General features: G+C 34.3%; 5 protein-coding genes across 8 annotated transcripts; 4 read left to right on the plus strand and 1 right to left on the minus strand.

The window, feature by feature from the left end:
• The first annotated feature begins 900 nt into the window (after positions 1-900).
• On the plus strand, positions 901-7,299 carry LOC127836149 (mannose-P-dolichol utilization defect 1 protein-like). The gene is made up of 5 exons (XM_052362580.1): positions 901-1,051; positions 1,839-1,904; positions 3,240-3,372; positions 4,963-5,167; positions 6,120-7,299. The coding sequence occupies exons 1-5, from the start codon at positions 955-957 to the stop codon at positions 6,336-6,338; spliced, it is 720 nt and encodes a 239-aa protein (XP_052218540.1). The 5' UTR covers positions 901-954; the 3' UTR covers positions 6,339-7,299.
• A 1,570-nt stretch (positions 7,300-8,869) lies between these two features.
• Positions 8,870-40,075, minus strand: LOC127836148 (uncharacterized). Its single transcript, XM_052362579.1, has 8 exons — positions 39,995-40,075; positions 30,983-31,101; positions 24,656-24,704; positions 21,365-21,432; positions 19,713-19,818; positions 16,569-16,687; positions 11,660-11,799; positions 8,870-11,011 (listed from the first exon to the last, which is right to left on the minus strand). Exons 1-8 carry the CDS (start codon positions 40,053-40,055, stop codon positions 10,900-10,902), a joined length of 774 nt encoding a protein of 257 aa, XP_052218539.1. The 5' UTR covers positions 40,056-40,075; the 3' UTR covers positions 8,870-10,899.
• Positions 40,076-58,237: 18,162 nt separating this feature from the next.
• LOC127836142 (uncharacterized) lies at positions 58,238-79,540 on the plus strand. 2 transcript variants are annotated; one of them, XM_052362570.1, is made up of 5 exons: positions 58,238-58,420; positions 68,010-70,005; positions 73,150-73,254; positions 74,148-74,267; positions 76,705-79,540. In XM_052362570.1, exons 2-5 carry the CDS (start codon positions 68,034-68,036, stop codon positions 76,773-76,775), a joined length of 2,268 nt encoding a protein of 755 aa, XP_052218530.1. In that variant the 5' UTR covers positions 58,238-58,420; positions 68,010-68,033; the 3' UTR covers positions 76,776-79,540. The 2 variants fall into 2 exon arrangements, with proteins under 2 accessions (XP_052218530.1, XP_052218529.1); XM_052362569.1 differs by lacking the exon at positions 58,238-58,420 and adding an exon at positions 58,604-58,696.
• Positions 79,541-113,962: 34,422 nt separating this feature from the next.
• On the plus strand, positions 113,963-119,916 carry LOC127834626 (uncharacterized). 3 transcript variants are annotated; one of them, XM_052360628.1, is made up of 4 exons: positions 113,963-116,406; positions 116,828-116,947; positions 117,174-117,287; positions 117,462-119,916. In XM_052360628.1, exons 1-4 carry the CDS (start codon positions 114,027-114,029, stop codon positions 117,521-117,523), a joined length of 2,676 nt encoding a protein of 891 aa, XP_052216588.1. In that variant the 5' UTR covers positions 113,963-114,026; the 3' UTR covers positions 117,524-119,916. The 3 variants fall into 3 exon arrangements, with proteins under 3 accessions (XP_052216588.1, XP_052216589.1, XP_052216590.1); XM_052360629.1 differs by having other exon boundaries at positions 116,828-116,941; XM_052360630.1 differs by having other exon boundaries at positions 116,828-116,923.
• A 7,408-nt stretch (positions 119,917-127,324) lies between these two features.
• LOC127834665 (uncharacterized) lies at positions 127,325-133,064 on the plus strand. Its single transcript, XM_052360688.1, has 3 exons — positions 127,325-127,812; positions 128,422-128,556; positions 132,021-133,064. Exons 1-3 carry the CDS (start codon positions 127,359-127,361, stop codon positions 132,380-132,382), a joined length of 951 nt encoding a protein of 316 aa, XP_052216648.1. The 5' UTR covers positions 127,325-127,358; the 3' UTR covers positions 132,383-133,064.
• The last annotated feature ends 11,115 nt before the right edge of the window (positions 133,065-144,179 follow it).

Here is a 144,179-nt window from a genome sequence, read left to right on the forward strand (position 1 = left end):
TCCGTGCGCTTCACTAAACAGACGACGTTCGAGACAAATTGAGGAAAATAATGAATAAACTTCATAAACATGTTAAATTTACCTGAATGGCAACCTACGGATGCTATCCTTTGCATGCACCCTATAAAAACACGACGATGTTTCAAAACATTTTTCTCGCTGACATGTTTATGCTTAAATTTGAAACAGTGTATTCTGTATCGAATACCACATCGTTATCGGCTTTATTGGCTGGATCACATAACCCGACGTGCAAAATATTTGTGTACTGCGACCTGGGTCAATTTTCCAATATGGCGGATACAGTGTACAAAACAAAACCTAAGTCAATAAAATCAATTATTTCTTGCTTTAATGGTACCATTTGGATGAGTTTGTGGTTAAGATAGGTAAAGTTTAATAAGTTCTTGCAGTTTCAGCGTTCCTTAACCCTTGCATTGTTGATAACATTTTGCACCCATGGACAAGAGAGAGCGCATTGCAGCTCTAAGCAGCCGATTGGGCTATAAAAATTAGAGTTTAATTATTGCAACTAATTTAGACATGCGTTTAAAAAAAATACATTTTGAGCTATTGGAAACTATTGGAAAGTAATTGATAAAAAGAGAAATAACTCATTCTGTTAAACACTTAAATTACTCATATTCTTAGATCTACTCATAATTCTCATGTTTTTGTTTTTTTCTTGTCAATTACTGTATTATGTTTGATTATGTAATATGTCTATCGTCTTATGTAGATCAAATAAAATGTATTTGATGTACATAACAATATTGAACAGAGTTCTTTGTTATACATTGGGGCCGTTTTGACCAACTTTAAAACTGACTTTGGGGTCGTTTTGACCAAACTGGAACCGTTTTGACTCGTTTTGACATGGGGACGTTTTGACCTGGGGCCGTTTTGACTAGCTACCCATTGAGCTTCTCTTCTTTGCGAACTATTGACGATAGAATGAACGAAACAATTGGCCTATTTCCGATGTTGGTTCAAATGGTAGTACCAGAGCCTTGCTTTACAAGAATTTTCACAGAGTTTAACTTGTTTAATGGTATGTGTTTGTGGTGTTTTTCGTTACTGGTGGTTAATGAAATGCTTTTATAAAATTTCCGAAAGTGTCATCCGAAATACTAAGCAACTGGAGAGATAATGGTGGCACGATTGCCCTCAGTTAAGATTTATTTACATTTATTTTATAACGTGCTTAATTGCTTTTGCAGCAACTATTGATAAAGTTGTTTGAGTTACCATATTGATTGTTTTTTTCATTTATACTTGAATCTTTAATTTCTTGTGAAAATCATACTTTGACACTGGTGTCTGTCAACATCTAGCTAGATATTGGGGGTATAACTCCCGGGGGAGTAACTTTCTATATACGGGTATATAGGGGTGTGCCGATTTTATGGGGTGTGTTTTTCGACTGAATTTATAGATATGGGTATGATTTTGAGCATCTAAGTATACTATAGATATGGGTATTGAAATCAGAAATTTGCTTGTATATAAATGCATAATGGGTATAACTAGTTACCGAAAATGACTTGTTTTATCAAAAATGATAACAAAAACAAGTTTGTTTTCCAACATATAGAGAGTTTATGGAAAAGTTAAAGATTAAATCTACACTGCATGTGTAATAGTGTCAAGTGATAATATTTCTAAACTTGTTTTCTTCAATTGTTCCTTTTTTTATTTTGATTATAGCACTTTTTCATGTTGCATGTAAACAAACATTTTTGTGATTCCATTTATCATTTTGATGGTTTTGAATCCTATATACAAGGTGTTACTTAGTCTTTTATAACTGCTTATCAGAATACTCTTGTTTGTTTCAGTTGAATGTCTAAAAATTGTGATAAGCAAATGTCTTGGATATGCCATCATTCTTGGGTCCTTCGTTGGTATGTATGCAAAACTCTATGTAAAATCTATGTACATGAAACTCTCATTGGAATCCCAAAAACTGTTTGCTGCTCATCAGTACCTTAGGGTTAGAAATGAAGCCTTAACAACTTGAATGTAATAAAAAATGTCATAAATTTAATTTGATTTTCAAAGTGCAACTCAAAGACTTAGTGTGTATCTAATTGGTAATTTGTTAAGCTACTATGGTCAGTCATCATTGCCAGTATTCAGTATTTATGAGTTTCTCAACTAGCACATATCAAAATTGTTTTCTGGACACCATCATGGTTTAGAATTCAACTGTAAATCAGAGAGTAAAATATGAATTGCTCTAATAAGTTTCTGGAGCTTTGAATCGAAACAATTTCACTATTATTTATTCTCCAGTTTTCAAATACCTTCTATTTTGAAAGTTGTTACATGGAAAACATCCTACAGATGCTTCTTATTTATTGGGTATAGAACACCTCATTCAAGTTGTTAATGTTTTTGGGATTGTTATTATATAACATGATACAAAGTACTGGTTATTCCAAGGATGCAGACTTAACAGTGTCTAACACTTTCAATGTAATCAAGCTTAAATAGGTTTAAACTTAATATGTTTGCACTAAGTGAAATACTAATAACATATATTTTATAATTTAAAGCTGAAATGTCATATAATTATATGTAAAATTATTTTTGGCTTGAACAAATGCAGAATTTTAATGATGGTTAAATGCGCTCTTGGCAATCGGGCTTAATGCATGTGCGTAAATATTACACAGTCCACAAAGTCTTATTAGGGACAGCACTTTCTGATTTCATTGTTATGCTGCCCCAAAATTTATTTTGGGGGGAGCATATAGTCACCGTCTGTGCACAATTTTTGTCCGGGCTATTTCTCGGCAACTAATGACCGGAATTCAATGAAACTTTATGGGAAGCTTCACTACCAAGAGGAGATGTGCATATTATCAGCGGGTTCTGGTCGGATGATTTTTCACAGAGTTATGACCTTTGAAATTTTCTATAAAAAAATTCTTGTCCCCCCCCCCCCCCAACTACTGTGCCCTCAAGATGTTTCCTTGTAAATGAATATATAGTGCAATATTGTGACAAAAAAAACTTTGGGGAGCATCACCCGTCTCCTACGGTTTCTTGTTTTTTTTAGTTTTTTTAAAGGAAGTCTCTTTTAAAACAAAGTTTTTGCGGAAAGTATCATCCCTGATAATCCTGTGCAAAGGCTAATCTGGGATGACACTTGACGCACATGCATTAAGCCCAGTTTTCTGAGCGTGCAACTCATTTATATTTCATTTGTTCTCTCATGCTGTGAATATTTTCAGTGAAGGTACCTCAGATAGGCAAGATTCTACAGGCCAAGAGTGGAGAAGGGATCAGTTTAGCCTCTGTGTTATGTGAGCTGGTGGCCATCTCAGCCAACGCTGTATATGGTTTCTCACATGGATTCCCATTCAGGTAATTATGTATTTCTTGTATTTCGGGTCATTGTATATTACAGTATAGATTTAGTAGATATATTGGCAATTTCTATGTGTTTGTGTGTGAAATAAAGAAGGAATTATTACACCCCACGAAAAACGAAGAAGGGCATGGTACTGGATCTACCATGGGTATCTGTCTGTCTTTTTGGTTGTTTATCCATGGACACAAACGTTTGGGATTAAGTTTTCTGCAACTTTTGATTGTTTATAGTTATAAATTGATAAATTGTTTCCTTTGCACAGCCTGTCCATTAAGTTCTAAGATCACTCAATTAGTATCATTTTGTACAGAAAATGCAATGCAACAGGTGGCCAAATCTTTTTTGGATTAAAGGATACAAACTTTGTTGAACCTATCAACTGAAGAGTGTTTCTCATCTGAAGAGTTGAAGTGCTTTAAGTGATCAATGGAATTAATTAGACATGAATTGAAACGTTTTTACACAGTTGGTTATACACATTGTTATAAATGAATTCTGGAAACTGTGATCATCCTTCACAATGCTATCATGTCTTTTTGAACATTCTTTGTAATGCTTTTTATATATGCCTTTGTGAACATCCTTAGTAATGCTATGGTGTCTTTGTAAACATCCCTTGTAATGCTATTATGCCTTTGTAAACATCCTTTATATGTCTTTGTGAACATGCCTTGGCCTTTGTGAACATCCCTCATAGTGCTATATGGCTTTTTAAACATCCCCCATAATGCTATTTTGCCTTTGTGAACATCCCTCATCATGCTTTAGTGCTTTGTGAACATCCCTCATAATGCTATTATGCCTTTGTGAACAAGCTTCATAATGTTATAATGCCTTTGTGGACATCCCTTAGTGCTATTGTGCTTTTTAGAGCATCCCTCATAATGCTATTATGCCTTTGTGAACAAGCTTCATAATGTTATAATGCCTTTGTGGACATCCCTTAGTGCTATTGTGCTTTTTAGAGCATCCCTTATAATGTTATAGTGCTTTTGAGATAATCACTTGTAATGCTATAGTGCCTTTGCGATCATCACTTGTAATGCTATTATGCATTTGAGGTCATCTCTTGTGCTATTATTCCTTTGTGAACATCCCTTGTAATGTTTTTATGCTTTTATGAACACCCCTCATAATGCTTTTGTGCCTTTGTGAACATCCCTTGTAATGCTTTTATGCCATTGTGAATATTCTTCATAATGCTATTATGACTTTGTACCGGTAAATATCCTTTGTAATGCTAGCCTATAATGCGGCGTATTGCCTTTTTAAACATTCCTCGTAATGCTGTTTGCCTTTGTTAACATACCTCATAATGCATTATGCCTTACTGAACATCCCTTGTAATGCTAAAATGCTGTTGAGAGCACCCCTAATAATGCATTGATGTTTTGTAAACATCCCTTGAGAAGCTATTTTGCCTTTGCTAACATCCTTTGTAATGTTATTATGCATTTTTGAACATCCCTCATAATGCTATAATGCCTTTGAGAACATCATTTGTAATTCTATTATGCCTTTGTTAACCTCTATTATGCCTTTATAAACATCCTTTGTAATTCTATTATGCATTGTTTTTTCAGTGCCTATGGGGAGGGAGTGTTCCTGGCCATTCAGACAGCTCTGGTCATGTTCCTGGTGTTAATGTATGGAGGGAGACAGCTGGGCTCATTCCTATTCCTGGCCGTCTATGTGGCCATTATGGCTGTCTTGTTGTCCCCGGCTACACCCAAGGGGCTCATTGCTGCAATGCAGGGAGTTAACATCATCATCGTCATGGCCAGCAAAGTAAAGCTTATTTAGACCTAATTGTCTTAATTCGCGAACATTAGTTGACAATTAGAGATAGCAATTGTTGCCATATATGATATACGTGTTAATTTCAATTAGAACATTTTGCATATTATTTTAGTATTCCACTTGCCCTTAGGAACTTGCCTTCAAAAATCTGAATCATTTTGCAGCTATAATTCATGGTGAACATTTTCACTTGCCATACTATATATATAACTGAATTTCAATAAACCTGTAAGACTAAACTAGCCCCAAGCTCTCTGTCTTGTTTGTTTGCCTGAAGACTAGAGTGCCATTACTTAGTATCTAAAAAAAACTAGTTAGACTATAAAATCTCTATTCCTTACTATCAAATCTGTGAGCATATATGGAAACTATGGTAAATATTAGTATATATTCCTTGCCATCAACAGCTATTTTTCTTCCCCAATTGGGAAAAGTACCTGTACCATACCAATCGGAAAAAAATTAGCCCGAAAAACCCTGAAAATTGGGAAAATTTGCGTAGTGAAATCTCCCTTTTGGAAATTATGGTCTTTTTAATTGCTTGGTATCAATAATACAAATCAACTCAAATATTGATTTACATGCATTTTGGCTTGAAATGTTCAGTGTCAGCGCCCATTTTAATTGTTAACTTGCAGGTAATGCACTTTTGGAACAAAATTGATGAAATTTTCCTTCATTTTGGGAATGTTTTAGACTGCAATTGGGAATTTTGTAGTTTTTCTGCAATTGGGAATGTACCTTTTACGGGTTCTTTATAAAGAAGGGAAAAAATCGCTGCATCAAATTTGAGTCGGTATATGGAAACCATAGTTAGTATTATAGTATATATTCCTTGCTGTCAAATCTATTGGCATATATGGAAACCATAGTCAATATTATAGTCTATATTCCTTTATATCAAACATGTTTGCCTACAGAGTAATACTTTATTTTCCAGCTAATCCAGGCATATGCCAACTTCACCAACGGAGGTACGGGCCAGCTGTCAGCCATAACGGTTTTGATGCTATGGGGCGGTTCACTGGCCCGTATATTCACCAGTATACAGGAGACCGGGGATGCCATGACAGTGGTCACATATGTGGCAGCTTTCATCTGCAATTGCGTCCTTGTGGCACAGATTGTCTATTACTCCAGGAAGGCTAAAGCCGATTAATACTGGGTTTTGCTGTAGGATTAACAAATTTGCCAGACCATATTGTGATGTAGGGAACATCTGTTGCGTTGCTCAGTTCTTTATTTATATTGCCATATTGTTACATATATGTGAATTTTTGTTTGTTCAGAATAGATATTGGGAATTTAAAATGATGCTAAATGAGTGTATGAATGATTAAGATAATGCAAATTGTTTTTATCGGTTATTCAATGTTCAAAACTTTCATCTACTGAAAATATTTGAATGCATGCTAATTATGGTCAGAGTCCATTAGAAACAATCTTTAACAAGTTAAATGTTTGGAAGTGTTTTGTTAAATTATACATTAAAAGTGTAAGCTGTTCAGTGTTTTTGTTAGATTGTTAATCTGTTATTAGAAACGTTTTCCATGAATGTTAAATCCCATGGAATATTTGTTATTACCGGTTTTTGTTATGTTGGAATGTACATGCATTGAATGAAGCCACTTTATTGATGGTCTAGCTTAACTTTGATGGGCATGGCATTTGCACAATATATAAAATATAATTTTTTTAATAATTGGCATTATATTTAACAAGAAAAAATTGAAACAAGTACCTTTTTTTTTTTATTAAGAATGTTTTTAATAAGTGAGTCACACGTGGTCACATAGTCACGCTGACTTAATCACACATTTAAAATACAATAGGGCTTAGTCACTGAAGATGTCACATTCCATTCTCATTGTTTTTACTCCAATATTACACATGATACAAGCTATTACTGCACAACTTAAGTGTCATGTAATCCCTTACTTATCTCATTTGATACTATCTGGACTTTTAATTTATAGTCAACAGATAGGAATGTTGTGAAATTTTTCTAAAAATATATGTGCTATTTTAAGTGGACATATTGGCAAATCAGTTTGAAAAAACAATTTAGTTTGTGAAATGTTAATAGTTAAGAAATATAAATGATGCAATAAAAATGTTTAAGGTAAATAATGTTTTTGTGCTTGTTTAAGTTTTACACTTGAATGATTAACTAAAAATATAAAGAAAAAAGTATTTCTGATACAAGTTACAAGTTTCATGGTCCTTTTCACTATATTATAATACAAATGATAGAACATTACAGTATCCACTTGAAACCGAACTGTTAATTAAATATAAGATGCCTTTATATTTAATCAATATTTTTTTATTGAGACACTTTTGAGTATGCTTCTCCCAAAGAACCAGAGTTTAGATGTTTTTCTCCCAAACAAAGTGGGGATGTTTGAGTGCAGGCGAGTATTTTCGTCATCCCGGCAGGACCTCTTTAATAAACAAGAATGCCAAACTGTCACAAGATACGCCCGTTTGAAGGTTTTGGACACCATGCTAATTGCTTGAAATGCACTTAGTGACCTAGTTTTTGACCCAGCATGACCCATATTTGAACTTGACCTACATGTAGATATCATTTAGACACAACTTCTGACCGACTTTGGTGAAGATCGGATGAAAACTTCTCCAATTAGAGAGCAGACACCATGCTTAATCCTTGAAATGCACGAAGTGACCCCATGACCTAGTTTTGACCAAGCATGATCCATATTCGAACTTTACTTAGATATTGTCTAGATACAAATTCTGACCAAATTTGGTGAAGATCCGATAAAAACTACTTCAATTAAAGAGCGAACACCATGCTAAATGCTTGAAATGCCCTAAGTGACCTAGTGTCCTAGTTTTTGATGGGCATGACCCATATTTGAACTTGACCTAGATATCATTTAGACACAACTTCTGACCAAATTTGTTGAATATCAAATGAAAACTACTTCAGTTAAAGAGCAGACAACATGCTAAATCCTTGAAATGCACTAAGTGACCCCGAGACCTAGTTTTTAATTCGGCATGACCCATATTCAAACTTTACCTAGATATTGTCTAGATACAACTTCTGACCAAATTTGGTGAAGATCGGATAAAAAATACTTCAATTAGAGAGCGGACACCATGCTAAATCCTTGAAATGCACTAAGTGACCTAGTTTTTGATCGGCATGACCCATATTTTAACTTTTCCTAGATATCATTTAGACACAACTTCTGACCAAGTTTGGTGAAGATCGGATGAAAACTATTTGAAATAGAGAGTGGAAACTTCTGTGGATACCGCCCGCCAAGGGTGAAACTATAATACGTCCAATTTTGAAAAATGGGCGTGTGAAAAGTGTTTCTGTAAATAAATTCAGAACAGCACACCCACATCTTGGTGAATTGAGCTCAGTTCAGGTAAATCAAACCTGGTTTCTTTCCCAATGTAATCCGCAATGTATACAAGCTTTCCACATTCAATGTATGTTTAATAATCTGCATAAGGTTGTATGAAAGCAGTATGGAGAACTACTATCTTAAGCAGTGTTTAACTTGTGACAAAAGCAACTGAGTCTTTTATAATTATATACTATTAGCCAGTCACTTGATTGTACGCTGAACATAAATATCAACATTGTCCGCATGCGTGAAGTATTGCATAGTGTTCAGTGTACAATAAAAAAAACTCAGAAAAAACAAGTGTTTTAAGCAAAGTTTAATGTGCTTTTTATCATAGATATATTACACTGGGGTGCATTTCAATAAAACCAGTAGAACACAAATGCTGAAAGCTGAATGATACGGAAAAATGATGTCTAAATAAAGCACTGGTGCACAAATAAAAGTAGAGCACCGCATAACGGGTGCCAACGCTCGGCTGCGGGTGCATTTTTTATAAAATGAAAGCTTGTCAGAAATTTGTTTTTTTTTAAAGGTCACAGTGACCTTGACCTTTGACCCAAATATGGGATAGGCGCGTAGAACTCATCAAGGCGCAGCTACATAAGAAGTTTCAAAGTTGTAGGTGGAAGCACTTTGATTTTATAGCCAATGTTAAAAACCTTGACAAAATGTTAAGGTTTTAGCACAATGCGGACAGCGGACGAGCTGGCTATGACAATACCTCGGGTTTTCTTCGAAAACAGACGAGCTAAAAATACTGTTACACAGAGATCAGAAATGTGTAACAAATGTAAAACATTTACATGTACTAAACAATGCATGAACACAGCTATAGCACTATAAATACATGTAAAATGATCACGATTAAGTGCACAAAGCAACTTAAAATCATAACAAGGATGAAACAAAATATTTAGAATAGGAAAATTAAAATTAATGGGAAACAATATGGCTATTTATATTATAATAATAAAGTAGTACAGACAGTTCTTTAACTAATATTAGGCCATCATATGGAAAGTATTGTCATTGCAGGCAGAACTTTAATTAATATTGAGTCAGCAAATAGGAAGTATTGTCCCTTAAACAACTAAGACATTAAGTGCAAGCAGAACTTGACCTAATATTATACCAGAAAGTGGAAAGTATTGTTTAGCACATGGGTAACATAAGTAGACAATGCAAACCAGCAGTTACTTGTTGAATTGTGTTTACCATATGGTTTAATATACAGAACAGTTGACCATTGGTCATAAACCATTATAACAAATCCTAGAATAAATCCTGTTATACATCAAAATCAATATACAACTTGTTCATTGGCTCATTCACAATATTTTAAATAAATAAAAAAAACACTATTTGTCAAAGGCCTACTGAAAAACATTAAAAAATAAACCCTCAAAAGATATTTAAAGATAGATTTACAGTAAAATGTGGGATTGGTACTTCCTCATTATAAACAAATTCTTCTCAAATTGAATCATAATCTAACAATCCTTCAACTAATTGGTACACTCAAACCACACAATAATATAATGTATCTATTCATAGATACAGATATACTGGGAACACAACTGAATTCTTAACATGCTTGGATGCAGATTATGAAAGCCTTATTAACCACTTAAAAAAAAAACATACAATTATGTTCAACCAAATCTGTGAAGAGTATCTACTGATGAAATGTCAACAGTTAACAATTATCTTGTGCATGCAGCTTCTCAATATAATTATATTGAAACCAACCAATGTCAAGTATACACATCCTGACTTGTACATTTAAAGTAAAATCTGATAAAGAATAAACAAACTCGGTTTCAATGCTACACATAAAATTGTTACCACTACCACTGCACAATTGTAAAAATAAGACTTTGACATTAAATTACATGAAACTGATTGTTCAAAAAATCAGAACACATATACATGTACATTCTTATTCATTTTGAAGCACTTTCTGCCATGATATATAACAGGATGTCATGTACCAGAACTCAACCTTGCTTATCAAAACATATATATAAGCCGGATTCTGGGAAAACTGGGCTTAATGCATGTGTGAAGTGTCGTCACAGATTAGTCAGTGCAGTCTGCACAGGCTAATAAGGGATGACACTTTCCACCTAAACTGGATTTTTGTGCAGAAGAGACTCTTGAAACCAAAAATTCCATTAAAGCTGAAAGTGTTTTCCCTGATTAGCCTGTGAAGACTGCACAGGCTGATCTGGGATGACATTTATGATTTTATGCACATGCATTTAGTCAAGTTTTCACAACACGCGGTTCATTTATCCATGGTGACCAGAATGGTTGCATGTAGTGTTGTCATGAAGACGTATTCTTCAGCAACACTGTGGCAGGTAGCACCATGTCCTGGGTTAGCTCTGCAGGAAATGTGTTCAGAATGTTCAGTATATGGCTCGTCAGATTCAGTAACCTGGGAAAAATAACCGGAAAAGGGAATTCATCGGAGCGAAACATATGCAATAAGTATTTGAGATTTCTATAATATTGAGAGGGTAAAGGGCATATGGAGTGGACATAAACAATGGAAACAAATAAATTGGCTCAATATCGTAATATAAATGTGTTACTTCACACAGAGCTTTCCTAAAAGACCCTTTGCAGTCACAACTTGTTCACAGACAGTACATGTATTAAAGTACTTTAAAATGGTCTTGCAAAATAAAAGTAAAGCACAACAAACACATTCATATGAGCCTCTTTATTGAAAGCTGGGCTTCTACCAGATTATCTTGTGCAGTCTGCACAGGCTAATCAAGAACAAACACCCTTTCCACCTAGACTTGATTGTGGTGTACAAGAAACTACCTTTCAAAGAAAAATTACATAAAAGCAGAGCAGCACAGGCTTAACTGGGATGACACTTTACACACATCCATATTACCCAATTTCCCAGAATGAGGCTCATCTAAATGCGTTGGTTGTGCATGCTTTTAATTTTTGCAAGACCTTTTTAAAAGTACATGTAGTTTAAAACTTCCACAAGACGAGTGTAGCATTTAATATTTGGGTAAGGAGCAGTTTTCATACGTGATTTAACAATGATCCCCCATGTACTGACCATTCCTGCTGCTCCTCTGTGAGACACCTCCTCATGTCCTCATCTGACTGGGCCAGTGTGGCCTTGATAGGCTTAAACATGCCCTCAATACTCTGCTTGTGCTGGGCAAACACTGGGCTCTTCAGGCTGGTCAGGGTTTGCTAAGAGATATAATAAAACATGCATATAAATAAGTTTACTCCCAATTTGTTGTTGCAGAACTTCAAAACTTGCCATCATGTACTATTAAATGTGACCTTAATTTTATACTTTATTTCAAATCTGAAATACTCAGAATGTGTTCCTTACAACGTTAAAGCTTACATACATATTGAACAAATAAATCAGGGTCCAGGAAGTTCAGACTTCCCGTTTTCAAGTCTATGCAAACCTTGCGGTCTGAGACAATGGCAGAAATATCAACAAGTAATAATATTACAGATAGGAAACAAAAAACTGCAAGTCAAACAGATAGATGTCAGCTTTAATATGGTGCAAAGCAAACTTAATTGGATCTAGTTTGGTGAATATGGATGCAAACTATTACATAAGAGAGTTAGCTTCGAAAATACCAGTGGTTCAATTTCAGAAAAAATAGATGTACAATAGTCAACACTTGTTATGTATATGTACTGTAAAGCTGCATACAAATATACATGCATTCATATACAATATAATCGTTTTGTATTTGACCAGTTAACAGACTACTAACTAGCACATGAATGCTATTGAACAAATTTTAGGGTAAATAAACCAGTATTTTATGTCTAAACAAAAAAACATTGATCCAATTCAAGCATAGAAGAAAATGTCTATGATGTCAGTATAGTTATCTGAATGTAAAAAGAATAATGATAAAATGAGGACACATACTTATTTATTGGAGTTTCAAGCATTAAAAGTCTTACAACTAACCAATTCTGACTTGTTAACTAAATGAAGTTCCGTGTCTTTGCACAGTTCTTTCACGTTCCAAAAGCATGTTTTGACAAGTAAGTGTAGGTAAGTAAAACAGTTTTTTTATAATAAACTTCATTTTTATTTGCTCATTTTGAAACAACTATAGTTACCAGAAATTTTGGCCTTTGTGCTAGAAATTAGTACCATTCACCAAATAAAGTATTACTGTTGAATCATTTATGACAAAAATGTCAGGTCTTAAACTACATTCATTCACAAATTGATATACAATGAGATTAATATGTACAATAGGATAATGTTTTTAAGATCTTACAAAAACTAAACATTTCAATAAACAAATTATGATTCATACATGTACCTTTTTGGAGAATGTTATGCTCTTTCAAGTGTATTGGTTAACATGACCTTTTATTTGTCTGAAAATATCTACTGTAAGCCCTTGTCAAAAATAACCGAAGATAACAGATCTTGGTTCATACATGTACCTTTTTGAAGAATGTTATGCTCTTTCAAGTGTATCGATTAACATGACCTTTCATTTGTCTGAAAATATCTACCAGTACTGTAAGCCCTTGTCAAAAATAACCGAAGATAACAGATCTCGTAACGTTTTGATATTATCAGCGTTTCTGTTAATAACATGGTCTATTTTGGTGTCAAGTACAAGGTCGTAGTCCCCATTATACTACAAATCCTTTATTACTAACAAAAAGACTTTTTTGGGGGGAAAGAAATCTTTGTAAACAATTGGTGTCTAATTATTTGGCACATCCAGGTTACAGTGATTGAGTCATTTTCATTCAAATGTTCAATCTAACAGTAAACAGTTACCACTCTGATCCCTATTGGTGGTATGAACTATTGCCATTATATGTTTTTGTTACACCTGAGTCCTGATTGGTGAATAAACTAAACATCAAACTACTGATCTAGAATACTGTGTAGCTTTCCCATTTTTTATATTTTTTTTTAATATAGTCAGTTTCTTATAAAACACACAAGATGTGTCATACTTAATGTTTATCACTCCTCAAAAGGAAAAGAGTAATATGCATTACATTTCATAGAAAATTTATCTGTAATAAATAATTGTTAGTCTTAAAATGCTCGTTTTTATTGAGTGTTTGAATACCATATTACTAAATTAGCAGTTTTCAAAAGCCACTTGAAAGACTTAAGTACTGGTGGCAATTCATGAACACTTGTCTAAAAATAGATTTTTAGTTGAAAAAACGTACTGAATTTGGAAAAACCATGTCTAAAAATAGATTACAGTCACTGTTGCAAATACTTTGTACTAAAAATAGATTGTAAAAAAATGTTTAAAAACTATTGTAAAATGGGCAGATTTTAAGCACTTAACAACAAAAATACACACACAAACCCCCCAAAATTTAACATTAATAACAAGATATGAGCATGGGCATATGTTGACAAATATATGGTCAATTCAAGTATGCAGTCACACATATCAGAAATGAACTGTAAATCATCAATAACTTATAGCATAGATACTTAAGAAAAGTTTAAGATTATTAAAGATAAAGAACGACAAACTTTTGTAAATTCTATTTTTTGAAGATATGTTTGGGCAGAATGTGTCCTTCGGAAAAAAAAGCTATATTTATCTATTACATTCTAGATGGTCAAATGTTTCTTATTGACAGTTCTTGGTACATTTGTATTTCAAGGTGTTTGCACAGAAAATGAAAAGACAGTTTATTTCTGGTGATAAGCACATTAGTTCACAATGTCGCTAGCACTTTCAATAGCGTTTAACTGGCCCAGGATTCACTGATGATGCTTTCAATATTGTCCTGAATGTCAAATGTAATGCACTCATAGTTTTTGGTTAATGCAAACATTAACCCGTTAAAAAAGCATGTGGTCTCAATGGCTTGATGAAGGAGTCTGTACATTAACCCTTTCCCTCTCAGAAGCTAAGTGAAATTGGCTATATGCAAACAGCATAAAACCATGAAGTCGCAGTCTGTTCAGGTTTTATTCTGTTTGCTGCTCATCAGTATCTAAGGTTTGGAAATGAAGCCTTTAAAACTTGAATCTATTAACTTTTTTAGGGACGACACATGCGTAAAAATATGTATCTATGAGGTAAATGGTTAACGTAACGCATCCGTAATGGGCACCTTTCCATATATAATCTTATGTATTATTTTCTTAATCAGCATCATTTCGCTGAACTACATGCACATTTTTAGGTAGGCTTTCCATGCTTTAAAAAAATTTTTACTGTTTATTTCAAAACCACCCCAAAGCTCGGCTTTTGTCCAGTTTATATGCATTCCTGGGATATTAGAAAGTTCCATATTTCATCCAGATTTCCAAATATGGGCATGCAGTTGGTGTGTACAGATGCAGTAAAGGTGTAAAGTTAAAACAAGATGAAATAAGTATTCTTTTAAAGACATTTATTTTGCATAACTTGTTATCTATGGAAGAGCGCCATGAAATGTAAGTGGTTTCAGCCAAGTAGAAATTGGATTGGTTCAAAACAAAGTGTCATAACATTCAAAATAGTATCATTTAAGTAATATTTTGAACTTTGTTTTTATGGATACACTATATACAGCAAAAAAAAACAAGAAATAGACAGATTTACCGTTTACTTTTTGAAATAAAAATAAAAATGCAACATGCATGATTCGTATTTTCAGTAGTAAATCACCCAATTTAGCCATAACGTTGTTTTAATTAAAAAAATTGAAGAATGTGCAATAAAATTGCAACATATTTAACAATAAACATAGCTTATATGCTATATTAAATCAAATTACTTTAGAAAAGAAATAAAACGCTTGCAAAAAGAATGCGTTGTCTGCAGGAGTCGAACCTGCATCGGAAGATCACAAAGGATTTCTAGTCTATCGACTTAACCACTCGGCCACCACAACTTCACATTAGTACCTGCGTAAATTAGATATCCATAAGTAAACATGTAACAAGGCTCTTCTATCTTTGAAAAAATCGCGGGAAATCATTATGGGTGCGCTACCTTAAAGCCTGCTGACCATATTTTTCAACTGACGTTAACAGTTTTTACGGCTTAAAGTTAATGTTCGGACCAAATTTCAAGAATATTGGGAAAAAAAAACGTGACTTTATGAGTATTCACAAGTTTGTTTTTAAATTTGACCTTTTGTTTGACCTCAAGTGACCAAGTTTTGAACTAGGCAAATATATCATCCAGAAATGTTCTAACCAAGGTTCATGAATATTGGGCAATAAATGTGGTCTCTGGAGTGTTGACAAAGTAAATGCTGACAACAGACCATAAACGACGGACAAAAGGCAATCACACAAGCTCACCATGAGCACATGTAGCAAGGTTCGGTATAAGGAGAACTTATACTGCCTTGCTATATGAGCTAGCTTTTATAGCGACGCGGTAGAGTGTCTGCCTGATTTGGAACCGGGAGGTCCCGGGTTCGATCCCTAGTATGGTCGGGGATTTTTCTAGCTGGGTTACACACATTGTGCTCAGGTGAGCTAAAAACAGACCTGCTAAAAACATTGCCTTAATTGTCCTTTATTAAAAAAAAGCACTTTATTGAAACAAGCAAAATAATAGGTCTGACTAAGAAGATATAGGAAAAAAGGGTTTCCAACGCTTTAACCTATAATTTAGCATAAAAGGGTATTATCCACATAGCGTTTAATTTGGTGTTTAAGCTTTGGCTTCTTGAAGTACCGGGTTCAAACCCCTCACAGGGTCCTTTTTAAAATATTATCTTTTCTTATTATCATAATCATATAAAACCACATCAAATTATAATGTTTTGTTGGCAAAGTCATTTCATGACTTTTTTAATGATACATAAAATCTGTGATAGTAATACAATGGAGACACATTACATAAATCAGTACAGTATGGTGAACACAAACCAAACATACACGCACCCAGAATGTGGATTGAACCAGTGTTGCCTAGGTGAGAAGTGCATGTACCACCCACCTGTGCTAACTATGCAGCCAATTTAGTGATACTCACATAGAGTAAAGCCAGCTGATGTGCTATGTATTTATGTGAGGAAGGATTGGCACAGTCGTTGTGAAGCTGCCGTGCCAATGTGGACATCTGCCCTAGCTGTGACACACTGTTCAAATAATCTGCAATAACAACAGAATACTAATTTAAATGACTTTAAATGTGTTGTTAACAAATGGAATTTTCAAATTTGTCACTTCTCTTTTGGAGTGATGCCATATTTTGGCATTGAATTGCAGAAAGTGCAGTAAGACTAGTCTACCCACTCAAATTCTGCATTTCAAGAGTACTGATCTTTTAATTTCTATAGATTCTTTCATATTAAAACAAGAGCACCGCCTTGCGGGTGCAGACCACTCATCTATTTTCTTTTTAAAGGTGAAGGGACTCTCATTTTCAATCACAAAGGAGGGAGGGGTGGAGTGAAGAGGGGTGCATTGTGTGGGTGTGTGGACATTTATTACATTATCTTCCAAAAATACGAAAAAAAGGAAAAAAAAATTGGGGTGGGGGGGATGGGGGGTGGGGGTGGGGATTCTTGGGTGCGATGGTTGGACGGTATTTCAAACATAAAATAATAAAAATAAATATTTGTGTTTTTTAACCGTTTCAAAAAACAAAATTGGGGGGGGGGTGAGGTGGGGGGGTATAGTGTGAGGGTGTGGTGGTAATTTGTGAGATGATCTTAAAAAAAAAAAAATTAGGGGGGGGGGGGATTCGGGTGGGGGGAGGGGGGGTGGGGGGATTCTTGGGTGCGATGGTTGGACGGTATTTCAAACATAAAATAATCAAAATAAATAGTTTTGTTTTTTAACCGTTAAAAAAAAATAATTTGGGGAGGGGGTGGGGTGGGGTGGGGGTATAGTGTGAGGGTGTGGTGGTCATTTGTGAGATGATCTTAACAAAAAAAAACAAAAACAAAAAAAAAACAAGATGTGTTTGTGAAACACTATGTCCCCCTTTATGATGTTTGACCTTGTAGGATGACCTTGACCTTGTGAAGGATGACCTTGACCTTTCACCACTCAAAATGTGCAGCTCCATGAGATACACATGCATGCCTAATATCAAGTTGCTATCTTCAATATTGCAAAAGTATTCATAAAATAAGCGATTTGGGCCACATATATTTGACCTCTGACCTTGAAGGATGACCTAGACCTTGACCTTTCACCACTTAAAATGTGCAGCTCCATGAGATGCACATGCATGCCAAATATCAAGTTGCTATCTTCAATATTGCAAAAGTATTTATAAAATAAGCGATTTGGGCCACATATATTTGACCTCTGACCTTGAAGGATGACCTTGACCTTGACCTTTCACCACTCAAAATGTGCAGCTCCATGAGATACACATGCATGCCAAATATCAAGTTGCTATCTTCAATATTGCAAAAGTATTCATAAAATGAGCGATTTTGGCCACATATATTTGACCTTTGACCTTGAAGAATGACCTTGACCTTGACCTTTCACCACTCAAAATGTGCAGCTTCATGAGATACACATGCATGCCAAATATGAAGTTGCTATCTTCAATATACCAAAGTTATTGCAAAATGTTAAAGTTGGCGCAAACAGACCAACAGACAGACCAACAGACAGACAGGGCAAAAACAATATGTCCCCCACTACTATAGTGGGGGACATAAAAAGGGGGGGGATAAGGGGGGGGGGGGGGGGGGGGGAAGGGGGCGGCACGGGCGATGGTTTGGGTGGAGTCTATTGTGGTATGTCAGGTAAGATTAGTTTTGTCAAAGTATCAATGAAATCTAATCATAAATAAAGAAGTTATGGCAATTTTAGCAAAATTTAATGATTTGACCTTGAGAGTCAAGGTCATTTAAAGGTCAAGGTAAAATTCAACTTGCCAGGTACAGTAACCCCATGATAGCATGAAAGTATTTGAAGTTTGAAAGCAATAGCCTTGATACTTAAGAAGTAAAGTGGATCGAAACACAAAATTTAACCATAAATTAAAAGTTACTAAGTCAAAAAAGGGCCATAATTCCGTAAAAATGACATCCAGAGTTATGCAACTTGTCCTTTTACTGTACCCTTATGACAGTTTGCGAGTGTTCCAAGTATGAAAGCAATATCTATGATACTTTAGGGGTAAAGTGGACCAAAACACAAAACTTAACCAAACTTTCAATTTTCTAAGTATAAAGGGCACATAATTCCGTCCAAATGCCAGTCAGAGTTACATAACTTTGCCTGCACAGTCCCCTTACGATAGTTAATAAGAGTTGCAAGTATGAAAGCAATAGCTTTGATACTGTAGGAATAAAGTGGACCTAAACACAAAACATCACCAAATTTTCAATTTTTTAAGTATAAAAAGGGCACATAATTCCGTCAAAATGCCAGTCAGAGTTAAATTACTTTTCCTGCACAGTCCCCTTATGATAGTTAGTAAGTGTTGCAAGTATGAAAGCAATAGCTTTGATACTTAAGGAATAAAATGGACCTAAACACAAAACTTAACCAAAATTTTCAATTTTCTAAGTATAAAAAGGGCACATAATTCTGTCAAAATGCATGCCAGAGTTATCTAACTTTGCCTGCCCAGTCCCCTCATGATAGTAAGTAAGTGTACCAAGTTTGAATGCAATAGCATTGATACTTTCTGAAAAAAGTGGACCTAAACGCAAAACTTAACCAAAATTTTCAATTTTCTAAGTATAAAAAGGGCACATAATTCAGTCAAAATGCACGCCAGAGTTATCTAACTTTGCCTGCCCAGTCCCCTCATGATAGTAAGTAAGTGTACCAAGTTTGAATGCAATAGCATTGATACTTTCTGAGAAAAGTGGACCTAAATGCAAAACTTAACCGGACGCCGACGCCGACGCCAAGGTGATGACAATAGCTCATAATTTTTTTTCAAAAAATAGATGAGCTAAAAAAAATCACTGTTGTTAATTATTATTTTATTTACAACAATGATTATATCTTATACATATGATATACATGTATGTTACTTTTTGACATTTTTTGTTAAATTTGCTTTAGAAGTTTGGGCTACTGTATAATACTAATAACAGTTATAACAGTTTCGAGAAATTTTCTCCTGATATTATTTTTGGTGTTTCATTATTTCTATATCTAGTACTGCTATATACTAGTACATGATAGAACATACTATCTAAAGTGGAGTTCTCATTATCCAGAGCGAATGTGCGAGGACTGGCCAGGTAGGTAACAGTTCTGGGAAACAACTTGTCCAAGCCTTGACTGTAGATATACCTCTGGAATGGGCAATACAAAATATAATTTTGTTTTTTATACAAGTGATGGAAAAGAGCTTGATAAGACTTTGACTCTTGATATTCCTCAGGAACAAAGGAAACAGCAGATTGTGTTATAGCAATATTTAAGAACACCTAGACACATAAATTTGACCACGATCTGTCACTTGATTTCTAGTGACAACAAGAAACTGTCAGAGACGGGTGATGCTCCCCAAAGTTTTTTTTTGTCACAATATTGCACTATATATTCAGATAAAAGGAAACGTCTTGAGGGGCATAACTTTGTACAAAATAATATGATGGATGGTTTAGCAACTTAAAAATTTCAAAGGGCCATAACTCTCTAAATAAATCATCTAACCAGAACCCACTTATAACATGTGCCTCTCCTCAAGGTAGTTAAGCTTCCTATAAAGCTTCATTGAATTCCAGTCAGTAGTTGGGGGGACAAGAATTGCACTATATGTACAGTTAATAGAACATTTCAAAGGGCCATAACTCTGTGAAAAATCATCCGACCAGAACCGGCCTATAATATGCACATCTTCTCTTGGTAGTGAAGCTTCCCATAAAGTTTAATTGAATTCTGGTCATTAATTGCTGAGAAATAGCCCAGACAAAAATTGTGCACGCACAGACACACGCACAAACAGACAAAGCGGCGACTATATGCTCCCCCTCAAAATTTTGGGGGATCTTAAAAAAGGAACATTTGTAAGGTATCTTTTGCAACAAATAATGGGCGAGTCTAATTTTTTTCAAGAATTTTTCCTGCAGAAAAAGGGCAGAGTATAACACAATGCAAGTATTTTAAGGACGAATTTCAAATATTAAATTTATTTGTGGAAGAATCATTAAAAATTCTGTCAAGTGCTTAAAAATTCTGTCAAGTTTAGGTTATTGCGTTTTTTGTAACCACGCTTGTAATAAAACCACTCAAGCTAATGCCCTTGTAATTTTATTTCAATGCTTCGAAACTCCAAACAGTTGGTTATTACCACAAGAACCAACGCTTAACTAGAATTTTTGTCTTCAATCATGACTTAGTGCTTTTAATGAACAGCTGTGTCAATAACTATTTGTTGTGTCAAACAATATAAACCCTAGACCAAAGTCAAAATAAGGTCAAGGTAGAAGTAAAATTGGTATACAGAGAATGTCCATGAGCAACAGCTGTTTAAGTATTACAGAGTTTTAGTTATCTATGTTGGTGCTATATAATTCCGTAAATTTTACTTTGTCAAGGACAGCAAGAAGCACGAACTGACTGAAAGATATGACAATCACTATATGCCTTCTGCATCAAGATGCATGAGCATAAAAATATATGTTTATAATAATGACCTGAGTTTACAATTATTATATGTTTGAAGATGCTTAATAAAAACTGGTCTTTAGTAATTACTGGCCCTTCAAAGTTATTCCTGTTTTCATAACTGTGAAGCATTTCTTTTAACTTAATATGATTGCCAGAAAAACAAAATTATGACCATGACCACAGTGCTAAATTTATTTAAACAGATAAAAGTTGTTCACAACATACCAGGCAGTCTTGGAATTCAGGTGGGACCTTTTCAAGTAGGCGACTCATTCTATCACATACAACTGTGGCTGAAAGAGTACAGTCATGAGTTTTATTATTAAGACCTTATAACAACAGATGGACAAACAGAGCAAAAAAACTAGTCCATTGGAAAAAAAACTGTAAGGAACCAGGGCCATACGCAGTAATTTTTGACTGGGGGGGGGGCTGAACTGGGGAAGATGCAGGAGGGGTCTCCCGGCTGACCCGATTTTTTTTAATTTGGCACTTTTCAATGTGAATTTTAATGCTTAAAAAACTTATTTTGTTTTAAAAACATGGCCAACACTTTCTGAAAATTAGTGTGAAATTTACAACAGCTTTAGATTTCAGAAATGTATGATGTTTTGTGAAGAAGGAAACCACACCTTGAACATTAAAATCTTTTATTAAGGAATGTATCATAAAGTATGACTGACATATAACCATAATAGCATTTTCTGTTTGAATTCAAACCTCCTCTACAGTTTTAAAGTAAATTCCCAATAAAATGTTTACTATCTACTACGCATTTTTACTTTCACCATCATCAACATAGATACACCATCACAATCATCTAAAACTCCTACATTAGATAGGACTTAAATTTTTTCTATATAATAGCAGTTTTCCAAAGTGTTTTTTTACGCAACGCTTTCAGATATTGAGCTAATTCTTGGTATGCAAGTCTACCTACATGACCTACAGATGAAGTGTGAAATCTGGTCCATTGATTTTTGGCGAAGTTATGGGCCTTGGACTTTAAAATTTTCTCTACGGCTTTTTACGCAACTCTTTCATATATTGAGCTGGTTTTTATGCCCCTGATAGAATGTCATAAAGCAGTTGGACTCTTCGCCTAACTGTCCGTCCGGCATTTATTTTCCGAAATTATTTTCGAAACGCTTTAAGATATTGACCCGATATTTGGTGTGCAAGTCTACCTCCATTACTTACAGATGAATTGTGAGTTTCATTCCGGTCCATTGATTTTTGGCGAAGTTATGGGCCTTGGACTAAGACAAAGAAACTTACTTGTTCAAAAAATGAGTATCAATACCTCTCTTATTGCTCCCAACATTATTTATTTTTCAACTGCTTGTATTAGTTGCTTTCATTTGCTGCTTCTCTTTCCTTTGCCAATCAAAAGACGTGTTACATCAACCATAGATAGATGAAGCATTCAGGATCACAAGGGGTAATGACTGATGGGGGATGTGTATACAAGGTGATAAGAAAACATTGTCTTGTGGCTTATTTCTCTGGCAAGCGCTAATCCACTTATTAATTAGAGATAATACAACACATCTGCTATTTTGTGTTTAGAGAATGTGTTCTGTTGGCCATTTCATGAGTGAACAAGGCCCATTATTTAACAAGAGCACCGCATAACGGGTGCCACGCTCGGCTGCGAAAGCATGTCAGAATTATTTTTTATTTTTTAAGAGGTCACAGTGACCTTGACCTTTGACCTAGTGACCCATAATGGGTGTGGCGTGTAGAACTCATCAAGGTGCGTCTGCATATGAAGTTGCAAAGTTGTAGGTGGAAGCACTTTGATTTTAGAGCCAATGTTAAGGTTTTAGCACGACGCCGGCGAACGGCTGACGGCGAGCAGGCTATGACAATAGCTCGGGTTTTCTCCAAAAACAGCCTCGCTAAAAAAATAATCCTAACTCAACAGCCAGCTGGAGGAAGGGGGGGGGGGGGGGGGGGGGGTGACCCGAGCCACAGGGCCTCGGCCTGGGTGCGGGATTGGGAACAAACACTGTTTGGACTTATAGAGCTTCATGAAGATTACCTGAGCATATATATTCATATGTAAGTTTAAATCTTCTGATTAATGTCTAAAAATAATCTATTGGAAATAAAAAACAAGAGGGCCATTGGCCCAAAGGGGCTAACCTGAGACCCAAAGGAAAGGAAGTTTTTGAGCTCACATGACCGAGTTTCAATCTCAGCCGAGATTTCATTGGAAAAAATGTTCTGACCAAAGTTTTATGAAGATAGGCCAATCAATGTGGCTAGAATAGTTTCAACAAGTTTTAACTATAACCATATAAGGAAAACTGCCCCGGGCAACCATGTTTTTCAACAAACCAGAAGAATTTTCCAACTCAACAGAGAAATGATTAGAACAAGTATTCTGACTAAGTTTCATTTAGATTGCATTAAAAATGTCTCTTCTAGAGTGTTAACAACGTTTCACTTTAGCCATAACAGGAAAAATGCCCCGCCCCCTGGCCACCATGTTTTTCAACAAACCATATCCATTTTTAAACTCAGTCGAGCTATCATAAAAAAAAATTCTTACCAAGTTTCATACAGATTTGACTATAAATGTGACTTCTAGAGTGTTAACAATGTTTCGCTATAGCCATATAAGGAAAAGCGCCCCAGCCCCCAGTCGGCAATGTTTTTCAACGGACCGGAACCATTTTCAAACTCAGCCCAGATATCATGAGAACAAATGTTCTCACCAAGTTTCATGAGGATTGGACTAAAAAGAGTGAGAGTGTAAACAAGGTTATACTATAGCAATATAAGGACAAATGCCCCGCCCCCTAGCAGCCATGTTTTTAAACAGACCCAAACCATTTTCAATCTCATACAAGATATTATAAGCACAAAAATAATGTTTGAGTAAGTTTCATGAAGATTGGACAATAAATGTGACTTCTAGAGCGTTAACAAGATTTTACTATAGTTATACATGTATATAGAAAACTTCCCCGCCCCCTGGCAGCCATATTTTTCAACCAACTTGAACCATTTTCGAACTCGTCTAAGATATCATGTTCTTACCTGGCGGCCATGTATTTCAACAGACCAGAACCATTTTTGATCTCAAACAAGTATCATTAGAGCTAATGTTCTGACAAGGTTTCATGAAGATTTGACAATTAATGTGACTTCTATAGACTAGTGTTAACAAGTTTTTACTATAGCCATATGGAAAACTTCCACGCCCCTTGGCAACCATGTTTTTAACCAATCCGGACCCTTTCCAAACTTGTCCAAGATATCATTGGGGCATGTGTCCTGACCAAGTTTCATGAAAATTGGACAATAAATGTGTCCTGTATAATATTAACAAGGTAAGTGTTGATGAAGCATGACGGACGACGCATGACAACAAAAGGCGATCACAAAAGCTCACCATGAGCACGTTGTGCTCAGGTGAACTTAAAATAAGAGATAATAATAGTATATAAGTCCACTGAGTCCTACGACTAATTAGTTTTTATATTGTCAAAAAAATTTATCACTGACCTCTGTCAATAAATGAGTTGCTTACATGGCCATTTCTTATGCTGGTTTGCTGAAAAAGACATGAGAAACAGTTAACATACAAGAAGAAATGTAGAACATGGATAATAACAGGTCTGATCATTTTATTCCAGATAGAGTTTAGTTCTCAGTAGCCTTAAATATTTTATTTTCATTCAAGTTCAAAGGCTGAAATTAAAGCTGTAGACCTGACTTGCAAGCAATGCAACCAACATACAATGAGCACATTATTTTTAAATTAACAAGAGGGCCTGAAAGGCCCAAAGTCGCTCACCTGAGATAACATTCAAGATATTATTGGGACAAATCTTCTGACCAAGTTTCATGAAGATCCGAATATAAATGTGGCCTCTAGAGTGTTAACAAGGTTTTACTATAGCCATATAAGGAAAAATGCCCCGCCCCCTGGCAGCCATGTTTTTCAACCAACAGGCATTATTTTTGAACTCGTTCAAGATATCCTTGAGACCAATCTTCTGACCAAATTTCATGACAATTGGACAATGAATGTGGCCTCGAGAGTGTTAACAAGGTTTTACTAAAGCCATATAAGGAAAAATGCCCCGCCCCTGGTGGCCATGTTTTTAAAGCAACCAAAACATTTTTTGAACTCATCCAAGATATCATTGGGAAAGATCTTCTGACCAAGTTTCATGATGAATGGAAAATAAATGTGACCCATAAAGTGTTAACAAGATTTTGCTATAGCCATACAGGGCTTGGCCGTGAGGGCAACGTGGGCGATAACTTCGCCCGGGACATAATAATGTCGCCCTTAAATTACATGAAGGAGAAGTTGACTTCGCCTTCTTTTTTTACAACATCAACGTTTTTTTCTCTCAACTTTTTCATCTAAAACTTCTCTTTTTTCACTTGTCATAAATTCACCGATGACGCTTGTTATCAGTTTATTATCACAGCAAAAGATCGACTGCTGTGAAAGCTTATCCAGGCAACTAGCATATGTGGGCATTCACTCCAAACAATAACGGTTTAGATCAAAAGATCAAAGTGTGTGTCATTTCGCAGACAGTTTTGATAATTCTCTGTTCTGCAAGCGCAATTGACATGACATCTTATCAGTGATCGCTCCGCCCACTTAATCACGTGGCTCAGCGGGAAGAAAACCTAGACAAGCTAACACCAAAATGGCTTCTTTGCCTATAGACTGCATATAGATTTACGCGATATTCCGGATTATTTTATGGACTTGTTTAACACCATATAACACTTGTAAAGGGGTTGATGCCATTTAGTTATTCTGCAAATGCAAAAAATATACGATTAAAGAGAACATCAGCTATTTATAACGGGTAAATCGGTACATTAAACACGCTCTCAAACGCTTGCGCGCTTACCGAAATTGAACCCGTTATTACGTGTAATGGTAGTATTTGCAATTAATTAACACTTCACCGGTATTTACCCGTGTTATTAACAAAATTATTACCGAAACATCCCCCTTCCCGTGTATTTGACACGAAATAGCGCTTTATAACTGGGAATTCGGTGAAGTTCTACGCGCTTTCTGACGCCGGGTGGGTACCTCGATCCCACATTGAGTATAAAAGTGATATTAATCATATTAAACATTGCTTATGGGACATTTATCAATCACTATAATTTAAAGCGCAACAACAGCACGGTAAGTTTGGACATTGTCTGATATAAAATAAGCGTTGTACGAAATGGTCAGGCTATTATAAATGGGAGGCGGAAAACGACAACGGGCGAGGCATGGTATGGTATTGCGCAAGGGGGGGTTAGAGGGTTAGGGTTTGGGTTTGGGTTAGTGTTTGGGTTAGCCTAAACCCAACCCTAACCCTAACCCGACCCCTAAACCTTACCCTTACCCTTTTTTGGGGTTATCACCCCTGACCATGCCTCGCCCGTTGTAGTTTTCCGCCTCCCATTATAAATTAATAAGGCTACCAATATCAGACGCTCGCGCAGGTCCCGACTTCCCCGAAGTTACCGCATTTATTGGTTAACTAATATCAGTAATAATAACTCATTTACAATAGCATTTATCGATACGTCTTTATTAAAATAATAACAAAATGGTTTTCACTTGTTTCTGACACACACAGAAACGCGATTTTTAACGGGGATTTCGTAAAGTTACACGAATTGGGTACCAAAATTCTCAATTATTTTACATGCACACTTGACATTATACATACTCAATAATGCTTAGTTATTGCTTATATGACATTTCAAGTTAGTGAAATAAAATAATGTTCTATAAAGGGGATCTCGGTAATTCTTGAAGCTTCCACTCGCTTTTGTCAAGACCGCATTGCCGCGTTGGAAATGGTATACATTTAATTCATCTAACTTATCTTTCTGGATACCAAATGTCAGAGCTGCATTAACCCTTTTTACACCGTTTTTGCCATATTTCATTTCCGCTTTTTAATCCGAACAAAATAAACGAAACTCGTTTAAAAAAATTAGATCTAGGCATTCGAGCTCCTAGTGTGGATTAAAAGCGTTTATTGGTGACACCACATGAGTGCAAATGTGTAAATACCGTTAATAAGATAATATATCACATGTCACCTTCAAATAACATGCATGATGTCAATTAAGTGCATTACTATCAGAGTAATAAAACACAGCATGAATTAGGCTTCATGCTGGATTTTATTTCTCTTTAAGTAATGCAGATGAACCTCGCTTCTGACCTAGTAACTGATAAAACTATTTTTAAAAAAGTGAAATATAATGTGATAATCAGATCGATAACATAAACTATTATACTATCTGCTAGTATATCCGATAAAAATATATTTTAATTGTCTTTGACAGTGTTGACGTTCAGTTGTTCGTGGTGACGACCGCATGTATTTATACATCTCTTACACTTCTCAAGATCTCTTTTCGCCTTTGGAAACGATATAAATTAAATGTCACCAACTAATCTTTCAGGATATCGATTGTCCGAGTTACATAATCCCCATTGACACCGTTTAACCATTTTTAATCGTTTTATTAAGAGGAAAACAAAAGAAACTCGTTGGAATAAAAGTGAACCTAAACATGTAGCTTGTCTAGAAAATGGCGGACAGGTCGTTACTAACGAGTGCGCCCGATTAATCGATCGCTGATTGGTGGATCAATTCTAGTGGGCGGAGCGATCATAGATAAGGCGTCATGTCAATTAGTACACGCCTTGCAGGCGGAGTTAAGAGGTACATTGTACATTCACATCGATAGTTACCAATGAGAACGCGCGCATTGTAGTAGTTTACCTGAGCGATGAAATGACATCGTTATAGACATGTATATACGCTCAAAAAAGTGTACACGCGCAGCACATTCGCAACAGTAAATATGAATACGATTTATTCTAGTATGTTCTACTGTTTACTTGTTTCGTGTTTCAAATCTCTCAAACACTAATTATCCAGTCGATGTGCAATTTATTTTGTCAGACATGAATTCGTAACCATATAAACGAAAACTAACAACTCACCCGTGCATAGTCATTAGTGCTAATTTCCATCATTTTTATACTAACAAGTCCTAATACTACACAATAGACATTGAGAAAACACATTTCCTCGATAAGATATAAATTATCCGAGTAGAATTAAATTGCTACGTCATGACCTTCGACATTGCAAACGGCGGACGTATTCAACCCGCGTTCAATTCAAAGCTGGCGATTCAAATAACAAGTAATGGTGATTCAATAATGGAGAAACCATTAACTGGATTTAACAAACGTTTGATAACGTTTGTTAAACCAGATAACAACAAAGAAAATTTGGATTATTAAAGTTAAACAGGTAAGGCATTTTTAAGTATAAATATTTCGGACATGTATAAAATTCGGATAAACAGTAATAGATATACCATATGCCCCATGCATTAAGATTGTGTTTTGTTACGACTTGTTTTTACCCCAATTTGGTGATTTCATGACGCAAAGAATGCCCAATATGGCATGGGTACTGGACCCACTCCCAATTATCATGTACATTATGATGTAAATAGGGTTTGGATTGTCATTTCATTATTAAAGTACTGTTTATTTTTATGATGCACATGGAAATCACGTTTTATTTTTTATGAATTGATTTATGTGACTTAATATGTAAGGATTTATTGAGTTTGAAAATATTATTTGTTTGTCATTGATGATGATACTAAGGCTTGGTGTAATGAGGGGTATAAAACAAGTGAAGATTTTATTAAACGCTGAACAGAAATCACTTCTCCTTCTAGTAGCTTCACTTCTCCCTAATTTCAGCTCAGGGAGAAGTCACTTCTCCCTCAAGTTTGAACCTAGGCTGAGCCCTGGCCATATAAAGCCATAAAAGGAAAAATGCATCGCCCCTTGGCAGCCATGTTTTTCAAGCAAACGTAATCATTTTCGAACTCATCCAAGATATCAATACAGTACGAAAAATCTTCTGACCAAATTTCATGAAGATTGGACAATAAATGTAGCCTCTAGAGTGTTAACAAGGTTTTACAAAAGCCATATAAAGCCATATATGCAAAAATGCCCCGCCCCCTGATGGCCATGTTTTTAAAGAAACCGAAACAATTTTCGAACTCATCCAAGATATCATTGGGACAAATCTTCTGACCAAGTTCATGAAGATCGGAAAATAATTGTGGCCTCTAGAGTGTTAACAAGGTTTTACTATAGCCATATAAGGAAAAATGCCCCGCTCCCTGGTGGCCATGTTTTACAACCAACTGGCATCATTTTGGAACTCGTCCAAGATATTATTGGGATGAATCTTCTGACCAAGTTTCATGAAGATTGGAAATAAATGTGGCCTCTAGAATGTAAACAAGATTTTACTATAGCCATATTATAGCCATTTAAGGAAAAATACCTCGTCCCTTTGCAGCCATGTTTTTCAAGCAAAGGTTACCATTTTTGAACTCCTCCAAGATATCATTGGGACAAATCTTCTGAGCAAGTTTCATGAAGATCGGAAAATAAATGTGGCCGCCAGAGTGTTAACAAGGTTTTACTATAGCAATATAAGGAAAAATGCCCCGCCCCCTGGCGGCCATGTTTTTCAACCAACCGGCATCATTTTCAATCTCGTCCAAGATATTATTGGGATGAATCTTCTGACCAAGTTTCATGAAGATCAGACAATAAATGTGGCCTCTAGAGTGTCAACAAGATTTAATATAGCAATAATTATATAGCCATATATTTTTCAAGCAAACATAACCATTTTTGAACTCATCCAAGATATTATTGAGACCAATCTTCTGACCAAATTTCATGAAGATTGGACAAAAAATGTGGCCTCTAGAGAGTTAACAAGGCAAATGTTGACGCAGCACAACGCACGACGGACAAAAGGCGATCACGAAAGCTAACCATGAGCATGTGCACTCAGGTGAGCTAAAAACAAGATATGTGTTTGTCAGAAACACTTTGTCCCCTTTTGCGTCGCTTTGAAGCTATATATTTAACCTTTGACCTTGAACGATGACCTTGACCTTTAGCCACTCAAAATGTGCAGCTCCATGAAATACACATGATGCGTGCCCAATATCAAGTTGCCATCTTCAATATTGCAAAAGTATTCATTGAATGAGCCATTTTGACACATATATTTGACCTTTGACCTTGAAGAATGACCTTGACCTTTCAAAACTCAAAATGTGCAGCTCCATGAGATACACATGCATGCCAAATATCAAGTTGCTATCTTGAATGTTGCAAAAGTTATTGCAAATGTTTAAGTTGGGGCAAACAAACAAACAAACACACAAACCAACAGACAGGGCAAAAACAATATTCCTATAGTGGTGGGGGACATAACAAATGATTTAATTAGAAAATGGTAAATTTTTTATTTGATATCATTCAGAATTGGTTTGTATAGTGCTTGGTTATTAAGGTTTATATGTAAATATATATAATTTTATACTGCAACTCCATTATAACGCGGATAACGGGGTCCAAGCCACAAGACTGTATTATAAATTCTGAGCTCAGTTATTGCCATTTTGTGTGTATATAATAAGAAGGAATAAAATTGTGATCAAAACACCATATGATAGCTCACACTGTTCTTGAACTTAAATAACCATAAAACATAGACATTAATTTCATTTTGGCGGTTTAATTATGTTTTATGAAAACACAAAGCCAAATACAGACAAATTTGCTAATAATTTGTAGCCATTGGCTTATTTGGCTTATGGCAGATTAAGATCTGCATTTGGTCTCAAAGGGATTTTATTTTTCCAAAAATTTAGTTTGGAATTTTCTTAATTGTAAAACATTCGGAAAATTGTTTTTTTTAGGAAAATTACTGTCACCTCTGCAAGCTCCTTCTTACACAGCGTTTCAAACTGGAAACAAAGGGAGATCATCTCTATGCGCACATCTTGAGGAGTAACTGCCCTTGATAGCAGTGGTTCATGCAGCTGAACATCAACTGGAGGGAAAATAAGTTTTTATAAGCTATTGAGAAAAAACAAAAACAAGGGTAATAGCAATCCAGACAAGAAAACAGCCTTCAAATTAAGGTAATTTTTATAAAAGTATACACATAAAGGTAAATGATTATGAAATGTCAATTTATTGCTGAATTTATTACTGTTTATGATGAACAAATGAAGGTTTGTTCCATTCACATTCCCTTATATTATTGAATTGAAGTATAAAATGACATTGAGGTTTGTTTTAAGTACACTTTTACAGACAGCCTGAGCATGCAAAATGAAAATATCGTGCCAGACAAGGTCAAAACACAAAGGGCAACGGGGCATGATTTGAAGGACTAGCACAAATTGTGAACCTCCAACAATAAATTGTGTTGTATTTAATATCAGGCTAATTTTGCTTGAAGGTCTAATTAGAAAAGCACAATTTCAACAGTGGAAACCTGGAGCTTTAGATTTTTTTAATGATCTACTTTAGTTGGACAAGAACAATATATATATATATAAATATATATATATAAATATATATATATGTGTGTAGTAATATTTAACCTGGACAAAATCTTAAGTGTCTGAAGTACCCAAGTTATACCGCCTACCAGTGTAGTAAGCTTTTGTCCTTCCATAAAAACTTTTAAAATAAAACAAATCAATGAAACTACATCAGATTGATATTACTATTCCCTTTTTATACAGAAATTAAATTCAGTTAGATGTGCATTTTTCTCAGATTTCAGCTGCATTCTACTTCTGGTCAGACATCATTTCATTTCATTTGTTGTTAAGTACCATCTACCAATGTATTAATGATAACCTATCTGGATGGATGTTAGAATAAACTTCTGTTTTGTGATTAAAAGTCATGAGTAAAGGTAGTTGAGAATAATACAAATAAGTGGTTAACATTTTATTTAACATTTAAGTTAACATATTTTTATATCATTTAGGTATTTTTTAAATATTTGAACATGGTGAAAGATTGTTGGCTCGTCAGACTTTGCTATCGAAAATATTAAAAAGTTTGCGGTGAAATTCAAAATTGTCGGACTTACTGTTTATGCTTCCAAAGATTGCAACCCTCTTGCAGTTTTCATATTTATGGCATAATTGCAGGCTTTCCAGCAGGCCTTAACAAAAAACTAGGAGAAAACAAGGAGTGCTCTGAACAAAACACTTTGAGAAAACTAGGAAAAAACTAGAAGGGTGTATGAAAAACCAGGAGTAATATCATAACAAATCTTGATGTTCAAAACATAGTTTCAATAGCAATCAATCTTTACAAGCTGATGTTATTTTGTTATTGTATATCTTGTTTTTGATGGTCTCAGATCTGTATATCTCCCAATCATCTGCGACTTTATGACCTTCATATCATCAATAGTTGGCAATGCCGTGCATAGCTCACGCATCATAGTTGGTGAGCTCTCCTGGTCACAAACTTCTGGATGAAGGCAATGTACCGCTCACACCATGCACTGTATCATGTAGAGAAAGCTTTGTTTGAAGGTCACTTGATATTGCTTGGTAGAATTTCAAGTTTTTAAATTTTCTTTTTTCCTGGGTCATTGTGAGACAATGTTTCGTGTGTGTCTACACCAATTTCCAATTTATCATTCTGGTTCAAGTCCTTGCCGTCATGTACATCAATAGTTTGAAGGTTGCGTCCATGTTTTCCCCCTTCAACATCATACTTGATGAATCTCAGCAAAAATGACTTCAGACGTCAGACATCTCAGAATACAGGAGATGAATGAGTGGTTCCTGCTTCTGAAATTGTTTGAGAAATGGTTAAACAGTGGCCATACACTCACCAAAAACTGTATGTGTGCCTTGCATTCCTTTCTTAAATGCAGCTGACAAATCCTTATACCTGGAATTCTTTTTCAACTGAACATACATATGATTTTCTTTACTTTTGTGGGGAGGATCTTTCAAGAAGTACTTGCACAGTGCTTCCCAGTGCTTTCCAATACGTTAAAGAGCTGTAATAAGTGTAAACCAACGGCATTCTACATGGTGGACAAACATTTCTTCATACAGTCCCAGGTCTTCCAATGTCAACACAAAATCATCTCGTTGGCTTATGTGGGACTTAAACCACTGAAAGATATCAATGGCCAGCTGTTCTGCATCATCTCCATATGCATCAAGGTCTTTTCTCAATGCATTGTGATTTCTAATAGTTATTAACATTTCTCCAGATGGTTTTATTTACATTCGGCCCATCACCGCACAAAGCTACAAGCTTCCTAATGTCTCAATCAAGGCATTGCTGACCATTTCGCCTTTAGCATGTTCGAACACGAGTCTTTCCAGGAACATTGTAGTAACTTCTCTCTTCTGCTCATTTCAAAATCTAACACATTGCTTTTTGTCCTGTGCATTTCCTGTTTTTTTTTCAAATTGTATTGTAAATGGACTCTTTGATACTTGTATCTTTTTCTTAATATCCCTTCTAAAATAAGCACCAAGACCATCTGATATTGGATATGACACCTTAAATTTGCTCATTTGAATTGTTCAGAAAATATTCCAGGAAACATCACCTTCCATCACATTATGAGTAGGAATATCCACATGATGCCACTTGCATTGCCCAAAATGCCTCTGCTTTTGCTATTTGATCGCTTACTGATAAAGGCTTAAGAAAGACAGTCTGCCCCTCCTTTTCAGTATCACCACCTCCTTGTTGACTGCCTCCTGGTACAGGTGATTTAAATAGCTGTGTCTGGCCATAATCATTGCGTACTTTAACCAACTGGTTATGTTTACAATTTTTGATCCATCAGTGTGGCCCAATAACTGAGACAGGCCTAATTTGAACAGGATATAATGCTTTTACAAAGCAAAGCAGTTCCCAGAATCTGCCTTACACCATTTTGACAGGGGATTGCGATTATCGTCTATTTTTTCTAGCCTTGAGCAAATATATATAGAAAACAAGGGCTGTTTGTAAAACATGCATGCCCTCCATATGGGCTGTCAGCTGTAGTGGAAGCCATTGTGTGAATACGTTTTTTGTCATTGTGACCTTGACCTTTGACCTAGTGACCTGAAAATCAATTGGAGTCATCTGCCAGTCATGATAAATTGATCCAATTTAGCTGGATGGGAGAGTCCACTTGGCATACATGTAAATTGGATTAAAGTTTTAGGAAAGAAAAATACAATGATATTTGACGTTTGACCTTGAAGGATGACCTTGACCTTGACTTTTCACCACTCAAAATGTGCAGCTCAGTGAGATACACATGCATGCCAAATATGAAGTTGCTATCTTCAATATTGCAAAAGTTATCAAACTTAAACCAAGGGTTAAGTTTTTGGACACACACATACAATGAATGAAATATGGGCTGTCAGTTGTAGTGGCAGGCATTGTGTGAATACGTTTTTTGTCACTGTGACCTTGACCTTTGACCTAGTGACCTGAAATTCAATAGGGGTCATCTGCCAGTCATGATCAATTTACCTATGAAGTTTCATGATCCTAGGCCTAATTATTCTTGAGTTATCAACAGGAAACATTTTACTGTTTCGAGTCACTGTGACCTTGACCTTTGATCTAGTAACCTGAAAAGTTATAGGGGTCGTCTGCCAGTCATGATCAATGTACCTATGAAGTTTCATGATCCTTGGCGTAAGCATTCTTGAGTTATCATCCGGAAACCGTACAATAACACATCTTTCTATTCAAAAAAAAAAAATAATTTTTTTTTTTTTTTTTTTTAAGGGGAATGTTTCCCCCCAAAAGGGGAAAAAAGTATACTTTTCAGGTGGGGGACTGCCACCGAAATTCGGCGGCAGATTTGATAGATTGAGGGCCCTGCATAGTGACCTGAAAATCAATAAAGGTCATCTGCCAGTCATGATCAATGTACCTATGAAGTTTCATGATCCTAGGTGTAAGCATTCTTGAGTTATCCGGAAACCATTTTACTGTTTCGAGTCACTGTGACCTTGACCTTTGACCTAGTGACCTGAAAATCAATAGGGGTCGTCTGCCAGTCATGATCAATGTACCTATGAAGTTTCATGATCCGAGGCATAAGCATTCTTGAGTTATTATCCGGAAACCGTTTTACTGTTTCGAGTCACTGTGACCTTGACCTTTGACCTAGTGACCTGAAAATCAATAGGGGTCATCTGCCAGTCATGATCAATGTACCTATGAAGTTGCATGATCCTTGGCCTAAGCGTTCTTGAGATATCATCCGGAAACCATCTGGTGGACGGACCGACGGACAAATCGACCGACCGACCAACATGTGAAAAACAATATACCCCCTCTTCTTCGAAGGGGGGCATAATAAACCATTAATACATACTTAATGCAAACCCAAATATATTTAAAACACTAAAAATTGATGTATACATATCCAGGTGACATTAAATTAACAAAACCAAAAAATTATTTTGCCCATTTAAGAATTTTAACTTGTGTCACCGGGGAAAAAACTAGAAGAACTAGGAGCTTTTTGTAAAAACTAGGAAAAAGGAGACTTAAAAAATACTAGGAAAAACTAGGAAAACTAGGAAAAACTAGGAACGCTGGAAAGACTGTGATTGGGATTACATAGGTAGACTATACTAGTTGCAATAATCCAACTTAAAACTTTTTTCACGTAAACTCCCTGCCTGGAATCAAGGGGGCAATTTAAATGGTAATATGAGCCACATAAGTGTTTTCTGGTATAAATAAAAACAAAAATACAATAAATATGTCCCTTTTGCGCAAATTAAAATAACTTACTTGATTATGTGTATATAAGCAGAAAATTAAATTAGTTCAAGTTTTAAACACAAAATCTGTTACGAAAAATGTCTACATTACGAAATGGAAAACACCGAGATATTCTGATTAAATCTAAAAATATGTGAATTTATTTAACCCAAATATTAAACCCAATTAAAAAACTGCAACAATTTAGTGTTAGCGTTGCGTTAACACCTTGTAAGCAATAAACCTTTAGCAATGAAATCACAGTCATAAGAATGTGTCCTAGTTCAAACAAAACTGTTATACACCATAAACTTTAAGCTGCCAGCATAAGATGAGACCATCAGACACTTGATAAAAAAAAATTAGTGCAGAGCAACATTTCGCCTTTCCTTTGCTATAATTGTCAATTCCAAACTGCCTGCTTTCCGTCTGAAAATGGTTTTATCAAGTTTTAGTTTTGAGAATTTCTCCACAAAAGACTCACAAGGTGATGCAAATTTTAAAAGATATTGTGTTTGTTGTGATGTTATACATGTAGTTTGATAGAACTTTATTTAATACACTTAATGTGGGATGTAGTTTTTTAAAAACATGGTTATTGCAATAACCAGAATTCTTGAAACTCAACGACTTTCTGTCAGACATTTGGTCTGACTGGTCAGAGTTTTCTGTCAGACCTTACCGGTATTTCATTTTGTCAGACCAAAGACAATTCATGAAATAGGAAAAAAAGGAAGAGTAAAACATTAGAACTACAGAAATTATTGTGTTATCCACATTTTTCTCTAAATCATATTGGTTGCCGAGGAAAGAAAAGATCAAACTTACTTTAAATTTGCTTAGGAATCATAGAAAACCTTTTTTGAATGCAAGAATGGTAAGTATTGATTATAAATACATGTACAATATTCTATGAAAAGATCACCAGCTGATGATTTAACATGAGCTTTTCATGGTCATTAACTGTATAAATATTTAGATTTGAACTATCTGTAACAAATGTTATCACATTTTTTAACTTAACCCCAACACCATAATATTCTAGACAGTTTCTGGATAAAATGACAACCATGGTCATTTCTTCCATGAATAAAAAAAATCGCAAGGGGGACGCTTATTCTTGTATTTCTTCCACTCATGAACAAGCATATAAAATAAATCTTAAACTGAAATAAATTTTGTTTATGGATTATATTTAAAAATAAATCTTAAAATTCCTTGAAATACATGTAAAAAATTAATTTAACCTGAATAAATAATATTGAAATAAAACACTGTTGTTTTACATTGCACATCTAGGTGAAAATCAAAGGTTCAAAAGTTTCCAGTTATGATTCACACCAATACGGTATTATTCACATCTATCTGGCTATATATTAACAGTTGGTTTAAACAACTTCCCCGGTTCAACACAAATATCAGTGGCACGAACTGGTAGTGGCACGAAATGTCCGTAAAAGATTTGCAAATCGTCGGCTATATGCGGTTTGGGGGTTTCAGATTTTCAAATATTTTCATATTATGGATACAATTTCTAAACTTAAGAATGGAAATTATCTGCTCTTAAATCACCGTAACACTCGTTTATATTTAAACCCTAGCTGTTGTTTTGTTTTTCTGTAAAAAGGCAAGAATTTAACTCAGTTGAACACTCAAATGTACTAGCTTGACACAAACACCTATTGTCTCATCCCGACATAGCAAGAAACCGGTGATATGCATTTGTTATCATAAGCGGATAATCAAAATTTTCGTCGATAAGATTTTGCAATTTTTTTTAATAGTACAATCATATTTCACTCAGGCAAAGTGTGTAATTGGCCGATTTTCTATATATATTCATGAAAATCTGCAATTATTGTATCAAACATTTCGGTCCGACGAGTTAAGAATTTCTATTGGCCCGTCAATTTTCATGTCAAACGTGTGCGTAGGTCCGACAAAGTTTTGCGAAGTTTGAATTACCATACAAAACTTTGAGCTGTACATATCATTGTATGTACATGTATGGTAGGTTCTTGTTGAGTTATGGTTATAAATATCGCATGAAATCTCTTAATACAAAGTTTGCACATAATGCAGTTCGTTCTGGTTAGAAGTTATAACCATGTCACCATTGTTTTGCTGATCAAAAAAGTGACAAAAACAGGTAATTATTGTAATTCATCTTAAATCAACAAACATTATTTCCTCCTTAATATTGGTTCTAAGTTACTAAGTAATACAAAATCGTTTATTTATGAGTATTTTCCTTGCTTCAGCATAGGTTGGCATTTTTCTCATAAGATATTAAGCTGCCATGCAATGTCAGTTAAAAGGCTATTTATAACATGCACATCTTGAAATTTGAACAGCCAATCATAACCCATGACTTAAGAAGAAAACTTTCTTTCAAGATGGCCATTTGACACTCTCAACACAATAGATTATTTTGATTTTTACAGGCAATCAACATTTGGAAAAAAAGCAACAAATATAAAGACCAAAGGTCAATAATTATTTCATAATGATTTATGGTCATATGTTTATAAAATATTTGTAATGTAGCATCTTTATGAAAATTACACACAACTCAAGAGGAATATCCCTTACTTTTTGGCCCTTTAACGACAACCCTTCAAGAAGTGTAGGAAAATCAATGTTTTTTCACAATTTAGAAGTTATAATTTATTTTATGGTTATCCTTGACTTTTTCGACACTCATTCCCGTATGAAAAATCCTGGCGTAAACCAGCTGGTTTTGAGGCGTAAAATAGAATTACGTGCCTTTTACGCCCATAAAGCTGGTGGACACGTAAAAAACATTTGCAAATCCTGGCGTACAATTTTGCAGACTGAAGAATAAACAAGGCGGATTTTTTAAAACCAGGCGTAAAATTGAACTTAGAAAATTTGGCTATCAAGAGAAGGCATAAAATTGAACTTAGTCTGATTTGAGATCTGAAATATAAACATAATTAATAGTCTGAAATCAACAAGGCGTTAATTGTAATTAGACAATTTTTGGATTGACTCTTTGAAACATTTGCAAGTGGAAAATTAATATTTCTTAATAATTGGGCAAATAACATTAATAAAACTCATATTTGTCGGTTCTGATCTTTTTAAGGCTAATTTGCAGGAGCTTATTAAAAAAAATCTACCAAGTAGAAAAAATTATTTCCTAGTATTTATTAAAACAATATTTAATAATATAGTAATTGCAAAAAGGATACGACAAACATAAGTAAATGTCAAAAAAGTAGGTTTGTTGCATATAAAACGGCAAAAGCAACGCTTGTCAGTATAGACGTTCTGTTGCTATTATCAGATGCGTTTTATGTGTGATTGGTGATGACCTTCCATGAGACAGCTATTCAGACAGTGATTTTGATGAATTGATATAAATCAATAATTTTTTGGCATTGCTGTTAAAAAAACAACAACACAATTTAGGAGATAAAAATAATATACACATGTATTTAAATTTTAAATATATTTTATCTATTGCTGTCTTTCACACTTTCCTTTTACTTAATACTGTATTGTCTGACAGCTCTTTTGTTATATGAACAATTATGGCATAAATTTATTTTTATACTTTTATTACTAGGAAATTAACATTTACCATAATGAAACAATATATCACTTTAATGTGAACAATGTCAATCTTTCCGATCAAGTGGTTGATTTGGGCCAATAACTGCATTTAAAAGCTGTTTTGGACCGGTCTTTGTTAACTATCAACTTTGCGGGAATTTCTGGTTGACTTTCCTAATCTGGTTGGTCCATAACTATAAAGTCGCGCCAGTCAAAAATCATAAAAAGCCACATTTAAAGTTATGGTAGCCAGAACTAGCATCATCATAAAAGTTTAACGCATTCATTTTAGAACCACTCACAGTACCAAAGTCTGCATAGTTAGGACCTGCATTAAATTGCAATGAATTTTTTTACCAATTAAATAAAACAAATTAAAAAATCACAAATATTCAAGCGTCTACTACAGAATATGAAAAGCTGTTGAGAAAAAACAACTTCCGGATAATGCTCGGTCCGGAAAATATACACACTAAAAATAGACGAACTGTCCAATGTGAATGCTATTTAAAACTGTGTACGCTTCAACTTGAAAACATCGCTCAGTAATTTCTTATACAATCTATTGCATTGCAATAATTAACCTTTAAAGGATGGATCATAATGAGTTGGAGAAACAATAGCAGCCGTCATGAGCGCTGCCATTTTGGTCGGGTCGGTCGATGAAACACAATGAAACGGCATTGTGTACACAACGTTCTTAACGTAGTGACATCACCATCTATGTATAAAATTAATGAAACGGTGATATGTTGGAAGACCTACATTAAGAGTCTGATTATTAGTTTGTGGCTTATTTCTTCTAAGCCTGGGCCTTACCTCTCATAGAATAATTAATATGATTATAGGTGCTACCTAATTTACGGGCAAAAGCTTTTTTTGATAACGATGTATTAAAAAAAATTATATGGACATTATTGTGTTCAAAATAATATGATAATAGGTGCTACCTAATTTACAGGCAAAAGCTTATTTGATGTTTGATAAAAATAACACGGGTAATATATGTCTGCACATTATCATGCAACAAAACATTCGATTTCTTTACAAAACAATATGTAATTTAGCAAAGCAATACAATATAATTTGTTTAAATCTTAAACAAGTTTATGAAGCTATGCTTTTTTGTATAGTAACCCCTTGTACTGTTTTCAAACTCTTAAACATGTATTTCAGTTTTTGTTTCCATTTTTCAAAATAATGTTAGAATTAAAAAAAAAATCTCGCGAAACTGTGTTTTATTGATGTTTTCCATATGCAGGGATGCCATTTATGTTTTAGGGTGAGATTATTTCTAAAACGATTTTATTTAACTTAAGCATAAAAAAGAAAGGTGCCGTACTTCATTATTTTGGTCCCATGTCTAAATCATCGACATCGTAAATGTATCCCCTGCATATGTAAATGAAAAACTTTTAGTGCTTAATAAATGTTAATAAATATATAAATGCAACAATGCTTGCGGGAGTGTTTGCGTCTATCTTGAAAGAAGTGCATAGACCTCATTCACTCCGCAAAATTACACAGACCAGAAATATCACCTTTGGCTTTGGACACAATACTCTTTGCATATCTTCCGCACTGTTAGAGCTTATGTCATGAAATGTGGTAAACTTATTGTATTTTTCTGAATCCTCAGGAATTAACAGTTGGTAAAAACTATCGCTTATGGCATACACAGATTGAACATTACTAGGTTGGTGCTAAGGAGAAAATACTAGTAGCAAAAATTTAGGTTTATGATGAAGACCCACATCATAAGCTTAACGCTAAATATATGAGTGTACCTGTCACTTTATGTGTGAGACAAAAAATAAACAACAACATACTTATTATCACGAATTTACTGTTATCAACAAGAATTGTTTTACCAGTAAATAATTTACCAAACCATATTTAAATAAAATATAATCAAATATTTTTCACCTGAATTTAATTACATTATTTCGTTTATTTTCATTTCATTTAATTCATTTTCATGTGTTGAAAGTAAAGATATTCAGTAATTATGGAATGTGGCATTAAACATATAGACAGCATCTGCGTATTGCATGTGAATGAGGCAGTTTCCACATGAATATGATTATTAAATAACAACCCGATTATTAAACTACATGTACATCCCAATTGATTAAAGTCAAGTTTTTGTATGTTCAAGCTCATAAACAAAATAACACATTCAGTATGTTCATTTATACCCCTATCTTCTCGCCCTTGTTTCTGTGCACTCAACACATGTAGTATTAGACACACTGTTATGAGTTTGCATATATTCGGTAAGTTCCTACCACGCGTTTGTTAGTTAAAAAAGACGCTCAGTCATGGCACTAAATGTCAATGAGTTGACTTCATCAAAGATGTAGAACCAAAAAAAGTACTCCACTCATCCAGTACGCCTTCTATGAAGAAATAATAACAAGCAGTCATCAAATAAAATGAATACCGTATCCTACACTTTCGCTTCTTATATGGTCTTCAAAAGTAAGTAATCAGTGGTAATCAGAGACAGTTGACAAGACTAAACTTCTGCTTTTCGCTTATTTGCATTTTTTCAAAGTGTCAGCATAATGTGCAAAATAATAATGGTAATACACAACATGGTCTCAGGTGTGTCAAATGAATTTTTCAGGCAAGGATTATTAATTTTAGGTATAAGTTCAAGTGTACAGCACACTCTTTTGTAATTAAAATATTGCAAAGTGTGCTACTGGCACTGCATTATGCACATTTATATTTAAGCAAAAATTAGCATTCATTTATATAATAAACAAGAAATCTGATACTTAAAAACAACTTAGTAGATATTGTTTAATGTACAATGTATTACTCAAAGTCATCATCACACAATGAGACAACACAATGGTCTCTAAACAGAGTGTGCTTTTTAATTGTGGCATACATTTTATGAATTAATACTGGTAATAGAAATACAGAAAAAAAACGTCTAGAGCTGCCTGGGAACTCTCATTTTTAATATCAACAATTCATTTGACATGCCTGATTGCAAATTGTTAATTTCACTATTCTTTCACATTGTTTTCACACCTGATATTTGTTATGCTGTATATTCTTTTTGCTTACAGACATACAGAGTCTCGTCACAATAATTGCAGTTTCTTTACAGTCCACTAACGTTGAACATTACAGAGTCACAATTGCTAATGTTTCAGTCCCGGTCAAGCTTTTTAGGTCCAGAATTGCTTCGTTGTTGAGTACAAAGCTCAGCAGAGCAGAATGTTGTTGAGCAGAATGCTGCATGGAATGTGTGAAGTCCAGCATTTGACAGAGCAGGTTCTAAAAGAAAATCAAAAAGAATCGATAAAATGTACATATGAATTAGTCTATTTCTAATGTGTATGTAAGCACAGTCTGATTTTTTTTACAGTTTGAAACAGTTTGGTACGAAAATGATCGAGTATGAGTCGGAGATACAATATTGTTTACAATCACAACGTAATTTAATACATCACAAAAGAAAGGGTCTTGAGAATAATCACGTACAATATACTCAAGAAATAACTCCAAAACTTAATAAAATGATAACTTTTATGTTCCATTAGTTTGACTGAATAATAATGACCCTAAATTTAAAATCGGCGAAATTTTGTATGTGCCGAAAACAGTTCCCATGCTATCAAAGGTAATCTTAAGCAATATTACATGTATATAGATTGATGTTTTATGTAACCAAACGCACTATTTTAATTGAATAATGACTTACCAATCGAGTGCATTCCATTAATTTATTAAATTTCAACAATGTAAACATCTACCAGAGTTTGTCAGTTTCAATTTTTACTTCTTAATGACGTATCGACGAAAGCAGTGACGTCACACAGACATGTATAGTTGTCGACGAAAGAAACGCGGACGTTCATGTTGTGAACAAATTAAACTTTTAAACAATTGTTTATTTATGTAAAGGGATAATATTACCTATAGAATATTGGGTTCATTGAAGAAGTTAATTCGAAACTAATCTTATTCGGTATTGTAAACCGGAAGTACGCAAATAATTTAGACGGGTTATCTTTTTTAAGATTTTGTTAACAACATCTAGAGCAGTTTTCAATTTGCAATGCATTATGGGAAACAGGAAGTTTCACACAGGGAGGCAAACAGACGTATTTTGATCGTAGAAAATCATAATACAATAACATAGAGTACGATTCGCTGCTTAATAATTACTGCCATGCCGTATTATTTCATGAGGAATGCATCTACGTGTCATATAGCGTTTGTCGAAGTGCCTATGTGCTCCAGCGCTCTATGATTTTCCATCGCGAAAATAGGTGACGGCAGAAATTATTTGACTTGTATCCCTATAAGGAAATGTCTCTTTGTATTTCAGAAAAGTGATACAAATAAACGGTCAACGCCCGCTTCGCGGGCTTTTGCCCGTATTATAGTTGTTTCAATAATAAAGAAATGCATCCAAAAAAGTCAATCTTCAAACGAGTAACATTTTCCTAGCTTTAAGATGTAGCATCTTATAATTGTGTGTGTTTTCTAGCCGCAGGAATTTAAAGCTGGTTCGATGGCTGCAGTATAGTGGATATGGTGTCTGCTAAGTCACTGGGAGGCCTCTGTATTGATCCCTTATGTGGGAGCGTTCTTTAGATCACCCTAAAAACACTAAGTACTGGTCTTACCAAGGAAACAGTTTGTTTCAGCAAATGTGTCAATTCAACTTAAGCTTGCTAAAGCAGTTGGTTTTAATTAAGCATACACTGATTTAACATAATCAAAATAATGTGATGTGTCAAATCAATTTTGATTGACAGGATTTTTTGTATTATCATTATGTGGAACAGAAAGACAGCATACTTGTTTTGCAATTAAAATAGTTCATAAATACAGGTATCTATCAAGGTTCTAATTTTATTTCGCAAACTATTGGCGAATAGTTTAAATTTTGTCGACACTAAAATACTAGCCATTTTGTAGCAATTCATAAATCACAGTCTAAACTGCATACACTTAGTTTGTAGCTGTATAGTTACAATTTGAATGCAAATAAACATACTGTTATATCATCCCTATTTTTTTATTTAAAGATTCAAATAATCCATACAATAAAACATAGATCATCAGTAATCATATGATGTTATTTATATGTCAGTCATTGTTCTTGGCTAAGCCGCTAGCAGAAGCATGTAAATGATGTTAGTATATATATTCAGTACATATATAAAAAGTTTTGTGGTATTGTGTAGAGATACAAAACACTTCACATCATTTATTTGCACATAAAATAATAGTTACACAATAGGTAATACTAAACACCATCGTCAACTTACAAGAATATTTACGTATATGAAATTACAAAGTGATGTTATCTTTTAAAAAACTGTGGATTCTATGAAGTAACATTTTATTACCTTTTACAAAATTAACAATGCTGATTTTTTACGAGCGCATAAAACATTTATCATGGAACAACAAGTAACAACACATTTATTAATTACACAATAGAAAGGAAATGCATATTAATGGCATTATTAATTAACTAAACAAGCTTTTGCTACTGTTTAGAATTACACCATCTTACTAAAAATGATCACAACACAGTGTTTTACATACTTAGTTTTTTAATTACTAGTTAAACATTGATTTGCATACTTAGTGCTTTTACATACTTGTGGTAAGTTTTGTATAACTAGTTTGATATTTATTGGCAGACACTTGTCTATATACAGACTAAATTTGCATGGGAACCTTAATATTTCTTCAGCATAATTGCCTTCAAATTGTTAATTTAATAACCCTTTGACAATGTTTGCACAACTGATCGTAGAATGCAATAGCTGATTTGTGTTTATAGATAGATATATGTAGACTTTTCAAAGTTCTATAAAAGTTCACACATGTTCCATCCATGTTAACCAACAGAACCAATAAATAAGATCACCACAGCTAACAACTGTGGGTATAGCTTGGAAACGTTCATAGTTCAGGAATCCCTCCTTTTTTATTTCTGGAAACCAAAACTGTCAGTGTTGATCGATAGAATGGCGTGTGTGATGCCCAGCTCTTGCCTTGGCAGAACAGCTTCTAACAAGGGACAAAATTGTTACAAAACCAGGTTTTCATTGTGAAAAAAAAATCTGATAAAGGGAGAAAACTCAAACTGAACTTTTGAAATGAACAAACAAAATTAACCCCCTTTGTAAGTTTATATTTTTAGTCGTGGCGACCTTGACATTGGAGATATTGACGTGATTCTTTCGTGCGACACACCGACCCATGATGGTGAACAAATGTGCCAAATGATTTTAAAATCTCACAATGAATGACATAGTTATGGCCAGGACAAGCTCATTTATGGCCATTTTTGACCTTTGAACTCAAAGTGTGACCTTGACCTTGGAGATATCGACGTAATTATTTCGCGCGACACACCGTCCAATGATGGTGAACAAATGTGCCAAATGATTTTAAAATCTGACAATGAACGACATAGTTATGGCCCGGACAAGCTTGTTCCGCCCGCCCGCCAGCCCGCCAGCACGCCAGCCAGCCAGCCAGCCCGCCCGCATTCGCCAATCTAATAACCAGTTTTTTCCTTCGGAAAACCTGGTTAAAAACGGAAAACCAACAAATATCTTAAAGTTTGATAAATGATGCAGACACCTTATAAATGTCATGTTTTTTGTTGTTGATTTCGAATCTGGGAGATTTGTTTCGAAAGATTTTGGAACGAACATCCAAGGTATTAGATTTTGTGGTGTTAGGCCTAGACTTTATATAGTGATGTGTAACCATTCGGGATGCGAGCAGACGAGGTGTAAATACGTATAAAATAAGCTAAAAGACTAAAGATTTAATCGGAATATCGTTAAATTTTGTGAATAAATGTGTTGCTGATAGATAACAATCAAAACTCACCAGAATATTGCCCATGATCACACGTAAAACAGCTGTCTGAGAGCGAAGGGAAAATGCGTCACGAATTCTGACAAGTAAACACCGAATGCTGTATGCGCAGTGGTTAGCTCCCCTTAAAATTTTAGAGCTCGAAATCAACGCCGATGTTCATGAATTCAGCGAATCATTTTTTAAACAATTTTATTTATTGTTTAGTGAGGATAATAATGACATTAAGATATTGAATTAATTGAATCAAATAGATTTAGCAAGTAAACAAACGGAGGCAGAACATGGACAAGATTAGTATTCAAGGGAAATAATCGCATCGCGAAAATATATGTCGCGTGGTAAATTTGTTTGAGATGCATCCCTTTGCATTTTTTTGTCTAATTTTCCATATGTATGAACGATCAACGCCCGCTACGCGGGCTTTTGCCCGTATTAAATACATACATGTTTTTTCTTAATTAAAATATTTTCTCCACTTCAGTTTCCGAAAGGCGATGTGATATGTTTTTATGTTGCATAGAAACTGCTTAATTGTATTAAAATAGCGTGCAACAATTAGTTGTATTAAATATTTTGTGAATATTAATTTGGAAGCTATGCGTTGTATGTCGTGATATAAATAAATATATAAAAAATTGTACCGAACAATCAGAGATGGGTTTGAGCGAAGCCAATGGTCCCTCAAATTAAGCCAGTTGTGCTGAAAGAACTTCGCTGTCAAATGGCTCCTATTCTTCAAATTCTTCTCCCAAAGTCTATAGATTCTTGTACCTTACCATCTGACTGGACAAAGGGAAATGTGGCCCCTCTATAAAAACGGACCTCAGAGTGACCCATCAAACTATCGTCCTATAACTATGACTTGTATTATTTGAAAACTTACTGAACATATCAAAGCATCTAACATCTCTACTCATTTTAGCAGAAACAATATATTTTATGATCTCCAACATGGCTTTAGGGAGCACCTTTCCTGGAAACGCAACTCATCAAACTGATAGATGACCTTGCGAGAACCCTTGTTGCAGGCCAGCAGTCAGATCTTATTCTTCTGGACTTAAGCAAGGCTTTTGATAAAGTCAGCCATTCTAAACTTCTCTACAAACTTCACGAACATGGTATCAGAGGCTGTACTCTTGACTGGATCCGTTCTTTCCTAATAGGTCGAACTCAAGTTGTCGTTCTGGAGGGCGAGAAAACTGATAAAGTTCCTGTGACATCTGGTGTGCCCCAAGCCTGTCCTCTTATTTCTCCTCTACATAAACAACCTACCAGATCATGTAAGATCACAAGTCCGTGTCTTCGCTGATGACACTGCTGTGTACCTCACGATCAACAACCTAAATGATTGCAACCAATTACAGCATGATCTTAATACCTTGGAACAATTGGAAACCAAATGGGAAATGCAGTTTAAACCCAGTAAATGCCAAATCCTTAATATAACATGAAATAAACATAAAATAAAACATAATTATATATTACAACAGCAAATAGAACACTTGGTTTCCTTAAACATAACATCCAAACTAAAAACAAAAAGTAAAATAAACTGCCTATAAAACTCTTGTCAGGCCTCAAGTAGAATACTCGTTTCCAGTCTGGTCGCCATACACTAGACAAAACATCAATACAATCGAAATGGTTCAGAGAAGAGTAATCAGATGGATAAATTACAACTATTCCACTTATCATAGTGTCTCAGACATGCAACAGTCACTCGGTATAAGATCTCTAGAGAACAGACGGACTGATGCTTAAATAGTATTATTTTACAAAATTGTCCACTCCTTAGTAGCTGTCCCCGTTCCCACTTATTTGGAAAAAACCAAGAGATTGACTCGCCATACACATCCTTTAGCTTATAGGCAGATTCACACAGTTGCTAACTATTATAAATTTTCTTTTTTTCCCAGCATTGTCATACTATGGAACAACCTCCCATCAGAAATTGTCCTCCTGCCAACGCTTAAATCCTTCAAGCTGGCAGCAAGCCAAATTTCATACAATTATTTGCGGCAGAGTGTGTTTTTAACCTGATTTTAACTCTTGTCTATACATATACTAACACTTTCAAACTTTTATTCAGTCTTACTTTCTTTCTTGACGTCTTACTGTCAATACTTTTATTGTACAATATTGTATAAAAAAATTCTTGCACTGACAGCGCGATCTGTTAATAATACCCGACAGGGGAGTTCAACAATATCAGAAGATAGATTAATAGAAATTCAGCCTTTTATTATCAGAGAGAACTCATACGTCATAATAATGATCTTTACACGAAGCATTGAAAGGAAAATGGTGGATAACCTTAGTCAATACATGCATTTCCATCATTGGTAATTTAGTAAACATTAGTGAAAAATCCATCACTTGAGCACCACTGTACATAACTGCATGCCCACTTTTTGATCGGTATAATATTTGCACCAACCAAAGATCTATCAATAAAATACTTTGTTCGTTCTATCTTAGACTGTGGGCGATCACGTTTTATCCAGCGGCCCTCTGTTATATGGCGTTATCACGCGTGACTTCAGAGTGTACGTCCGCCTATCTCTAATTTCCGGGTAACATGATTTATGATTTCGCAAAATATAATCGAAACCAATGTATAACACGTATATTGATTATAATTCGATAGAAATTTGACTGTATATACACCAATAAACATGAGCGAATATTCAAGTTATGTTAGAAAGCGTTTTGCTCATCATACAAATAATTACCGGTACTTAACGCAACGTAATAAAATAATATTTAGTAGTTTAATGCAATTAAAATAAATAATTTGGCCTTTTCACAGATTTTTGCATGTATTGAAGTTTGTCATTTAATATTTTATATTGATAAACGTAAAAATTGGATCTAAAAAACTCTAGAACAAAAACAATAATACAATTTAAGAAAGAAAAAAAAACTCAACTGGGCTCGAACCACTGACCCTTGGAGTAAAAGTCTATCGCTTAGACCACTCGACCATCGGTGCTCAAACACTGAGTGATGTATTATATACTTTATATAACAATCCTCGTTGCATCACAAAATATATCAACAACATCAGAACTCTTCAAATTATTCAATCGTTTCGCGATGCATCGCTTTATAATTTTCAGGTTTTCAAATCGTCAAAAGATGCCTTTAAAGCCGGCCGAGTTGATATTTCTCAGAACAATTTGGTTTTCTCAACTGACCAGAATTGATCAATATTCGTAAGATACATTCTAAAGCTTAACTCTTCCATACTGATTTTCGCAAAAATTGTGCCAAAAATGCCAAAAGCATCAAAGATACGAAACTTAATCATGTACATAACGGAATCCTCAAGACTATTATTAATCTGTGACGTATACACGCCTTGAGTCACGTGAGCGCCAATTTCACGTGATTTCCACTTCGGCGCTTTTCGAAACAAAGAACAACTACTAAACCACAGGTGCTGGGCGCGTGGCCAAATCACTTAAACACTATCAATATGTCACAAAACAACATGTTTCATCATTTTGACAAAAACATTATGATATATTATTTATAAACAAGGTGGGTTTCTCTTGACACAGGAAAATCACCTACATACAACTATCGAAATATCACATTTATGGAACGTAATTCACATTAGTACAATTAACAAATACGAGTGTTTTAACTTACAAAACAGATTTTCCCTTATGTTTGCGTTACTACGTCGAAATCGTGGTAAATCGGGAAATTTTTTTATCGGTAATTTCGAGTCCAGCTCCATGTCGATCAGACGTTCAAGTTAAATACGATTCTCGGTTTCAGATATTCGGTAACTCTGAGGCGCGGAACCAATAGTTGGATAAAGAGTGTAAGGTGAAGGACGGATCATCGTACACGATTGAAATAAAAATTCAAACATAACGATTATATAAGTGTTTGGTGTGGGCAAAAGACAAGTCTGTGTTGTTAATTGATAAAGTCGTATTTGTTTATTGTACTTAATACGGATTATGTTCGCTAGCTGGGGCATTTCGATACTTTTACTCTTGATAAAATCGGCACTGAACGTTCGGTCAGACGAGAGCCAACCTATCATTTCTACGAGTTTTAAAAGTGTTTTCTTGTAGTTTATATTTGCAAGTAGCCGGTTGCGGTCATTTTTCGTCACGAGGCAACCTTTCCCAACAAAATGGTACATTTTTTACGAAAATCTACCGCCATTAAGGCACTTAATGGCTTAAAAAATGTTGATGAACGTGATTTCCCTGTGTCAAGAGATAAATACCTTTTATGTGATTGTATATATATATATATATATATATATATATATATATATATATATATATATATATATATATATTCACACATATGGCCAGTTACGGGGTCTCTGATTTAGAAATAGGTTATGGGGTTCCCACTTTAAATACATGTATCTCCATACCCTTTTTTATCCGATATAAACACGAATTAAGGTATATAGGGGTACCTACTATTATTATTGTATATAAATACGTCATTTATTTAACGTCTTATACAAGGAAATATATAGCGAACTTATTTGCGAGGTATATACAATTTCAATTTCAGACCTGATTGTGGTTTTCGATTTAAGACCTTATTGTGAGATTTGATTGCATTACCTCCCCTACACCCCCCTCATAGTAATTAAAGGAGCCTAGAATGCGGGGTTGTATATAGACCCCGTTTTTTATATTGACCTCGTAAGTACAGTCTGAAAACTACCGAGACCGCGTAACTGGCACTATATATTGGTATATATATATATATATATATATATATATATATATATATATATATATCTGATATAATATTATATATATATATATATATATATATACCAATATATAGTGCCAGTTACGCGGTCTCTGTAGTTTTCAGACTGTACTTACGAGGTCAATATAAAAAACGGGGTCTATATACAACCCCGCAATCTAGGCTCCTTTAATTACTATGAGGGGGGTGTAGGGGAGGTAATGCAATCAAATCTCACAATAAGGTCTTAAATCGAAAACCACAATCAGGTCTGAAATTGAAATTGTATATACCTCGCAAATAAGTTCGCTATATATTTCCTTGTATAAGACGTTAAATAAATGACGTATTTATATACAATAATAATAGTAGGTACCCCTATATACCTTAATTCGTGTTTATATCGGATAAAAAAGGGTATGGAGATACATGTATTTAAAGTGGGAACCCCATAACCTATTTCTAAATCAGAGACCCCGTAACTGGCCATATGTGTGAATATATATATATATATATATATATATATATATATATATATATATATATATATATCGGATTTTTTTTGTCAAAATGATGAAAAATGTTGTTTTATGACATATTGATAGTGTTTATGTGACTTGGCCACGCGCCCAACTCCTGTGCTCCGAGTCTGTGCATTTATTTTTATGCTTCAGTCAATTCCTCGAACGAATCACGTGGTTTTACATGTGACCCGCGCGTCTTTAAATATAGATCATTTCTGTCCATGGACAGAAATTGAAAAACCCTATCTTTGTACTGATTTTGGGCATTTGTTGACCGATTTTGACCAAATCTTTTGCACATCTGACATAAATACGTTCACATAATGAATCATACTCACTTTGTGCGACACATAACAAAAATAGGAAAATATACCAACATCAACTCGGCCGCCTTTAATGGATATTTAGGAGGATGGTACATGTTCAGTATTACTGTTTCCTCACAAATATCATAAATATAACGAAAGTTTGCGAATATGAAACAATTATTTTAAATTGTTTCAATTTACCAAAACGTGAAAAGGCCCCTTTTAAGTTAGCGCTCAGGCTCCGATAATTATAATATAGTTCTACCTAGTAGCTTTTGAATAAAACAGGAAATCATGATACTTTATTTAGTTGAATAACATATCAAGATACTTTGAATAACATGCTGTTTGTTGTTGTTACGGGTAACTTGAAAGTGTTTGTTTTCCATAGACATGCTTTATTAGAATACTTTTTTATACGCCTTCCAACGGTTTCTCTTTCAGATGTGTAATTTACATTAACGGAAAACGACAGACACTATACTACATTTTACATTAACCAACATATATTATTGTATAGTATCTAAATCTTGGTTGAATTATGTACATTTTTTAGTGTTGATTCCTATCATATAAGCTAGCACTTTGCGTTTCACATTGACAGCGCACAAGGTGAGTTTACACTAAATCCGATTTCCATAGGGGGCGATTATGAAATGGCCTAATTGTAAGACATTTTTTCCAGAATTTTCTTCATTTCGTCTTGTACAAACATGGTTTAAATTTTAAGATGAATATTAAACAAATGGAGTAAAATTTAAACATATAAGATGAATTCATTTATTCATGCTAATAGGCACTAGACAGTCATTCGTTTTCACTATTTAGGTATGCTATGTTGAAAAGTTGTGTTGTGTATCGTGTTATTTCTTAAAAGTTGACCCAGCATTTGTAAAACTATTGCAAGACATATACATTTCCAGAAAGGAAATTAATTTCTGCGTTGAATAAGACCAAGATCGTTAAAATCGCTGCACATGTGATGAAAATATGGCTGTTCAAAGCGATGCACCCTGTTTTGGGGTGATTTTGAGTTGCATACCTTGTTATATATATATATATATATATATTGGATAGCGAAATTTTTTTCTTCATAAAAGTTAATATTTCGTTATAATATGATTATATATCATTCAAAATGATGTTTTCACTAATTAATATCATATTCACACGATAACCACCTGTTAACAGTATGTGGTGCTTTTTTCCAAATAACTTTTTTAAACAATTTTTCTTAAGAATTTCAACTAGTGTACAAAAGATAGTTTTTATGCGGCAATAGCAATACGACAGTACTACTCTATTTAATATGCCTGTGTCCTTGGCCAAAATTCGACGTGTAACGCATTCATGTTCATGGTTATGCTGCACGCAAAGTGCAATTTTGTATTTTTTCTGTAGATTTTTTGTGCATTATGCATAACTTTTTTAACAGCTAAACTCTTAAAAATTTACTGATGGGCTGACTTGTTCATTATTGTGTTGGCACTTTATTGAAGATGATGTGAATGGGGATCAAATGTACTCACTATTTAATCGGAGATGATGCATTTCATAATAATCCAGTCCGCTACAAATAAACAAAATAACAATTGATATTAACTGACATTTCTGACCTATATATACATGATAGTAAATTATGCGCTTTACTTTCAATATCTAGCATCGAAATATTTTACAGACAAAAAATGGGATAAATCCAGTGTGACTAGAGTTGTTAATCCCCCTTTCGATTGATACAGCTATACACAATACATTACCTTTTTTCGTATTTGCATTCATCTAGTGGCGATGATTTCTGAAACCCTAAAAACTCGTATACATCTTTAATAATTAACAAAAAGCAATTCAAATGATTGACCTGCTTAATGTACTTAAAAAAGGAATTATGTACATCAGGATTCAGTGTTGAAGAGGAACAAATTCCACACATCGGTTTTCTCCCCACGGCCACGGCTACTGGCGAAAACCACTGCCATCGCAAGAAAATTTTTCCAGATCTGAAAGGATTGTTTTTGTTTAAGTTTCATATTATGAAATAATTTTCTTATATATCGAAAGTTAAGGTTCATAGTAAAAAAAATATTTTAGATTATTGGCGTCGCACTGAAGTGCGGCGACTAGTATGTAATACGTTTTTTTCGCTTATGGGAGGAGAAGTTATTTTACAGATCAATGTATATATTTTTGTTGTCAGAATATCTTGCATAGAGGTGATTTTTTGTGTAAATTAGTGTAGATAAGTACATCATTTGTGCCTATTACATTTACTACAACATTTATTGTCAATAATGCAAAGCTATTTCTTTTGATTAATAACTGATCACAGGGACTGGGCAATAATAAAAGATCACAGGGACTGGACAAATACGCGAACCGGTGAAACTTTCTGGTTTTGTATACAAACAAAACTTCTTTGTTCCACTATCATAGCAACCGCCTAGTTACTAATAAAGGCGCTATAGAGCGCGTAGCGCGATACGGATTATTAATTGTAATAATGAGTCTTGATAAAGGGAGCAGCCGCTTATCAATGAGGAGCACAATCACAGCACCCCAGTCGCATTACTATCAAGTCCTCCTACAGTTTTTTTAAGAACCACATAAAGAAGGCCGCAAGCCTGACCCGTATCTTGCCAGTGGTATGGACCCTTTGGTATGGACCTTTAACCTCGCTCACTATCCAGCGTTTAAACTTCCGGGTTTACATTTAAACCGACTTTTAATAGCTTATCAATATCTTAGTTAGAAGGTGATTTTTTAAGCGGTTCCGTAGTGTAGTGGTTACACGATCGCTTCACATGTTAGAGGTCCAAGGTTCGAGCTGTTAACTTTTTGTTTTGTCAAAACACCAATATACTGTTTGATTCCAATAATGTCGCTTTAATGGAATTACCATTTGTATTCATTTGCTTCTTAATATTAAATCACGTAAACTTGTTTTATTAGTAGCACAGCCCGATTAATATTTTTATTTAGTACTGCCCTTGGAATTTGTTCACGTCATTATGTCATTATGGATTTTTGTGACGTCATACGACCGACTTTCCCAGTTGTAATCTACATGCATAGGTCATTGGGTTTATAACGTTCCATTTTATTTATATTTTCTCTCTGATAGGCGTTTCTTGTTTGATTTAATTATTTTTAATTTGTTTAGCAGTCACATAAACAACCAAGCTATGTAATATGGAATTTTTACACCCATTATTGCTGCTTCTTCCTGTATTTGCGCGATGATTATCTGAGATATTAACTCTATGATTCTACATTCTCAAATCTTTTCTATAAAGAAGGAATGTAGTTGACAATTGTTAATAGTTTTATTTGATCGTTCGTCAAAAAGTTGTAATTCTGTTTCTCTTGTATCTTCAATGCAATTGAGTAATTAAATAGTAATTAAATTGAATGCGTTTTAATTCCCTTTTATTATTGTTTAATTTGAGTTACAATGCTATGACGTTAAATTTTATTTACACTTGAATGTATTATGAATATTGCTGGGCCAAGTGTGAGGTTGAGCGCTCTATAACCAGGTTTAAACCCCCAATGCTTTGCATTGACCGTTCCAAGGCGGTGACCCCAGCTTTATTCATATTTTGTGTTTATGTTGGTTTGTATTGTGCTGTATTGTGCTGTTTTGTACTGTTTGGGCAATCGGTCACTTGCCTTAAATAAAGGACCAACTAATTGTTTTTAATGAAAATTCAATACTGCTCCAGCAGCTGGAGTTTCACTTCTTTATATTGATGTAGACATTTTAGTTTAAATAAATATGCTGTTTTATTGTAACCTTTTTTTTTGTTTTTATTATGCCCATGAAATATATGTGTGAGAGGGTGGGGGGTCGTAAACACATTAAAACTTTTACAGTGTTTTCATATCAATGAGTACTCAACCCCTATCGTAAATGAGCAACGTAAGAATAAGTTCAGAATCATCTCCCCTTGAATTTAAGAAAAATATGAAATTACGCTTACAAGATGAAGCAGATTTTTAAAACCTACACAGGTCTGTTCCATTAATGAAAACTGCACACGGATGACAGTAAAAAAAGGAAACCAATGTAAATAAAATGAACTATGAAATATTTGGGGGTTGCAACACAAAATCATAGATAACGGTTATTTGGGGGTTATAACACAACATCATAGATAATGGTCATTTGGGGGTTATAACACAAAATCATAGATAATGGTTATACCAGTATCTTTTTCAATTTTGTTTAAAATAATCGGCCAATATATTATATTTACAGTAGAAAAAATATCGTTCCATGTAACTTAATTGAGTGCCGTTTCAACTGAAATTCCCGATGCCCTTTGATGCTTTGCATCAATACTTGTCTTGATTGTTTATGAAATTTAAAAAAATGTACCACATGGCTCGGCTATCTACGGTGGCATAGAGGTGACATTCACTTCTCTTTTTTTAAATTGCTTTCCTCTTTTTTGTATCTCGTGGCCACGAGTTAGCTATGGCGTGGACACGAAATAGAAAAAAGAGGAGTGCAAAACTAAATAAAAGCGGATTACAATTAAAAAAAGAGCGGTGCAGTAAATAAAGGCAGGGTGCATTAAACAAAAGAGGAAAGAAGTTTCGCTATCTCGAGATCCAGAGTTAGTCAGCCAATCAAATTTTGCGTAACATTTGTAAATATTCTGTACGCATATATATAGCTGGTCAAAGCCGGCAAGGCTCTGATATAACATAACATACTATTATTAGTACTACACTTACTGCTACTACTACTGCTGCTGTTGTTGCTGCTGTTACTACTACTACTACTACTACTACTACTACTACTACTACTACTACTACTACTACTACTACTACTACTACTACTACTACTACTACTACTTCTACTACTACTGCTGCTACTACTACTACTACTACTTCAACTACTACTACTACTACTACTACTACTTCTACTACTTCTACTACCACTACTACTACTACTACTACTACTTCTACTACTACTACTACTACTACTACTACTACTACTACTACTACTACTACTTCTACTACTACTACTACTACTACTACTACTACTGCTACTACTACTACTACTACTACTACTACTACTACTACTACGACAACTACTACTACTACTTCTTCTACGACTACTACTACTACTACTACTACTACTACTACTACTACTACTACTACTACTACTACTACTACTACTACTACTACTACTACTACTACTATTACTACTGCTACTACTTTTACTGCTACTACTACAACTACTACGACTACCACTTCCACGACGGACGACCAACGGACGAACGACCGATGGACGACGACTGATTGACGACCGTGGGACGACTGATGGACGACCAACGGACGACCGATGTTTGGACGAGGGACGACCGACGGACGAACAACGGACGACGCCGGATTGACGACCGACGGACGACCGGAGGACGGACGATGGACGACCGACGGTCGACGCCGGATGGACGACCGACGGATCACGACCGGAGGACTGCCGATATACGACCGACGGACGACCGACTGACAACCGGACGACGACCGACGGACGACGACGACGACTACTACAACTACTACTACTACTACTACTACTACTACTACTACTACTACTACTACCTACTACTACTACTACAACTACTACTACTACTACTACTACTACTACTACTTCTACTACTACAAGCAACAGCAGCAGTAGCAGTAGTAGTAGTAGTAGTAGTAGGAGGAGGAGGAGGAGCAGTAACAGCAGTAACGATAGTAGTAATAGTAGTAGTGGTAGTAGTAGTAGTAGAAGTAGTAGTAGTAGTCGTTGTAGTAGTAGTAGTAGTAGTAGTAGTAGTAGTAGTAGTAGTAGTAGTAGTAGTAGTAGTTGTTGTTGTTGTATTAGTAGTAGTAGTAGAAGTAGTAGTAGTAGTAGCAGTAGTAGAGGTAGTAGTAGTAGTAGTAGTAGTAGTAGTAGTAGTAGTAGTAGTAGTAGTAGTAGTAGTAGTAGTAGTAGTAGTAGTAATAGTAGTAGTAGTAGTAGTAGTAGCAGTAGTAGTAGTAGTAGTAGTAGAAGTAACAGCAGCAGCAACAACAACAGCAGCAGTAATAGTAGTAGCGTACAGAATATTTAAACATGTTACGCAAAATTTGATTGGCTGACTAACTCGGGATCTCTAGATAGCGAAACTTCTCTCCTCTTTTGTTTAATGCACTCTGCCTTTATTTACTGCACCGCTCTTTTTTTAATTGCACTCCGCTTTTATTTAGTTTTGCACTCCTTTCTTTTCTATCTCGTGGCCACGACATAGCTAAGTCGTGGCCACAAGATAGAAAAAAGAGGAGAGCAATTTTAAAAAAGAGAAGTGAATGTCACCTCTATGCCACCGTAGCTATCATTATATGGATGGTAATAACGACAGGGTTTTGATATGCTCGGAACCAGTCATGCTTAACATTTTTACTCGTACACGTGGACCGTTGTCATTGAAGAATGTATTCTCCTAGCAGAGTTGTCTTCGTGCTCGTGAATGTAACGAACCGCAGTGAGTGATTCAATATCTGAAATCTTCAGTTGAAGGATGAAATAGTAAGTTTGTTAAATCATCATAGATTCATTGTTCAAGTTACAGTATGTGCATGTAGCTTGAGAATCTGAATTTTTAATCACGGTGTTTAAGTAAATTGTTATTTACCACACATTTTCTTCTTTACAGTTTACTCCATTATAAAATACATTTTGGGATCCCAAATACTTACTCCATAGTGGAAAAATAATCGCCTGGGATCCCACACTTTGCATTCCCTTCACTCCCGTTATTATCTTATGATTTGCGCCATTCAGATGACGAATGTAAAATCAGAGGTAAGAGATTTCTTAATTTTACGAAATTATTCATTTCTTAAATTTGATTTAAATTTCTTTTAAGAAACGTGCTGTTTTCAATGCGATTTTATTGAGTATCGAACGTGGATAAAGTGAGTATCGAAAGTGGACAAACCTCGAAACCGTTGACCTACTTCTTTCAAATATTTAAACTAATCAGACTTGTTGAAATTTTATTTTCCTAATATCCCATGAAGTAAACAATACATAGATACTTATATGTACCTTAAATATGAACGTGTACGTGTGGTCGAAACGTGTGTGTGTGCTTGTATTTTGAACGTTATGAGGTCCTTCCGCACCTGAGGCTGCATTATGTTAGGACTGGAGTGTGTCCCAGACTTTTCATAATTAACTTGTCAAATAATGATGAGAAATTGGGTGAAATATTTGGGTTTTCTTTATGTACGAAATATTGACAAGTATATCAGTAGCGAGTATGCATTAACAACAAAGGGGTTACAATGCTGTTGACACAAGCCTTAGGCTGTATTTGCATTATTTATTATTTGTACCACAACGCTCATTAACGTGTGCATACTTGAATAGTGACTTCTCCAGATTGTAATTCAGCCAATTAGAAATAAAGACACATCGAACACTGACCAATTGGATTCATAACTGAGTTTCACGGGCCAGATGTTAGAGGGAAACAAGACAGTTAGCGTTTAGACTTGGAGGTGTACGGATCGAGAAAGATACGATCATGTAGCTATCAGACTGTATTTGTATAACCGAAAATATTAAGTATGTTAGACATTAAATTGGACTAGAAACTGATACATGGTGTTGTTGAATATTTTATCCTATATTATGCAGAGAAACCGATATAATAGAGAGGGACCGACTTGTCTCATGCGCGACACGAGAAAATGGTAGTTAATACAAATCTCGTCATCTTGGCAATTCGCGCATGACGAGATATCGAATGATAGGCTACATACCGGTAATTTTAGAGTAATGAACATTGTTAGTAACTATAGGTCGTCCATGAACTATGAACGATTACGGGACAAACTTACTGGAATGACACATGCTGTGAAGACTTGTGAATTATATCTGCAGTTTCCAGCTTTTAAGTTGAAATTGAAAGGTTTTCAATTTTGGAGTGGTCATGGGTTGCCGGGGGTAAGACGGAGTACCCGGAGGAAACCTCACTTGTCCGGTATTGTGGCCACCAACCAAACTCACAAGCTTTCGGGTACGGTTATTGAATCCTGGTTGCCGAGGTGAGAAGCGCGTGTATTATGCACTTCGCAAATCGGTCATCCCATGTGGTCGAAACGGCTTTCAAAAGATTGTATAAATGTCCCTACATGTACGTGTTGTTATAGATAACTCGGTGAACATTTATTTCCACTTACTGTATTTACATTAGACCAGATTTCACATAGGATACGCATAACACGTAAATATGTCTTTCGATTCAAATAAAGTAAAAAATAATTTGTCAATATGTGACTATTCACGCGAAACAAGTGCATAAACCAATAAAAAATGCTTGTAACGTAGGGATAAGTTGAGTATCGAATACGATCAATTGACGTTAGTACTGTTTGTTTATGATTTTTCGACATTTCCAGGTCGTTTTTCGGCTTACAATAAGAACAAAACGTATTACGTTACATAATAAGAAGTTGAATTTTGTCTGATTTAAATTCTGGAATGATATACGAGTATAGCTTCCTCCACCTCGTGTGTTTTATGAATGTTTTCACGATTCACGCCATTTTGTTTTCGATAATAGTAATTAGCATGTAAACCTACAACTTTATACCCATTTAACTCATTATATTGTTGGTGCTTTTACCGGAATTTATATATCGGGTTACATTATGCAGACGTTCCTTTCCTAAAGGCGCGGGGTTTAGGGATGGCTGGACAAGTCGACCGAGGGTTGAGCGTTATAGTTTACTGACATCATCGCAATCAAAGGACGGACATTCTTATTTAAATTAGTCCGTCATTCGTTCGTTCGTTCGTTTGCTGGATCATTCTTTCAAAGAACTCATCAGTCAGATGTTTCTTGATGTTCAAGATAAATATTGTTTGACATAACTCGTTCTTATTTTAAAAAGTGTTACTGGTAACGTAATCTTGTCACAACGCCTGTTATGGAGAAACAGGCGGAAAAAAATCAATGTGCTGTGCTAATGAATAAGGGTATCACGTTTAAACGTTTAAATGGTCGCGTTTCGTGTTTTGCTCAAAAACGTTTACCAAAACAGTAAACGTTTAAACGACAGTCAATATCACTATACTAAATATTGGTTTGCAAATAACGTCGCCGACTAGCCGTACGAAGTAGATCGATGACGAACTGCGAAGTCCGGGTACTTGCGGTAAATCCGGGCTACCGAATTCGGCAGTAATTTATTTCTTATTGGTTAGCGGATGGCATAGACATGAACGGAAAAACTAACGGAAAATCTTCGCTACTTTCCGAAAATCTTACAACTTGGCAACGAAACAGTGCATATGCCGCCATCTTGAAATATTTTAAGTGATTGATTAGCAAAGTAAAACACTGCGGTAGCATGTTGAAAAGAAATAGTTTAACCAAATTATATATTGATTTCGTTTTTGCTCGTTAACTGGTTTTTCATTTTCTGCGGTCAAACGATATGCACATTATATTTCATGTGCAAAGTACGTGCATTTTTTTCGGAGTGTCGTTTTCGGAAACAGTATTTTTCATCGATTTTACATTCTGTTTGACGTTCTTTAAATTGTTTTTATAGAATGACGAATACACATGTGGTGATACTGATGGTCTGTTTTATAATATTGTATGGTTTTAATATGACGTCATTGCGCGAATGGGATATGCACTGAATATTACTGCCCGTCATAATTACTATTTTCAGTTTGGAAATGCGATGTTACAGGTGCTTTTTAAACGGACATAGGGATACCGTTTAAACGGTAACGTTTCGTTTATTTCATTTCGTTTAAACGTTTAGAAAAATCTGTAAACGTGATACCCTTACTAATGAATAACAAGTTAATGTAAAAATAATAATCTTATGCACGAATGCCGTGTACAGTAAAGCAGATCGTCTTACGGTCGCCGCAAGGCGATGGGTGCAGAGGATTAAAGGCTAATAGCTTTAAATATTGTGTTTTACGGGAGCGCTGACCATTAATTTCGCCAGATATATTTACGAATAAAAGTAACGTTTGTATCATGTATTCTTATTTTACCCGCCGACCTGGTATTGTATTCAAAGATAAGATAAAATTTTGGCTGATAAATGAAACAAGCTTGCAAAAACTTAAAAAAGTGCATACAATAAGCACCTATATAACCAATCTGTCGCTAATAATAGCCTATGTTGTTGCGTTATACACACATATAGATCATGAATTCCGCACAAGTAATCGCAATCGCATATTACCAATAAGTTGATACCACACGATTGCGGACATAAAATATATAAATATTATAGTTTTCAGTGAATATTACAAATAACAATAACAATTACGAAGAAAATTGTTTGGACATTATAAATTTATGAAATATCTTGTCAAACAACACGAGAAAGGTCTTTTTAATTGAAAATCACTAGTTTGCGTTTTAAATTATAAACATGAATGTAAGTGCAACGCAGAAAAAAAAGTTACGTTTCCCATAACGTAAAATATTACTTTTCTAGTGTTACAATTTTGCGGAAACTTTATTTATGGGGGAAAAACATTGCAAAGTCTACCCGTATTTGACAATTGTGCCGTTTCTTTACGAAAGCGTCGCATCAAACGACCAAATAGAAACCATCAGTAAAATTACAACCTAAGTTTTATGATTTTATCCTTTTTTAAGTAACATAGTACGTGCTATTTATGATTATAAATAAATTAGAATTATATGGGGTTTAAACTCACCGGTACATGTGCTTAGAACACACTTTACTATTTATACATAAATGGGAATTTAAGTTTTTATATATTTAAGTAAGGTGTATTTGGGTCAAAATTTAGCTGCTGAACAAAAAACTCGTTTCTGAAACCGAAACTTGTGTTTGCAGTCCTGAGCAAGCGGTCAATGTCAGTTCGAAAAAAGACGATTGAAACGAACGTACCCTGGGTAATCTCAAGTGTAGTTCACGTAGTGTAGGTCATAATACACTAAATAGTTTCCCTATATAATTCAATGTAAAAGCGACAACTTTGAGCGAAAATAAATGCAACATTTTGCACATAGAGACCCCCATAACCATACCTTTTCTTAAAGGCCATTATAAGCGGAATCGATTTATGCAATAAAAAAGATATGTCATGCACAATGCAAGAAAGAACTTGACACAAATCAAAATCGACTGTTTTTGCAACTTTTTTTTCGGCCGTTTCTTAGTGGAATGTAACCTTTTCTAGTGCAATGGTTTACTATAGTCTTCACGTGTATCATATTTCAGGGATTCAGAATCATGCCCTCCCATCTTCTCCGCAAGATAACACCCGAATAATAGTAAAAAGTGTAAAACATGCCTTCCTGTCAACTATGATATTTTTTTAGAGAGTACAGCCCTACATGAAGCGATCATTTAGTGTATGGTAACCTGTAATGGAAATGGTGTCCGCCTTGCGACCGGGAGGTCACAGGTTCGATCCTCACTGTGAGAACGTTCTTTAAATCTCCTTCAAAGACACCAGGTACTTGTTCGAGGCCCAAGAAACATTCTCGATAGCGCTTTAAAAAGTAGTAAGTACTTTAAATGCTTAAATAAATAGGTTTAAACTAAGTATACTACAGAGTACACGGGGTACGGGACATATGCTAAAAAGTACCCCGGAGTATGGTCGTGTGCCTTTAAGCGTATTGGGCGTACCGGGATACATGGTAAGTACCCGTTTTTATGCTCCCCCCCCAAACAATTGAGGGGAGCATATAGTCGCCACTTCGTCTGTCCGTCCGTCCGTGTGTCCGTCCGTCCGTGCACATTTTTTGTCCGGGCTATTTCCCATCAATTAATGACCGGAATTCAATGAAACTTTATGGAAAGCTTAACTACGAAGAGGAGATGTGCATATTATCAGCCGGTTCTGGACGGATGATTTTTCACAGAGTTATGGCCCTTTGAAATTTTCCATTAACTGTACATATAGTGCAATTCTTGTCCGGGCTATTTCTCAGCAACTAATGACCGGAATTTAATGAAACTTTATGGGAAGCTTCACTACCAATAGGAGATGTGCATATTGTCAGGGGGTTCTGGTCGGATGAATTTTCACAGATTTATGGCCCTTTGAAATTTCCTATATAAACATTCTTGTCCCCCCAACTACGGTGCCCTCAAGAAATTTCCTTTTAAATGTATATATAGTGCAATATTGTGACAAAAAAAACCTTTGGGGAGCATCACCCGTCTCCGACGGTTTCTTGTTTTAAATAGTACCTGAGCCGACAGCGACTAATTTCGCCTCCCATGATTGGTAATTATCGGCTTAAGTACTAATTTAAAGTACCTCTTCTTGAAACTATACTACCAAGTACACGGGGTACGGAAATCGCACTTAAGTTCCCAGAGAATGTTGGATGCCTTGAAGCATATTTTTTGTACCCGGGCTATTTTGTAGTATACTTAGGACTACACGTGGTACTTAAAAAAATATCTGAGCCGATAACGACCAATTGAGCTGAATTTACGATATGATGAGTGTCATACGTGAGGGTATCAGTGGAAGGATAGTGGCTAAAGTCGTTTTATCTGTCAGTTTGCAAGGTTGCTAATAAACCGTGTCTAACCTAGATTATTGTCCCCTACCGGTGAAACCGGAGGGGGCTTATGGTTTTGTATCTGTCAGTCTGTCCGTCGCACTTTTCTGGATCCTGCGATAACTTTAAAAGTTCTTCATATTTTTCATGAAACTTAAAACATGGATAGATGGAAAAATGGAGATTGTGCACGTCATTTCATTTTGTTCCTACGTCAATAATTTTAGTTGCTATGGCAACAAATATTTAAAAAAAAATCTGACAATGGTGGAGTTTCACCGGTAGGGGACCATATTGCTTGGAAATCTCTTGTTGATATGTAATTCTCAGTTTAGCATCTCACAATTAATATAGCAATGGCAACCCAAGTTGTGTTAACTTCAAATGACCAATCATGGTTAAATGTCTGTATCCATAAATTAAATCCAAGATTATCTAATCAGAATTTAAGTACTCGGGTATTAACCAATTTAATTTACAACACGTCCGAGGCATGCACACGCATCTCGCCAACTGGCCGCATGAAGAGCATTAAGTACGCGTTTGTGAAAAACATATCCATTGAAGATTCGTTTTTCGATGATAACTATATCATCCAAAATACACCGGCCGACTGCATATCGTTAGGGCGAATTTCTGCATGTTATTTACTGTTATTTTCTTTGAATCCCTTTTCCAGTTGGTTAATGAGCTTTATGAATGGTCGGCCAGATGCTGCATCCTTGCGAAATATTTCCAATATAACGATTAACGACAGTAACAACACCATTTAAGACACTTGACGCAAAAGCTCTTGGCGAAATACATGATTGTATGCATGAAATTATCTTGTGTCATCTGTCATAAACTCACCACATTGTCTCGACGGGTCACAATCGTACTTTTCATTTAGTCATGTTCTAAATGTTCGCCTGGTAGTTACATGGTTCCAGCCAACTCCAACGTGTTAAGGGCAATATTTATTTGGGTTCAGCGTTATGCAGTTGTGTACACAGAGATCAAGGTTGTCACACATCATTAATAGAATTCGCCCACGTATATGTATCGTCAACGCATTTGACCTTTTTAGGGAAATTCAAAATTATTTATTAAAAACCATTGTTTTGTGCATCAACACTCGCAAACATTTCGTAAGTTTTCACCTGGCAGAGGCAGGCTGGCTAACTTGGCTTCTAAGATCGGCATCAGAACAATGCTTTCTTTTCCCATGAGCATTCAGGCTTTTAGACCTGCTACCCAGTGCTTTGTCGTGCGTGCAGATTAAGCAACCGTCTGTTTTCAATCTCAGCAAGTGACCTCTGATTGAGGACTTCCGGCGTGTTTTGCAAACTGTGGCAACAAGACGGCCTGTGCAGCCCAGTACATATGAGTATGTCTGATGGAGAACATGCACAATAGCCAAGTAATTACTTCAATTGGATTGTACACGCTTTCAGCTGGATGTGTTATACAGCTACTTAAAGGCACATGTTCCAGCCGCCAGTAAGCTGGACTTATGGTTTGACCCTTTGAATTCTTGTGCATCAAGATGAATCAAATTCAATCAACCGATAAGTTTGTGGCACTAGTAACGTCAGTCTTGTAGGGTCAAAAAAGCGCACGCCCTCCTTCATTTTGAAAGTGATGACCAGCTGAGAAAGTTGGATCAAACTTTTGAGTTCTTCTGTCAAGTTGAATGGGGGTTTGAGTTTTAGAAGGGCGCGAACAGGCTTCGTCTACTTTGTCATGACATAGACTTATGCACCCTGGTTAAGTATCCTAAATCAGGCTATGGTTTAAGTGATGTTATTGGTCACCGGTAAATCATATCAAACCTTGGCACTGGATCATGTGTTAGTTGGAGTAACGGTGGGACCTTCGGACTCCACCGCGTCGTCGACAATATTTCTTTGGGTTCCGCGTTATACACTTAGGTACATACATATCAAGGCAGTCAAATTCCAGAAAAAAATCTTCAAAATAATTCGCTCACATACATAAAGCGTCAACGCATTCAACCTTTTAAGGGAAATATGCATTTATATATTCAAATCGATGGTCGACAGGTCGTGTGCAGCACCACTTGCCAAACATTCGTGCGGTCCCATCTTGTACAGGCAGACCCTCGAACGTCTTCTTTGTGCAATGCGGAACATCAAGATGAAATGGGTTTGGTTAAATATGGAAGTGTCTATCAGAGCATTGGTGTTGTGGCTGCAAGTCTACAGTCCGCAACTTATTTCCGCCCGACTTAATGTTTACAAGGTTCATTTGATCACCTACTTGTGGTTGATATTATACAGACTCGCTCGAGCACGCCTATGCGAACATCGCTGCCATATTCCATGAACCGTAACAAGAGATGGTTTTTGAAAAGCCACATGTTTTCTATCATGATTAATATGGCCTGGGATAGACACAGGTTTAATTTACAGAGACTACGTTGTCTGGGGATATTTTTCTCATTTTGACTGGAAAACGTGGCCAGGTAAATGTTCACACGTTTCCAACGTAACTAATTGAGCAATCAGCATGGCATTTAGTACAATGGATAAATCATGTGGAGTTGACAACAAGCATTCGGCATTAGCTTCTACCCCTCATGACAAAAAAAAGTTCGTCGAAATTTTTTTTATACTTATATTATATAACAAGGTATGTGACTTAGACACTTAAATTGCTGATTTCGGCATACCAGCCAATTTCCGAAGCTCACTACTCCATCAATTTTCGACCGATTTACACAATTCTGGTATCAAACAACTCAGAAGACTTCATACTAAATGAATAAATCTTTTTGAAAATAACACAATAAACCAGAGATCTATACATTTTAATAAACGGAAAAAACCACACTCATTCATAATGATATAGATGCGTCATTTGGATCGGGTTCTTAATGTATTCATCCAAATAATTATATATAAATAACCAATAGGCATTTTTATACAAATCCAAGTTTATAAAAAAATAAATTTTCATTTTTACAAGGGATCTTTATTCAGCTCCCTATATACGTATATGAAACGTTTCTGATAGTCAGCCTTTCGTTTACTCATTTATTTTGATTACGCAATTTCTCTCTACAGCATTTATGATTGTAATAAAGTTTTACAAAGCAGTTTATTTTATTTTGAGGCTTTAACACTTCAAATTTTAGAAAATAGCCTGAAACATCATTACAAAAAATACGAGTTCACCCGCCTATTCCGCCAGCGTTGCGATCTGCTTGTCGGAGTTTTCCAATCACTATACCACGTGACTGTGTGGGCGGAGCGATCGATAATTTGGCGACTGGTCAATTGGCTGGTATGCAGAAATCAGCAATTCGAGTGTCAAAGTCACATACCTTGTTATATATATAAGTAAAATAAATATTTTCGACGAACTTTTTTGTCATGGGGGAAGTAGCTAATGCCGAGTGCCTGTGTAGTTGACTAAGGAATACGATCACAGTTTGTTCAGTTCAGGTTGAAATCAAAGTCACCGCACATATTGATTTCTTTTAATATTAACATTTCATAAGTAATAAGTAAGTAAGTGTTCATAAGTTAAACATCTGTATAATTAATTATGTCTTATTTGAAATTGTATTGACAGATTACAAGGGAAACAGTTTTAGCCATGATTCAATGGAACAAACATAACACCCATCACTTTGGACAACATAACCCTCATAAACACTGGGTATACAATTGGGTTGGTACGATGCCAATAATAACTGTAATGCCATGGATCGCAATCACACCAGTGTACATCTTCAGAAGATACCGGTATCAAGTCGTGCAAGGCTGGTTGAGTGGACTTTACCCCATTCTCGTGAACCGATGTGGATTGCACACAATTCAAACACACGCCTCAACAAGACTTGATGCACGACATTATAAGCACTATAGGAGCACTCGATATTTGCCACTAAAATTTGCAAATAACGTCGTATGCCAAATTAATTGTCGAAAAAAACAAGAACGTATATATCTTCCATCTTCATTACAAACTTTTAATTTAAATGGCCATAATATTCATTTTACTAGTGGTAAATCAAATGAATCGCCAAAGGACATTGTATGTGTTAACAGATCCATAACGAACATGCAAAACGAAAATCACAACCAGCAGGTGTCTACTTCGATAGTTGAGTTTGTACATAAAGAAACAGAAAATAACTCGCTCGCTGATCATATAACTGGCGAAAACCAATCCTCAGAAGATGGGACGCAAAAATGTGTACATGGACGTCGTAAATACTCGTCTATGTCAGATGAAAGATACTTAGAGGATGAAGAATATGTCGAACTGAATCTTACTGCATACACTGCAAATGATATCAATAATGTTCATTCATCAACAAAAAAAGTTGAAATTCTTAAACACGATAAAGAAAGCTCAGGAACTAAATTTACTGATAATAGAACTGCTTCCGGACTATACCATGAATCTAATTTGTCCATACAGCAAACAGAAGAGACTGACGAAACGAAATTGATAACTGAGCCTATATGTACGTCTTTGTTAAATACAGTCTCGACGCTGCATCTTCAAATTTTCAACAACGCAAACGACTCTGCGCGAATAAACTCATCGGGGCGTTATACACGACAAACAATTGTAGTTGGTGATAACAATAATTTACGTAAAAAGAAAAAGTCAATAAAGAACATCACTTGTAACGTAGTTCAAATACCACCACCAACAACTGTATTAATTAATGGTGATCATACGCTTAAAAAGAAAAAGCCAACTACAGATATCACTTGCAAAGTCATTCCACCCGCCCAAAAAGCGGAGTGGACGAAATTGTTATACCATGGTGCTACAGACCGCGTCTTGAATCCGCGAAATTTGTATTTGTGGATAATGCCGGCAACAAATGAGGTCTTTGTTGAAGAACTAAGACGAATTGTTGAAAAAACCGTGCTAGGAGAGCCGGTCCCCGCACAAGAAAGCATGCGTTTCGAACTGCTTAGGAGTTGCACGTACAGGACTTTTCCAAAAGATGGTAAACCTGACGTCAGAAAGTTAGCAGAGGCTGGTTTTTATTACGCTTCAAACAGTGATGAAGTGATATGCTACTGCTGTTATAAACGTATAAGTAATTGGAAAGCAGATGATGATCCCATGGCTATCCATCGGAGAATTTCACCGGAATGTCGTTTTTTTACTGATGCGGCGACCGTAAATGTAACAAAGGAATTTACAGCCCAAGTTGAATCAGAAATCATGGCCAAAATCCAAGGCGGGCGTCAAAGAAATACCACCACACAAAGTGCACAACTTCAAACCAGAAAAGATTCTCAAAGTGCAGGGAATATTGCAGATGCAGGTGTTTCTCTGCGCCAAAGTCAACCAGCACGAGCTCATGGGCAGTTTGCAATGGCCCACAGCGGTGAAACATCTTTACCCATGCACCAGCCGCCGGTTAACACGCGGGAATCTACGAAATATCTGTCCATGATGCCACAAATGGCGCGGAATGAAACCGCGCCACCAAACAGGTCGCATTTCCAGACAGGAGTGTTTGTGCCTCAGGACAATTTTAGGGTTCCTGTCATCGACACTAGAGCTGTGCAGCCATCCGACGACACCCCAGGTCAAGGTAGTATGAATTGATGTTTAGTCCATGTATAAACGAGAACGCATCTGTCCATGGACAGTTATAGGTTATCGCAGAGGTGTAGTGAAGACTGATCAAAATGCCGTCTTTCTGTCAACGGTCAATATGTATGCCACTTAATTATCAAATGAGTGATGTATGATATACGAAGTTTAGGAGGGTATATAGGAGTGACTTTGTCTGTCGGTCCGTTTTAAGTGTCGGCTCTCTAATTCAAGTTGTTTTCATCCGATTTTCACCAAACATGGTCAGATGTTGTATCTAGATGACACTAGGTCAAGGTCATGGTGACCCGAAATTGTAAAATGGTTTACGGATGATAACTCAAGAACGCTTATGCCTAGGATCATGAAACTTCATAGGTACATTGATCATGACTAGCAGATGACCCCTATCGAATTTGAGGTCACTAGGTCAAAGGTCAAGTTCACGGTGACCCGAAATAGTAAAATGGTTTCCGGATGATAACTGAAGAACGCTTATTCCTAGGATCATGAAACTTGATAGGTAGATTGATCATGACTTGCAGATGACCCCTATTGATTTTCAGGTCACTAGGTCAAAGGTCAAGGTCACGGTGACCCGAAATAGTAAAATGGTTTCCGGATGATAACTCAAGAACGCTTATGGCTAGGATCATGAAACTTCATAGGTACATTGATCATGACTGGCAGATGACCCCTATTGATTTTCAGGTCACTAGATCAAAGGTCAAGGTCACAGTGACAAAAAATATATTCACACAATGTCTGTCACTACAACGGAGAGCCCATATGGGGGGCATGCATGTTTTACAAACAGCCCTTGTTCGATTTACAATTGACAGAAAACGAATTGAAATAAAAAATCAATCGTATAGAAAACGATCATGAAATTGGAAAAAGTAATTGCAATCGATTCTTGGTCGTTTTAATTGTACTGTTTTCCTCGATACTGCGTCTGATTTGAATTAGTATAGTTTGACCTTCTTTTCGGCCGTAGTAATTGGAGTAAGGTTAAATAGACACCGGTTTGACCCGGCGTCGTCTATATAAAGGTCACAATATAAATAATTTTTCTATATAATTCAATGTCAAAGCGTCAACTTTAAGCGAAAATAAATGCAACATTTTGCACATAGAAACCTCCATAACCATACCTTTTCTGTAAGGTCATTCTAAGCTGAATCGATTTAAGCAAAAAAAATATGTCATGTTCAAACCAAGGAAGAACTTGACACAAATAAAAATCGACTGTTTTTGCACCTTAAATTTTCCGGCCATTTTCTAGTGGAATGGAACATTTTTTCAGTGCAAATTTATACTTTAGTCTCTAACATTATCATTTGTCAGGGATTTTGCAGTGAAACTTATTCTGTCCCTTTCAATATATCAATATGAATTTGTTAGAAAGTACAGCTTACATGAAACGATTATTTAGTATAATATAACCTATAAGACAACCTGAACTGTTAAAATCGCGAAAAATATGCACTTCTTATCATCAGTCATCTATCCTCAATGTGCATTCCGAATTTCAGATCGATCTTTCACGTAGAAATGCTTGAAAGTGTATTTTATAGTAACGCCTGATAAGACATCTGGCTTTCGCTGTCGGTGCTTTTATTTATAAAGGGTCTTCAAGAGAAAAAACATTAACTTATATAACAGAATACAGTAAATATATTGTAAACGTCTTACATGCTAAGTCGAAGAAAAAATATAAAATTATTAAAACGTGTTTGGGCTTCTGCCAGTGCAAATTTGTGCGTTTAGAGGTGTTTAAGACGAGTTTCTGTACATTTTAAAATTATTTTCACATGAAAAAGCATTTTTTCTTTAAAATTCGCAATACTCGTTAAATTCATGAAACAAAACTCATTTATTCCGAGAAACTAACAAGAACGCATAATAACCCGCGAAAAAAATGGTGGTTTTATGTAAACCTGTATCATAGGTCAGGGATTTAGCAGTGAGCACATATTCTTTCCCTTTCAATATCTCAAAGAGGTAAAGTCAGATCACCAGTCTAAAGTGTAAAACATGGCTTCGAGTAAAATATGATGTTTTTAAGAGAGTACAGCCCTACATGAAACGATTATTTAGTATAATATAACCTAAAAATGTACTTCCGTCGTAAAAAGTTATGGAAAAAGTCGTCTGCTTAACGCGAGTGGGCTAGGAAACTGTCATCAACGGCGTGCCCGACCTATATTTTCAATTGGTTACGCGACCCGTACCGTCGGAAAACGGCGTTGTGAATAGTATATTCTCAGATTTTAAAGCGCACGTGGTGACTGCTTCTTATAATATTCGGCTCTAAACAATGCGTCGATTCCTTGCATGTCTTGAAAAACAAATAACATGGTGGAGAAATGATTTCCACTGGCTTGCTTCTGTGGGATTGGTTTTAAAACAAAATAACTCATCATCATCCATGAATCCATGATTTGTCAAAAGACAATTAACTTGTATAAACAATAATTGACAATGTAAATTTATTATGACTTTATTATTTTGAATACGCATACTGAGATTTAACAATGTCAATAATAATGAGCCCACCTCATCCAGAAATATATGAAAGTCGTTTTTAAATTATCAAAAACTAATTGACAAATAGTTTTGAGCGAACAAACTGATTGTTTCAAAAAGCTTGTAGTGAAAACTAATTGGCATGGAATCTTATCTGTTGCCCTTGTGGTCAAAACTGGCCGCACCCCATGGGTCAAATAAATGAATTAATTTTTGAAAGCAAATAACAACAAGGTCACACAGGTTTAATAATTTGTATGTAATATTGTATTGCTTTATGGTATATTTGTTTCCAAATAATGCTCGCAGGATAAGGTGGTCACGTGTCTGGGTCTAATTTTTCATTGTTACATTTAGCTAATATAAACAGGTTCGGCGTCGGCTGGTATAGGCGTTTTCTATGAAAGGTTAAGTTGAATAGTGTTTGGAAAAAATGATATAAATAAGGTGCTAAATGCTAGCTGTGTGAGCTGTACTACAGGTAAATATCGTTTTATATTATATCAAATCCCGAATGATTTTCTGGATCTATATATAAGCAGAAAGTTCGTATTTGTTTTTGTGACTTGATAAGCCAACCATAGCAACGTTTACATGTCTTAAACTATTTTAGATACCGTCATTGACGAACATGTTCGAGAAACGCTTTTCCGCATAGAGGAGGTGTCAACGTCTGTAGCCACCTCATCAGCACGTGCAGAAACATCTCGTGCAACAAGTAATACTTAAATTGCCTCGAATGTCATGCAAACCTATAAACAATTTAATAAACATATAAATAATCCAACATTCAATGATACTGACATTACTATTGTCTTTATCCAAACAAGACACGGGATCATTACAGTTACTCGAATTTGAGCTGTTAATGTATATTGATTGATATTACTTTATTCGAGGACAAATATGCACGACTTTTGAACGTAACTATTGGATTTGGAAATATGAAACCAAACGATTATTAAAATACTTTCTTGTACTTTTTGGTAGTCTGCAAAACGTACCCCAGTTACATAAACAATGTTTTAATATACTACGATGTTTTTGGATTGATATGCCTTTTATCTAAAACAAGGTTAGATTGCAATATAAAAAGTAATACATAATGCGAAATAAGACAAACCAAAATACGAGCATGCGCTTTTCTATACCGATATCATTTTCTATAAGGCTTTTTTCAATTAAATTAATTGTTCCCATACTGTAAATATATTTATTCATATATATATATATATATATATATATATATATATATATATATATATATATATAGTGCTCCAGCTAGGCCTAAATCTAAATTTACATATGATTATTTATAAATCTCTTATTACATTGTAATTACTTTAATCCTCATTGTAGACATTATATTTGAATGGTTTAATAATAATGGGAATAATACAATTATTTATAACATATAAATTAACATGCAATAGAAAGCATTCCAGAAACACCCGCGCGCTCGTACGTGCCCTTTTCACAAAATACTGCGCGTCGAAAGTGCCCTTTTGACAAAATACGGCGCGTCGAAAGGACCCTTTTCCCTTTTGAATAATAAGACCCCTGCCATTTTCAAATCCTAGCTATATAATGTGTGCAACTTTCTGTTTCAAGCGGAACAGCCTGAAAGAAGTTTAGACTCTTTGATACGGTCAGATGCATCTGTGCTCGTTCAGGGCATGGGCTACGAGTTACCAATTGTCAGACGAGCGCTTACAAATCTACTTGAAAGAGGTCAGTTATTTAAATCGTCTTAAATAGTAGCATTATATATTTGTCGAATATAAATTTGAAGTTTAATCTCAAATCTAAAACAATAAATGAACATTACAAATAATAAAATGTGCTGGTTATAATAACTAAGGCAACTAAAGCTAACCTACTTGTATATATTTTACTGTCACCCCTGTTCGCTGAAGCCAATCCCGTATCAGAAGTCCACCTGATGCATATTCATACATATGTCTCGATATAAATACATTATCAATTTATCGCGGAAATAGTGACATACACAGACAATGCAATGGAAACGTTTGACTCGTTGAACATTTTGATAATCAACATTATTAAATTAATTGACATTAACATAAACTATACCAACACAAAACACATGTTATTAGCCATTGTTGGTACTCTCAAACTATATACATGACCGTGAACTTCTAGGATATTCTCACGTGGAAGAGTAATAATGTTGTATATTATGCATTATGATTAAAATTGGTGTGGTCTATTTTTCATTGGCTGGTAACTAGACGTCAACATGCGTCGATATTTTATGATTCTGTCTATTTGGTTTAGCGGTTAGATTAAGAGATGTGTGCTTAATGATGTCTAAATTTTAAGTCATTATGGTAAACTGTGCATTCAGAGTTGCGATGTCATTTGAAACTCCATTTTTACCATCGTGGTCATGGATTAATAAATTAAAGTCATACTTATGAATCAAAACAATGTTTTAATGAATTTTTAGCTCATCTATTTTTTGAAAAAAAAAATGAGCTATTGTCATCACCTTGGCGTCGGCGTCGGCGTCCGGTTAAGTTTTGCGTTTAGGTCCACTTTTCTCAGAAAGTATCAATGCTATTGCATTCAAACTTGGTACACTTACTTACTATCGTGAGGGGACTGGGCAGGCAAAGTTAGATAACTCTGGCGTGCATTTTGACTGAATTGTGTGCCCTTTTTATACTAAGAAAATTGAAAATTTTGGTTAAGTTTTTTGTTTAGGTCCATTTTATTCCTTAAGTATCAAAGCTATTGCTTTCATACTTGCAGCACTTACTAACTATCATAAGGGGACTGTGCAGGCAAAGTAATGTAACTCTGACTGGCATTTTGACAGAATTATGTGCCCTTTTTATACTTAGAAATTTGAAAATTTGGTTATGTTATGTGTTTAGGTCCACTTTATTCCTACAGTATCAAAGCTATTGCTTTCATACTTGCAACACTTATTAACTATCTTAAGGGGACTGTGCAGGCAAAGTTATGTAACTCTGACTGGCATTTGGACGGAATTATGTGCCCTTTATACTTAGAAAATTGAAAGTTTGGTTAAGTTTTGTGTTTTGGTCCACTTTACCCCTAAAGTATCATAGATATTGCTTTCATACTTGGAACACTCGCAAACTATTATAAGGGTACAGTAAAAGGACAAGTTGCATAACTCTGGATGTCATTTTTACGGAATTATGGCCCTTTTTTTACTTAGTAACTTTGAATATATGGTTAAATTTTGTGTTTCAATCCACTTTACTTCTTAAGTATCAAGGCTATTGCTTTCAAACTTCAAATACTTTCATGCTATCATGAGGTTACTGTACCTGGCAAGTTGAATTTTACCTTGACCTTTGAATGACCTTGACTCTCAAGGTCAAATTATTAAATTTTGCTAAAATTGCCATAACTTCTTTATTTATGATTACATTTGATTGATACTTTGACAAAACTACTCTTACCTGACATACCACAATAGACTCCACCCAAACCATCGCCCGTGCCCCCCCCCCTCCCCCCCGAATCCCCCCCATATTATTAAATTTTTTTTAAGATCATCTCACAAATGACCACCACACCCTCACACTATACCCCCCACCCCCACCCCACCCCTCCCCATTTTTTTTTTAAACGGTTAAAAAACAAAACTATTTATTTTGATCATTTTATGTTTGAAATACCGTCCAACCATCGCACCCAAAAATCTCCCCACCCCCCCCCCTCCCCCATCCCGAATCCCCCCCCTATTTTTTTATTTTAAAGATCATCTCACAAATTACCACCACACCCTCACACTATACCCCCCCACCTCACCCCCCCCCCCATTTTTTTTTAACGGTTAAACAACCCTAATATTTATTTTTATTATTTTATGTTTGAAATACCGTCCAACCATCGCAACCAAGAATCCCCCCACCCCCACGACCCCACCCCCCCCCCCCCCCGATTTTTTTTCCTTTTTTTTGCATTTTTGGAAGATAATGTCATAAATGTCCACACCCCCACACAATGCACCCCTCTTCACTCCACCCCTCCCTCCTTTGTGATTGTTAATGAGAGTCCCTTCACCTTTAAAAAGAAAATAGATGAGCGGTCTGCACCCGCAAGGCGGTGCTCTTGTTATTTATTATATTAATTATACACACTCTTTTAATATTGTTTCATTGCACAGGTCAGACACGTCCAGACGCACAGGAAATAATGAACGAAATATTCCTAATAGAAGATGGAACTACTAATTAATATTTTGAAATAATCGCCATGATTGATGATTCAGACACGTCCAGACGCACAGGAAATAATGAACGAAATATTCAAAATAGAAGATGGAACTACTAATTAATATTTTGAAATATTCGCCATGATTGATGATGCAGACACGTCTAGACGCACAGGAAATAATGAACAAAATCTTCCAAATAGAAGATGGAACTACTAATTAATATTTTGAAATAATCGCCATGATTGATGATGCCGTTTCTTTGTGTTGTTTAATATGTTTTCTGCTTTTAATTGTGTAATATGTACATGCATATGATGTTGATTGCAGACATTTGCAATTCTATTAAAACGATGTCATACATTTATGTCAGAATGTATTCCTGTATTGAAACAATCAAATGCAAATTTCAGATAGTGATACTAAAGTACTTTTTTATTTTTATTTATTTTGTTTTCGTTTATAGTTGTGCTTGATGTATATGTTCATTAGGTATTTTGTCATTTGGCACAGTTATGGTGTCAATGATTTTTTTTATCCTTTAGTTATTATCCCCCGCCATAGGCGGAGGGCTATTGTTTTGGCGTTGTCCGTGCGTCCGTCTTTCCGTCCGTTCGTCCGGCACTTTTGTGTCCGGAGCCATATCTTGGAAGTGCTTAGGCGGATTTCATTGAAACATGTTATGAGTATATATATATGGATAAAAGGATAATGCACGCCAAATTACATTGTACACCATCAGTTAATACTGGAGTTATGGCCTTTTGTATCTTGAAAAAATGCTTTTTGTGTCCGGAGCCATATCTTGGAAGTGCTTTGGCGGATTTCATTGAAACTTGGTATGAGTATACATATGGACAAGAGGATGATGCACGCCAAATGGCATTGTACACCATCTGTTAATAAGGGAGTTATGGCCCTTGGTATCTCGAAAAAAAATGCTTTTTTGAGTGTCAAATATAACACTTTTGTGTCCAGAAAGCATATTGGCGGTGGATATCAATTCAACGAATTTGCTTGTTTTAATTTCACTTATGTTTAAATGTCTGATATATTGCGAGTGAAGTCGTGATACCCATCAGTATTAATGCACGATGACCTTTTTGAATGAACTGTGTAAGCATATTTCATGAACAATATATATGTTGTATACGCTATGTTTTGTATCGGGTGCATCTAATTAGTTTATGGTAAGATGTATTGTCAGTGAGAAGATCGCTTTTTATGTCTGCAAAATTGGAAAGTTAACGCACAGAAAATCAGCACATGTATGTTTTCAATAATTGCAAAATTAGCATGAGCATTTTGTCTTGAGCACCCATAAGATTCATTTAAAGTCGACAGCGCTATTTACCAATTATTAATTTACTTAATTTAGTAATACACAATCTATAAACATGTTTAAATATTGTCAAACTTGTTTAGATAAGTCCTTAAACAGAAATAACGCATCACCAACGCAACGACATACGGAATATTTTAATTATTTCATAATACATGTTATGATTTTTTATAAATACAAATTTTGTAAACATAGCTCATGTATCGCCGGTAAAATGCAATAATTTACAGATCATTAATATTTGTACTTTTCTTAAAACACGAATATGTTCAAGATATCTGTAAGCATATTGACCATTGCTTACTACAAGTCAAAAACAGGAATATATGATAGGCTAAACTTTCTAAATGAACAAGCGTGCCTTTTTTATCAGCAATCAAGCTTAAAATAATTGTTTGTTGTGTAATTGTCCCATTGTCCCCGACCATTGGTGTGCATTTAACATTTTGTAAACGCAATTATTGTGTGAATATTGCAATTTACATTTACTCCACTCGTCTCTCACAATTACATAAATATGTTTTATTTCCTTACCTAATATATTTTTCCCCACAATTATGGCAATATATTTTAGTGTCGCACCTCCTTTGCTCTGACTTGTGTCATTTGCAAATAACAAGAATGCCGCAGATACCGTGTCATAGAATAATATAAATTAAACCATGTTGCCTAACCGTTAACCGTTCAATAGTGGAAGGGATGACATGTTAAAGCAATTTCAATTTGCATTCATTTCTATCACAATCATATTTTCGCCTTTGAGAAGAACATGAGCGTGACAAGAAAACCATTGTACATAGAGTTTAAACTTTTGTTCACATTGTACTGTGTTATATATCGAATGTTTTATGTAATGGGGTGCTTGAACATTTGCGGAATTATAATGTGTGTTTTTTAAATCACAATTTGGCTTCTTACTTAAGTCAAAAAAAGTACGCTTGGTATCACAAAGGAATATGTCTTTGTGATATTTATGCGTGTTCCAATTTCATCGTACAAAAACAATGCAATATATTTCATGCAAGCGAAAAAACAACACGCCATCTTATGGTGAACAATCTCTGTTAACGAGTGTTCTTTGTATAATAATATTCATGTATTATGTAGATAATATTCATATTAACATGTCAAATTATAAATAGACAAGAACAAAAGCCGATTAAAAAAGAATTACCCATAGATGATACTGGTAGTTTCATCATTAACATTTCTATTTTATTGTAGCATGCCGTTATCCACAATACAATTAGCACCCGATTATAGTGACTAGCACTAATGAATAGAGTTTCAATTTGATAACTGTATTAAAACCAAAGACAATTGTTTCTAACGAATGCAAAATATATCGTTCGGTCTAGTAGTTATGCTCCATAATTCCATGAATCGGTCAGATAAAACAATAAAAAAGTGACGACTTTGTAAATATTTAATAAAATTGAAATAATAGTAGACACTCGCCTTTCAATGGCAACACATGTGATGATAAGTGTGTTTACTACAGTAGCTCAAGACACATAAGATATAGAGGGACTAAGGCGCTTGAATGAGATTACAAGGAATTAGTGTTTGGAGCAGGCAGTAATCACAAGCTTTCACTATAGACTTACTGCCCCTGACACCTGTTTTTGAGGAAACAAACACATTAACTGTAGAACTCAACCCAGGTATCACACGAACGCAATTGTTTAATTTTTTTAGCACATAGGTGCCTGATGGCAACATGTGCCAATCGTATATAATGCTTGTTAAAACTAAACAATCTGCACGACACATATGTTTGAAAGTTGACATTTAGTGTGACCTTGGCTTTAGAGTTATTTGTTCTGTCTGTTCATTTATTTCCTTCTTTCCATTGTATAACCCGTTAAAAAAAGGGGCGCCTTATAGGAACATCAACGGTGGGCATGAGTGCGGCGTCCAAACGAACGATGTCCGCTCATTATGTAAAACGGATTTAAATCATTTTTAGCTCGGCTATTTTCGGAGTAAAAACCTGTGATATTGTCATAGCCAGCTCGTCGTCCGCCGTCCGCGTCGTGCTAAAACGTTAAAACTTTGTTAAGGTTTTGAACATTGGATCTAAAGTCAAAGTGCTTCAACCTACAACTTTGAAACTTCATATATAGCTGCACCTTGATGAGTTCTACATGCCAGACCCATTTTGGGGTCACTAGGTTAAAGGTCAAGGTCAATGTGACCTTAAAAAAATCTGACAAGCTTGCATTTATTCAAAACTGCAGCCGAGCGAGCCAAGATATGCGGTGCTGTTGTTATAATTTGTGATAATGATTAATGGTCATTATATATCAGCCTAGTTCGATAACCAGCCAGATCGGCTGAAGTACTTCTAATTTATGACACTTAAGATACCAAAAGTGATTAAGTTAAACTTGTCCGCTCTCTAACCGAAACAGTTTAAATCGGATCACTATGAAGCGTGGTGACAGTTTTAGCTCGGCTATGTTCGGAGAAAACCCGAGGTATTGTCATAGCCAGCTCGTTGTCCGCCGTGCTAAAACTTTAATACTGGCTCTAAAATCAAAGTGTTTCCACCTACAACTTTATATGTAGATGCACCTTGATGAGTTCTACACGCCTCATCCATTTTTGGGTAACTAGGTCAAAGGTCAAGGTCACTGTGACCTCTCATATAAAACTTTAACATAGGCTCTAAAATCAAAGTGCTTCCACCTACAGGCTACATCTTCGAAACTTCATATGTAGATGCAGCTTCAGTTCTACACGCCACACCCATTTTGGGGTCACTAGGTCAAATGTCAAGGTTTCTGTGACCTCTTATATAAAACTTCAATATAGGCTGTAAAATCAAAGTGCTTTTCTTCTGACAAGCTTTCATTTATTTAAAACTGCAACCGCAGCCGAGCGTTGGCACCCGCTATGCGTTGCTCTTGTTGTGGTGATATACTAGTAATCTCTACGAAGTTGAATAAACAACAAAATTGCATGAAGCTCTCTTGAATTAAATCCTTTAAATTATAGAAAACAATAGCCAAATAATACTCGTCCACCCTCCAACTCAATTAGGATTATTGTTTTTATAATCAAACGTGACTAGATTGTTTGTAGACATAAAATCTCGGCCCATTACAATTACAGTCAGATCATCTGGAGCTTCTCCTAATTATGGACCGTGAATAATTTGAAATTTCCAAAATTAATCTCCTTGTTTAAATTAAATACTATTCCTACAATCACCAAACTTGATAAATGAAACACGGACCTTTAAACGGGCATATTTTATGACAAGTTTGAATTCTTGTTTTCTTGATGTTCATCCCTTTATGTACCTAAACGTAAAATACGAATTTGTATTAAAAAACAATATCACAAAGTATTTACACGGAAATTATAAGCAACCATAACAACAATTGTAAATCAACCATAAATATTTTCCATCTGAGTTTCATCTTGTTTCGCTCTCATATCCGCTATCAAATACAACCAAAATTAAGTGATAATTTTATAAACTTTACATTCTCACAAATATTTCTAGGAATAGGTCTGAGAGCGTCCACAATCTCTTTCTTGTCCTAACATATTGACTGTTTTGAATGCATTATGATTTTTAAGGGCATTGCACGTACAATAAGGCAGGGATTATCAGCATACGCTAAGAGCCCTAGCCTACTATTCAAGTCATAAACAATTATCAATGCAATTGTTACCGACAAATGACAAAAAACATGTCTTCATTGTACTGTATCGTTTTAACTTTTAACTATTTAAAACGTTTTCGGAATCCCAATGATAAAAACCACTTTTCCTTTTTGAAGATACAGCAACTTCGATGTAAGTACACTATTTATTGTTAATTTTGTGTTAATCATTAGTTCTCATGTGAAATTATGCAAGTTAAACAATACCTTTAATCATTAATAATGATTCATTTGTTTTGTGGTATTGTTTGCACATTGTTTTAATTGAGGCACCAAGTGTATTAAAACCAAAACTAGTTTAAACACAAAAACAGATCGATGGCCTTAAGCGCTAAACTGAGTTCACGGTAATTGTATATCACCTGATGACCTAGTGTTTAACCACATTTCATCCTGATTCAAACGTGGCCTTTATATTGTCAAGATGAATGAGTTCTGGAGTGGTACCAAGAATTTGATTGGACATGACATAGTTTTTAGGCACGCATGACCCATATTCAGAATTAATAAAGGTATTATTAACATACACATTCTGACAAAATTTCATCGATATTGAATCATACATATGGCGTCTTGAGTACTAACAAAGTGTGAACTAAGATATTACATTGTGATCTTCTTTTTGAACTAGGCCTAGATATTATTTAGATAAACATTCAGACCATGTGTCATCAATTTTTATGGAAACATTAGGCCTCTATAATTGTACTTTATCATATATGAATATTTTCACATCTTTATATTCTTAATAATGTTTTATGTTGTTCTAACAGTCTTACCATTTACAAGATATATTTGAACGTTAAATATTTGGCAGGATCCACAAATATGAGTACTGCGCATATAAATAGTTCACTAGCAGGCGACGGCTTCTTTCTCCTACTCAATATCTTCCTTTTGTGCAACATGATGATGGTGGTGTTTTCAAAATTGTGTATATCAAAACAAGAAAGCTTATACATTGAATTCCCCTTGACGAGCATTTTAGTTGGAATGTCCCATCTGTTCGTCATGAATTTTGAGCTCTTCTTTGCGAAAATTATTTGTAATTTTGATGAGGAAACATCGTATGACAATAAAATTTGGACCAATGCGTATGAAAACAGAACAGACAATCTTATTGATCAGACAGGTAATTCAAAAAATGCAACCTCATATATTGATAATGAGACGAATGATGATAAAAGTATGTCCGGAAATAACGATAATTTGTCAAGTCATAATGGAAGAACGATGGGTGATAAAAATGCGACCAATGATGAAAAACAATATCAAGAAAGCGATGAATCAACAGAATTGTTTTTACATACAGAATCCTTCAGTAAAACTGGGGTGTATGAAAGTGAAGAAACCCGGGAAGCTGTCTCTGTAGTTCTATCTAAGACGGAAGAACGTTTGCAAGAATCAAGTCATATGTATAACCATGTTCCGACTGCATATGATAAAAGGCGTTTGCTGTGCGAAAAGTGTCATATAATGAACTGTGAAATGAAAAGCGAAGTCAAATTTTCTGGAAAGTCGGATCAGGAGGTATTTCCCGTTGAAGAGGTTTACGGGAAATGTTTACTAACGGAAACCACCGAAATCCATGGATTAACAGAGAATAAAGCACTTTCGTCAAAATTACCAAGCATTGGGCCCTTCAAGGAAATGAATTTATACGCATATTTGAAAACGCCAAATTTACGTTGCTTTGTTTACAAGGACTTACCAACTCCAACGGCTATGTCATTGTATCAATATAACAAGTTGTGTAAACACAATAAAATAGAGCCGAGAAACAATATTGCTGCAAATGACCATGTCCATGCAATACACAACGTATTGAACGATTTTAAAACCGAGACTAAACTTTTAGAACGAATGTCAGTAGAGCAAGAAGTTAAGCAAATTATTAACCACGTAGGCTGTACATGCGCACATAGCCCACGAGAATTATTCCTCTTACCCCTAATGCGTGGAGAAGAGGTAGATGACCCAGTCGAACAGCTGAAGCGGATTATTGACAAAACCGTGAGAGGTGAACCGGTCCCCGCTCAAGAAAGTATGCGCTTTGAACTTCTTAGGATTTGCACGTATAGGACGTTTCCAAAAGATGGCAAACCCGATGTCAGGAAATATGCTGAGGCTGGCTTTTACTACGCATCGAACAGTGATGAAGTAATTTGCTATTGCTGTTATAAACGTATAAGCAACTGGAAAGCAGACGATGATCCGATCGCTGTCCATCGCAATATCTCACCAACATGTCGGTTTCATATCGACAATTCGACCGTCAATGTAGCAAAGGATGTAACAGCACACGTCGAGACAGAAATCATGGCACAAATTTAAGGCGGGCGTCAAAGAAATATCCCACCTCATAGTTCACTACTTCCAGCAAGTCAGAATGCACAAAGACAAACAAATGTATCAAATGTTACCATGGCCCAACGTGGCGACACCTCTTTACCCGGGTATCAGCCACCGGTAAGTACACGTGAATTGGCAAAATATCAATCCATGATGCCACAAATGTCGCGTTGTGAAACCACCTCATCACGTAGACCGCAGTTCCAGACAGGCATGTTGGTGCCTCATGACAACTTTAGGATTCCTGTGATCGACACAAAAGCAGTGCAGCCCTCAGAGGATGAAACAGAACAAGGTAAAGCATATCTTCTTCACTTGAACTTTATGTCCAGTCTTATAATTCCACAAAAAGGTGTCCAAAATTTAACGGCATTCCCGCATGTCTTTATTAGATATTGATAATTAGTTTGACACGGCGAAATGATGTAGAAGCTTATACTGATTGTATAATGGTATTGCGATACCGTTTTAAATACTGTATATAATTGGAATAAAATGTAATTTAAATATTTAAAAATATAAAATGTAAAACGAGTATGGTCCATTTCGAAAAGTGTGTTTTATCACAAGTTTATTTTGAAAATGATTATTATCTGAAATAGAAACTCCTGCCACAGTAACAATTAAAAAATCAACAAACGCACTATAACAGTGAATAAACATACGGTAATGAAAAAAACATTACCCGGTATTTGAAGGTGAGTACATTGGCGATATTGTCGGCGAATCACATCCACAAATTGGTGAGTTACTGACACAATTGACTTCGGCTTTATCTCGAGCGGATTCATTCCGTGCACCAGGTGATACATTGTACCGTCTTAGTTAATAATTTCCTGACAGCTAATAATGTACGGTTGATGAACTGCTTGTATCAGACGAAAAATAAAAATATTTCTTTAATTAGCAGTAAATAAGCCCCTATAAGTCATTGCAATGTACACATTCCAATCTAAATACTAAATTGAGGCTTACATATATACTCACTTGTATATTGCAACTATAAATTCAACTGGAGATGCAAATCTATTGCAGATTGATGTTAGTAAACATAAGTTTATTATAAATTATAAATTGATTGGCTCGAATTCCGGATGGCACGAACTTTTGTTGTCGGTCCCGGCGAGTTCGAGCAGTCAGGTTTCGACTGTATTTCATTCTTTTCATACATATGCCGATTTGTAGCATCATATACCTATCAAAAGCAAGCCTTCATAAGCTTTCAAAGTAATAGAGACATATAAACCTGCCCTCTGCTATTGATCTATTGTTTTCAGTGCAACCACAACAATCACAGAAACTGGAATCATTGATGCGGTCGGACGCCTCTGCCATTGTTCAAAGCATGGGCTACGATGCATTGATAGTTAGACAAGCATTATCCGGTTTGCTTGAGAAGGGTTAGTTGCAACTTGCATGCATATTAAATATTGTTCTCATTCTGGTAACTACTTTGTTACTTGATATTATACAAACTTCATCCGAACGTCTTCGTTTAAAAAATGTCAAATTATAATGTTGCAATACAACACCAGGATGCCTTGAAAAATAACTAATAATATGAGAATACATGGAACTTAAACAGTGCTTTGTGCTGCGTACATTTTATTTTGGATATATTGTCTTCACCAGTCTTATGAGACAATTATTACAATAACACTTTGAATATGGGCGATAATAGATCTTTACGCAAACTTAGGATAATACAATTGTGATGGTTCTAATCATATGGTGTAGACAAATGTTGATAATTAATAAGTGTACACCGGCTTATGGTCTTGAGATTCAATGCAGGATTAAATGCAGGATAAGCATGTGACATAAAGAACGGTGATTTCATCTACATAGACCATATGGGACAGTGAATACATTAAACAACTAACGCATTTGCGGTTGTACACAGTTTACTGTAATTGTATTCCATTTTTTTGGTTTACTTCCCTACCCATTTTGCGCAAATGTCGTATATATTTATAGACATTATGGTTTCATGGTTATTTTATCTTTTAGGTGAAACGCAGCCCAATGCCCAGGCAATAATGAATGAAATCTTCCAAATCGAAGATCGAACATTAAATGCTTGACGTTATATAATATCGACAATTTTATCTTTTCCTATTTGCTTTGCATTTTCTGTGTCACATTGTTTGTAACTTATGATATGTCTTGTTGTACTTGTGCGAAAAGAATTTTGTTTTTGAGTTGCCCGGTAGGGTAAATTAAGACATTTAAAACGCGGTTGATACGGATACTTATTAAAATCACCCAACAACCATTATGAATATCCATAATGGTTTAGTAGAAAAGCTAATTTAAATGTTCCCAAAACATTTAATGCATACGTATTAAAACTTTGTAAATCATGTGTCATTATTATGTGTGATACACCAGTTCATTTTGACTTGTTAGCGGACATTTTCATTTTTTTCTCTATGGAAAATTATTTTGAGGTTATACCTATAATGTTAAGAATACTGTTATGTATCCAATATGTTTCTTTGCATAAACGGTCTAGATTGTTTTGAACAAAATCAATAGGTACAAAAGAGAAATCTGATAAAGTGCAATTATTGTTAGTGGATACGAAATGTATAGCATTATGTGAAAGCAACATGTGAAATAGGATTTATTGAACAATTTCTGATATCAAATCTATGGCTATTCATTCTGCGGGAAACATTCTGATTAGTTTGTCCGACGTATTGTTTATTACAATGTTTACATGTAATAAGATATATAACATTGCGCGAAGTACAATCAACATCATAGCGTAAATCATACGATAAACCAGTAACACTTCTATTGAAACTTGAACTTATGTTTATATTATTGCAATGTGTACATCTTGGTCGGTTACATTGACCCGATAAATGAATATCAGTACTGTTATAAGGCACTGAAAAACTTACAAGGCTGTTAAGTATATTCTTAGGTCTTTTATAGGCCAAAATAGGTTTAAATGAATGTAAAGACTTAACACTTTCCTTGTTTGATAATCTTAACAAATCCCAGTCTTTGTGTAAAACTTAAGCAATATTAGGAAGTGATGTGTTAAAACATACAGTAAATGGTATTATTGAATCGTATTTCTCTGAGTTACACATAATGCACTTTTCTGTGTCATATTTTTCACTTGAGAAAATCCATTTTCAATAACATTTGTTGGGGAATTTTTACTTTTAAAATATTCAAATAAACTAGATAAGGACTGATTGAATACATCATAATCAGAAATAATACGTCTGTAGCGCTTTGCCTGACTGTATGGAATACTCCGCTTACAGGACATGGGGTGAGATGACGTAAAATCTATGTATAAATGCATATTAGTGGGTTTACAAAAACTATTTGTAACCACAGTGTCTAATTCACTTTTTGATATAGATACATCAAGGAAAGATACACACTGTTGAGATATATTAGAGGTAAATTTTATGGTGGAATGGAAGTTATTTAAAGTATTAATAAAAGTTTTTAAATCTTCTAAAGAGCCATTCCATATCATAAAAATGTCATCCAAAAATCTTAGCCAAATATGTGGTTTAGTAGAGGTATTGTTCTTCCTCAAATTTACCCATAAAAAGCGAAGCATAACAATAGTTTGTAAATAACTATCAGTATTGCAATAAAAACAGTTATTTTCAAGAACAACTTGCAAAAGTTTGCTAACATCATCAACATTAACATGGCTTTTTATAGTTTCTTTTCTTAAAAACAATGTACAGGCATCTATTCCCTCACTTTTATTAATAATTTTCTTTATAAAGAATACTGTTAAGAATACTTGTAAATACTTATGAAGCACTCATTTGGAATTGAATGCATTATCATTTTAGGTCTGTTCGACATAATTTTCTTGACATACAAAAAATAATTTACAGTCTTGCAATCTAATACTTCATAGCCGTATAATATATTCAGTGTAAGTATAATGTATATTTAAATGATATTCTGTATGTTAATTAACATATTAAACACAGTTAGTGTGAATGTGCAGTTAAGATAAAACACAATTTTTATGTTCATTATTACAGTTATGCATATTATTCATGAGTTTCGTTTGTAATGTTTAAATTTGTATTTTGACTGATATTGATACAGAAATGAAGCCGGTTACAAAAACATTTATCGGTATCCTATAAATGTTACCGATTTATTTAGCGGATAACTAAACAACGTAAAACTGTTTAAGTATACTTTAAACCATGTCAAATTGTACGTAAAGGCACTCTGTCTAAAAACGGACGTAATTTATGATCACTTTCTTTGATTACATAAGCGGCAATATCATGCTCGTGATATAAAGGTACTATATATAAAACCTTTAATTACATAGATTTGAAAATGCATGTTAGGCTTTGTATGTTCTTTTCCGGTCCTAAAGCATATGGATGAGAAATAAACAATTCATTCAATTCAATTTTTGGTGAGGTAGCTTACGTTTGTGTCGAATCGCTGACAGCAATGTTTGTTATTTATAGTTTGTAGTTTATAATTTACTAAACAATATTGTTTTGTTATATTGCCTTTATTGTATGTTTTGTGTACTTGGGTGAAATAAACAATAAGTTATGTATGCTCTGTTTTGTATTTAATGTGTTTTTGTTCTTTTCGTTTTATTTCTTATGTTTTATTTTAACTTTCTAATTCAGGTCGACCTAAAGCGTTGTTTTGTCATTAATCTAGTTTAACTATGTGCTAACTAAAACTTGTGTCATATTGTAATGGCGTCATCGATGATGGATTATTTTCAATAAATTATAATACTCTTAATACAATTGATGTTTGAAAAACTTGGCGAGCAATCAGTTTGTTTGCGGCTTAAATAAACGTTTCAATTACCGTGAATAGCCACCACTCCGCACTGAAGTCTAGTTAAATGTTCGCGATCTAAACACAAGACTGCCAATTATCAAAACATAATCTCTGTTTGTAACAATTAAGGTATTATACAGTATGTTAAACATGGCCCTCGTGATCGTTATCCTTAGCCAATTCTTCATTAAGATAATAAGTCCATTATTAATACGGATATTTCAAAACACCTGTATATATTTATGCAAAGACCAGTCACAATTTGACATTAACCTATAGCATTAAAGTCACTGCACAGATTCACTTAGTGGCCGATGTCTAATACAGACGCTAATTCGGCGCAGCGTATGTTTGTTAATAATCTACATTTATTTGTAATTTAAGTATACCAATGTTTTGTGAAATTATTTTAAAATGTTTCATTTATTAAGTTGCAGCATACATTTAATATATATATATATATATATATATATATATATATATATATATATATATATATATATATATATATATATATATATATATATATATATATATATATATATATATATATATATATAAGGTGTCTTGAATGCAATTTGGTTAAGGAGCTGGTTTCATCTTCTTTTTCTTGGTTTCACTTTTTATCGCCAGTTTAACTTGTTCCCAATCCTGCTGTTGCGACTGTAGCCGATTCAATCGGTAGTAACAGTTTTAATAATTTTTTTGTTATTCAAACGATATAATAAGACAAGAAAACACAACTACATTCCCATTACACAAATTATTGATTTTCAGTTAAACAAAATCGTCGTTTCAGCCGATAAGTACAATTATAGTAATACAATAACATGTACTCCCATTGTGGGTATAATAAAAATCGTATAGCATACAGACCGCCGAACGTAAGTACGGCTCCATATAATAATACATAACCAAAATTTGGTTCTTGGTGTCCGAACAATCTGGTGTTCTAAAATTCTCGCTAATGAACAAAGAGCGAATATTGTGCACAGTATTTTTTTATTTACTACCTAAATAAAGGCAACATTAATTTCAAAGTGTATTGTCTTTTTTTCAAGACATGTTATGTTTTTAATAACAATATTATCAATCGGAAATGCCCATTAGTTAGCTTGCGGCCGTAAATCTTTAACGTAGATCATTTTAAAACTGTTTTGTTGGGAAGTGATGGCATCGAATCATTGTTTAACTTTAAAGTTTATATGAATAAATTGTAGGCAAACTTATGAATGCGCTTGAAAATTCGCGAAACTAACACATTTCTTCGTTAGTCTTATTTTCCTTGCAAGACGACGCGTTATGTTTGTATGTTTGTATCATCACTTCACGGTTATATTTGTGATTTAGTTAATTTAGTGTATGTGCAATTGACCGTGTGTCTGTTGTTGAATTATTTAATAAATGCATGTTGATGTACACAGTTACACACAATTTAATTAAAGCTTTCATATACATGTATAAGATTATATGTGAAAATTTAAAATCACATAGCTACATATTAAATCATAAACGAATGATTGTAAATAAATAAATCGAAAGTTCTAATTCGGGCAACTAGATTAAGTATACTGTTTTCATACTAAATAACATATTCATTGTTAAAGTAGATTATGGAATAGAGGACATTTAAATTAATTTAATGAAGCTAATACAGATCAGTTTATTTAACATGCACGAATACGAGGAATGAAGCCAATACAAACTGCAACACTGCTTAATTTGACTCGAACGTGTTTGTGGTTTATCTACAGCTGATACATCAAGAAAAGTTAAAGCTTTATTTCTGTTGAATAAAATAGCATGTGCCGTGTTCATGAAAGATTATCTTCAGTTAAACATTTATGGTTTATATAAAAGTTTGAACTACGCGCAAGATGATTCCAAACATTGTTTTACGAAACACTAAGTATTAAATACATGTAACAGGTAAAAATTTCCTCAATATGTTCGAATGAAAGTCGTTTAAAAATTGCATTGTTTAATATAAAAATTGTTCAAAGTGTGTATTACGGTTTTGTCTTTATTGAACTGTGTATTTTTTTTAACAGAAAACCCCGCACAATGTTAATTTTGAAAGGTTCCAACTTCTTAATATCGTCCAAATTGACTTAAATCTTCGATATATCAAAACATGCAATACTGAATAGGACTTGGAAGAAATAATGCACATAAAATGTCATTTACGAAAGTAAACGAACTTGACAAGCACATTTTGAATAGTGTCATCATAATCCGAGCTGCTATGATCCGATAACAAATATACTTCAAACACATTCAATTAAAAACCATTAACTCTATGATAGCTGTATTGAACTTTCGAACTGTTGACTTGCTAATAGATTAGGTGGTGGTATTTTTGTGTCCCTCTAAACTAATCTAGTAAATACTACTCTTCATTATGTTGCAAATAAATCTAACTCAGAAAGTTAACTGTTAGAATGGATGCGTGAAAGTCTATAGATTTATTTTCGGTACAATTAATTTAATTAAACTCTTAATTTATACGAACTCTTTCCCTTCGTTAAGATTAACATGCACATATAGTGTCAACTTTTCTAAAATGAAATGTCAAACAGTTTTGCTGCAATATCATTTAGCCTTTTATTATCCTTGCGATTATTCTTAGGTAAAACTTTATCATACCTGAAACTGGAAACATTAACGATATATTTGTTTTTAACATTTTTTATATGAAATGTCCAATGTTCCAAGCAATTGCTAAAAATCCATCTTAAACATGATGTTAATGGTCGTGCCATAGCACACACATGTGTTGATGATGATTTTGTATTTATTAAGCTGCCAATCAAAGGACATTATTTACAAATAAATACTCAATGACACACATGCACACCTGATTTAAATGATATCAACTGCCATATATCTTGAATTTTCTTAGGGATGGTTAAACGAAAACTTATATTTCATTACTTTTGTGGCCATTTTGCTTTCCCGTAGAACAATTAAGTGTAAGTATTATCACAGTAACAGCCGATTGTGTGTGTTTGTGTAATTATGTGTTGGTTTTGTTTAGGAAAATGCTAAAAAAACACTTTATACCATGTCAAGCATTATTTATAAGATGAAATTAATTTTGTTACATATTTAATGGGTCATATACATCATCTTCACATTGTGAACATTTTGTGTTATAAATGATATTTTATCCTGAAGTTACAGTCTATACAAGATGGATCATGCCCAGAATTTTTATTTGACTAATACACGTCATTTGGAAATTTTAGGTTTGGACAAGAGCGTAACAAAAGACTTGTCGTGTCCGTATTATAAATATTTTTGGGTAAGTTATTGTTATATTTCATTGTGGACAATGAAATTACAGTTCGAAAGAACCCAGGCGCACTTACGCACGCACTAATTCACGTTTACACTTATGCTATAGTATAGTGATAATTGTATTGCGCTTTCCGCAAACGAGTCCCACAAAATGGCATATCTTTCATGTATTACGAAACAAATAAGATAATACAGGACTGTGTTTGTGTCCTTATAACTGGTAAATAGCTTATTAATGACAAGTGTGAATGTGTCATGATATGACTGAAGTACTATTTAAATGACGGAACAAATAAACGAACTCAAGACTTTAAAAAGAACATATCCAAAGCACATACATAATGTTTTCCTTATTAGAGATGTAATGTTAAAGAACAAGATCGTATTGCTTTAATATGCCAATAGATACCGCATGCTTTTTATTATGTAGTACATTATACATTTCTTATAAGCATGGTATTAAACCAATTTTTCTTGTTCTACAAAAGTCGATCAATGTTTAATTAATGTTTGAAATTTGGTAAAGGAAACAAGGAAATGCATTTGTAACAAGTCTTTATTAGCTTCAAAGAACATAACATAAAAATCACAAGCGGAATAATTTCCCATCATTTTTAACAACAGTGGATTAAATGTTTAGACATTCTTTTCATTATAGCCTTTAAATGTATTGCATGGCGTTAAGCATTGGCTAAAATGATTGTTTTTTTTCTTAGACAAATGCTTACAGAAATTTTGAAACTGCGTATTTATTTGTACATAGTACGCTAAATTAAACGGTTGCAAATGAACGAGTACGAGAAATTTACCGAATATGTAATTTATAGTCAGCCCGCTTCATGCATATTGAACACAATTTTGGCATGTAATAAGCACTGCAACTTATATTTATGCATTTCATTAATTGTTAGCAAACATTTATAATGCATATCTTTTACATAGGCTAAGACATCTACATCATAATAATCCTATTCACTATCATCATATGCGTCATTGTCATCACAATTGCCATCATACATGTTTTTATATAAAATATTTTAAAATACCAATTGTAAGATTGCAATTGATTTCATATTGGTGTTTGTGTTCCTTTAAAGAGTTCATAACTTGCCAATACAGCTACAGTTTCATAATTTGTATCGATCAAAACCGTATTGTTATACTATTAAATTGGTAAATCACGTGTCGAGTGTGTGTAATGCCGTAACAATTTCTATTTTTTTGCATGGAGTTTGCATTAAGTTTGATTTTAAGGATTTAAATGATCCAATATAGAGCAAATACCAATAAAAAGCTTATGCAAATACAGCTCATCGACATATAAAAATCCGAGTAAACAAACACGTGCTTAAGAACAAATATAAGAACGCAAAGTGTTATTAAATACATACATGATATTAAAATGAAAAGTGAAAATGCGAAACCTCATTAATCCGGATTTATTTGTTTCCAATGAGAAAGCAAGTCCAGGTTGGATTAAAACTTTTGAAATTCGATACTGCGTTCGTAAAAGCAATCAATTTTATTTTAAGCTAAATACAGCATAATTTTCAGTAGAGCCGATCTTAAAAGTTTGGCAAAGCTCTACCTTGTATTTTGTACAATCAACCAGAAACTTTATGACAAATGACAATTGTTATAATGTTGGTCTTTATAATTATGTGTTCATCTATCATAAGAACTCCAAAATTGTGTATACCTTTTTTTGCGTGTTACTGGTTCGATAGCTACATGTGAAGTGAAGCAAACATACACTATTACAATCAGTATCACGGGAAATAAATACTACATGGTAGATATAGAACATCAGCAAGAGTTAATCATCTTAATATCATGACAACAATGAAATGAAAAACTGAACGAAAATGTAAGGTAATTTTTTTATTAAAAGAACATGTCTGTAAAACGTCGTGCAATATAAGCTATAGAGACCATATTGTGCAGTAAAGCGGAACATTGTGCACATGTTTGATGGTGGACCCTCCAAGAAACATACGTCTATAATTTAATAATGATTTACCAAGAACTTTTGAAACTTTTTAAATGCAAAACGTTTTACGTATTTTCTTATTTTTAGCTTAATCGGTCTTTTTGTGCAACAGAGCGGACTTTTTAAAAAAACTTTGGCGTAATAACACATAATGAACATTTCTGTTAAATTGTTTACTTCTAAAACTTGGAGCAGGAAAAAAATGTTTTTCGAAATCGTCGTAATTGATTCGAACATTTAGATCTATTTGTTGTTCAATTCTGTATCCGATTTTCAAAAGTAATGTTCGACACCACTGTTTAAATTGGATCCGAACGTTGTTAACAACAAATGAAGCACAACCAGTTTCACAACTTTGTAGAGCTTTCACTAAAATGTGTCGTCACTGAAAATATACTTATATTATTGTATTCATACTGTTTAACATTTAATGTTATACTAAAAGTATTATTTTGTATTTTAAGTATCCAATTAAAACCTTTTATAGAATTAAAATCAATTAATCATATTCTCTGTACACAAAATGTTTCGCGGTGTTAAGTATTTTATCGAGCAAACGTAATCTTGTAAACATGACCCATCAAATAAAGCTTAACATGCTTATGTTCATGCCGCTTTTTAAGTACCGAAGGCTAATTTATTCGTTTTATAACTATATTAAGTATTTATGTAAAGCCAATGGCCCGGAAATACATTATATCAAACACATGATTCAAATAGTCCGTTAGTTGCTTATTGATATATAAGTTCCTATGTATGTGGTCGGTAACATAAAATATATATCAAGCTATATTTATGGTGATACAATGGGAATATAGGGTTTCACATTTTCAGGTTGCCATTGTGCCACCGTCTATGGCGTGTGATAAATTAAATGATGTCAAAAAATTCAAAACGTAATTAGGGGGAGAACTTGTATCATTTCCACTGATATGAAGGTGTGTATTTGAATTCTAATGTTGTGTCTATGTAACATAATTTCTATATAAAATTTAGAAATTGGACAATTCATAATGTTTAACGTATATGATCGATTTGACCAAAACCTAATTATGTAACATAGACATTAGGAAAAAACTTTGAATTAGAAGCACCCCATGTAAGTGTGTATTTAGTTTGTATTGATCTAGTACGATACTTCATAGAGCCTGTCTAAGTTAAATCAGTTTTTCTTAGTTTATCTTTAGATCAGAGTGTCTTGAAAATTCATTTATAAGCATGTGTAAAGTACAATTAAGAAATTGTTGTGATCCACCAAGAAGTAAAGATGTTTCATCAGCAAATTGAGATATTCTATGTATTCTATTGTAACACCTTTTAAATCATTGCTTTCTCTTATTGTATTAGCAAGATAAGTAGTTATATCGTATAATTATGTTTAGGCCTTCCAAATGGGTATACATTTGCTGACAGAGCGTAAGATACGCCCAAACTACGAAATGCACAATGCACAATAGGAAACAGGATAGCATAACTGTGGCTCGGGAAAAAGCAACCCAACGTTCGATCAAGTACTGTGACTCACATCTTTTATATTTTTATTATCGGACAACCGTTCGTATCCGAATTGAAAAGGCAGGCATCAATACACATGACTTTCTACGACTAGTTTTGTACGACTAGCTTAGCAATTTCCACGCGGAAATGTTTTTGTTTCACGTGTGTGAACACAGCAGTGAGATCTTAAACTTTACAAGCTCCCTATGGTTTAGTCTGCCAATAATTAATAGAGTGGTCAACAATTCGGATACTTGTGTGTCTGTTTCAATGTTTTATTGCAGCAGAGCTATTTTGAAAACAAACTCTCGGTTGCATTCAACGATATATATATATGATTTCTTCACATGAAATAGTTCGCTGTTAAATGGTATTTAAACATAATATGCCAAATACAAACATATATAATTCATGGTATATCTCACTTACCCGTTGTTATGCGACCGAGTGCTAATCTAATTTATAAGAATTTGTAATAAAACAGTAAAAATGAGTGACCCTGTTTAAAAAAGTAAAAACGCTAAACTCAAACTTATAACATTCGGTCAACGAGCCCTTCATTTATTCACTGCACCACCACAGTATGTGGTAAAAGCTAAGTCATGCCGATTTTTATGTAACACCTTAACGAAGGCACTTGGTTTTGTTATCCTCGTTTTTCCTCGATTTCTTTACGGACACTTTTTCAAATAATTTGCGAAAATTCATGAGGCTCATCTTAAATCTATTGTATAATATTGCTTTATTGCTGCTCTTCTTGGTTAATGGACACGTTATTGAGTCCCACGATTGGCTTTGTATGTTTTTAAGCAGGAAATAGCGTTACTTGGCAGAATGTCGAATTAAAATTGCTTTATTTTTTCCATGAAAAATGAATTTGATTTATTTTTAAAAGTTTCATTTCAACCTTTTATACTAATTGTATCTAATTAACCGATCATTTATTAGGTTAACCTATTTACCTGTTGCATCCCTAGTTAGTATGTTTATTTTTTCTATATTTTTCGATATATTTTTAATGAGTGGAAATTTATACCTCCTGTTGTGGTATTTTTCTTTAAGGGCTGTCCGGAAATTCACATATTGATTTGATTACTGTAATTATTGTATTTTACTGAACAATACTGTGTTTCTTTAACATTATAGCACGTTCATATACATTGATTCAAAGAAAGCATATACTAGTTCTAACGTGAAATTTGATTGTTTCCTTCATGTGCATTCGGTTTTCTTCGTGGTCGTTTTTCACGAGTTTAACGAGTTCAAAATAATTTCCTAAGTCAGGTACCGGTACGCTTGAATCGTTTTAAATCGCTTCCAATAGGGAAACTAATATATTTTTCGTTACGACATTTTAGCATATTAATGCACAAAGGTCAGCGCAATGTTGATATTGGCGAGCTCTAGCAGTTCATTTATTGGCGAAAGCAACATAACTAAAGTCTCTATGCATATATTTCTAAAGTCGCCTGGATGCGTGAAGTATTTGGCTATTATCCCCGCCGAAATATTTTTCGAAAGGGGATACAGTAATTGGTTTTGTCTGTCCGTCCGTCCGTCCATCTGTCCTTCCGTCCGAAACTTTGTCCAGAGCAAACTCCAAATCTATTCAAAGGATTTACTTTAAACTTAGAATATAAACAGATGGCAACTAGGAGAAATGCAGTGACCAAGAACCATAACTCTATTTGAATTATCTCATTGTATATAATTTCAAAGTAAATGTTTTTTTCCGGAGCATAACTCTAAATCTACTGAAGGGATTTACCTGAAACTTTAAATATATACAGATGGCAAGTAGGAGAAGTTCAGTGACTAAAACCCATAACTCTATCTACCTTAGTTTTTTAATTATCTCCATTTATTTAATTTCAAAGTAAATTTTTATCTGGAGAATAACTCTAAATGTACTGAAGAAATTTGCTTGAAACTTGAAAAAATGAACAGATGGCAAGTAGGAAAAGTGCAGTGACTAAAAACCATAACTCTTTCTACTTTAGTTTTTTAATTATCTCCTTTTATTTAATTTCGAAGTAAATTTTTGTCCGGAGCATAACTCTTAATCTACTGAAGGGATTTACTTAAAACTAGAAATATAAACATATTGCAACTTGGAGAAGTCCAGTGAACATGAACCATAACTCTTTCGGCCGTAGCTTTTTATTTGTGTCCCTTTTTCATTTTATTTTTATGTATATTCTATTCATTTATGATTTTAAATATTATTTAATTTAATTCCATTGTAAAAATTTCAGCTTTTCAATTTTAAATGTCTCCCGTTATTTAATTTTACAATAATATTTTAATTTGAACAATGAAGCATTCGCTGTAAAATTAATAGATGAGTTTAAGGAAAATTACAGTGATCAAGAACAGTAACTGTTTATAGTCTTAGTTTTTGATAACCTTCCTTTCTTTCATTTCCATATATTTTATTCTCTACAGCATAACTCCAACACTATATAACTTATTGGTCCTTGAAATATAAATAGATGACACAGGTGCCATGTTTTACGAATATTATTATACTCTCTAAAACAAATGTTGTCCTACAAGCAAACACATTTCGGCGGGGATTTGTCACTACTGTGACAAGCTCTTGTTATTATGAATGTTTTTCTTGACAGAATTTAACCAATTCAATGTTAATTGCTTTTCCATACACTGTAAGCGTGGTTAAAACCTATCAAATTGTTTGAAAAAGTCTATTACTCTGCCCTAGGGTACACCACTAATATGATTGTCTGTAATGGTTTCCATGTCATTATTATGTCTTTTTGATTAATATGCCTGCAACTAATAACCATTATTTTTTCATATTGTAAATGACTGTATTGCTTTTTGGGTTCACAGTTGTGTCCAATCTGCTCCGAACACTCATCTGACGTTATTTTCCATAAAACCCCAATGTATATTTTGATGAAAAAAAAACACAACGATTTGAGCAAACCATTAAACAAATAGTATTTTTTGATAGCGCCACATAAACATTTGATCTTGCTTATTTGTCACTCATTTTCTTATAAAAGAGAGCTGTCAATTTTTATAAAATTGGCCCGTACATTACAACACACTGTTGCTATGGTGATATAGTGTACATTTCCTTTTAAGGCATATTACTGTGATTAAGAATTATTCCAAGTACATGTTAAATTGTATCTAAATCGGTACATATTTGCAACATTCGATTATCAGTGTATGTAAAGTTAATGTCCATATATTGATGTATGTTATGGATCGATTTCACTCTTTAAAAGGGATTTCGTGAGACACACAATGTATTGTTCCTTGAATTAAGAATTGTAATTATGTACGATGAAATTGCATTACATGAATAACGTAACAATGTGTGAATACATGAACCATTTATCGCCTTATAATAGCTTATAACTCCAGACAAGTTTATGTATTAACCACTCATAAATCCACGTTGTTATATAATTATGCAGAACACAACATATATAATTATGAATATTAGCTTACAAGCTAGTTGCTGGGATTTTTTCACATCATGAAAAAAAAATAGTTTACAAACATGCGATCCAACACTCACTACATTAAGATATTCAAAATATTGTTTTGCGAATAGATGACCATCAGTCTCAATAGTAAACACAAGTATTCAATAAAAACATCATTGAAAACGCATTTTATCAATAAGTTGAGAAATGTGTGTATTACTTACATATACTTAAAAAATCCCGGGTTCGAATCTACGTGAGAGCAACATTTTAAATAAATAGTTTTGTCGTTCCTTTTGAAAAAATATAGCTTTGAATGTGAATACATTTATTGACATTAATCGAAATAGCGAAGATCTTCAAATGTTTTTTTTTAAAAAAGATTTGTGACTTAAGTTTAATCTTGCCGAAATCCCTTATTTCAACTTGGTTGTATGCAGTTATTTTCTAAAATCACAAATGTTATAACCCTTTTGTGGCAAAAAATACCAGTGTTTGACTTGCTTGGAAGGATTTGTCTCATATTGCTTGGTAATGATTGTCTCACGTGAAACGCAAACAGTATCACGGATCAGTTTGGAAAAATAAATGTGCTTTTTGTTTTATATATTGTGCCACTTGGTACGATGCTAATGATAGATATTGCGAACATTTTGCAAGAAATACGCCAAACGACAGATTAGGTGGTCATATATTTTAACATAAGTTTAAGATATATAAAACAAATAAAATAAACAGCTAGTTATTTTTGTGGAAGAAGACTTAACAATAAACCAATGAAGCCCACTGAAGGTCAAGGTCATTTTAAGGATATATAATTTTGTACCACATACCAATCGTCCCCGTGTCATGATGACGTATATTTACGGTTCGTTAAATATATCATTAAACTACATAATAACAGTAAATAATAAACTATACACCTATATTACCTACATAAATGTGTTTAAAAATAAATCAACAATAGTGTTATACAACCAACTATAGATTCTACCGAAGAGAGAGGTTTAAAAAATGCATAATATTAAACATATACATGAGTATGCAATAGTACCATTACAATTTGCTCTTAATACCATACACTAGTAGTAAAATTATATTCTTGTATTAAATTGTTTAAGTATGACGCTTTTTTTTCCACACATTTGCATTGTCATATACAGACGTAAACTTTATCATGCAGTGTACAATTTGTGACCTATATATCCAACAGAACAAAATTACCATAATAAAATGCTGTGCTTTATATAATACTATGTGAATTTTCTAGTGAGAATAACCTATTCACATGGATTACACTACAGATGCTACCAGAAATTTACTCTTACTGATACAATATAGGACTAATGTTATTTCAGCAACACTATCAGGAAAGAAATTTGTGCAAAAGCACGAAAGTCCTGTATTGAAGGCAAGTAACCCGTTGAGTTTCAAATACATAACAAAACATTAAAAGCCCATAGAACATGAGCCGGCGTAAACGCATTGGGACGGTCTATGCAAAGCATTTAGTTGAGGTAGGGGGGAGAGTGGGGGTAAACCAGTTTATCGGCGCGCCAAATCTCGCACTTAGCCCATCTATGCTCACTTTAAAGTTAAGGTATGCAATTAACAGCTTAGATATTTAAAAAAAAAACAAATATACCAAAACGATACATTCGGAGATCATCGCCTCGGATGTTTTTGTTTCGCATAAGTAACGTAATATCGTTGCAATGAAGATCTCAAGACAGGCTGACCGTGCACTGACCTTGATACCGTGCGAGGTGGAATGTATTGCATTAAAACGGTCACGACAGCTTTGTAAAACTCAGTATTTTAACGTGTTTAAAGGTCAACAATTTAACTCATACTGCAATATGTTAGTAAGTGTTTAATATAAGAACATAGCATTTAAGTACAAACGCTCTGTTGCGGACACTGTTCCAGACATATAGGGCCACGCCACACAAAAACTATATTAATATCGAGACTTGAGTGTAAAACTGTTGTAGCCGCTTTTTACCCTCATATATAGTCTTTAAGGTAGCGCACCTCTAATGATTTCCCGCGATTTATTCGAAGGATGAAGAGCCTAATATTAGGTGCCGTAGCCTAGTGGTTAAGGCGATATTTGTATGTAGTGAGATATAGTAGTTCTCTATGTGTCCAATAATTATGTTGATGAAGGTGGCAGTGGTAATGACTTGATATGTCTGTGAGATATGAATGCCAAAGTCTTCGTTTTACATAACATGAATTTTTATGTAAAAGTGGTGGTTCTTCATAAATTCTACATGTTCTTTGCAAATGATGACCTCTACAAAGTTGTTCCAGGAGTACCATATTGCCTGACAATCTTTTGTTTTATTGTTAACTTAAACTGTACTTGATTCTAGCATGCCACTATACTTCTTTGAAGTAATTTGAGCAAATTTCTCACTGTTTAGTAATGTATACATTGTTTAAGGTACATTATAATTTCACATTTTGTAGGTGGACTTCAATATGTATGATCTACTTATGCTGCCACAATGTAAAGGCAACAATCACTGGGTTTTGCTAGTTGCAAGTGTTATGTCCAGGACTGTAACCATTTACGACTCGTTGGGTGGTAACAACAAGGCCTTGTTCGATTTGTTCTGGTAAGGTTCAAAGCTGTAATTCATTTTTTGTCTTACCTGCTTGATAAAGCAGTCACAGTAGCAGTTGGTGTATGTGCATTTTATGTGTGTCTCTGAGCTTATCCAAACTGTGATTCGATAATTGAATATGCAATTTTTAATATAGCTTACCACATATGTTCTCCATGTAGAGAAGCTGCAGAGCATGCGTTAACAAGAGATCAAAGGTCACATTTAGGGAGCTTTTTATGTCCCCCACTATAGTAGTGGGGGACATATCGTTTTTGCCCTGTCTGTTGGTCTGTCTGTTGGTCTGTCTGTTTGCGCCAACTTTAACATTTTGCAATAACTTTTGCTATATTGAAGATAGCAACTTCATATTTGGCATGCATGTGTATCTCATGAAGCTGCACATTTTGAGTGGTGAAAGGTCAAGGTCAAGGTCATCCTTCAAGGTCAGAGGTCAAAAATATGTGGCCAAAATCGCTCATTTTATGAATACTTTTGCAATATTGAAGATATCAACTTGATATTTGGCATGCATGTGTATCTCATGGAGCTGCACATTTTGAGTGGTGAAAAGTCAAGGTCAAGGTCATCCTTCAAGGTCAGAGTTCAATTATATGTGGCCAAAATCGCTCATTTTATGAATACTTTTGCAATATTGAAGATATCAACTTGATATTTGGCATGCATGTGCATCTCATGGAGCTGCTCATTTTGAGTAATGAAAGGTCAAGGTCAAGGTCATCCTTCAAGGTCAGAGGTCAAATATATGTGGCCCAAATCGCTTATTTTATGAATACTTTTGCAATATTGAAGATATCAACTTGATATTTGGCATGCATGTGTATCTCATGGAGCTGCACATTTTGAGTGGTGAAAGGTCAAGGTCAAGGTCATCCTTCACAAGGTCAAGGTCATCCTACAATGTCAAACATCATATAGGGGGACATTGTGTTTCACAAACACATCTTGAGTGCCTTAAGATTCCAAAAACATATTGACTTAAAATAAATAATCCCGATGGCGTAAATGACTTATCATTTCATGTTCATGAACCGGCTTCAAAATCCTTTGTAGACTTATCTGCTAGGCGGTGAGGACTTTTAGACCACCTGATAAACTTCAACTTTATTTGCCCTAGTTCAGTAACCGACTAAAGATATGCTAACATAATACTGATGACTGATGAGTCTGTTGTGTCTTATATTCTCATTGCTACTTAAAATATTAAGTCTATTTCAACGTTTAGACTAACAATAAGCAAATTCGTTAAATTGATATCCCCGCCAAATAAATTTTGATTATTGATGGGTGCAGAACTAACAGAAAAGTTTATTTGAAGGGTTGTACCCTTATCTCACTTATTTAAGAGTAACAACATAAAAAACAATTGGCAATAACTCTTATTTAAGAAAGTGTAAGGTTATAGATTTTGTGCATGACACCTCTCCTCATTGATATCTTAACATCCATTAAATTTCATCTTTAAATCGTGTATAGTATCTGTGATATAGTCCTGTAAAGTAACATCAGACATGTACATATGTACTAGGGTTATGTTTCTTGTGCATGGCACTTACTCTCATTGACAATTATACACCCATGAAATTTCATGTTGAACTCTTGTTTTTATAGTTTCTGAGATAAAGCCCTGAAAAGTTACATCATACAAAAACAACAAAGGGCAATAACTCTTATTTAAGAAAGTGAAGGGTTGTGGTTCTTATGCATGGTTCTATAAATGAGATATAGCCCTGAAAAGTTACATCATAAAATAACAGTAACAAGAAAGGGCAATAACCGTTATGTAAGAAAGTATACGGTTATGGTTCTCGTGCATTGATAATTATACACCCATGAAGTTTCATGTTAAAATATTGTATATTATCTGAGATATAGCCCTAGTTACATCATAGAAAACAACAAAGCGCAATAACTCTTATTTCAGAAAGAGACGGGTTATGGTTCTTGTACATGGCACCTCTCCTCAGCTATATTTATACACCCATAAAGTTTCATGTTGAATACTTATATTGAGTTTCTGAGATAGAGCACTGAGAAGTTTGTGAGTGACTGCACTGGCAGACAGACCAACGGTACGTTTAAGTATATTTAGCGTACCCGGGGTACATTAAAGTATACTTAAGAGTACACAGGGTACTTTAAAGCATTACCCGAGCCGAAGCGACAATTGCCAATCAAGCTTATTGACATATTAAATAAATGATGATAGTGGTAACTATGATTGTGTGAAATATAATAAAATAGTTTTCCTGAATTGAGTGTACATGTGAATTAGCTAAAATAATGATAAAAACACCGATTGGGATTATATATTTCTGGAACTGAATTTGGTTCATAATCAGTTTTTAACTTTTTTAAGCTGAAATAATATATATATATATATATATATATATATATATATATATATATATATATATATATATATATATATATATATATATATATATATATATATATATATATATAATCTGAAAATATTTTCTTAAATCAATGTTATATCTTTGTATTAAACAAGTGCAACACTCATGACTGTAAATTAGGCATTACCATATTTCTTTACAACGTAATGCATGTACATCATCGATATATATAACATTTAAAACGAAAATCGTTTTAAAATTCAAATGCTTGCATGGTGTTAGAACTACTGTTTTGATATCTTTGTTGTGAACGATGTGTTTAGGTTCAACGTCCGAAAAAAAGATGTCCGAAAATAACTGCAAGCTGTAAAAACGCGAAATTAAGTTGGATTGAAACAACAATGCGTTTCTATATTATTTTTCATCAATCTGACATTTTTCACGGCGACTGATCGGAGCAATATCACGGAGGTACTGTGAAATCGTCAGATCTCACGATCTGACAATATTGACGCTACACCGGTCTATTTCGTTTCCGTAGAGATAGCTAATGTCGTCCGTTTGTAAGCTCAAATTTGATTGGCTGACGGGTTCAATGGCTTATTCTAAAAATAAATGCTGCTCGAGCAGCATATTGCTGCTCGAGCAGGAATTTTGCTGCTCGAGCAGCATTTAAATGCTGCTCGACCAGTAAATTGCTGCTCGAGCAGCAATATGCTGCTCGAGCAGCATTTAAATGCTGCTCGAGCAGCATTTATTTCTGCTCGAGCAGAAGTTAAAGTTTCGACCCCTTTGGTGCGTCATACCCGCGCAGGTTCGAATCCTGCCGACGACGTATACTTTTTTGCGACGCGTTTTATTTCTTTTCTAACGTTATTTGATTTGATATGGCATATAAGCTATGTTTATTGTTAAATATGTTGTAATTTTAATGCACATTCTTCAATTTTTTAAATTAAAACAACGTTATGGCTAAATTGGGTGATTTACTGCTAAAATACGAACCATGCATGTTGCATTTTTATTTTTATTTCAAAAAGTAGACGGTAAATCTGTCTATTTCTTGGTATTTTTGCTGTATATACTGTACCTATAAAACCTAAGTTCAAAATATTACTTAAATGATACCATTTTTAATTTTATGACACTTTGTTTTCAACCAACCCAATTTCGACTTGCCTGAAACCACTTACATGTCATGGCACTCTTCCATAGATAACAAGTTATAAAAAATAAATGTTGTAAAAGAAAACTTTTTTCATCTTGTTTAAACTTAAAACACCTTTACTGCATCTGTACACACCAACTGCATGCCTATATTAGGAAATCGGGATGAATTATGGAACTGTCATATACCCCTGGGGTGCACATTAACTGGACATAAGCCGAGTGTGGGGGTGGTTTTGGAAAAATCAGTATATTTCTTTAAAAAGCATGGAAAGACTACCTAAAAATTTGCATGTAGTTCAGTGAAATGATACTGATTAAGAAAATAATGGATTAGATTATATTTTGATAGGTTCCAATTACGGGTGCGCTACCTTATTTTAAGAATACGTAGTTTCAAGCTTAACTACGGTGGCATAGAGGTGACATTCACTCCTCTTTTATCTCTTCTATCTCGTGGCCACGAGTTAGCCAAGTCGGGATCTCGAGATCTCGAAATAGAAAAAGCACTCCTCTTTTTTTCTATCTCGTGGCCACAAGTTAGCTAAGTCGGGATCTCGAGATCTCGAAATAGAAAAAAAACTACCCTCTTTTTTTTATCTCGTGGCCACGAGTTAGCTAAGTCGGGATCTCGAGATCTCGAAATAGAAAAAAGAGGAGTGCAAAACTAATTAAAAGAGGAGAGAAATTTTGCTATCTCGAGATCCCGAGTTAGTCAGCCAATCAAATTTTGCGTAACATGTGTAAATATTCTGTACGCTTATATATAGCTGGTCAAAGGATATAACATAACATACTACTATTAGTACTACTATTACTACTACTACTACTACTGCTGCTGCTGTTGTTGTTGTTGTTGCTGCTGTAACTACTACTACTACTACTACTACAACTACTATTACTACTACTAGTACTACTACTGATACTACTACAACAACAACAACAACTACTACTACTACTACTACTACTACTACAACTACTATTACTACTACTGCTACTGCTGTTACTGCTCTTCCTCCTCCTACTACTTCTACTGCTACTGCTATAGCTGCTGTTGCTAGTAGTAGTAGTAGTAGTAGTAGTAGTAGTAGTAGTAGTAGTAGTAGTAGTAGTAGTACTAGTAGTAGTAGTAGTCGTCGTCGTAGTAGTCGTATTCGTCCGTCGGTCGTCGTCCGGTCGTCATTCGGTCGTCCGTCGGTCGTCCATCGGTCGTCCATCGTCCGTCCTCCGATCGTGCTCCGGCGGTCGTCCATCCGGCGTCGTCCATCGGTCGGTCGTCGGTCGTCCGTCGTCGTCGTCGAAGTGGTAGTCGTAGTAGTAGTAGAAGTAGTAGTAGTAGTAGTAGTAGTAGTAGTAGTAGTAGTAGTGGTAGTGGTAGTGGAAGTGGTAGTGGTAGTGGTAGTAGAAGTAGTAGCAGTAGTAGTAGTAGTAGTTGTAGTAGTAGTAGTAGTAGTAACAGCAGCAACAACAACAGCAGCAGTAGTAGTAGTAGTAATATTAGTACTAATAGAAGTAGTAGTGGTAGTAGTTGTCGTAGTAGTAGTAGTAATAGTAGTAGCAGTAGTAGTATTAGTTGTAGTAGTAGTAGTAGTAGTAGTAACAGCAGCTACTACTAGCAACAGCAGCAGTGGCAGTAGCTGTAGTAGGAGGAGGAGGAGGAGGAGGAGCAGTAACAGCAGTAGCGATAGTAGTAATAGTAGCAGTAGTAGTAGTGGCAGAAGTAGTAGTAGTAGAAGTAATAATAGTTGTAGCAGAAGTAGTAGTAGTAGTAGTAGTAGTAGTAGTAGTAGTAGTAGTAGTAGTAGTAGTAGTAGTAGTAGTAGTAGTAGTGGTAGTAGTAGTAATAGTAGTAGTAGTAGTAGCAGTTGTAGTAGTAGTAGTAGTAGTATTAGAAGAAGAAGAAGAAGAAGTAGTAGTAGTAGTAGCAGCAGCAGTAGCAGCAGCAGAAGCAACAGCAGCAGCAGTAGCAGTAAGCAGTAGTAGTAGTAATAGAAGTAGTAGTAGTAGTAGTAGTAGTAGTAGTAGTAGTAGTAGTAACAGCAGCAACAACAACAGCAGCAGTAGTAGTAGTAGTAATAGTAGTACTAATAGAAGTATGTGACGTTAAATCAGAGCCTTGCCTGCTTTGACCAGCTATATATATGCGTACAGAATATTTACACATATTACGCAAAATTTGATTGGCTGACTAACTCGGGATCTCGAGATAACGAAAATTGTCTCCTCTTTTATAGAAAAAAGAGGAGTGCTTTTTTCTATTTCGAGATCTCGAGATCCCGACTTAGCTAACTCGTGGCCACGAAATAGAAAAAAGAGGAGTGCAATTTTAAAAAAAGAGGAGTGAATGTCACCTCTATGACACCGTACATAAAGCTCTGAATACATCTTTGCAAAACGCACTACTGCATCCCTATACTTTTTAAGTTATCCCGTACAGTATGAGATTTTATGCTAAAATTCACAGAATAGATTGTCAATTAAAGTACCTGTTAAAGTAAATGAGTAACAATTTTGTAGATTGCACGTTTTCTATTTCGCGCAGTTTTTGTACTTTTCAGAAATACGACAATTCCTTTTTTTCTTCAAAAGGGCATTTTGGCGGGAAATTTTATCAAGAAGTAATTTGAAATTACAAAAAACATAAAAGGTCAAAATCTGATTAAGACACCCACGCAAAAAAAAACAACACGCAGTTATCTTCAGAGAGGAAAATTCTTCACAAAATGAGATTTATCTATCACGATATGAAGTCTCGTCCCCCAGATCAATGTTTTATCTTAAGAAATTAGTTAGGTAAAAGGCGTTTTGAATTTAAATATGTGAAAATGTGCAAGCTCTAAAGTTATTCACGTGTTTTAACAACCTTGCCATAATTTGGTATAATAGCAAGAGTCACCTATTTTGAGGTAGATTTCATATTGGCTTGAATGTACATGTGCAGCGGGAATACAGTTTCCGGGTTCAAGTATCAGTCGGGGAGGATTTGTAGAATCTTTCCCAAAGAACTGTTTCTTTCCATGAAAAGTAATCGATAATGTCTATATTAGTCAATGTCTTTCGAAAAAATCAAGAGTTCACTTATATGAACAAATATCGTTTGCTATTGAAATCAAAATTTGTTGTCAATTTAGTTCATATATTGTTTAAATGTTAAGATCTTAACGAAAGTTAATTAGGAATTTTTATTAAGAGAAAAGATTGGCTACGCGTTACTTTTTATTCCATGATAACATTAAGCTGTGTTTCGTAACACTGCATGCCGTTATTATGTGCACGTTCAGAAAATCTGCAAACACCGATGTTTATTTGGATAACATTTTTTTAGAAACTGTGGGCAATGGTAGATCGTCAAAACTACAAATAAACATTACTTTTTTATTCCTAAAGATCTTCAATCGCAAGCTCGAGACATTTTAAAATCTGTATAATACAGTAGAATCAACGTTGGCGTCCGCTCTCTATGGACTCGAAACTGTATCTGGGTTTAAAAATGCTATTGCGTGTTATAAGCAGTAGAAGACAGGTCGTTAATCTATATTTACAGTCATTTCAAATACCCAGTTTCTTGTTTTTGTTTTGAAGAGAAACCGCCAAATATAATCATAAATCACACAGTTATTTTTGGAACAAATTGTATATTTCTTGCATATCAATCCAGAGCCAACTCGCTTACACGTGTTTAAGCGTTTTATTTCTACTTTAAAACAAGAACGGACAATTCTTACAACAATTATGTGTTGTGTGTTTACTTTGACAACAACCAATTAGTTATTTTCAATTCAATATCAGACGGTAAATAGTATACCATCGTCATATGGTATGGAACGAGATTGCGTCCTAAATAATATGATATGATAAACCTTTGTAGCACATTCGCGAGAGAGCATATCGACAATTATAGTTTGTTTTTCCTCAGGACACATATATACGATGAGAGGCCTGAGTTAAACCCGATGCATATCTATCGCACGTTTATATTTGATGATACGTATGTTAATTTGTTTTAAAGATTCATATGCTTTTCCAACAGAGAATGAACGTCCGTCATGATTAGCGACAACAGCCAGTAGCCCGACTACGTCTCTTGCCTCTCTGTGTTAATCCAGTTATGTTCTGTAGATACTTGTGACAGTGAGCTAATGTCTAAATTCATTCGAATGTAAAATGGCTTGTAGCAAATAAATGCGTATTGTCAGAGCGTTAGAACACCGGGTTTCAAAAGTTCAAGTACTTCTCAAATCTTACAAATTGGAAGTAAACATAAAAAAAAATGAAATGTCAATGTACGTATGCAACATAGAGTGGTCCCACAGAAAGCCAACATGTTGACATAAACCGACTCACATAACCCCACAACATTATTTGGCATGTTGATAAATAACGACTTGGCATGATATCATAAATATTTACAAAAATGAAAAGTGAAGGTTACTTTTATTTTTATGTGTATCTTGAGGTTAACAACGCATGTGCGCTCCTGATAGGTATATTTGAGAAATGTGTATCTTAAGATTATCAAATTCCATTGTGGGCTTTCAGTTATGGTATGTACGGCGCGTATTATCTTGCGCGGTTTCCAACAGCTGACTTAGACTTCCTTGCAGAGATCCAGATAAGTAAATAATCCTGCTGTGATCGACCCGATGTCATCACTGAGAGAAAATATACACAGAATTATTTACTTCTTGTTCTGTGGAAATAAATAAACATTTGAATTTGTTTTGTGGTTTTGTGTCACAATAAGAGAGAGAGAGAGAAATAGAGAGTTTTTACACTGAGCTTAAAATAAACAATAAAGTAAATAAAGGTCATGAGTCGCCCAATGGTAGTCGATTAGAATTCGCTTCTAAAAATCTCTTTTGTATTCACACTATTATTTTTTTAGGTTTTTAAAATATCACTTTTTGATTATACGTTAATAAGCAATGTGCAAAACTATATATACATTTTAATTTAATTTATTTATTTTTGTATTCATTTTTTTAATTTTATTTTTATGTTATTTATTTATTTATTTATTTATATATCTTTATATATTAATGACGGAAAGTGCATATCACGAAAGCCATACATCTCGCCTCAGTATGTTTAGATTAATTGCCCTATGTATTTTTTAATTGCATATCCCGAACTTATCTTAACAATTTAAAATGTATTACCATAAAGACTTCCGAGGCAGCTAGATAGGATAAGAAGGACGTACATTGAGCAAAATGGCAATAACTCTTGCGTTCATATGTTTGACTTACTTCTTTTGAATTTTTACCCAGTTTGTTTTATCATTTAATCCTTTTTGAAATAGTGTGGGCATAAAAAATGCGTATAAATAGACTAAATGCTTACTGCAGACCGAGATAACATAATCAATATTGGTCAGATTCAGGGGGATCCCAAATGGGAAAATACACTGCGATATATATAGCCGTTGGCACTAAAAGTGTGTCTACAGTATTAGAATCTTAGAAATCGGTTGCACAAGCGGTCGAAATAAAAGTTATAACCGTTTCATCGATTTAAACTCCGGACACTAATATTAACATACTTTCTTATTATATTTAAGTATGCAAGTATGCTTATAAATAGACTAAATGCTGACAGAGATAACATAATACATATCGATCAAATTCATGGGGATCCCAACCGTGATAATACACTGCGTAATATATAGCCGTTGGCACTAAAAGATTAGAATCTACCGAATCGGTTGCACAAGCGGTAGAAATAAAAGTTATGATCGTTCCATCGACTTAAACTCCGGACACTAATATTAACATACTTTCTTATTATATTTGTATGTATTTGTATGTAAGTATGGAAAATAATATTTAAACTTTTTTTGACTAGTTGCAAACTGTACAACAATAAAAAAAATAATTATTTGTACACATTTTTACAATTTATATTGTATTAGTTTTGCGTGTTCAATCAACACGCATGCGAATTTTTATTTTATGCAGGATTATTTTACGTCTGTCAAAACAAAAGATGACGGCTTACCATAAAATTTACTTTCTTAAAGTTGTTGTATATACAAGTACGTAATGTCCATGTGTTAATATCATTCAGTCAGCGATTTTAAAACGATTGCTTTTATAAAACAATACATTTACAATCAAAATGAAAATAACATATAAAAGGGACCTGCTTTCCGATTTGATAAATGAAATAACTTATTTTTTATATTTATCCCAACCATTTCAGCATCGAAACTAAGAATAGTAACGATGATAAAACTATTTAACAACTGTGCAAAATTGTCACAAAATACGACGTTTAAAGCCACACACCTTGAAATGAAGTACATGTTCATCAATAAATATAGATGAAATTTGAAAGTGTGCAAAATTGTCATTGAATCTATAGCCTAGTTAGCAAGTAATTTATTATTTTTTTAATTTTAAAACCAATAGTAGGATTTCTATACACGTATACGTCAATTTCGAAAAAGGCGATTATTTTTAATGTTTAAAGCGCAAACAAGACGGATTTCTACCTTGTAACCACCAGATATATTCTAATTGAGATATACAAAATTAAATCTATAGCCTAGTTAGCAAGTGATTTATTATTTTTCAAACGGTACCGCTTTTAGAACCGAAAGTAGGATTTCTAGACGTATACATCCATTTTGACGAACGCGATTACTTTTAAGTTTTAAAGCGCAAAAGAGACGGATTTCTACCTTGTAAACACCAGATATATTCTAGTTGGCATAGATAAAATATGTTTCTTATTTATACTTAAATTTATTATGCCATTTATTTCATTTCCAGATGTGTGGCTTTAAGGTATATGTTTATTTGTTAAATTAAAGATAATGCATGGTCCATTATCTAAAAGGGCTCTTTGCGATAAAGTGAATAATCAAGGTGTTCCGCGATATTATGTCCGCAAACATTATCAGCATGTTATTCATAATGACACTATTTAAACTATTCGAGTAAGTGTGCTGACGTCGTCTTCCTGGAGGCCATCGATCCCGCGTCCGCCGCAGATATTCCGATAATACATTCTGTTTTTTAGTGTCTCAAAAGAAATATAATCTTAATTCATTGGATATGAATCCCGGTCACCTGGCACAATTTTACAGAAGATTAATCTGTAAAAAAAATGCTATGTTAAGAATTTTTTAGTAAAGTATTCCGTTTTATTTCGCTCATTTGTATTTAATTGTCGTTTATATTTAGACTATCTGATAAAACTGGGAAATTTTTTAATTCGTCATACATGTGAACAGTACACCTTGAAGCTTAAAATTTACGTATTTTTAGATTTTCCTAAACCCGTGAATTGCCTTGGGGATCCTTTGTAGTGCAATAGTTTAATTTTACGCAACCATTTAGAATTCCTGATGAACCCGAAAAAAAACATGATAATGATATATCATGCATGCAGGCAAGCAGAAAACTTTATTGTGCAAGATGGGATTTCGAAATACTTGAGATTTTAATTATGTGATGATTGTTTAAACGTGTATACGGAGAGTATACGTGTGAATCTCCATCCACATTTTATTGCGCTTATCGGGGTTTCGAAACAAATTGACACAAATGAGTCGAATGCAAGAATCAGGTCTCTCGCATAAATTTATGGTCATGGCCGCAGTGTGTACAGACGCATTTTAACCATATACGTATGCAGCATAATACGGACCCAACATGCGAAAGAAACTTACAAAAAGTAGATGATCGGCGTTTATACGATGTAAAACCACCAGCACATGCTTGTTATTTTAGAATTTCATGTGAATAATAATAAGTTTAAAGGTCATATTGTTATCAAAATAGCATCAAATCCAAAAATAATAATTTGGGATTCCAATTAACGATTTATCAATATTTGTATATTCAAACGTAATCTTGCATATCGTGTTTGGAAGTTCATCAAGGTAGGAGAACATTATTAAATAATGGTTTATGATATTTTGTTTCAGAGTTGCAAAAGTAAAGTTTGTAAAATTATGCTATTTTTTGTATACTAGAACTATAAAACCTCAAAAGAGATTGCTATTTAAGTGTGCAAAGATGATAATTGTATTGGTTCGGGGTAATAAACACACTTCCTCTTACTTTTTGTATTTGAAAAAAACATATTTAAAGCATTAACTTTGCCAAAGTCTGGATCATGCGTATATATATGCTACCTTTATATGAAAATATAAATCGATGTATTTTACATTCGGTGAAGTAATAATAAACTTTAAATTAGAATATCTTCTTGAAAATATGTATACACAATTTCATTTTTGAGGATTTATTGAAATGCCTGCCATACGTGTTATGTTATTTAAACTAATTGGTTACCGTCATTTGATGAAAATTAATTAATAATTTTAATGTTTAATGTCGTTATTTACGATTGGTTCTGTATTTTATAGACATTGTTAACTTGCCTGAAATTAAAGACAAACGGATGCTAACAAAATGTTCTCTCTCGATACTCTTTCTGGATTTCCATAATTGTCGCCTTTGCTGAATCGATAACATAGATATATGGCTACGCTTAAGTACAAATATTCGTGAAAACCATTAACGGACACAAATTACAAATGTTAATTATTTTATAACCTATTGCATAATATGGTATAATGAAACTGTCGGTTGCATTCCCTTTTTTAATAGTTTTGAGCATATAGCGAGGCAACTACAATAAATTTGCAAAAAGCACGAACTGGTTCGAGATGTCAAAAACAACTGCAGCGATGAAGATGGTACAAGCAAGTGGGGAGACATGTCACATACACTGCATTAATCAGGATACATGCCACCCAAACTGCGGAAAAACCACTGCCGAGATATGCAAGGCTACATGGATAACTCTTATTAATAGCATGGTCGTCTTTGGAAAGATAATGTGTTTAATACTGAACATGACGACGGTATCATACGATTCGATTGCTAAAACCAAATCGCCCACATTTCAAAGGTTTTGTCTACTGATCCTATGGGTTTGTCTTATTTTGCTAGGAACAACTTTGTTCATTGTATATCGAAACAACACAGAAAGGACATGCAGAAAAAATACCTCATCACAACCGTGTTCATTCCAACATTGTCTTGCTATTTTTAATGATTTGTCGACCAAACCTAATAAATTACAATACCCTGAAAGGTGTGTTTCATATGGAGGTAAAAATTGTGCACCCTCTGTGCGTTGTTATAAATATGATTTGAACATTTTAATTTTGTTTCGTGTAGTCCATCTCGAGGTTGCGTCGATGAATGCAAACGAAAATTTAAATAATACAATATATCGTGTCTATCTTTTCACTGTAAATGATTGCCAGACAGGAATTTCCACTTCTAAAGGCAACGTTGAAATTGTTATTTGTATTATCCTAACGTTAGAAGACGTGACTAAGTATTGGGCTCATTCGTCATTTCAACATTTAACGGGGATCATAAATGAAGAAGTTTTAAGAAAAGAACTGAAGTCAGCAAATGATCCATCTCTCAAAATCACCTTTGCAAAAAGCACCATATACGTGAACGTAGATACCTGTGGGTTGGATAATAATCGCGATAAACAAACGTTTGAGTTTAAAAAAAGCACAGTCGTAAGCGCTAAAATACACCTTTTCAATGTGAATCAAATGTGTTTACAAAAGGTGTTAGGAGTAAATATGTATAAAGCAGATAAACAAACATTGATAAGAGTTTTTAGAATGAAAAGAATTACTGTATATATTGGTTTTGGTCCTAGAGATACATGTTTATCGTTTTTGCACGGACATAATGGCAAATGTCACTCTGCGATGGAGAATGATGTCAAAAAACTGAAATGTTCACCTGGTCAAAACGACGAGAAAAGTCTCCCGCCAAATAGTACAATTACTAACGTTGAGACTCCCAGTGTTAAATATGCGGAACTAGCAAATAATGTCCGTTTTGGACATGACGGTCTAAATGCCAAAAGTTCAGTTGGAAACGAAACAAATACATTTAATGTGGAGACAGACGATACTTTTAAATTGCAAAACCTGAAAGATGTGATAAATCATATAGCGTGTCTGTATCGTGAAAAAACTTTTCTATGTGTTGATGCACATAGCATAGCGAAACGAGTCCGAGTTTTCCAAGATCGACATGACGAAAGAGGAAATGTTTCATCGTGTTTACAAAAAAGACCCTTCTATGAAATACCCGATCGCAAATACACTCAACAAAAAAATCAAACTACGAAGGATGTTGAACACAAATGCAATGGAAAGGGAATCCTGAAACTTATTTTGAAGGATACATCCAGTGTCTGCATATTAGCACCGCGTATATGTATCGTAGCTCCAGTGACCGGAAATGAACACTGTGGATCTAAACCGCAGGTTGACGTCTTAAGAAAACTATATGATGTTGTTGAAAGAACTTTGAAAAGTGTGTCTGTTCCTGCACAGGAAAGCATGGTGTTTGAACTTCTAAGGATTTGCACTTTCAGAACATTCCCAAAAAACGATAAACCGGATGTAGGCGCATTTGCCGCTGCTGGCTTTTACTATGCATCTCAAAATGACGAGGTTATTTGTTACTGCTGCTATAAACGCATCAGTAATTGGGGCAAATCTGACGACCCATCCGCTGTGCACGTGAGGATTTCTCCGGAATGTAAGTTTCACACAAGTAATTCGGAGGTTAATGTTTCAAAGGCAGTCACTGAATCTGTTCAATCCGACATCTTGGCAAAACTACAAGGCAACAAACGTTCGAGCATTGCTACAAATTCAAACAATACCACATTATCTATGTCAATGGTACCACCTAGAGTAATAGATGGCAAACGTTCCATAGCGACGGGACAAAACTACGAAAGTCGCGTCGCTATGAATACCTCTCAGAAGACACATACTAATCAAGCTTTCCCTACTGACTCCTTAACTTCGACCAGTCGTCCACCAAACGCAACTGCTGGGCGATTTCAATCCATGATACCGCAAACGTTCAGCGCTGATATTGATTCCTCCAAGACATCACGATTCCAGACAGGGAAATTTGTTTCGTCTGTTAACTTTGCGATTCCAGACTCTAACACAAAAGCGATTCAACCAGTAGACGACGCCATTGAACCAGGTTTGTACAGGTGAATTTATATTGTACAATATAATTAGATAGACTTACAACCAGTATTGCAACTTTCTATAACAGCCATGATTTCGCTTCATGTAAAGCTACTTTTGAGTGTATGATTATTGCATGCCATTTTTTAATATATATACGTGCGTTCTCAATAAAAAAAACTTACTCGTAAGTGCCAAACAATAGCGTTTTGATTCATAAATACATGTATATACATGGGCAGTGCACGTGTCGAATTCAAATCTAACTCTGGAATGATATTTTAAACAATGCAAGTTTGACATCACATGTTTATTCTAACGGTGAAGAGACGTGATTACAATTGGAGATACATTGTTAAATGTGTTTATATGACCTTTTCACAACTTGATTCTTTCATCCTTTGGCTATTTATGGTACATTATTATTTGTTTAGGTATAACAATAGATGAATACATAGATGAGTACAATTCAGGCTCAAATGGTGGAAACAAAAGCATATCGAAAGCATCAACACAAACAACAGATACTGGTGGGATATCTTCTATATGTAAGGGTGTGTCTAAAACGGAAGCATAGCTTGTTATTATTCTGAATTACATTACATACCTGTAAAAGACTGTATAACTGCAAAGACAGTGAGATAGAAATAATAAATAGTATTAATACTAAGTTTATAATAGCAGTGTTGATAATTAATTCGGCGTGGATCTACTACCACGATATATAGCATGATTTTGTGCAGTTTTGAATTCTTCAGAGACGTATTTTTTATATTTCAGGTTTGAATGGCATCGTTGAATCTCTTATAACATCTGAAGCGTCCGTTATTGTTCAGGGAATGGGATACAGTTCATCATTGATGAAACAAGCTTTGTACAGACTTGTAAATAAAGGTAACCCAGTTTTTATATAATTTGCTAATATGTTTAATACATGCATACTTTACTAAGAATGTATTTGAATGCAGATTTATTAAATCAATTTCACTTTCCCACATAATATGATTTGAATTTTGTTTTATGCTTACGCAATTCGTATTATAACAACCTTTATCAATTTATTTGCAGGCAAAACAAAGATTGGTCCGCAGGATATCATGCAAGAAATTTTTCTCATAGAAGATGAATAGTCGTGATTGTATTTGTACTATTTTTTTATTATTGGTTTAACAAATCTTGTTTAATTGATGTATATAGTAATGTAAGTGACTATAGGATAACTTTTTGTCTAAACCCGCCTGAAATTCACACAATTCCACACCAGTATAACATGCTTGTTAACTGCTGTATATGTTCACAACTCCTTGTTGTACACTTGTATACAAGTTTTACTCCCTATTTGTTGGTTTTATAATTAAATGTTTGTGTCAGTTTTCAAGTTTAAAAAAAATGAAAGCTCTGTAAAAATTGTCCAAGTTTTATGATACTTTTGTATTCATTTGTTTAGTATGCTGTAGTGTATTTATTTTATTTTATTTGGTATTTAAACATATAACATGTAATGATGAAAATGTAGATGTCCATTCATTATTAGGCGTAGCAGCAATGTAGTGTCATGTTATCAATAAGTATACATTTAAATACCTAAAACAAAGTGTTTATTGTGTTGGATCTTTTTATATCTCAAAGTTTTAATACGATGCATGTCAAACCGAGAAATTTGACATATACTAGTATATGCGTTTTCTATATTTTAACGAAATATTACATTCCAATATATACTTTTTACGACTATTCAAAACACGACAAGCGCTGTTAATGCTTTGTATTGATTGTTTGTAAAATTCGCATACTACAATCTATTCAAACTGAATTCAGATGAATTAAAGTTGTAAAAATGCAAACTACCGGTGTATTCATACAATTATCACTTATTACAACGAGCTATTCTTAGAGCAGTATGAGTATTGCTACTTTTATTGTCAGTTATAAATCAAAATGCATTTGCATATGTATATATGACAATATTTTCATCATATATATTTGTACAACGTTTACCTACCTACACATGTAATATTGGGATTATCTGTATCGTATGTGTTAGTTTAACTCTTAAATCGGCTAAATGTACGTGCGTATTAATATAGTTGTACCAGATGCCTATATTTTCAAAATAACATTTTGTTATTCAATTTTGTTTTATTTTATACAAATATTTCTTGAAGTTTTTTTACTAATGCAATACACATTGTTATATAGCAACTGTTTACCCTGTCCGACTTAAATTTATATCGCAAAATCGTCGAGTATTCAGCCATTTACATGAGATCAATCGCATTTTAACCATATAATTCACTGCAGTAGAGGCGCTCTTATGTGAATTTGCAAAAACACACCTAAAGTGTAATTGTGAAAATGGACTGCTTACCACACTTTTCTTATGACTAACATGTCAAGAGTAATCAGAAATGTATCTGGAGTTTAGTGCATAAAATTAGATGCAACATGATTTTGTGTTGCTGTCCAGACATCTTTTTAATGTTCCAAACCGAGTGCCTACGAGTTGTAAATAAACTGTCGTTCAATAAATTTATAACACATGATCGTATAAACAATTATACATGTATATTAAATACACTATGATTTATCTTTTACGACGAGAATCAGGATAATAAGATTATATATGAACTAGTACACAAACACAGATAACTCATACACGTATGCTTTCACGCACTTATAAATGTTTGATATGATGAGACATGCGTTAATTGCTGAATTTTAGATTCTGTAATGTACGGAATATATTATGAGAAAATGCATATTTAACATGCCCTTAAAAAAGGATAAAATAACGTAATCACATGGTTTACGGTGTCCGGGACAGATGAATTTATATAAACTTTAAATGTTAACATGGAACTAATAATTCATCTCGTAGCAACGTAATTCCACATTTAAACAACGAACATCGAAAAACAATTTAATTACAATTTAAGTACAAACTGTAAAACTGTAAACAAGAGTAGCAGAATGGCAAATCATTGAGACACGATTAAAATGACACTGGCCAATGGTCATTTACATAAATCATTTGTTTCCAAAATTCATTTAATAAAAAGATAAATGTGTTTGATTTAAATATATCAAAACCTAAAATTGTGAACACGTCGATGGTAGACAGACCGAGATCGACATTCAAAGGTTTTCAATAGTATGACAGTTATAAGTTGATTAAAACAAGTGGAATATTGATCTGGTACTTGTTTAAAAAATACACAAAACTGCACTGCATTTAATACTTTAAACATTCTGCGACTGATTATTCATAGCCGCTTCATCGTTTTCTACCATTTATCTACTAGACATATATGTACCTGTTTATTTAATGCATTTTAAAAAGGTTAAAATATTGTGAGCATTACGTCGGAACATAATCTCGATTTATGTTATACCCTTTATGTTTTTCAGAGCGTTGTACTAATATAATATTTTTTGTCAATAATAGATCTACCGTTGTTTATGTTATATGAAGTATGGTATACTTATTTGTTTGCAGTTTTACTCCATTTACCTTTAAAATATGACGGCCTTCTGTTTGATTAAATGTTTTAAAGGTAACAATACTTTATAATGTACTTTAAATCGCACTTTTAAATTGTTCAGTGCTGTTTACATTTTGTATCTGCAAATAGAATACACTACGTGTTCGAGAACGCAATTTTTAGATATGTTATGAACTTATTGACATGTACTCTGATATAATTGAAAGCAAATAAACATGATCTAAATGCGGTATCTTTGCATCATTTCCGGTTTTCCATTTAGTCATTTTAAGCTCGACTATTCACCTAATAGTCCGAACTATACTATTCACCCTTTTGACGCATTTGCCGTCGGCATCTGCGTAATGCTCTGGTCAAGAAAACCGTGTAGACTCTCTATATTAGTGTTTTCTTGTTTAGTTCATATTTTTTGGAATTCGTACGTCTATACAAAATGCAGTATTTAATGCGTTGGTAAAAAGGATGTACGACGTAAAACGTTTTGTTCCTATTGTAATTTACGTAAATGGTAACTTCATCTGCAACAGCACAATACAAATCTCAATGTATCATTTGGTCCTTAAGTTATGGTAGACAACCACTTGCTTAACAGTGATGCAAACAACAAAAGCAATGCACATGATACATAAATACACACTACAAAGGCAGTACGGTCATTTCTAAACTTTTTAAGATTTATAATTTAATCATAACTAGTTGTATGGTGTAACAGTTTTTTATTCACCGTTTTGTCCCATTGTCACTACCTAGAATCTTGTGATTTATTGACAATCTGAAAAATTAATACATGGTATTTAGGAATTTGTTGTGCTCTTGTCTCATACAGGAATGTTCGAACTTATTTTATTCGGTACTTTTTAAGCAATCTTAACATTGGACCCTTTGTCCGTACAATTAGATTATGCAAATGAACTGCAGGATGTGAAAACTCACGAATACGCTGACACAAATAATATCAGATTCCTCTTCACCTACATACTTCAATTACCCCGAAAAAACATCAACCAAGTGCACTTCGATGCATTTTCATGGTCGGCTATGTTATTCTTGTATTCCTCAAGTGCGTAACTGCATTCGGGGAACTAAATGCGTTTCTCCGTAAGAAACTTTCTCCAAATGTTTGGTCAGACCAAATAGAGTCATTACAATACTTATCATGTTTATAGAAAGTTCCAACTGCTCAAAATCCAGTTTTTGACAAAAAAACAACCCAGATGTTTTCAACATGGCTAACACCGATATCATCTCAATTTGCTAATAATGTAGATCAGTTGTTGTTTTTTGCATTCAAACACAACTGTTCCGATTTAAATAAACCTGTACATAGCAGAAATAAATAACCAGGCAGATCTTAATGCACAAAAGTATCATATAAAATTATGCAAAACATGAGATGACTTACCTAGACTGATCCAAACATTAACTTCATTGTTTACTACAATGATGTTATTTTACTATTCTTTGCTCCTAGTGCTTCTCATTTTGATCGTTCAAGACAGTAACCGGAAAACTGTAAAATGATATATCGGTTATTTAAATGAAACTAGCAACAAGATTATGAAACATATAAATCGCGCACGGTTTTGGAAGTTTGTGTTTAGAGACGTGATTTACCCTAGGGTTCGTTGAAATAAAAATGACATGAATATTGTTTATATATCTTGTATCTGTTATATAAGTGTATTGCAAAGATTTTATGAAATCCAGTGCCATATAGGAGTGCTCATCTAAATACAAAGTATCAACGGTGGTTTTGACTTCATATGACAAAGTTTTAAACTAGGAACACACACGGAAATGGTAATGGGTTAAAAGTTGACGTATGACGGGCGGACGCCGGATATGAACTGAGCAATAAATTGCTCATATTGAGCACTTCGTTAACTGATGAGGTAAAGCATCAAAATACGTTGATTTAAGAAGTGAACTTTAACTGTTGTAAAGTGCCATTTTCACATGATTTCTCTTTGTCTTTGTTTTGCAAAGAAAAGGAGTAATGTCACTATGATCCAAATGTTTGGTCAGACCAAATAGAGTCATTACAATACTAATCATGTTTATAGAAAGTTCCAACTGCTCAAAATCCAGTTTTGACAAAAAAACCCCAGATGTATTCAACATGGCTAACACCGATATCATCTCAATATGCTAATAATGTAGATCAGTTGTGTTGTTTTTGAATTCAAACACAACTGTTCCGATTTAAATATACCTGTACATAGCAGAAATAAATAACCAGGCAGATCTTAATGCACAAAAGTATCATAGAAAATTATGCAAAACAAGAGATGACTTACCTAGACTGATCCAAACATTAACTTAATTGTTTACTACAATGATGTTATTTTACTATTCTTTGCTCCTAGTGCTTCTCATTTTGATCGTTCAAGACAGTAACCGGAAAACTGTAAAATGATATATCGGTTATTTAAATGAAACTAGCAACACGATTATGAAACATATAAATCGCGCACGGTTTTGGAAGTTTGTGTTTAGAGACGTGATTTACCCTAGGGTTCGTTGAAATAAAAATGACATGAATATAGAAATAACACAATTCCTGAAAAATTATCAAGAGATACGACTCCATCCGCTGGACTTCAATTTAAAGCAGGTGACCGACAAGCTACTAGATAGGGCCATGCAGGAGCGGTTGATTGACGTGTTTGATATTTGTTACAAGACAACCTTGGTTTATCAAGAAATCAATTATTATGAGACGCAATATTCCCCTAAGATATATAGTTAAAAGTATATGAATAGATCTTGTTTCATTTCCGGTATTCCAGTTAGTATTAAGAATGTAAACATATCGATTTGCGTTGCGGTCATATTAAATAGTTGTTCGCCTGTGAGATATAAATGTTATACTACTAGATCTAATTATAGGTTTGACAATCATTGGGAACAACTTCTTGGATTGTATTGCAAACTATGAATACGTTTGATAAATAGTTGTATTTGGAAACGATTCTTTGCACTCGTCCCTCATCAATATATAGTTTGATTGTATAAAACAACGTTGTAAGATTTAATTCACAGATACAGATGAGTTAATACTTCTAAAACAACACATGCCTGCCAAAAAAATCTATGCACGCTACAAAGATATATTTTAAACAGTAAATGTTTATCCTACTATTTTTTTTTTTGGAAAACTAATTCAATCATGTTAATGTACTTTTAAATCGATCGTTGCCATTGTAAAATATATTCTTTATTGTGCGCTAGGTACGTTCGTAGTGCACTTACTCGATATACTTTAGAATAGAACAAAACATATTAACTCAATATGTACTACACGTTCTCGCGTGTATTTAATTTTACACGATTAGTAATTGGAAAAACGCAACTAGTAAAGCAGCTGGAAAATGAACGTCGCGATCAAGGGGAGAGTCGCCCTCAGAGACCCCTTGGAAACACTATATTGGCTTAGCCTGTTATTAAATAAGATGTTGAATCGGTAAACTTCTGCTTGTTGCTCTGCAAATTTCATTAAGAACAGTCTACACTCGCGAAGGTAGTCTGCCAACTGCTCAGCGTTCCTTTCGGTCGCACAGCATGATTGTCTTTTACTTTATCGGAACTGTGCACACTGAAGACTCAAACGCTCGCCAGCGACGAATAACCCAGACGCTCAACATTAGCTTTTTCACCTAACAAGTCACAGGTGCAGGTCTCGACACAATGACATTACACGATACAAAAAAGAGAAAATAACACATTGGAACTTAAATTTTATTCTAATAAAAGCCTTTCTCCCGATGTGAACCTGAAAACCTTTTGTGTATATTTTGGAGAGCTATTGTATAGTATGAACATGTTCACAGGTATTATCATTTTACAGGTTAAGTCATTTATTGCTATCTTTCTCTACAATCTAGAAAACCTTTTACATTATGTGCATGAAATGCATTGTCATGTTTAGAGTACATTAACTATCACGTTATTATTCTAATAATAACATTGATATAGCTGTGTTTTTTCTATCAAATCGTATCTATTGTTTTCCTATTTTGTACTTTCGGTTTCCAAAATGGTTGTTCTATTTTAAATTTATTAATATTGCATTTGCGGCAACAGGATTTGTGCAAAATCGTAAACAATAACTATACAATTGTGCATTGTGATGGCTATGTAAATTTAGTTCAATTTCGGTTGGTCGTGATTTATGAATGCAGTCTCTGTTTACTTCTGTTAAGTGCTTTACTTGATAACCTTGAGTAGTGTCATACATGATCGATTATGAATGTTTTTGCAATCAGCATACGTCATCGGCATGTGACATTATTTGCTACCGCTAAACTAGATATATTCGGATTTAAACTCATCAAAATCTGTGTCACTATTTATCATTAACGTTTTCATATCACCGGACTTCTACAACTTACGTCCGAAGCATTGTAAGGCAATAAACGTGAGTAAATGTTAAATTATTCTTACAAATAGGAAGTTATTAATGGAGTAATCACAGGTAATTATTTAACGGTTTCCAAAAAGGAAACGATGACAAACTATTTTTGAAACATTACGTAATGCGGTGTTCTTTATAAGTATGACACATTTTGTATTGACTGTAATTTCTTTGTGGTTTTTGTTACCAACTGATCAACGTTTTCTAACGTTTCTTTTACACTAATATACCATATCAGACGAAAAACAAATCTCAAATTTCTATTTATAGTTTAGAAATCCTTTTCCATACAAATATTTTGTCGAGTCTATGATTAATAAGAATTTTCAGACTGTTTTATTTTCGCATTTTTTATGTTTTATTCAATTGTATTAAGTTATTGACTGTATCAAAAAACGTAAGACGGCAAATAAAAGCAATACGAATAGCAATAGGAGTATCAAGTACGATTTGTGTAAACTATATATAGAATTAAGAAAATCCTAGATGGGATCCCAAACAAAATAATCACACCACCATTCAACTTTCGATTTGCAAACACAATGTGTCCATATCGTATTGACACCCTGCAAATGCGGCCGTATATGTTATGCAGCATGTATACATGTAAATTATTTTAGAAAAGACGAATATGTTTGCGATAATAATCACAGCAACATGTTATAAGTCGTTCTGGTACACGTACCTTTTAGACAATAAATAAGATGGACGAATAACAAGTTATGCATTTTTTCAATGCTCACCTGAGCATTCAATGCGTGCTTGTCGGGAGCTTTTATGATACCGTGCTGTCCGTCGTCCGTCAGTGCGTGAGTGCGTGTGCGGGTTATTTTTTGTAACGACATCTCCTGGTCTCTAACACAGATTTTAACGAAATTTCGATAGAATGATTCTTGGGTGAACCTCATTCAAAGTGTATTAATCGTTTTGGTCTGTAGCATATGAAGGTCACACAGCTTCAAATATATTTATAAAATGATAACTTAAAAGCACTTCTCGAAGCCACACGAGTTATATTTGGTGTATAACACGGATAAGTGGTCATATATTTTACTTTTGTTTAAAGCATGGCCCCTGGATTTAAAATGGACAGCTCCACTGATCGCATGACATACACTTGTGTATTAAAGGGCTGTCCAACAGATTAAAGCGTCGTTCGACGCGAATCGATATTTTGGGATACTACGAGGATTGCTTATATAGCTAAAAATACCTCTGCATTTGACATGAGCGTGGATGGTCGAGTGGTAAAGTCGGGAGACATTTTACTCCAAGCTTCCATGACTCTAGGGGTCAGTGGTTTGAAACCTGAGGAGGTTAACGTTTTTTCTTAATTTTTTAAATTGTATACTTATTTTTTACTGGAGATTTTTAGTTTAAATGTTTAAATTTATCAATATAAAGCAATTAAAGCAGTTAATGACAATCTTTAATACATGCCAAAATCTGTTGGACGGTCCCTTTTAAATAATGTAAAAATCTAAAACAAGGCCCAAAAGTGTCATATTTGGCATATAACATCAGATGAAGGTCCACTAACAAGATTGTTCCAATCATGCCACAGGGGTCAAAATTTTCCCTGCCTGCCGTAACGTGTCTCTCTTATATGTAAAGGGTAAATACTTCTACTTTGAAACCGGAATGCTACAAAGTAGGACTTTAAAGAGAGGAATATCATATGTGTCGTCCACAAAGTATGTTCAAATTATATTCCTGAGGTCAAAATTGAACCTTATGGTTAATTGTTTCCCTTACATGTAAATAGTGAAAACTGTAAAAACCTTTTTCTATGAAACCACAGGGCATAACGATTTGGAATTTAGCATGCAGCATGGTATTACGGGTCTCTGCATAATTTGTTTAAATCATGTTCCTGTTGTCAAAACAGGCTTTTCCTGGCCATCACTTGTTTCCATTAAATGAATATAGTGAAAACAAAATAAAAATCTGCTGGGCGCAGATGTGTTGTATTTGTTATGCGACATCGTATGGTAGTCACTCTTCAACAAAGTTTGTTCAAATCATACTCCTGGTCTTTAAATTGGCCCGCCCTTGTTTTAAATGTATTAAATATTAAACGTGAGCACCAGGAGGCTCGGCAGTTTTCCCTTTTGGGATATAGTACAACCTTGTGATCCCTATAGCAAGCCCGAAATATTTGTTTAATGCTATCTCGGCCGTTTTGTAAAATAGTTAGTTCTAATACGGAAAAAAAAATACGAAAACAGTTCAGTTCCTCCATATCAGCGACATAGAGCCTTTAGTAATATTGTTCTGACGTAACTTTGATTGTGTTGGACGTGACACCTTACATTTGCCAATCAACCGACAATATATTATTATTCTAGTACCTTACGGGTTTCTGTACGCCTCGCGAACACACGCCCAAAATATTGATGGCGTGATAATAAAACAAACATGTATGAATGAATATTATTATTTCTTTTTCTAAAAGAAAAAGTAGAAGACGCAAATGTGCAGCTTAGAAATAATATAACCAAAATTCACAAAAAAGCGCGAATGTTTGAACATATTGAATATAATGTAAATGGTTGATATAGCCTTCACGATGATTAAGTCCGAGCATGTACATTACTTTAAATTGTAAAAAAGGAGAATATGTTAGTCTCCAAGAAGGCAAGGTTTAAAGCAATCTAACGAAAGCCAGACAAAACGAGCATCTAAATATGCTCGTTATAAACAGTTGTTTAACTTAAGTCACAATCAATGCATAGCATTGGATACACACATTTACTTTTTTACAAAAGTTAACACAACCGTGCGATGTTTATGCAAACCTATGCAGATGCTCAATTCTTGGATATTATCAACCGGTGTTGTGGTTTACACAATCGATTACATAAAACAATTAATACTTCTATGTAGATGCAATTAGATTTTAACGTTTTTTAAAGCATATTTTAATTTTCAAATATATATAGCATCGAGTTATGTACTTTATACTGGATACTGTAATACAAGTATTAATTAGTTATGTACTTCCAGGACACGATGGTGCCGGTACTACTCTCAATATTGGTGCTGGCGATGCATCACCCCGCTGACGTCTTCGTAAATCAAATGAAGATCGCCGAATATGCAATCTCCCTAATACCAAATGGAAGCCATATTCACATCGGAATCTTCGCGTATAAATACTTCGAATTGTTCGACGAAAGCAAGGAGAAATATGAAAACCAAATGCTGCAATTATTATATAATTCCAATTATACGTTGTATATAAGCGCGTCCTCAGTAACATTACAGTATATACACAATTTCAAGATACCCCCAGGACTGCCGCAAATCGGATTGATCCTTGGTTCTGAAAGCAGAGTAACTGGAGACATGACGGGGATCAAGCGGTTGAAGAAAAAGACTTTTGTAGTCGTTGATATTACGTCCCCGTCAAAAGGTCTTGCTGACCTGGCTACAAGTCCTGACCACGTGTTTTCACCGTTTGCTTTCGATGCCAACCGGTTCTCTAACTTACTTAATAACGGTATAATTCATAATATATATTTTATTGATGATTTATTTTAATGAAGTTATTGTTAAATGTATGTATTAATTGTCGGAAGTTATTGATATGTACGTAGAAATAAATACACGTTATATGTGTTTAGTAATTACCGCGATATTCTAGTACTAACAGACCAACAGACCAACATAATGTTATGCAATTCTCTCTAAAAAGCCTTGAAGCGTTATCTTTTTCAAAAAGAAGAAATAAACTTTTTATGTTAGCATATTATCCTCGCTTGTAGGAGACACATAAAACCTCACTGAAAATGAGATTTCATATCAGATCTGTACTTTACAACATTGATTCTGGATTGGAAAATGTAAAAATGCAAAATGTAACACAGTACAACAATCAAGTTTTTCTATGACGACTGTCTTATATAGAAAACTGATGATATTCATTAATACGTATATCACAATGCATTTGTTCAGTAATGTTCGTGATGCAGATTGGCATCTAGTTCGCGAAACTATAACAGAAATAACAGAACTAACAAGCGCTTTTGTGACGATTATTATATCTAAGTGCACTACTTGCATACGGTGTATGTGTTTGTTACATAGTATATTACTTTCCTTAATGCAGATGCGCAACTGCTATGCGACACCGACATGTATTTGCCTTCTTCTGCGAATGGAAGTTGTCAGCCTTGCATGAACCCGTGTGGGGCAATGTTGCCTCTCAACTGCACGACACGTGATATACAACGACAGTGCAAATGTGAGTGCAGAGTATTCAATGTACGATTATCCGATTCCAGTGACATAACTGAAGCAGTTGCTTAAGTGATGGTTTGTTTGTTTTTACGACAATATGCTCGTTTTCGAATAATTAACCGACGCAATTAACCTTACAGTTGGGTAAGGGATTTTGCTCTGCAAATAAGGGTTAGGGATGAATATTTTTGGGGATTAATCTCTATCAATCCTTTTTTTTAAGGGATTAATCCCTAACAATCCCTTGTGGGGATTTTTTGGGTTGAAAACGGATTATTTGGGATTGTTTGGGATGCTAGCACTCTGCGCATGCGTGCGGCTTAAAAGGCGGAGTTTAGAATGTAAGCTTTTGCTATGACTGCGCATGCGTAGGGCTGAAAAGGCGGAGTTATTATTGCGAGCTGTTACTCGCGATAATACCACCGCCTTTTCAACCCTACGCATGCGCAGTAATTAAATGTATTAATTTATTAAAGCGACGATCTATAAATAAACAAAGATTGGAAACATCAATTCGGACCAATAGAAAGTATCCGGAAATGGAATGCGCGCAACGAAAACGAAATCAATATCACGTGACATCAATCGAGCAAACGCTAGTCTCAGGTAAAAAATAGATTTTACATCCGGTGATGCGGATTTTGACACCCTACTTATATATACACGTCGCTCTTGGTTACATAAAAATTCCCACTTATGGATTTCAACCGTCTTTGTTAACAATCAATTAAGTGCACGAGTACTGGAATTGGTATAGCGTTTTTTAAAGGCGTATGTCCAGGCGTGTGCCGGGAAAACAGGGCTTAATGTATTTGTTTATTCAGCTCTATAATATTTATATCAAATCTGTATAAAACAATGTCGGTGAACATTAATCCGGTGTTAATTTTTGAAAATATTGAGGCGTTCATTAATTATGGATATGGATATAAAACGGTGCATTAATCCGAATATACAAAAACACCGGGCGTATTGCATATTAGTTCGGAGACATGACTCCCAAATGACCAACAGCTGTTTCATTTGTAAACGAGATTAACACGAAATACCTACCTATCTATAATAAAGTTTATATGCGTACTTCAATATTATAGTTTTATAGCATTTTATGTGGTGCGATATAAGTGTTTTCTTATGAAAGAGCTGTTGGTCATTTAAGAGTCATGCTATGCTGTACATAAACATGCAAACCTTAATTTATATTAGCAAAATAAAACACTAGGTATTTGTCAAGATCCATAAGAGTCAAAAACATACCTGGCGTAATAGAGTAATCGTGCGCAGCGAGACTTGCTCATATAGAACTGAACCTCTAATTGCTTTCTTTCGAAATAATTTCATGTCTCCGAACTAATATGCAGTTTGTCGGCAGGTTTTTTGTATAATTCTACAGTAAAATGATTAATACCGTCGAAAGTCTTATATTACACACGCTAAATGTTGGCGTTAAGTACGCGATAAAACATATAAGAATAAAAAATAATAATATAACAATAAATAAAAAAAGATAACTATTGATTTCCTCAAGTCAATATGTTTTCCAAAATATTCGCACCAATGCGAAATTATTTAAGACAGTAAATTCGCATAAAAGCTTATAACATAGGAGAGAGCTGTTTATCATTTGGAAATCAGGTCCCAAAACGTGTTTTTAATGAAACTTAGTTCCAAAAAGGGGGGTTAACGCGTTTTAATTAGGAAATAAATGAATTCAAAGACATCAAACGCGTCGAGATAATAAAATAATCTTGATTTATGTTATAAAGACGCGCAAATCAGTATATGTTTTAATGAAAAATTACAAGGCAATTAATGCAAACAATGGGAAAGTATTGACCCACTGAGAAAAAACAATACGTCAAATTACGACTCCTGCATTGCAGTATATGTATTTTGAAAGTGCCATACTACGATATTTGACAAGTACGTTTTAAAAATTATTGGTGAGGCGGGGAAGGTGGAGGCGGTCGTATATTAATAACCCGATACGGTAAATACATGGAAATTAATTACAAATGAAATGAAAATAAATGAAATTTAATTTTATTTAAAACATATTTAATTTTTAATTTAATGTTGTTTGCTTGATAATTTTATGTAATGCTCGTTGATACCAATGTATTTAAGAGAAAAAATATGTTGTCTTATACACAAAGAAACAGGTACAGGTTTCTCTACTGAATATCTGCTGAAATTCTACATTTAAATTGAGATAAACTGTGAAATATTTCAGGCCGTGGTAAACCTTCTTTTTGAACAGTTCATGTATACCTTTGTCATAATCTGAAATTGTTAGTATGTTTCTTAATCAAGTATCAATTTGAAATTAATACAAAAACTATAGGTTGAACAAAAAATGATTTATTGATATTTAACTGTCCCGGCGATGTTCTCTCTATTCCTAAACTGATCTATTTCTTAATAAACTTTTCCAAATAAAATTTATAATTTTAAGATTGAACTGCAAACAGAAAACACATATATTTATTATGCTTTCACTTATTGATACATAATATATGAAAGACATTTTGAATTCAAATCTGCGGTAGAGGCTCACACGCATTCTTCTCAATGTGGATGTCCCCATTTTTGATTTAAAGCGTTTACTGGTATGCTTGTGACACCACATGCCGGCACATGTGTAGACAGGATTATAACGATAAGATGCGTAATCTTTATCACTTGACTGAAATATAGGTTGCTGCAATGACACCAATCTTCGTTGCAGCACGGAAAATATTACGTAAAATCCAACTTGTGCCGTGCTGCCCGGGTGTTCGCCAAAGAAAAAATTGATCCGAATAGACCAGTGCGCGATGGCCAGTGAAACATTAATGTGCACTGGTGTACAATTAATAAATTAATTAATTGTATTCTGCATAAAACCGACACAATTAAAACCTCATCTAAAAATAGTTGTCTACGCCACGCCTACTCGTTTACGGCAGTGATTAACTCCGCCTTTCATCCGTATTCCCCGCTGACATCGACTGCGCATGCGTAGAGATGAATTAATCGCTTGAAGAGATGAATTCATCCCTTGCGCTGCGTTGCGACAAATTCATCCCTTATATGGCTTAATTCATCCCTTGCGATGAATTCATCCCTTATAGGACTTAATTCACCGCAATTAACCCCTAAAAACCACTGGAAAAAGTTTAATACAGATTAATTCGGATGAAAAGGGGTGAAAACGGATTAATCTCTAAAAATCGACTGAATGAGGGTTATTTTTTAGGGATTCTAAAGAGATTTATCCCGGAACAAAATCCCTAACCCCACTGTAACTCTTTTAAAGGATGTGGTTTGTACAGCATTAAAGTTGTTTACCTCTCTTAATACATCACGTTATGTGCCTTTGTGGAATAAATGTTAGTATTGGGCACATTTTGGCACAAGTGTTGGAACATATATAAAGAAGAAATCGTTAAATCAACCATATCTGATTAACATGTTATTGCATTTCAGACTATACATTCGAACAAACGAACACGGCCTCAATCGTATTTGCTCAGACATCCACACCGGGCTACTCTACACCACCAGACTTCCATGACAACACAAGGCTGAGTCGTACAACAATAACTGGAATCACCATTTCATGCTTTATATTAGTGTTTATTGTTTCACTTGTATTGTATTATGTCGTGAGACCACAAGTGGTGAGAACATGGTTCCAAAATTTACGCTCACAATGTTTTGATTGTTTAGCTTCTATACTCTCCCCAAAACCACATAGACGGTTTGACGGCGTAAGACATGGTGTTATTTCTGATGACATTTCAGACGACGAACTCTTAGATGACATTGTGGGGAATGATATAACATAAGATGTTTGCATGAAAGTAATAAGCAATTAATTTAAGTACAAAATAATATATAAGTAACAGTATTTCCACAAGGTTTCATGTATAACGTTCAGTTTTTGCTGTCAACGTCTACAATGTCTTATTGTTATGTAGTAAAAAATAATAGGACGAAATGTTTTCACAAACACAACAATATAACTATGACTAACGTATAATTAATAATTTACATGTTTATAAATACATGTAATATTTAATGAATATCATTACAAAAATAAGCTAGTTAATAGCAGTTTTATAAAGGGTGTGTAACTGAATATGATTGGACGAACTTTCTTTTCAAAGCGCAACGATATAATTTTGAAAAATCGTTTAAAATCATTTTTGTATGCATAACGTATACATTGAATGTCAAAAAAACACATTATAGTATTAAAAGCAGTGTCATGCTGTTAACTTTCAGTAAGGGATGTAAACTTGTTCTGTGTCTTGACTTTAATTGTATTCAACTTATTTGAAACTATTTTACTTTACTTGTATGTATGTCACTGAAAATTGACATACTAAACTAGGCGTTGATAATTTCTTCTACGGCCTTATTGCTGCTTCTTCCTGCATTGCACGACGATGATCTGATTGATCTGAATGTAAATATTCTATGATGATATGTCACATAAGCTTGTTAATAAAGACGTTATGTATTTGATACTCGTTTTGGTTGCATTTCATCGTGCTTCCGAAAGTTAAGGATCTGATGATCTGGTCTATAGATAAAAATTGAGATAAATAGTTGTTGAAATGAAATATATTCACGTGTATGGATGCATAATTTAACGTGTTACACTTTGAGTTAAATTTTCCATTTACACTAAAATGTGTCGTGGGCAAAGTGTGAGATGTGGACCTCCTTAAACAAGTATAAGCCTCAATTTGTGTTTGCATTGACTGTCTCAATTAAAGATTTATTGAAAATAACAACCCAGCAGCCCGCTGAATGAAACACCCTTCAGCGACGTTGGCGATGGATAGTCCCCAGCTTTCGCTATCTGCATCCATTAAGAGAAGGCAATCTCTCACCTCGAACCCTAAAGTGAAGAGGAGGACAGGGCGGCTTAGATAGACCTGGCGCTGAAACATGGATGTAGATGCAAATCAGATGGGCAAAATGGACTCACCCAGAACGAAGACGCCTGGTGGACGCTGCTAGGCGGCCTATGCTCCAAATGTGACTACCGGCGAAGATATGATGAGATGTAGGATACAAACGGATTAAACTCCCTGTACTTTTAATTGACAGTTTAAATGTTTGTACGTTTGTAATTTTCATGTATGTCTTGTATGGTGCAGTTGATTTATATCCCACTGTTTGTAAATTGGTTACTTAGCATCAAATAAGGACCGCCTTGTTTAATAAGGATTTTTTCTCCTGTTTATGCGGCTGAAGTTTCACTGTGCATGTATTTGGTAGTTATGTAGTTTATTGTTAGATAATGAAGGTTTTAAAAAGCACATAGATATAATTGTTGAGAATTCTATAATCTTTAGTTTTACATAACACGTAATGCATAATAATATCAAACATTCATATATTTAACAACAGTGTTATGAGTGTACATGTTAAAATGTCCCAATGCCCTGTTGGTGTGTTATGTGTTTTGGTTGTTATATGTTTAATGTGATCAGACGAAATCTTTTCAAAAACACAATGCTAAATTCTGACCAATTGTATATTAATATAAGTTTAAACATTAATTGAATATGCAAGGAACATCACTTCATAAAAATATATTATTAAAAGCAGAGTCTTCATGTTAGTGTTTAGTAACGTTACGTGCTATCTGCTTTGATATTGATACAGTTGAATGTGATATAAGATTGACAAACTGTTTAAGTTTATATGTTTATTTCTAAATATAATATGAAATGGATATTAGTACATAAAAATGTTTGGTATTCAGAAATGTGTAAATATAGCTACATTTGTATAACACATTATAACTCGTGGGTATTAATGCCGAATTATTGTATATCGGATTCTTTCATTTATGTTATATTTCCTGGAATGATTAAGGACAAACTTTAATTTGGGTTAAACGGTTTGAGAATTCGCACCACCCCTCTTTTTCTAAAAGGCGGCTAAGTTTTTTGATTTATCTAGCCATGCCGATCCTTTTTTGGTCCCGAACTTAAACGTTTTTGCTATGCCATGCTGAGTCCTTGATCTTTGTTCTGCTTTCGTTCATATTCGCTAAATTTACTTTAAAGATAAAGTTTTAGAAAAAATCTGCCATTGAACATCCTTATTAAAGAGTGTAACCGATAGCGTGTTGTAAAAACAAGAAAGAACAAGGTTTGCCGACCAACTTAATCTTTTAATTCTTTGGAGATGGAAGTGAAACGATCTTTTTAATTTCGCTCATAAGCACTTATCGCAATTGCGTTTCAATATATTTATTTATGTTAATAAATGCATGAATTATGCCGGGGCAAACATGTTCTGTTTGTGCTTTGAATGATTTCGTGACACTTTGTCAAAAAATGTCATACACGAAAAACAGCGATACTCAAACCATTAAACTACTAGTGTCATTTTCTGAATCAATGACACAGTATGAATTGCTTTAGTAATATAATATCTTTTTAATTTGAATACGGATACTCTTTGTTTTAAAAGCTATGAAATACACTGATCAAATCAGTAAGTTGACTGCCTTTCAGAAATAGACGAAACAGCACAATAACAGTCATAGTCATAGTCCGGTTTATCAAGAAATTAAGACATCCTTTTTTAATATTCGTGTACATGTTTATTTCCAAATTATGTATGGTAATATTGAATTCTAGAAAGCATATGTCAAAAGATACATTAACACATTTAATCGATAACGTTATTTTACTATTACATTATATTAAATTGAATTATATGAATTGTGAGATGCCATATGAAACTATTTGGAAATGTTTATGAGTTTAAATCGTATTCAACAACATAAAGTTACAAATAAACATCAACTGACGCTTTCGATTTTCTTAATATAAAATCCGCTCATATTTAAAAATATCGCATTATTCCCGTTGAATTTCCAATAATACAATTAATCTATATAAAGATTAAGAACATCTCAGCTGCGACCATGATAAAACATGTATAGCAAGGGACCTTTAACTAATAAGTGTTTGATGAGATCATATTTGTTCTTATTAACATTGTAGACGAATTTGACTTGACCTGAAGAGATTTCTCTAATTGTACAAGAACATAACACGACTCCTTACAATCGCCGCATTAGCTTGAAAACATTACCATAATAAATGTTTCATCGTAACTGTTAAAACGTGTATATGACTGCCCAGAATGGGAGGTCTCTTTCCAAATCAAACCACAATACCAGCTTGCAGAATCAAGGTGGTTTTCAGGGGTTTACACACGGTCTGGACAGAATGTAATCACACCGTTAAGAACTTTATTTTTGCAATTATATCAAGTTATTGAAATACATTTCTAAAGTGCATAAACAGTTTTTCTTGCAGGTTGCGCCGATGTCTTGATGTCTTAATGTCTTAATTAATAAAAATCTGTCTTGTATGCAATAGTTGAAATTCTTCAGAAAAAAACAATGTTTTATAAAGTTATTTGAAGCATCACTTACCGTGGTGTTTACATCCATTAAAGTTAAAACGGGAACCCCACAAAGTAACGTGATCCTGCACGCTGAATACGTTGTTAGCATAAGCTAGAAGGTTAAGCTTGCAAATAAAGTATGAGCCAGTATTAGCACAATATACTATGGCTAACATAGGTATGGATTCAGTGTATACATGGCAACTTAATAAAAGTGTGTGACATGATTCATTAATATAGACATAATTGAAACGGACCGCCGCGTGTTCCTCAAGTCAGACTGAACCTTGTTTCTAAACATCAAGATATAGGAGATATGGCAAGGCTCAAGCACATAAACAAGAAAACATTCGTTGACGTGGATAATACATAATAGACCACGTATTTACGTTATTATGCTATAACTGCACCTGTTCGGCGACTTGCTTATCGATGGTACAGTTGCAGATTTTCTTGTGTATTTATAATACGGCAATAACTGCAGTTCAATATACTGAAAGCAAAAACAACATGTACGGCAATGTTCCTGTTCTTTGAGTGTTATTTCCTATCACACGGTGCAGGGGAGATAACTAATCACAAGGCCAAGCGTTATTTTGATAGTTTTGGTCTTACAAAGCACATGCTTACAGAGGTTTCCGTTATTGGTGTTCACAAACTATTTTAATTTGGTTAATATATTTAACTGTATACACCTTCTATTTACAGATTAAATCGAGTTCCGATTCTAACTACACTACTAACACAACCGAACTAATGATCTCGCAATATGGCTTCGTGTTCGCAAGGTATAATCAAAAATTCGAAAGTGCGCTACAACATGTGGTCTTAACGGAAAACCGCGTACTCTTGGATGCTTTATGAAGTTCTTGTTTTCCCACTCAATATAGCATTTTATACTTTTTTTATCTCGGACATGCGTCCTTACTACGACCAAACAGTCACTTTTTTGAAAACGCAGAATGTCAAACTAAACACGTTGATGATTGTTCTCTCAAAGAAATAAACACATACATAATAAAAGCGACTAGTCCAGCAGCTGGAGCCTGAACTTTGCCCCTACAGACACCCTAGAAGTCTTCAACTTTATATTTGATTTGACATCCTATTACCATGGAACCTCTGCGGGTATCTGCAAATTCCAAAAATAATGAAAGATTACCAGAAGTAGTAGATGGAGGCTTCCCTAGCTGTCCGCTTGAAGTACAAAGACATTCATTGTCAACATTAACGCTTATATATTTCGGTAAAAAAGGCTTACTGCCATGGACTGGAGCAGTGGAGTTGGCAGCAGCGGTTGTCAACCGTAACATGCCTATTTTAGCGGTGCAGACTAGGAAAGGGAAGGGTAACACTATGCATTAAAACGGAAAGCGATGAGATGGAGTGGAGATACTTGCAAATGATCTGCAAAAGTAGCACCCCTGCGGTAAAGATGTAAATTGTATAAACACTGTACCCAAAGGCCTCATTGACCAACGTGCAGTCGTGTCTTTGGTCAAAGGGAAATTCTTCCTCGTAAAGAAATCATACGATGCAGACAGACAATTAAACACAATTTTTTAACAACCACATACTTTCTAAATATACCGATATCAATTTGTTTTAGCATTTTGTTCGGTGATATGTGCATTAAAATATATTTTCCAAAGTTTTCGATTTAAATAGTTGTTGACTGGGGCTTTTGGACAAAAAGTAAACACTTGGTACTACACATTAAAATAAACGTCTTTCTCATAATGTGTACGCTGATATTTTGGAAAGTCATTATAAAGTTACAATCACATGTGATTAGCGTGTGGCTATGATATTATAAGTTAAAAACATCATTTTGAATGATAAATAATCATATTATACCGAAAATTCAACTTTTCTGAAAAAAAAATATTTTCACTATCAAATATATATATAACAAGGTATTCAACTCGAAATCATCCGAAAACAGGGTGCATCGCTTTGAACAGCCATTACTTCATCAATTTTGCAGCGATTTTCATGAACCAGGTCTTATTCAACGCAGAAATGAATTTCCTTCCTGGAAATGTATACATCTTGTTATATTTCTACACATGCTGGGTCAAATTTTAAGAAATAACACGATACACAACACGCGTGTCCCAATTGAGGTCGATCGGACAGTATTCATGAATGAAATCTCCAGTTGTAAAGACACACCTTCGCATTGGACCAATGCATTCAAACGAGTGTTTAAAATGTCATTTAGTTGAAATGTATAAACAAAGGTTTCAAACGGCGATGGACAGTTAGTTTTTATGCATAATGCAACGGTAAGCACGGTAAGAATGTTTTTTCATACGTTTTATTGAATTATGGTATCGAGGTCCGTGAACTTTGCAGGAAAAATGCCCTTTACTCCGTGAAGATTTCAGTCTAAAATCTTGTCTGATTGATCTCAAGTGGGTCGTTTTCGGGTGATATTGATTTGGATACCTTTGAGAATTTTTTTTTCAGAAAAGTTGATTGTGCGTTATAATATGATTATTGATCATTTAAAATGATGTTTTCACTAATTATTATCACAGCCACACGCTAAACACCTGTGGTTACAATGCGGTCACAAGCCTTATAAATAAATCAATTAAAACAATTTCCGAATAAATAAGTAAAGTCATTTGTCGCCAACCTTCTAAACAGTCAGGAAAATCAATTACCTTCTTTGTATTTGATATGTTGTTTTGTTCATTATTCATTAAGAATTAATGTCTATTCAAAAATAATACGATTTTTATAGCTCTTTTAATCTTATGTTATGTCTTTTTCCGTGTCATTCGTCTTTCAGCTTGATTCGTTGATATAAAGTAAATTGTTCTCGGTATGCTGGCCCTGTAAATTATGTTCGTTTCTGGTTTGCCTAGATTGTATACCACTCTGGATCAGCGAAAAGTTATTCCATAAATCATTATCTGGTTTAATGGTCGCCATCCTCTGAACTACTTTCAATATGGCCGTCAGTGGGCAACGAAACGGTTCTATAGCGGAATAGTGTTATTTTCAACTGTGTTCAAAGCAATTGAACTGGTTGTGGAATTGTTGGTGGAAATGGAATTTAGAAATATCTAATAATTCATCACCGTGTAGAATTATGATCAGCATCATTTCTGTGAACATTGCATTATTCAAATACTTGTGTTTCATAGTTATCAAGATTGAAATGATTCCTGTACAAAGGTAAATTAAATAATTGAATTTGCGCAGACTGTTTATTTTTAAAAATTATTATTTATTTACATCAATATATTTTAGAAAGATTGCACTGAAACTCTAAAGCTTACTAAGACACTCAATCCTGTTTCCTGGGTAGAAACAATACTTGTTCAGAGTATAGCAGGCTCGTGCGGCCAAGGATTTATTTGGCCTTGACCTGTAACCTTGGGCGATTTGGCTCCAGGTTTTTTTATCCCCAAAATCAACAAGGCTTACTCGGCCCTATCTTTACTTATTTATATTATTTAAAGATTTTGAGAACCCTCACTTGGTGAGAGTGGGAATTAATCAGAGACCATCTTATAGCTAGATGAACACAATATCCATTATGCCAGCTACACTTTTTGATAATACACAAATATTGTAATAATTGATGATTCTGTCTTTCTAACTACATTACTAATTTATTAAAACAATGTGAAACTCATGTTTTGCTACTGTACTCTGCATGAAACATAATACATCTGCATGTGCATCCAACCAAATCAGTAAAACTAACTGTCACTTAATTACCTTAATTACAGTTATAATGCTGCATGTGAACTTTTCAACACTAACACATCTAGAAAAGAAAACAATTAATATCGAATTTCTAAGGAATACCGTAGACGAAACAGCAAAATAAGTAATAGGGCCATCGTGTTTACACATTAAAATCAAGAGGGTGACAATGCGACAACGCGATAGTACGATGACGACAGTGCGATACTACGATGTCGCATTGTTGCCATCGTACTATCGCATTGTCGCCATCATACTATCGCATTGTCGCCATCGTACTATCGCATTGTCGCCATCGTACTATCGCACTATCGCTTTGTCGCCCTCTGGATTTTAATGTGTAACCACGATGGCCCTAACGGTATTCCGTAGTATTCCGTAAATTTCACATTGATTTATTAAATTATAGGCTTTAAACTATTACATAGGTTTTCCTTTTATGTTATGATGTACTGATCTTGTTTCTGAATTCACAAAGAAATAATACTTAACTTTTGAAAAGAGATATAGTCTGATAAATAATGAAAATATAATAACTACAAAGTGAAAAAAATTAGTTGAATACTGTGACCAAATAAGATTTGCCAAAGAGCAATTCAGATCGTAAATTAAATTAAATATAAGTAAGAAAAAACTCTGCCTCTTGGATCACAGTTAAGACTAATTTGTCAAATCTGCAAATCTGCCCTTGGCCATATAGAATTGGGGAATAATTACCATCAATTCACATAAAAAGGAGCAGGGTGTAACACGCTGCTATTCATCTCTTGATCTTTAAAATACATTTTACGAGTAATTTTCATACAAACAAAAACAGAAGTGGCAGATACATTTTTTTCTAAACAGAACATGTGATTCATACAAATGATATCATAAAGTGTAATGAAAAATCATATGGACAAAAATGATATCTCATATTAGTGGTACAAATGTCATTTAAGTGTCAAATCTCAAAATAAAATTTATATAAACGGGTATTATTAATTGTTTTAAACGTTGTGAAAAGATAATTTCTGTATCGCTGAAGCATTTAATTACAAGAAAACGTGCATTTAATGCTCATTACATGTAACAGTATTTGCATTGTATTTTTCTGCAATTAATACACTTGAAAATGCAGACAGACACACATTTAACAGAAAAAAATGTATTTTTTTCTGCATTTTTCCAGTTTTTATACTCTTCAATGTGTTAAAGTGTATTTTCTATCTCCAGAAAAACACTTTTATAGGATGTAAGTATGTTTAAGTGCATTTTAGTGTGTTTTAAGGATATTTGCAAATGCATTAATTTACTATTTTGCAAAAAACGTCAAAAACATATTCAAGTGTAGTAATAATAAAAGTTAAATATGTGCATCAAAAAAAGTGGCATATGCATACCAGTGCCTATGCAGTAGCATAAGGCCTTATATAGTCTACTTGTGGTAGAAATAATGCATTTTGTATAATATAACATTATGCTACTTAAAAAATATAGCTTCCCATACGGTTCAATAAAATGTTCAATTAACCACACTATGTAGAGCTGGAATAAGACCCTTTCATATAAAAACTGATTTTACATCAAAACTAAATGTTTAATTTGATTTTTTAATGACTAAAAAATGAAACCGTGTCCATGCTTGCATGCACACAGTTTATAAATGAAGTCAGAATGATAAAATATGCCATCACTATGAATAAAAAGTTATGGGAAACTGCTTTTTGTACTAAAAGAATAGAATAAATATTACAAAAATACATTCTAAATGTGAAATACACTGTTTTGTCTCAGAAAATCACCAACATGATGTCCATTCAAAGCTAAATATCTTAATTAAAATTTACATAAATAATTGTTCACAACACACAACTACTCCAAATCCTTTCACACAATACTGTAATAATCTCACACTTTATGATTGTTATTGACTCTTTATTAATTTATCATTATAATATTGATACATCTTCAATTGCATTATACACATGTAACATCTCTGTTTTAACACTAATAATATAAAGATTAAGGCTGATAACATAATAATCCCTTATTTATAAAGCACTTTGACACATGCAAGGAATACTGCTGTGATAGTAATTTAGCTCGTGTGATATTAATTTGGCTCCAATAGCAAAAAACTCAAATCAAAGCATAGATATATTAGTTAAACTAAAATTGATTGATCATTAGTACAAAGATATTGAAATATATATACTTGTAAAACTAGTGATACAAATATGTATGATTCTATTACATCATTTTGAATTATTATTTTAAGACACGGAAGAATGAGAAGCTTAAGGTAGCGCCATTGTAATGATTTCCCTCGATTTCTTTAATGATCGAAGAGCCTTTTTATCTGTTTACTTATGGATATCTTATTTAAGAAGGTACTAATGTAAAGTTGTCGTCGAGTGGTTAAGGCGATAGACTAGAAATCTTTTGGGATCGTCCCGCGCAGGTTCTAATCCTGCCGACACCGCATACTTTTTGCGACGCTTTTTATTTCTTTTCTTACGTAATTTGATTTAATATGGCATATAAGCTATGTTTATTGTTAATTATGTTGCAATTTTATGCACATTCCTTAATTATTAAAATTAAAACAACGTTATGGCTAAAATGGGTGATTTACTGCTGAAAATACGAATGTTGCATTTTTAATTTTATTTCAAAAGATAAACGGTAAACCTGTCTATTTCTTGTTTTTTTTTGCATATAGTGTATCTATAAAAACTAAGTTCAAAATATTACTTAAATGATACTATTATGAATTTTATGACACTCTGTTTTTAACCAACCCAATTTCTACTTGGCTGAAACCACTTACATTACATGGCGCTCTTCCATAGAAAACAAGTTATAAAAAATAAATGCTTGTACAAGAATACTTATTTCATCTTGTTTAAACACCTTTACTGCATCTGTACACACCAACTGCATGTCCATATTTGGAAATCGGGATAAATTTAAGGAATTTTCATATACCCCAGGGGTGCACATAAACTGAACAAAAGCCGAGCGTGTGGGTGGTTTTGAAAAAATCTGCATATTTTTAAAAATAACATGGACAGCCTACCTAAAAATGTGCATGTAGTTTAGTAAAATGATGCTGATTAAGAAAATAATACATTATATTATGTTTTGAAAGGTGCCCATTACAGTGACGCTACCTTAAAACAGTATCACAATGTAACAGTCAATAAACGAAAAATCAACCTTTGTATTATTTTCTTCGTTCGTCAATGTCATAATTGATATAAACTGTATATTAAACTCGCCTTTTATATTAAATGATAAGATTTGCTTGGTCAGTTGGATTGTCACAATCCAGTGGTGTTTTACAATGAAGATTTCTCAATGACTGTGGGTTTGTCATGAAAATCAGATACACAAGGTATCATTGGGGAGATAAGTAGATGATCATCAGTTCTTCATAAACCAGTATACCTGTAAAAAGCTTACTTGCAACTTATAATCAAGGACAGGTAGTTATCACTCATGCATATAGAGGGCTACACAATTAAAATGTGTATGCATTTAGACTTATTTAGAAATGCACATAAATCATTCTCCACAATTGTGTAGCACCAGTATAATATATAATGCTGAAATACTAAATATTTAATGGTTGCTAATGTGTAATGGATATGGTGTCCACCTAATGTCCGGGAGGTCACAGATTCGATGTCCAGATTAGAGCGTTCTTAAGAACTCTCCCAGAGACACCCAAGTACTGGTTCGAGGCTGATGAAACGGACTTAAGAACATTTCAAATAATGTACGTGGCAAGTACTGGCTTAAAATGCAATCAAACTAAAAACAAAAAGGTTTAAACTAAATACTAAAAACCTGATGAATACATTTTATTTTGAATCAAGCAAATGTTGACATTAAAAATAAAGAGAAAAATTTAAACATTCTGCTTTTTAAATTATCATGATAATATTATATTGTTTATTTCATTTTTATAATATTTAGAAATGATACAATTCTATATTACCTAAACGATAATAATAAAACACGAAATGTTAATTAATGTAAACACGCTTAATGTACCAATATAATGATATTTACAATTGGATACACCCACTTATATAAGACACATGGATTAATTATATTAATGGTCAACCTAGACATTATTTTGATTTAATTTGTTAAATATGACCTGTTAGCTAGTACTAACATTGGCAATGATAGTCTGTATTGCCTTAAGATTCACCATCTATGATCGATTCGCTTCCTCAAACTAAACAAATATTGAGTGTTTACATCGCGAAACGTAATGCATTCAGTTTCACTTTCGATTTTGTTGGTATTGTAAACACCGAAAATGCATATTCAAAAGTGGACAATAACTTGATTAAATCATTTTTGGAAAATATGTATTTTGGATAATAGGTCAAAATACAACACAAAGGAACTTTGACATTGCTCTTAATATCAAAGTTTCGGTAAAACAAAGTTTTGCGCTATTTCAACGCGCGTCGT

This window comes from Dreissena polymorpha, chromosome 6 (assembly GCF_020536995.1).
Source record: "Dreissena polymorpha isolate Duluth1 chromosome 6, UMN_Dpol_1.0, whole genome shotgun sequence".
In the NCBI taxonomy this organism is placed as follows: Eukaryota; Metazoa; Mollusca; class Bivalvia; order Myida; family Dreissenidae; genus Dreissena; species Dreissena polymorpha.

Excerpts from the sequence above, each read along its gene's own strand:
- LOC127836149 (XM_052362580.1), top strand. The coding sequence starts at position 955 with ATGAACGAAACAATTGGCCTATTTCCGATGTTGGTTCAAATGGTAGTA. Across the intron at positions 1,905-3,239 it reads CATTCTTGGGTCCTTCGTTG|TGAAGGTACCTCAGATAGGC; the intron begins GTATGTATGCAA and ends GAATATTTTCAG. Across the intron at positions 3,373-4,962 it reads TCACATGGATTCCCATTCAG|TGCCTATGGGGAGGGAGTGT; the intron begins GTAATTATGTAT and ends TTGTTTTTTCAG.
- LOC127836148 (XM_052362579.1), bottom strand. The coding sequence starts at position 40,055 with ATGGCAGCGCTCATGACGGCTGCTATTGTTTCTCCAACTCATTATGAT. Across the intron at positions 31,102-39,994 it reads TTATGATCCATCCTTTAAAG|TTGATGTTCAGCTGCATGAA; the intron begins GTTAATTATTGC and ends TTTTCCCTCCAG. Across the intron at positions 21,433-24,655 it reads CAACTCATTTATTGACAGAG|CCACAGTTGTATGTGATAGA; the intron begins GTCAGTGATAAA and ends GTACTCTTTCAG.
- LOC127836142 (XM_052362569.1), top strand. The coding sequence starts at position 58,658 with ATGATTTGCGCCATTCAGATGACGAATGTAAAATCAGAG. Across the intron at positions 58,697-68,009 it reads TGACGAATGTAAAATCAGAG|ATTACAAGGGAAACAGTTTT; the intron begins GTAAGAGATTTC and ends TTGTATTGACAG. Across the intron at positions 70,006-73,149 it reads CGACGACACCCCAGGTCAAG|ATACCGTCATTGACGAACAT; the intron begins GTAGTATGAATT and ends AAACTATTTTAG.
- LOC127834626 (XM_052360628.1), top strand. The coding sequence starts at position 114,027 with ATGTCAAAAACAACTGCAGCGATGAAGATGGTACAAGCAAGTGGGGAG. Across the intron at positions 116,407-116,827 it reads AGACGACGCCATTGAACCAG|GTATAACAATAGATGAATAC; the intron begins GTTTGTACAGGT and ends TTATTTGTTTAG. Across the intron at positions 116,948-117,173 it reads GATATCTTCTATATGTAAGG|GTTTGAATGGCATCGTTGAA; the intron begins GTGTGTCTAAAA and ends TTTATATTTCAG.
- LOC127834665 (XM_052360688.1), top strand. The coding sequence starts at position 127,359 with ATGCATCACCCCGCTGACGTCTTCGTAAATCAAATGAAGATCGCCGAA. Across the intron at positions 127,813-128,421 it reads CTCTAACTTACTTAATAACG|ATGCGCAACTGCTATGCGAC; the intron begins GTATAATTCATA and ends TCCTTAATGCAG. Across the intron at positions 128,557-132,020 it reads TATACAACGACAGTGCAAAT|ACTATACATTCGAACAAACG; the intron begins GTGAGTGCAGAG and ends ATTGCATTTCAG.